The sequence below is a fragment of the Leptosomus discolor genome, chromosome 5, assembly GCF_034619465.1.
Source record: "Leptosomus discolor isolate bLepDis1 chromosome 5, bLepDis1.hap2, whole genome shotgun sequence".
NCBI classification, from domain to species: domain Eukaryota; kingdom Metazoa; phylum Chordata; class Aves; order Leptosomiformes; family Leptosomidae; genus Leptosomus; species Leptosomus discolor.
This window is the reverse complement of record NC_141395.1, coordinates 69,694,660-69,829,171: the sequence shown is the minus strand read 5'-3', so window position 1 is coordinate 69,829,171 and position 134,512 is coordinate 69,694,660. Positions and strand designations below refer to the sequence as shown.

General features: G+C 67.9%; 3 protein-coding genes across 3 annotated transcripts; all 3 read left to right on the top strand.

Moving 5' to 3' along the window:
* Nucleotides 1–19,659: 19,659 nt before the first annotated feature.
* On the top strand, nucleotides 19,660–62,602 carry PLEC (plectin). The gene is made up of 35 exons (XM_086466027.1): nucleotides 19,660–20,176; nucleotides 32,980–33,041; nucleotides 34,397–34,486; nucleotides 36,286–36,363; nucleotides 36,477–36,569; nucleotides 36,734–36,900; nucleotides 38,108–38,223; nucleotides 38,311–38,417; nucleotides 38,513–38,632; nucleotides 39,130–39,225; nucleotides 39,725–39,852; nucleotides 40,549–40,642; nucleotides 40,739–40,893; nucleotides 41,748–42,057; nucleotides 42,212–42,289; nucleotides 42,409–42,570; nucleotides 43,231–43,335; nucleotides 43,798–43,893; nucleotides 43,988–44,113; nucleotides 44,635–44,787; nucleotides 44,900–45,054; nucleotides 45,150–45,276; nucleotides 45,377–45,560; nucleotides 45,647–45,804; nucleotides 46,023–46,201; nucleotides 47,270–47,408; nucleotides 47,493–47,849; nucleotides 47,949–48,032; nucleotides 48,213–48,317; nucleotides 48,572–48,670; nucleotides 50,158–53,538; nucleotides 54,323–60,583; nucleotides 61,081–61,272; nucleotides 61,950–62,090; nucleotides 62,418–62,602. The coding sequence occupies exons 1-35, from the start codon at nucleotides 19,660–19,662 to the stop codon at nucleotides 62,499–62,501; spliced, it is 14,499 nt and encodes a 4,832-aa protein (XP_086322153.1). The 3' UTR covers nucleotides 62,502–62,602.
* Nucleotides 62,603–71,930: 9,328 nt separating this feature from the next.
* On the top strand, nucleotides 71,931–88,908 carry LOC147415563 (microtubule-actin cross-linking factor 1, isoforms 6/7-like). The gene is made up of 39 exons (XM_086466026.1): nucleotides 71,931–72,038; nucleotides 72,099–72,590; nucleotides 72,791–72,961; nucleotides 73,134–73,300; nucleotides 73,570–73,729; nucleotides 73,925–74,009; nucleotides 74,459–74,676; nucleotides 74,888–75,001; nucleotides 75,174–75,281; nucleotides 75,388–75,606; nucleotides 75,821–76,024; nucleotides 76,103–76,334; nucleotides 76,516–76,742; nucleotides 76,816–76,938; nucleotides 77,395–77,496; nucleotides 77,730–77,831; nucleotides 78,420–78,575; nucleotides 78,884–79,039; nucleotides 79,782–79,979; nucleotides 80,062–80,190; nucleotides 80,420–80,590; nucleotides 80,695–80,850; nucleotides 81,105–81,311; nucleotides 81,521–81,640; nucleotides 81,966–82,135; nucleotides 82,506–82,665; nucleotides 82,973–83,170; nucleotides 83,809–83,934; nucleotides 84,325–84,468; nucleotides 85,465–85,653; nucleotides 86,032–86,146; nucleotides 86,232–86,398; nucleotides 86,804–86,966; nucleotides 87,218–87,372; nucleotides 87,463–87,537; nucleotides 87,882–87,999; nucleotides 88,263–88,450; nucleotides 88,531–88,651; nucleotides 88,862–88,908. Exons 1-39 carry the CDS (start codon nucleotides 71,931–71,933, stop codon nucleotides 88,906–88,908), a joined length of 6,261 nt encoding a protein of 2,086 aa, XP_086322152.1.
* Nucleotides 88,909–99,202: 10,294 nt separating this feature from the next.
* EPPK1 (epiplakin 1) lies at nucleotides 99,203–127,129 on the top strand. Its single transcript, XM_086466025.1, has 13 exons — nucleotides 99,203–110,491; nucleotides 113,869–114,071; nucleotides 114,531–114,583; nucleotides 115,763–116,251; nucleotides 117,186–117,293; nucleotides 117,628–117,796; nucleotides 118,860–118,941; nucleotides 119,173–119,271; nucleotides 120,345–120,949; nucleotides 121,167–121,310; nucleotides 122,035–122,270; nucleotides 123,534–125,218; nucleotides 125,816–127,129. The coding sequence occupies exons 1-13, from the start codon at nucleotides 99,203–99,205 to the stop codon at nucleotides 127,127–127,129; spliced, it is 16,476 nt and encodes a 5,491-aa protein (XP_086322151.1).
* The last annotated feature ends 7,383 nt before the right edge of the window (nucleotides 127,130–134,512 follow it).

Sequence of the window (134,512 nt, the reverse complement as noted above, 5' to 3'; positions counted from 1 at the left end):
CCTGCCCCAGCCCCAGCCCCAGCCGCAGGCAGGTCCCTGCTGGGCACCTCAGGGCACAGGGCGGCCCCTCTGCCCCCGACCCCGAGCTGTGCTGGGGAGGGACCCGAGCAGCAGCGGGCATGGTGGGCAGCAGCAGGCAGCAGCAGGCAGCAGCGGGCATGGTGGGCAGCAGCGGGCAGCAGCGGGCAGCAGCAGGCAGCAGCGGGCAGCAGCGGGCATGGTGGGCAGCAGCAGGCAGCAGCAGGCAGCAGCGGGCATGGTGGGCAGCAGCAGGCAGCAGCGGGCAGCAGCAGGCAGCAGCGGGCAGCAGCGGGCATGGTGGGCAGCAGCAGGCAGCAGCAGGCAGCAGCAGGCAGCAGTGGGCAGCAGCGGGCAGCAGCGGGCAGCAGCAGGCAGCAGCGGGCATGGTGGGCAGCAGCGGGTAGCAGCAGGCAACAGTGGGCATAGTGGGCATGGTGGGCAGCAGCAGGCAGCAGCGGGCAGCAGTGGGCAGCACCGGGCAGTAGCAGGCATGGTGGGCAGCAGCAGGCAGCAGCAGGCAGCAGTGGGCAGCAGCGGGCAGCAGCAGGCATGGTGGGCAGCAGCGGGCAGCAGCGGGCAGCAGCGGGCATGGTGGGCAGCAGCAGGCAGCAGCGGGCATGGTGGGCAGCAGCAGGCAGCAGCGGGCAGCAGCAGGCAGCAGCGGGCAGCAGCAGGCAGCAGCAGGCATGGTGGGTCCCTGGCAGCCCCGTCCCGCTCCCCAGAGGGGTGAGGCGCCGCGGGCAGCTGCCTGCTGCTGCTGGCTGGGGCGGGCAGGGGCGAGTCAGGCAGGGGAAGGTGCTGGAGCTGGGGGGGGCGGGGGGCAGCGGGCAGGGGCTGCGGGCAGCCTGCCCGCCTGGGGACGCGGGGACGGGGGGTTCCCACGGCATCGCCCCGCTGCTGCCCGCTGGGGACACTGGGAGCGGCAGCGGTCGGGGCCGGGGCGGGGGGGCTGGGGGGTGACTCAGCGGGAGGGGCCGCACATCTGGAGCTCATCGTCCCACAGCTGGAGCGGGGCTCGGGGGGGGGGCGGGTAACGGGGCCGTCCCGGCACAGAGCCCCTGGCACAGCCCGGCCACAGCGGGTCCCTGCCGGTGACCCCCGCTGCCGGTGACCCCCGCTACCGGTGACCCCCACTGCCGGTGACCCCTGCTGCCGGGGACCCCCGCTGCCTGCCGCCGGCCCCAGGTAAGTGCCGGGGGTCATCGCCACGCATCGAGGGGCACGAGCCGGCGTGTGTGCCCGGCTGGTGAGCACATGGCGGCATATGCCGAGTGCCCACCGCCGGCTCCGGCACCGGCACCGCGGGCTCGGGGTGAGCGGCCGGGGCAGGGCTGGCACACGGCACCGAGTCGGCGTGTGCCAGCCCCGGCGTGATGCGACGCCGCACCCAGGGACGGTGCAGGGTGGTGAGCGCCGGGATCCCCGGCGGGGGCGGCGTGCCAGGCCTCGGCACACGTGTCGGCTCTGAGCCGCTCGCTCCGCTCCCCCGGGTAAGCCGCCGGGAAGCGCGAGGCTGCCGGGGGATGCGGAGGTGAGCGCCGAGAGGGGTGTGACGGCACCTTGGCCCATGCCCGGGCTTTGCCGGGGGTCCTGGCCGCACGCCCCCCACTCCATGGGATGGGGGGCAGCCCCACGGGTGCTGCGCCAGCCACCAGCCTCGAGCACGGAGAGCTCGGTGCCGCCGGTGCCAGGAGTGCCGGACCTTTGTCCCCTGGCCCCGAGGGGCCGGTGGGGCCGAGCGCGGCGCTGAAAGGGGCCCTTTGTCCGGGCTCCTGGCGAGGGGAGTCGCTCGCTGCTCCCGTGCCGGGACCGGCACATGATCGCGGTGAGGGCGGCTGTGCCAAGCGCGGAGTCCTGCCGGAGCCACCGGCTGCCTTCCCGGTGCTGGCGGCAGCGAGACCGGACAGGGGGAGGCCGAGGCTGCCCACCACGCCAGCGGCACGCACCGCGGTAGGGACCCCGGAGGGACCTGGGTGGGGGACCCTGCCCTGAGCCACCCCGTGCCCGGCGCTGCCGGCTGCCGCCTCACGCTGCCCTGGCCCGGGGTCCCCGGGGGTCGCCGCGCCCCACGGGGCCATGGCGGATGTCGGTTGTGCCGGGGTCTGCGGTGTTAGTTTGGCACGTGTCGGCACCGATGCAGCGGCGCTGGGGTGGGTGCTGTGCCGCGCTGTGCCACAGCCGGGCAGTCGGGTGTGGCTGGGAGGCACTGGGAGGCACTGGGAGGCATGAGGCCACTAAGGCACCCCTGGCACCCCCCAGCACCCCCCGGCACCCCCTGGCACCCTGCCAGCCCCGCCGCCTCCTGGCACGGCAATTCCATGGGGGGGGGAGGGGGGGGGCGTGGAGTGTGTTCAGGGCTGGGGGTGCTGAGCCCCCCGGCACGTGTGTGTGTGTGCATTTGGCATGTGCACACGCGTGTGTTCGTACACACGTGCACAACAGTGCTGGTGCCTGCGCGTGCCGGTGTGTGCCGAGTGTGCGTGCAGCCGGGCAGGTGTGTGCACACGCGTGTTCACGCGTGTCCATGCTTGTGCACGCCTGCTTTGGCACGTGCATGCACGCACAGCAGGGGGTTGCACACACGTGTCCAGTCACAAACATGTGTGCACACTTGTGCACAGGCATTCACATGTGTGTGCGTGCGGGAGCAGACAAGCACACGCGTGTGCGCGTCTGTGTGAACACGTGTGTGCCTGTACACGTATGCGGGTCCCTTGGTCGGTGCATGCACACGTGTGTGCACACAGGCACCGCACCCCTGCGTGTGCCGGGCACCCTGGGGGCCGCCGGCTCCATCCCGCAGCCCCGTCACCGCAGAGCTCCCGGGCACCGCGGCGCTGCTGACCCCGGGTCGCGCTGGCGGCCGGCACCATCTCCAGTTCCCAGCACAGTCTCCGGTTCCCGGCAGTCATGCCGGCTGCCAAGGAGCTCGCCAGCTCCCGCGGGCTCACCGGCTGCCAGGCGTTGCCGAGCTCCGTCCCCGCTGCTGGAGCCACTCTGGCCTGCCCGGCGCTGCCGGCGGCGAGGTGGGCAGGGTGTGGGCAGCCGGGCGCCGTGCCGGGAGCGGAGGCCTTGCGGTGGGTGAGCCGGAGGATCTGGGTGCCATCCCTCCGCCACCGCGGCGGTGGCTCACGTGGTCTCTGGATGCGGCAGCCGGCAGCTGGCAAACGTGCTGCCTGCCCACCTGCCAGTGCCGTGGCACCCTCCTGCCTGCGCGGTGCCCACGGCTGGGCCGGGGCACCACGGCAAGGTGGGGGGGGAAGCAGCCGGTGAGCCCACCGCGCCCACGCCGGCATCGCCACCCGTGGGCCCCGCGCGCTGGCGGTGGCTCCCACCGGGCACGGTGTCGCCGGCCTCCCGGTGACGCTGGGCCGAGCAGCGCCGGTGCCGGCGTGGCATAAACAAGCCGGGAGCTGAGGGCGGCTGCGCTGGTGCTGGGAGGAACTGGGTCATGCGGAGGGTGGCTGCCGCCGCCGGCGCCGCGCAGGCCGCCCTGGCACCGGGCGCGGGTGCTGGGGTGCAGCCGGCGGCAACCGCGGTGCGTGGGGGCTGGGAGGCTGCAGGGGGGTGCCGGTGCTACCGGGGCTGCGGTAACCAGCATGAGGCCCGGCAAACCCGCGGCTCCGGTGGTGCCGGGGCCTCCTGCCACCCCTGGCCCTGGCACGTGGCAGCTCCCGGGGGTCCGGCATGGCCCAAGACCCCCCTGGCGAGGCCGGTGCTCTCATGCTGCCCGTGCCCGGCACTGCGCTGCGGCCCTTGGCCAAAGCCGGGGGGTCCAGTGGGTGCTGCCCTGGTGGGGGGCAGCGGGCGAGGGGCCATGGCCGCCCCTGCCCACCCCTGCCTGTGCCGCTGCCAGAGGGCAGGAGGTGTCGGGGTGGGGGCTGCAGCCGCTGGGGAGACCCCCGGGTGTGGGGAGGGGGGGCTGAGGGGGGTCTGTGGGGCTGGTGGGGTGTAGGGGGCTGGGGGGAGGTCTGTGGGGCCGGTGGGGTGTAGAGGGGTTGTAGGGGGGCTGTGGGGATGTAGGGGGCTGGTGGGGTGTAGGGGGCTGTGGGGAGGGGGTCTGGGTGGGGTGTAAGGTGCTGTGGGTAGGGGGTGTGGGGGGGATGTAGGGGGCTGGGGTGTCTGTGGGGCTGAGGGGAGCCCCAGGGTCCGGCCATGGTTGGCGCCGAAGGGGTTAAAACTTAAACGCCGCTGGAACGGGGGGGGGGGGGGGGGGGGGGGCGGGCACTGGGAGCACTGGGCGCACTGGTCGGGGTAACCCCTGATGCGCTGGGTGCGGGGGGGGGGGGGGGGGGGGGTGGTTGCCGGCACTGGGGGTGGGGGGGCGGGGGTGGGTGTTAACCCTTTCCGCGCCGGGTGCGGGGTTTGGCGGCGGCGCCGCGGGCGGGTGCGAGTGGGGAGGTGAGATAGGGCGGCCCCCCGCCCCCCTCCTCCCCCCTCCCCCCCTCCCCCCCCCCGCCCCGCCCCGCCCCGCCCCGCCCCGCCGCGCCGCTGCGGGAGCGGAGCCGGTGCCGGTGCCGGTGCCGGTGCCGGTGCGGGCGGAGCCCCCGGTGCAGCCCCCGGGGCCGGTGCAGCCCCCCCCCGCCCTCCCCGGGGCCAGTGCAGCCCCCCCCCCCCCGGTCATGCCCCCCGGCGCGGCCCGGCGGACAGCGCGGCGCTGGGTGAGTCCACGGGTGGGACACGGACCACCCCCCCCCCGACACCCCCTATCCGCTACCCCGACCCCCCACCCCCCCCCCCCAATCCCCGCAGCGGGGGGGGAGGGGGAGCTGCGGGGGGCGGCGGGGGCTGGGGCGGGGGGGTCGGTGCTGCAGGAGCGGGGGCGTCTGTGGGGTGGAAATGGGGGGGGGCTGAGGGGGGCTGTGCTGTGAGGGGGGGGTCTGTAGGGTGGAAATGGGGAGGGTTGTGCTGTGAGGGGGGGTCTGTGGGGTGCTGGGGGGGTCTGTGCTGCAGGAGCTGGGGGATGCAGGGTGGGGGGGGTCGGTACTGCAGGAGCTGGGGGGACTGTGGGGTGCTGGAGGGGGGTCTGCGGGGCGAGGAGGGGTCTGTAGGGTGCTGGGGGGGCTCTGCGGGGCGAGGAGGGGTCTGTAGGGTGCTGGGGGGGGGGGCTGCGGGGTGAGGGGGAGTTGGTGCTTCAGGAGCCGTCAGGCCCGGGGGTGCAGGGTGAGCTGGAGGAGCCCAGGCTGGGGGTGCGGGGGGTCTGGGGGGGGGGGGGGGGGGGCAGCACGTCAGGCCCGGGGCGCAGGGGGGCTGCGGGGTGGGGGGCTGCGGGGGGGGGGGAGCCGGGGGCGATGGAGCCGGTGAGTCAGGCTGGGCACAGGCCCCCCCACGCTCGCCCCGCACACGCGTGTGCCCACCCCTGCACACCCCGCACACGTGTGTGCCCACCCCTGCTGGCCCCGCACACGCGTGTGCCCACCCCTGCTGGCCCCGCACACGCGTGTGCCCACCCCTGCACGCCCCGCACACGCGTGTGCCCACCCCTGCACACCCCGCACACGTGTGTGCCCACCCCTGCTGGCCCCGCACACGCGTGTGCCCACCCCTGCACACCCCCCACCCCTGCTCAGGTGCGAGGCCGGGGGTCGGGGGGGGCTCGGGGCTGGGTGCAGCCCCGTGGGACCCTGTTGGGCTGTAGGGGTGGGGGGGTGGGGGGGGGCCAGGGGGTCTCCGCTCCTTCAGCCGGTGGCTCGTGGCCCGGGTGCGGGGGCACCTTCTGGGAGGGTTTTGGCTCCGCCGGCCCGGTGGCTGGGAGCCCTGCCGGTGCCGGTGCCGGTGAACGTGCCGGGTGCGGAGCCGCTGCAAATGGCGCCTCGGCACTGGCGAGGAGCGGAGACCCCCCGGCTGGGCGAGGGGCTGGGGGGGGCAGCTCGGGGGGTGCCCGGCCCCTTCTGGCACCTCTGGGCGCGGGGTGGGCCGGGAGCAGCCGGCTCGAGCCGGGGTGGCGGCGGGCGGCAGCGCGGCGGCGGAGGCGGCGGGATGGCGGAGGCGCGATGGCGGAGGCGCCCGCGCCGCTGACGTGCGGTTTCGCTTGGCAACCTCCGTCACGCTCCCCCGGGAGCGCTCCCGGTGCGGGGCCCGCACCAGCACCGTGGGGCCGACGGCTCCACCGGGCCCCGGCAGCCTCCGCCGGTGGCAGAGCCGAACCCGCCGGTGGGCCCCGCGGCACCTCGCCTGCTCCCCGGCGCCCTGGGCGCCACCGCGGCCTTGTCCCCGGTGGCTCCGGTGTGGCCGTGCCCCCTGCCCCGAGCCACGGCGACGGGCTGTCGCGGTGTTACCGGTGGGGTGCCCGATGCCCCCATCGCCGCTCACCATGCAGGACCCCCGCAGCGGCTCCATCCCCGGTGCCCACGCCCTGCCCGCTGCCGCCTCTTCGCCACGGTCGCCCCTCGGGGACAGCGGCCCTGGCAGCGCCGGCTGGCACGGCTTGGCGCAGCCGCCTCGGCACAGGCCGCGTGTCCCCGGGGCGTCGCGCCCACGAGGTCTCGGCCGGGCACCGCGGTGCCCCTCGGCTGTGCCGCAGGGCCGGGTGCCAGGGCGGGTGGGACATGGCCGAAGGCCATTGGCAGTGGTGGTGGTGGTGGCGGTGGTGGTGGGTGCCGGGGGTCCCTGACACCGTCCCTGTGCCGCAGGAGCCGGCGGGGATGGCGGAGGAGAGCTCGAGCGGCAGCAGCGGCTCGCCCGGCGCCGGGGACACGCTGCCCTGGAACCTGGGCAAGCACCAGCGCTCCCGGCGCACCAAGGCGGTCGCCGGCAACGGGACGGTGCTGGACCCCGCCGAAAGGGCCGTCATCAGGATCGCAGGTCAGGCCCCGCGCCGCGCCGGGGGCTCGGGTCCTGGGGAGGGGGGTGGCAGCTCGGGACGGGGCTGGCAGGGGGACATGGGTCATTGCCGGGGCTGTGCCGGCGTGGGATGGTGGTGCCGCCGTGGGGGACGCCGGGCTGTGCCACGACGCCTGTCGGCAGCGGGCACCGGCGGTGTCCCCACGCAGGACGTGGCTCAGAGGCTGGGTGGGTGCAGGGGGTCATGGCCGAGCGCCGGGGGTCCCGGGCCAGCATGGGGCCATGTCCCTCGGGGGACACCGGGGCTGGGGACACCGGGGCTGGGCTGGGCCTGGGCCCGGCGGTGGAGGTGGTGCTGGCAGGGGGTCCCCAGGGAAGAGACCCTGGGGTGTCCCCATGGCACCCAGGGCATGTGCCCAGGGGTGTCCCTGTGTCCCCGGGGTGTCCCCACAGCACCCAGGACACGTCCCCAGGGTGTCCCCATGTCCCTGGGGTCTCCCGCAGCACCCAGCACATGTCCCTAGGGTGACCCCGGGGTGACCCTGCGTCCCTAGGGTGACCCCGGGGTGACCCTGCGTCCCCAGGGTGTCCCCGCAGCACCCAGGGCACGTCCCCAGGGTGTCCCTGCATCCCTGGGGTGTCCCCACAACACCTAGGATGTGTCCCCCCAGTGTCCCTGCATTCCCAGGGTGTCCCTGCAGCACCCAGGGCATGTGCCCAGGGTGTCCCCAGAGTGTCCCTGTGTCCTTGGGGTGTCTCTGCAGCACCCAGGACATGTCCACCCGCTGACCCCGCACCCGTGGGGTGTCCCCGCAGCACCCAGGACATGTGCCCAGGGTGTCCCCAGAGTGTCCCCAGGGTGTCCTCACAGCACCCAGGACGTGTGCCCAGGGTGTCCCTGTGTCCCCAGGGTGTCCCCACAGCACCCAGGACATGTGCCCAGGGTGTCCCCGCAGCAGCCAGGAGATGTCCCTAGTGTGACACCGGGGTGTCCCCACATCCCCGGGGTGTCCCCAGCACCCAGGAACATTGGTGGGGAGTCCCTGCCGTCCCCTCCCGGGGGTCCTGGGAGTCCTTCCTCGCTGGTGGCACTGGGTGGCATCGGGCCCAGCGCGGTGCTGAGTCACGGGGTGGGGCACCCGGGGCAGGGGGTGAGGGGCAGCGGCGAGCACTGGTGGCACCCATGGGGTGCCCAGTGCATCCCAGTACAGCTCCCGGCCTGTCCCAGTGCAGCGCCCAGCGAGTCCCAGTGTGGCGTCCAGTGTGTCCCAGTGCAGTGTCCAGTGTGTCCCAGTACAGGACCCAGCGTGTCCCAGTACAGCTCCCAGTGCGTCCCAGTGCAGCACCCAGCATGTCCCAGTACAACATCCAGCGTGTCTCAGTGCAGCTCCCAGTGCGTCCCAGTATGTCCTGTTACAGCACCCAGCATGTCCCAGTGCAGCGCCCAGCGTGTCCCAGTGCAGCGCCCGGCTTGTCCCAGTGGGGCGCCCGGCCAGTCCCAGTACAGGTCCCAGCATGTCCCAGTGCAGCACCCAGCCTGTACCAGTGCAGCACCCAGCCTGTACCAGTGCAGCACCCAGCATGTCCCAGTACAGCACCTAGCACGTCCCAGTACAGCATCCAGCGTGTCCCAGTACAGGACGCAGCGTGTCCCAGTACAGCTCCCAGTGCATCCCAGTGCAGTGCCCAGCGTGTCCCAGTACAACGCCCAGCGTGTCCCAGTGCAGCTCCCAGTGCGTCCCAGTATGTCCCGTTACGGCACCCAGCATGTCCCAGTGCAGTGCCCAGCGTGTCCCAGTACAACATCCAGCGTGTCCCAGTGCAGCACCCAGCGCATCCCAGTACAGCATCCAGTGTGTCCCAGTGCAGCACCCGGCCTGTACCAGTGCAGTCCCAGTATGTCCCAGTGCAGCACCCAGCGTGTCCCAGTACAGCACCTGGTGTTTCCCAGTACGGTACCTGGCACGTCCCATTGCAACGCCCGTTGTGTCCCAGTGCAGCTCCCAGCATGTGCCTATGGGACACCCAGTGTGTCCCAGTACAGTTCCAGCGTGTCCCAGTACAGCACCTGGCCTATCCCTGTGGAGCGCTCAACGTGTCCCAGTACAGCTCCCCGTGCGTCCCAGTACAGTGCCCAGCATGTCCAGTACAGCTCCCACTGTGTTCCAGTACAGCTCCCTGTGTGTCCCAGTATAGTACCCTGTGTGTCCCAGTACAGCTCCTGGTATGCCCCCATGGGGTGCCCAGTGTGTCCCAGTACAGCTCCCAGCACGTCCCAGTATAGCACCCAGTGTGTCCCAGTGCAGCGCCCTGCGCGTCCCCCTCCCGTGCACACCCAGCACCCACACGCCCCCCAGCACCCCAGACTCCCTCAGCACCCCACATCCCCCAGCACCCACACGCCCCCCAGCACCCCAGACCCTCAGCACCCTACACCCCCCAGCACCTCGTGCCCCCCACGCCCCCCCAGCACCCCACAACCCCCCAGCCCCCCCATCGCCCCACACCGCCCCCCAGCCCCACGGGCTATTTTGGTGCCGGGCGGCTCTGGCCGCGCTCGGGTTTCGGGGGCCGCTATATTTAGGGCTGACGAAACTCGTCCCGTGGGGCCGGTGCCTCCCGCCCCCGCTTGCCCAGGGCCCCCCGGCCTCCCCCGGCCGTGGGGCAGCGCCGTGGGGCAGGGCTGGGGGGCGGCTCGCCGGGACCCCAGCCGGGGGGGGGGGGGGGGGGGCGGAAGGGCGCCGCTCTCCGCCCGCAGCGGGGCCGTGGGGGGCTGCGGGGACCCCCCACGTGTGCCGGGGGGGGTTCGGGGCGGCGGCAGCTGGGGAGGGTTTCGGAGCAGGAGCTTTATAAATACCCGGTGTCCTCATGGGGCCGGCAGCCGGGGGGCCGGGGGGGCCCTCTGCCCCCCAGGGGAGCCGGGGCAGCGCTGGGGGGGGGTCTGCGGGAGCCGGGGGGGGGGAGCTCCTGTGAGGGCCAGGGGGCGTACCTGGCACCCCCAGCTCTCGTCACCTGCGCCCCCAGCCCCACACCGTCCCTCCTTACCTGCCCCCCGCCTCGCTGGGGCACACGTGGGTGCCCCACGGCTGGTGGCTCACACCCCCCGCCCCACTCCGGGGGCGCTGGGGGGGGACCCTGGGGGGCGCCGTGTCCTCGGCACTGTGTGACCTGTCTGGGGGGCTTGGGGGGCTGTGCCCTGGGGGGGGCTGTGTCCTTGGCTGGGGGGGGGTAGCTGTGCCCCATAGCTGGCTGTGGCCTGTGGGGGGATGTGGCCTACGGGGGGACTGTGCCCCGCAGGATTGCCATGTCCCATAGGGGTCTGTGCCCCGTGGGGGGCCGTGTCCTGTGGGGGGCCATGTCTTGTGGGGGTCCATGCCCCATAGAATGGCCATGCCCCATGGGGGTCTGTGCCCCATAGCAGGTCTGTGTCCCATGGGGGTCTGTGCCCCATAGCAGGTCTGTGCCCCATAGCAGGTCTGTGTCCTATGGGGTCCATGCCCCATGGGGGTCTGTGCCCCATGGGGGGGTCCATGTCCCGCGGTGTCTGTGCCCCACAAGGAGGGGCCAGGTCCCGGGGTGGGAGGGGGGCGTCCATGCCCCATAGCGTGGCCATGCCCCATGGCGGGGTCTGTGCCCCATGGCGGGGTCTGTGCCCCCAGGGCGGCCCGTGCCCCATAGCGGAGTCCGTGTCCGGGGGTCGGTGCCCGGCGGCGGGCGGTCCCGGCGGCCCCGTTGAGGCGGGGGGGGGGGGGGGGGTGTGTGTGGGGGGGCGGTCCCGGCGGCTCCTTTAAGGGCCGGGCGGGCTGGGACCTCCCGCCGAGCCCCGCCGGGCCCTGTCCGAGCCCGGGCCCTGTCCCAGCCCCGTCCGGGGCCTGTCCGAGCCTCGCCAGGCCGGGCCGGGCCGGGCCGGGCCGCCCCCCGCCCGCCATGGCCGCCCCCAGCCCCGAGGAGCAGGACTTCATCCAGGCCTACGAGGACGTGCGGGAGCGGTACAAAGGTACCGACCCCCGGGGCGGGGAGGGGGGGTCCCGGAGGAGTGTGTGGGGGGGGGTGTCCCGGAGGGGTTGTGTGTCTGTGTGTGTCCCCGGGGACGGGGGGGGGGGGGGTCCCGGGGGCGGGGGGGGGGCGGCCCGGGCAGCGCCCGGCAGCTCATGGCCATAATAGGGCACGTCGGGCCCCGCCAGCACCCACCGGGGTCCCCGCCGGGTGCCCCCACCTAGGGGCTGGCCCTGACCGCTGACACCCCCCCCCATACACCCCCCCCCCCCCCCAGCCGGGTGCCGGGGTCTCGGTGTGGGGCGGGCGGGGGGCTGCGCCCGGGCCGGGGGTCACCGGCGGGGGCTGCGGCAGCGGGGCAGCAGGTGGGGGGCACGGGGGGCTTGGGGGGGTGGGGGTCAGGGAGTGGGGCCGGGGCAGGAGCTGGCACCGGCACGGGCGGGGGGCGTGGGGGGTCGGGGGTGGCCGGGGGGGGCTCAGGGGATGGGGAACGGGCACCGGTGGCGGCGGTGGCATCTTGGCACAGGCACCGGCGCTCGGCGATGGCGTTGGCATGTCGGGGCGCGGGCACCGGCGCTCGGTGGTGGCCTCGGCAGCTCCTCGGCCACCACGGCGGTGCCACTCGGGGTGGCGGTGCCGGCACGTGGCTCGGCGTGGTGCCGGCAGGCTCCGGCAGGCTCCAGCAGCCATGCCCTTACAAGGGCCGCCAGCGCTGCCCGCGCCCTGCCCGGTGTGGCCGGAGCTGCCGAGGGGGGGACAGGCAGCCTCCCCCCTCCCCGGTGGGGCCCGGGGTGCCGGGGGGTGTCGGGCCTGCCAGCCTGCAGCCCCCCTGCCCCGCGCCAGGCTGTGCCGCCGTGGGTCGGTGCCGCGGCCTCGTGCGCTCGGCGGTGCCGGCGGGTACTGGAAGGAGCTCGGCCCGGTGGGTGCCACTGCCGGGGGTGGCACATGGTTCGGGGAGCCCTCGTCAGGGCCAGGGCACCGCGGTTTGGCTGGCGGGTGCCAAGCACGTGCCGGGGGGCTTGGGGGGAGCCGGCGGGTTTGGTGCCGTGGGCCCTGCTCGGTGCAGCTGCCGGCGCCGGGTTTGGGCAGGGGAAGGTCGTGCCCGGCGATGCCAGGTAAACCGGGAGGCATCGACCCAGCCTTGGGGCCCTGCGAACTGCGGCGATGCCACCGTGGAGGGGAGGCCGCTGGCGGGGAGCCCGCCGGAGCCGCCGGTACCGCCGCCTGGGCCGGTGCCGCCGGCACGTGCCAGCCCTGAGTCTCCAGAGGGATCCAGTGCCCCACTCTGCCGGGGGCTTTGCCGGGGGCTGCGCCAGCAGCACGGGGTGCCGGGGTCCCACCACGGTGGCGGCTGGGCGAGTGAGGGTCTCGGTGGCCGCGGTGAATGGGTGGCGGCGGCCCGTCGTGCCACACCGGCGTCTGCCGGGTGCTGGGCAGGAGCGGCAGAGCTCCGCCGCGGGGTGCCCGGCAGCTGGCCGTCGGGTGGGCACCGTGGGGCCAGCGGTGGGGCAGGGTGCCCGGGGGCTGGGTGCCGGTGTTGCCGGGCGAGGCGGGTGGCAGCCAGCGGTGGCACCGGCCCGGCGTGCGTTTGCCGGGATGATTAGAGACGCTATTGCGGCGCGCCCGGCACGAACTGAAACTTGGCCGGGGGCCACCGGCGGTGCCACCGGCGGTGCCAAGCGGGGCAGAGCCGGGGGTTCCGTGCCGGCGGTGCCGGGGCTGGGCCCGGGCTGGCCGGTGGCCTGGCGCAGTGCGGCGCTTCCCGGCAGAGCCCGGGGCTGGCGCGGCCACGCGGAGCCGGAGGCCGAGGCTTGGCGCTGCCGCCTGGCACCGTGCCGGGGGCTGCCCGCCTGCCAGAGACCCCCCCCCTCCTCTGCTGGCACCGGGCTGGCGGGAGGAGCGGGGTGCTGGGGGGAGGGGGGGGGACACGACCCAGAGCCATGTGGAGGGTCCTCTCCATCAGCATGAGCCCCCCCCAGCCCCCCCCCCAGTACAGCCCAGACCCCCCCCTACTGTACAGAGTCTCCCCAGTACAGCACAGACCCCCCCACCCCAGTACACATCCCCCCAACCCAGCCCCCCCAGACCCCCCCCCCGTACTGTACAGAGTCTCCCCAGTACGGCACAGACCTCTCCATCAACACAGACCCCCCCATCCCAGTAGAGACCCCCCCAGTACAGCACATCGCGCCCATCCCAGCACAGAGCCCCCCCTGTACAGTACAGACCACCCCCAGTACAGCACAGGCCCTCCCAGTACAGTACAGAGCCCCCCCAGTATAGCCCAGACCCCCCCATCTAAGCTCAGACTGCCCCAGTACACTCGAGCAGCCCCAGTACAGGACAGCACAGAGCCCCCCCAGTATAGCCCAGAACCTCCCCAGTACACTCGAGCAGCCCCAGTACAGGACAGCACAGAGCCCCCCAGTATAACCCCAGCCCCCCCCGTACAGCCCAGCCCCCCAGTGCAGGACAGCACAGAGCCCCCCCAGTATAGCCCAGACCCCCCAGTACAGCCCAGCCCCCCAGTACAGGACAGCACAGAGCCCCCCCAGTATAGCCCAGACCCCCCAGTACAGCCCAGCCCCCCAGTGCAGGACAGCACAGAGCCCCCCCAGTATAACCCCACCCCCCCCCAGTACAGCCCAGCCCCCCAGTACAGGACAGCACAGAGCCCCCCCAGTATAGCCCAGACCCCCCAGTACAGCCCAGCCCCCCAGTGCAGAACAGCACAGAGCCCCCCCAGTATAACCCCAGCCCCCCCCGTACAGCCCAGCCCCCCAGTGCAGGACAGCACAGAGCCCCCCAGTATAACCCCAGGCCCCCCAGTACAGCCCAGCCCCCCAGTATAGGATAGCACAGAGCCCCCCCAGTACAGCTCAGCCCCTCCAGTACAGGACAGCACAGAGCCCCCCCAGTATAGCCCAGACCCCCCAGTACAGCCCAGCCCCCCAGTACAGGACAGCACAGAGCCCCCCCAGTATAGCCCAGACCCCCCAGTACAGCCCAGCCCCCCAGTGCAGGACAGCACAGAGCCCCCCCAGTATAACCCCAGCCCCCCCCCCAGTACAGCCCAGCCCCCCCGTAAAGGACAGCACAGAGCCCCCCAGTATAACCCCAGCCCCCCCAGTACAGCCCAGCCCCCCAGTACAGCTCAGCCCCTCCAGTACAGGACAGCACAGAGCCCCCCCAGTATAACCCCAGCCCCCCCCGTACAGCCCAGCCCCCCAGTGCGGGACAGCACAGAGCCCCCCCAGTATAACCCCAGCCCCGCCCAGTACAGCCCAGCCCCCCAGTAAAGGACAGCACAGAGCCCCCCAGTATAACCCCAGCCCCCCCAGTACAGCCCAGCCCACCCGTAAAGGACAGCACAGAGCCCCCCAGTATAACCCCAGCCCCCCCAGTACAGCCCAGCCCCCCCGTAAAGGACAGCACAGAGCCCCCCAGTATAACCCCAGCCCCCCCAGTACAGCCCAGCCCCCCAGTACAGGATAGCACAGAGCCCCCCCAGTACAGCTCAGCCCCCCCAGTACAGCTCAGCCCCTCCAGTACAGGACAGCACAGAGCCCCCCCCAGTATAACCCCAGCCCCCCCCGTACAGCCCAGCCCCCCAGTACAGGATAGCACAGAGCCCCCCCAGTACAGCTCAGCCCCTCCAGTACAGGACAGCACAGAGCCCCCCCCAGTATAACCCCAGCCCCCCCCGTACAGCCCAGCCCCCCAGTACAGGACAGCACAGACCCCCCCCAGCCCCCCAGTACCCCCCAGCCCCCCGACAGGGTCCCGGCCCCGCGCTGCCCGGGGGGGCGCAGGGTCCGTCCGTCTGTCCCCCCCCTGCCCCGTGTCCCCTGTCCCGGCCCGGGGCTGGGCTGGGGGGAGTGGGGGGGGGCTGGGCTGATGGGGGGGGCTGGGGTGTATTGGGGGGGGGGCTCTGTGCTATACTGGGGAGGGGCTGGGGTGTACTGGGTGGGATGGGGGGACCTGTGTGGATGAGGGGGCCTGTGCCGTACTGGGGGTGGCTCTGTGCTGTACTGGGGGGGGTCTGGAGTGTACTGGGTGGGATGGGGGGACCTGTGTGGATGGGGGGGCCTGTGCCGTACTGGGGGTGGCTCTGTGCTGTACTGGGGGAGCCTGTGTCGTACTGGGGAGGTCTGTGCTGGAATGGGGGGGGGGTCTGTGCTGGAATGGGGGTGGCTCTTGCTGTAGTGGGGGGGCCTGTGCCATACTGGGGGGGTCTGTGCTGGAATGGAGGGTCTGTGCTGGAATGGGGGTGGCTCTGGACTGTACTGGGGGGCTCTGTGCTGTACTGGTGGCTTTGTACTGTACTGGGGGGGGGGGCTCTGTGCTGTACTGGGGGGTGTGGGCTGTACTGGGCAGTCTGGGCTGTACTGGGGGGGGTGTCTGTGCAGGGATGGGGGCTCTGTACTGTACTTGGGGGGGGGGCTCTGGGCTGTACTGGGCAGTCTGGGCTGTACTGGGGGGGGGCTCTGTGCTGTGCTAGGTGGGGATGGGGGGGTTGTGTGTGGATGGAGGGGGCCCGTACTGGTGTGGGGGGGTCTGTGCCGTACTGGGGGAGCCGGGCTGTACTGGGGGCTCATGCTGGTGGGGGTCTGTGCCGTGCCGGGGGGTTGCGGTGCGGTGCGGTGCGGGGGGGGGGGTGGGGGGGGTGGGGTGCGGGGCCGGGGCGGTGGCGGTGCCGCAGCGCCGGGGGGGGGGGGGGGGGGGGGGGGCGGGGCGGGGCGGAGGGGGGGCGGGGCCGTCCCGGAGCTGCGGGACCGATCGGTGCCGACCGGGAGCGGCGATGGAGGCGGCCCGGGGCATCCACCAGGAGATCATCTCCCTCAAAGGTACCGGGGGGGCACCGGGACCACCGCGACCACCGGGGGCACCGGGAGAACCGGCCCCGCCGGGAGAACCGGCACCGCCGGCCCGGGGGGCGAGGGGAGGGGGCTCCGGCCGCCGCCGCGTCCCGGGGGGCTCCGGCTGCGTCCGCTGCCCCCCCCCGCCCCCGCCGTGCCGGTGTCCCCTCGGCGGCCGTGGTCACCCGTTGTCGTCACCCATTTCGGTGGGCCGGGGGCTGCCCCGGCACCCCCCACCTCCTACCAGGCACCCCTAGGCCGTGGGGGGCCACGCCATGGAGCTGTGCCCTGCCGTGCCGTGCCATGGAGCCGTGCCGTGCCGTGCCGTGCTGCAGTGCCGGGGCACTGGGCCGTGAGTAACGGGCACCGGGGGATGCTGGTCACGGGGCCGCTGGCCGCCACTGGCCCGGCGGTGACCGCAGCAGCCACCGCAGGGCACGTCGCCCCGGCGAGCCGCGGGGTTGGGGGTGGGGGGTTTGGCACGGACCCCGACCCTCGCCGAGGGGTTTGGCACAGACCCTGACCCTTGCCAGGCTCTCGCCGCGGCAGTGCCGTGGTGGTGCCATAGGCCTGGCTGGCAGGAGCCCGAGCTGTGCCAGCGGGGCTGAGTTATGGTGCGACCAGGCGCCACCGCGGGACCCCCACCGGCCCCGGCCTCGTGAATAACCGGGGCCTGGCCCTGGCCCCCGGCCCCCCCGGCTCTGCCCGCCGCGAACAGCCGCCCCTTTGTTCCCCGCCTGGCCGCGGGGAGCCCCCTGGCCCCGCCAGCCCTGATGGACCCCAGCGCTGGCACCGGCACCAGCGCTGGCACCGGCACCGCGAGGGGAGCGAGGGGCCCGCGGCCAGGAGCCGCTGCCCGCAGGGCCCTGCCTCCACCGCTGCCCGCAGCCGGGGGTCCGCGGCCCGCCGAGGTCACCAAGGGTCGGACCCCCATTCCGGGGGGCTCGGCGGGGCCGGGGTGGGGGGTGCGACCAGTGCCACGTGCCGGCGGCCGGCGCCGCCCGGGACCCGCCAAGGTGCGACGCCGAGGTGCGACGCCGGAGCCGGGGGGCCGCGGTGAGGCGGGGGGCCAGTACCGGCTGCGGTGGGGCTGGCAGCGCCGCGGTGGGCTCGGGGAGGGCAGAGCCGTGCGGTGGGTGCGGGGAGGGCGCCGGCACCGTGCCCGGCGTCCCTGGCAGACGGGTGGCGTGGGGGGACGCCGGAGCCGGCCCCGCTGTCACATCGCGTTGGATCACCGCGGCGGGCGCTGACTCGGCACGTCCCGGTGGGCGGCCGGCGCAGCCGTGACCCGGCTGGGGGGTGCCACGTCCTGGGGGGGGCTGCGCTCGTGGGGTGATGCCCCCGGCTGTCCCACGCTGGCGTCCCCGGCTGTGCCCCGCTGGCGTCCCCGCACCCACTGATGTGGGGAGGGGGACGCGGGGCAGCGGGGTGTGCAGTGCCGGGGCTCGGGGTGTCACCACTCCTGTCGCTGTCCCTGCTGGGGGGCACAGCCGGGGGGCACTGGGGGTGCCCCAGCCAGGGCTCTCGTGTCCCCCCCCGCCCTGGGGGGGCTCTGCCCAGCGCGGGGGTCCGGGAGGCAGCTCTGGGCTGGCGTTGGTGAACTTGGGCCCTCCCGCCTACTGGGACGGATGTCCCCATCCCTGCCCCCCATCTCTGCCCCCCATCTCTGCCCCCCATCGCTGCCCCCATCGCTGCCCCCCATCGCTGCCCCCCATCGCTGCCCCCCATCGCTGCCCCCCATGTCTGTCCCCCATCTCTGCCCCCCATCGCTGCCCCCATCCCTGCCCCCCATCCCTGCCCCCCATCTCTGCCCCCCATCGCTGCCCCCCATCTCTGCCCCCCATCGCTGTCCCCTATTGCTTCCCCTGTCATTGCCCCCTATCGCTGTCCCCTATTGCTTCCCCCTGTCATTGCCCCCTATCGCTGTCCCTATCGCTGTCCCCTATCGCTGCCCCCATCACTGCCCCCATCTCTGCCCCCATCGCTGCCCCCCATCGCTGCCCCCCATTCCTGCCCCCCATTCCTGCCCCCCATTGCTGTCCCCTATTGCTGCCCCCATCACTGCACCCCATCTCTGTCCCCCATGTCTGTCCCCCATCCCTGTCCCCCATCCCTGCCCCCCCATCCTTCCCGGCCCTGCCGGGTGCCGTGTCCCCGGGGTCCGGCGCTGGGGGCTTCGCTCCCCCTGCCCCCCCCCCCCCTCCCCCCACCATCCCAGGGAGGGGGAAGTTGTGGGGGTCCCACCAGGACCCCCCCGGTGACACCGGCGCAGGTCATGTCACCCCGTCCTGTGGCGTGGGGCCGGCGGTGCCATCAGCAGGGACGGGGGGACGGGGGGTGCGGGGTCCCTGGGGGCTGCAGCCCCCCCGGCCCAGCCCAGCCCGGCCCCCCCCGCCCTGCACAAACAGGGACAGGAGCGGAGCAAATATTGACCTTGGCGGGAGGTGCCCGCTGGAGCCCTGCCTGCACCCCTGCCTGCACCCCTGCCTGCGCTCCTGCCTGCAGCCCTGCCTGCAGCCCTGCCTGTGCTCCTGCCTGCAGCCCTGCCTGCATCCCCCCGTGCTCCTGCCAGCATCCCCTGCCTGCACCCCTGCCTGCGCTCCTGCCTGCAGCCCTGCCTGCAGCCCTGCCTGCAGCCCTGCCTGTGCTCCTGCCTGCAGCCCTGCCTGCATCCCCCCGTGCTCCTGCCAGCATCCCCTGCCTGCACCCCTGCCTGCGCTCCTGCCTGCAGCCCTACCTGCAGCCATACCTGCACCCCTGCCTGCATCCCCCCCTGCACCCCTGCCTGTGCTCCTGCCTGCACCCCTGCCTGCACCCCTGCCTGCACCACTGCCTGTGCTCCTGCCTGCGCCCCTGCCTGCATCCCCCCTGTGCTCCTGCCTGCATCCCCTGCCTGCACCCCTGCCCACGCTCCTGCCCGCGCTCCTGCCTGCAACCCTGCCTGCACCCCTGCCTGCACCCCTGCCTGCACCGCTGCCTGCGCTCCTGCCTGAGTCCCCGCCTGCGTCCCTGCCTGCACCCCTGCCCGCATCCCTGCCTGCGCCCCTGCCCGCACTCCAGCCCTGCCTGTGCTCCTGCCTGCGTCTTGCCCGCAGCCCTGCCTGCAGCCCGGCGGGATGCTCGGAAGGGGGGGGGGGGGGGGGCGGGGGCCCGCGGGGGTTCCCACGCAGGAACCGGCCGGGTGGGGGTGGGGGTGGGGGTGGGGGGGGAGCGGTGCCGGCCGTGGCCCCCCCGGGCCGGGGAGGGGCCGCTGAGTCAGGGCTGGGCCGAGCGGCGGCTGCACCGGCCCCCCCGGCCCCCCCGCCCCGGCCCGGGGGTGGAGCCGCCGACAGTCTGCGCCGCTGCACCCAGCCGGGCTGTGCCGGGCCATACCGGGCTGTGCCGGGCCGTGCTGGGCCGTGCCGGGCCATACCGGGCTGTGCTGGGCCATACCGGGCTGTACCGGGACACACCGGGCTGCACTGGGCCATACTGGGCTCTGCCAGAACATACCGGGCTGTGCCGGGCCATACGGAGCCGTACCAAGCAGTGGTGAGCCGTGCCAGACTGTACGGAGCCGTGCCGAGCGGTGGTGAGCTGTGCCAGAGCGTCCTGAGCAGTGGTGAGCCGTGCCAGACCGTACGGAGCCGTACCCAGCCGTGCCAGACCATACCGTGCCGTACCGAGCGGTGGTGAGCCGTGCCAGACCATCCTGAGCAGTGCTGAGCTGTGCCAGACTGTACAGAGCTGTACCGAGCCATGCCGGACTGTACCGAGCGGTGCTGAGCTGTGCCAGACCGTACGGAGCCGTACTGAGTGGTGCTGAGCCGTGACAGACCACCCGGAGCCGTACTGAGCCGTGCCGGACCATACTGTGCCGTACCGAGCGGTGGTGAGCCGTGCCAGACCATCCTGAGCAGTGGTCAAGCCGTGCCAAGCGGTGGTGAGCTGTGCCGGACCGTACCGTGCTGTACCGAGCCGTAAGCGAGCGGCGCGGGGCCGTGCGGCGCGGCGCGGCGCGATGGTGGCCGGGATGCTGATGCCGCTGGAGCGGCTGCGCGCCATCCTGGAGCTGCTGTTCCGCGAGGGCGTGCTGGTGGCCGAGAAGGACCCCCGCCCGTGGCGCGCCCACCCGCAGCTGCCCGGCGTGCCCAACGTGGCGGTGCTGCGTGCCATGGCCTCGCTGCGCGCCCGCCGCCTGGTGCGGGAGACCTTCGCCTGGCGCCACTTCTACTGGTACCTGACGGACGACGGCGTCGCCTACCTGCGCCAGTACCTGCGCCTGCCCCCCGAGATCCTCCCGCTCTCCCGCCAGCGCGCCCGCCGCCCCGCCACCGCCACCGCCACCGCACGCCGCGCCGCCGACGCCTGCGCCGACGCCTGCGCCGACGCCTCCGCCAACACCGGCACCGGCCGGGCGCGTCCCGCCGGCGGCCACCGGCTCTACCGCCGGAAAGATGAGGCCGAGCGGCACGTGGAGCCCGTCGCCGCCGCGGGGGGAGCGTCCCGGGCGCCCCCCCAGCCCGCCCCGGCACCAGGTACCGACCCGGGGGGGGTGGGGGTGGGGCTGGGACCCCCGGGGGGGGGTGGTGATGGTGGTGGCGGGGCTGATGGAGACCCTCGGGGCTGCCGGGGGGGGGTCTCGGTGGTGGCAGACCTCCCCCCCCTCGGGCTTCCCCATGGTGGGTGGGGGGCTGCGCTGGGGGGGGGTTGTGCTGGGGTGGGGGGGCTGCGCCGTGGGGGGGCTGTGAGGAAGGGGGGGGGGGGGCTGTGTCGTGAGTGGCCCTGATGAACGGGGGGGGCTGTGCCGTGGGGGGCTGTGAGGAAGGGGGGGTTGTGCTGGGGTGGGGGGCTGTGAGGAAGGGGGGGGAGCTGCGCCGTGGAGGGGCTGTGAGAAGGAGGGGACTACGCCGTGGGGGGGCCGTGCTGGACAGACGGCAGCAGCTGGGGGGGCGGGCAGGGCCGCTGCTGGGGAGGGGGCTGCCTGCGCCCGTGTCCCCCAGTGTCGTCCCCCGTCCCCCCCCCCCCGCGACATACGATCCCGACACACGATCGGCGGCAGCTGGATCCGGCGCGGGGGGGTGGGGGTGTGTGCGTGTGTGTCCGTGTGTCCGTGTCCCCGTCCGTGTGTGTCCCCCCCCCTTCCCCCCCCGGGCGGGGCAGCTGCAGCCGGCGCCCCGAGGCCGCGGTGACGGCCACCCCCCCGGTGTCGTGTCGTCCCCCTCCCGGTCCCCCCCGGCTGTGACTCACCCCGGGGCAGCTCCAAGTTTCCGACCCGCTCCCTGCCAGCGCCGTGACTCACCGGGGGGGGGGGGGGGCGGGGGGTCCAGCTCAGCATCCCCCCCCCTCTGCCCCTCCCCGCACCCCTCTGCTCTCCCCCGCCTCTGTCCCGCTCGACCCCTCCCACCGCCCCGGGGGGGGGGGGATGTGTGTCCCCCCCGAGCCCTGCCTGCCCTGGGGTGGGTTCTGTTTTTTTTTTGGGGGGGGGCGGGGGGCTCGGGGGGGGGGGGGGGGCGTGTGTGTGTGTGTGTCCCTCCTCCCGCAGCCGCTCCGGTGATTCCGTGCGCCGGGTTTTCCGCTCCGCCGCTGCGGGAAAACCCGGCCCGGACTCCGCGTTGGCGCGGACGGGGTCTCTCCGGCAGCGGAGGCAGGGGGGTTGCGGGGGGGGGTCCCCGCGGGGCGGAGCGGGTCCTGCCGCCCCCCGCACCCCCCCCCCTTTCCCCGGGCTCCGTGTCATGTTCTAACTCGGGCTCGGTGACGGGAACCGGTTATTTATATCGGCGACCGCCCCCCCCCCCCCCCAAAACACCCCCCCCACCGCCGCTCTGCGCCCTCGCTCCGCGCTGCCCGCTCCCTGCCCGCTCCCTGCCCGCACCCTGCCCGCCCATGAAGGTCGTGCCGGGTAGGTGAGACCCTGGGGGGGTGTGGGGGGTGGTTTTTTTGGGCGGGGGGGGGGAGGCTGTGGGGTGTGGGGCTGGCGCCGCTCTGTCGGAACATCCCGGGATATAAAAAGCCGGGAGGGGAGTGATGGGGAGGGGGGGGGGGTGTCTAGGGTGGGGTTGGGGGGTGGGGTGGGTGGGGTGTGGGGGGGCCGATCCTGCCGGTAAATTCACCGGAGGAGGCGTTCCGTTTCCCCCCCCCCCCCGCACGGAGCGGGAGGGGTTAAGGCGGAGCGGGAGGGGTGTGGGGGTGTGGGGGGGGCGGGCGTTGGGTGCGTCCCTGCCCCCGCCCCGGAGCCCTGGTCGCGGAGCCCTTGTCCCCAATGGAGGACACCGGGTCCCTGTTCCCTTCGCTGGTGGCGGTGGGACACGCCGCGTCCCTCGCCTTGGTCTGGTACTGGAGGCGGCGGGCGGAACCGGGGGGGGCAGGTGAGTTCGCCCCGCCCACCCCCCCCAATCGGGGGCGAGGAGGAGGAGGAGGAGGGACTTACTTCCCCCATTCTGGGGCAAGGGGGGGGCTTTAGGGGGGCACCCTGGGCCGTGGGGAGCATCCCCCCGGGGTGTGTGGGGGGAGAGCATCGTGGTACCCACGGGGATGCGGCAGCGCTGGGGATCCCCCCCGCCCCCCACACACGCCTTGACACCTTTCAGGGTGGGGGTCTTGGCAGCAGCCCCCCACTTTGACGCCTTTTGGGGTGGGGGTCTTGGCAACAGCCCCCCCTCCGGGGCGCGGGGGCGTCGAGGGGGCTGGATGGGCGCTTGGCCCCCGTCCAGCCCCCTTGACGCCCCCGCGCCCCGGAGGGGGGGCTGCAGTGTCCCCATCAATTTGGGGTCCCCCAAGGCGCGAAATTGCCAGATATTTTCAGGGACAAGGGTCCGGTTGCAGCGGGGGGGCCAAGGAGGGACATCGTGCCCCCCCTCTTGCCACCGCCATCGTCATCCCGTCCTCCCCCCCCCCCCCCCCAAAAAAAGGGAAAAAATCTGCGGTTCTGGCATTTTCCAGGGCGTTTCCCCGCGGGTTTCCGTCGGCCTGCATGCGGCACCGGGAGCCGCCACGCTGCCGGCGGCGTCGTGCCAGCCGAGCTCCCGGCAAAACCGCCATGGTGGGAGAGATGCTGCGGCGGCACCGGCGGCCCAAAACCCGGCTGCCGGATCAGGGCACCTTGACGGGAGCGGTGGGGGGGTTGGGGGGGGGCCCCCCGCTGTCCCTGGCACCCGCCCGGCGATGGCCGAAGGGCACCCGCAAGGTCACACCTGACGGGGCCCATCACCGGCGCCGCGACACCCCCACGCTGAGTCCCAGGGGGCTGCGGCAGTGCCGGCTGTGCTCGGTTCTGCACCGCCGTGGGCTCGGGGGGGGGATGATTGTGCCTGTGCCCCCCATGCCGTGGGGCGGTGAGGGGGGTTCAGTTTCGAGCACCGGTCCCGGAACGCTCTCGGTTGTGGTTTTGGCGAAGCGTCGTGGCGGGGGTTTGCCGCGGCCAGTGATCGCGGCCAGTTTCTCCGTCGCGCGGAGAAGCAGGTGTCGGCAGGGGGGATGCTCCGAGAGGCCCTGGGGTGCTGCCGCGGGCTCGGTGCCCCCCGCTCTCCCCACCCCCCCGAGCTGCCGTGGGTGCAGCCGGCGGGTTTCGGTGTCGGTTCCGGCGGCAGGATGATGCCGCTGGCTGTTTGTTTGGGCCCCGCTCCGGTTGCCAAGGCTGCCACCATCCTCGCCAGAGACGTGGTGGCCACAGGGGCGGGTGGGGGAGGTCCCCAGAGGTTTGGGAACCCCCCCTCCGTGTGTCCCCCCCCCCGCCCTCTCAGCTTTTCCACCTGGTGTTGGCGGTGCCAGGCCAGGGGCCGGGAGGGTCGGGCGCTGCCGCCAACTGCGGCCAGGCTGGTGACTCACCGTCCCGGTGGGAAACGGCTGGGCCGTGGCTTGTGGCCAAGGCTGGCAGCAGCCCCATAACTCCCCCGGCACGGCCGCCGCCCGGCGTGGGGAAGCTCCTGGTGCTGTTTGTGCCGCCATCTGGGGGGCTCCCCCTTGGGCCGGGCTGCCCGGGGGCCGGCCGTGGCCAGCATGGCGGGGCCGTGGCCAGCGTGGTGGGGCCGTGGCCGGCGTGGTGGGGCCATGGCCAGCATGGTGGGGCCGTGGCTAGCACGGCGGGGCCATGGCAAGCATGGCAGCGCTGTGGCCAGCATGGCAGTGCCATGGCTAGCATGGCGGGGCCATGGCCAGTGTGGTGGGGCTGTGGCCAGCGTGGCGAGAGCGGCACGCGCATCCCGGAGGAACCGCGTCCCGGTCCAGGCTCGCTAATCGCCCCATCCCGGCCCTCCCCGCTCCCCCCCGGCCCCTTATCTCCCCGGCACACATGGGACGCCCCGGCGCGCCGTGGGGCAGAGCCACGGGACGGCACCGTGCCACGGCCGCGCCGTGCCCAGCCCCCACGCTCGGGCGCTCGTGGCAAGCCTGGTGCATCCCAGCCACTGTTGCGGCACAGCCGGGTTTTGCCGTGAGACCCTGACGGCGACGTGCCGAGCTCCGGTACCGCCCCGGCACCCCGGGCACTGCCAGGGGCTGCGGGAGACCCCGAACCACCCGGGGTTCTCCCTGCCCGGGGGTCCTGTGCCATGCCCGTGCTGGGCCATGCCATGCCCGGTGGTCGGAGGCCTGGCCCTCCACCATGCCCTGCCCACGGCTGTGCCGGGGTGGGCTCCGGGGCTGGCCGGCAGCGGGGCCGGGAGCAGGAAGAGCTGGGCCTGGCAGAGGCCTTGGGCTCTCTGAGTCACCGGCCGCGGCAGCACGGCTTCCCACCGCCGGCACGGCTTCCCACCCCACGGCACAGCTTCCCGCCAGCGGCACGGCTTCCCACCCCGCGGCACGGCTTCCCACCGCCGGCACAGCTTCCCACCCCACGGCACAGCTTCCCGCCAGACGAGGCCGAACGCTGAGCCGAGCGGTGGGAGCCGAAGCCGGGGTCTCGCCGGGACGGCACGATGCCCTTCGAGCTCCGCTGCTGCTGCTGCTGCTGCTGCTGTGGTGGTGGCGGTGGGCGAGGAGGCAGGTGTCGTGCCGGGGTGCCGGGGTGGGGTCCCCTCCGCAGTGGTGTCCCCCGGGACCACCGTCACAGCAGGAGGCTCCTTCCCGGCACAGCTCCGCTCGCCCTGCGTGAGCCGGGGGGCTGCAGCCGGGACCCGCCGGCGGCACCGGGACTGGGGGATGTGGCGCGGGGGGGTCCCGGGAGCTGCCGGGGGGGTCTGTGCCGTGTGGAGGGGGGAGTGCTGGGGGGCAGGAGCTGCTCCCCCACCCCCCACCCCGGCAGCTCTGTGTGCGGGGAGGGGGTCGGGACATGGGTGCTGGAGATGTTGGGGTGCGCCAGGAATGGGGGGGGGGGAGGCTGGGGAGGGGGTGGGAGCTGCTCACGGGAGCGGGGTGCGGGGGGGGGGGGGCCGTGCGGTGGGGAGAAGGGCAGGGGGTGCTGGGGGGTGTGGGTGCAGGGGGGGTGTGCCTGGGCACAGGGTTAGGGGTGCTCAGGATTGGGGGTGCTCAGGATTAGGGGTGCGGGGTGCAGGGGAGGGGGTGCAGAGAGGAGGGGGTGCTCAGGATTAGGGGTGTCTGGGTGCAGGGGAGGGGGTGCAGAGGGGAGGGGGTGCACAGCATTAGGGGTGTCTGGGTGCAGGGATGGGGGTGCAGAGGGGAGGGGGTGCACAGGATTAGGGGTGTCTGGGTGCAGGGATGGGGGTGCAGAGGGGAGGGGGTGCACAGGATTAGGGGTGTCTGGGTGCAGGGTTAGGGGTGCACAGCATTAGAGGTGCTCAGGACTAGGGGTGCTGGGCGCTGGCTGCGTGGGGCGCAGGGTCCCCAGCACGGGGGTCCCAGGTGCGGGAGCAGAGGGGGTCCCGGGGCCGGGGGGTGCCGGGGTCCCTGTGTCCCTTCCGGGGGGGTCCTGGGTTCCAGGGCCGGGGGGTGCGGGGGTCCCGGGTCCCGGGGGTCCCTGCGTCTCTCCCAGGGGTCCCTGTGTCCGTCCCGGCGGGTCCGGGGGTCCCAGGTCCGGGTGCGCGGGGGTCCCTCGGCGCCGGGGGGGGCGGGGGCGGGGGCGGCGGGTGCGGCGGTGCCGCCCGGGGGCGGGCCGGGCCGGGCCGGGGCGGTGGCGCGGAGCGGGGCGGGGCGGGTGCGAATCGAGCCCCGTCGCCGTGTCCGTCCCGTCCGTCCCGTCCCGTCCCGTCCGTCCGTCCGTCCCGACCGCCGGTGCCGCCGGAGCGGAGCGGAGCGGAGCGGAGCGGAGCGATCATGGCGGGCAGCGCCGCCCCCCGCCCCGGCGGGCCCTGGCGCGGCGGCGGCTCCGGGACCGAGCGGCGGCGGGTGCTGAGCGAGCGGCTCTGCTGCGCGGGTGCGTGCGGGGGCGCGCGGGGCGCCGGGAGCGCGCGGGGCGGGGCGGGGCGGGGGGGCACCGGGGAGGGGGGGGGACGGGAGGGGGGGAGCCCCGTGGGGGGAGGGACGGAGCGGGGGGTGGGAGGGGGCTGCCCCGAGAGCGCCGCCCCCGGGAACGGCGCCGAGCTGGGTCGGGCTGGGCTGAGCTGGGCTGAACTGGGCTGAGTTGTGCTGAGCTGGGTTGAGTCAGGCTGAACTGAACTGGGCTGAGCTGAACTGGACTGAGCTGAACTGGACTGGGTTGGGCTGAAATGAACTGGGCTGAGTTGGGCTGAGTTGGGCTGAGCTGGGCTGAACTGGACTGCACTGAACTGGGCTGAGTTGGGCTGAGCTGGGCTGAGCTGGGCTGAACTGGGCTGAACTGGGCTGAGTTGTGCTGAGCTGGGTTGAGTCAGGCTGAACTGAACTGGGCTGAGCTGAACTGGAATGAGCTGAACTGGACTGGGTTGGGCTGAAATGAACTGGGCTGAGTTGGGCTGAGTTGGGCTGAGCTGGGCTGAACTGGACTGCACTGAACTGGGCTGAGTTGGGCTGAGCTGGGCTGAGCTGGGCTGAACTGGGCTGAACTGGACTGAGTTGTGCTGAGCTGGGTTGAGTCAGGCTGAACTGAACTGGGCTGAGCTGGGCTGAGCTGAACTGGACTGGGTTGGGCTGAAATGAACTGGGCTGAGTTGGGCTGAACTGGGCTGAGCTGGGCTGAACTGGACTGCACTGAACTGGGCTGAACTGGGCTGTGTTGGGCTGAGCTGGGCTGAACTGGACTGGACTGAAGTGGGCTGAGCTGGGCTGAGCTGAACTGGACTGAGTTGTGCTGAGCTGGGTTGAGTCAGGCTGAACTGGGCTGAGCTGAACTGGGCTAAGCTGGGCTGAACTGAACTGGGCTGAGTTGGGCTGAACTGGGCTGAGTTGGGCTAAACTGGGCTGGGCTGGCTTGAGTCAGGCTGAGCTGGGTGGAACTGGGCTGAGTTGTGCTGAACTGGACTGAACTGAACTGGGCTGAGCTGGGCTGAGCTGGGCTGTGCTGGACTGGGCTGAGCTGGGCTGGAGGGTCAGATGGGGCCGGGGCCATGTGAGCCCCTGCACCGTGGGGGGGGGCTGCGTGTGCGTGTGCACGTGTGTGTACGTGTGTGCATGTGTGTGTGCGTGCATGCGTGTGCATGAGTGTGTGTGCATGTGTGTGTGCACACGTGCGTGTGCCAGTGCGCGCCTGCCTGCGCGTGTGCCCCTGCCCGTGCGCCTGCGCACCCCCCGTGTGCCCCTGCCCGCGTGTGACCCCGTGTCCGTGTGTCCGTCCGTGGGCACGCCCGTGTGTCCGTCTGTCTGCACACCCGTGTGTCCGTCCGTGCACACCCGTGCGGTGCCGTGTGCCGGCCCGTCGGTGCATCCACGTGCCCAGCGCACCCCGGCCCTTTTGGCGCTGCACCGGCACCGTCCCCCGACGCGAGGCCACCCCATGTGTGTCCCTGCAGGGTGACACTCAGCCCCCCCCAGCCCCCCTGCGCCGGCGGAGGCTCCCAGCGGGACCAGTTCGGGGTCCCCGCACCCCTGGGCGCAGCCGGATCCCCCCGGGCCGGTGTGCTGCGGCGCTTCCGCGGCCTTGTGGTCCCGGTCGGGGCGCGGAGCCCCTTCCCGCCCGAGCCGAGGGCGCGGGCGGCACCGGTGCCAGGCCCGGGGCTGGCAGGGGCCTCCCGCCCTGGGCCGCCCTGGCAACCCCCTCGCGGCGCCGGTGCCGGCAGCGCCCGTTTCCTGCCTGTGGGCCGCTGGCGCAGCCAGGGCAGCGCCCGTCGCAGTGCATGGCGGGAGCCGGGGCCTGGCTGGGCGCTGGCACCCGCGGGGCCTCGGCACCCAAGGCAGTGGCAGCTCCCGCCCGGCCGGCCCAGCCGGGCTGGCAGCTGCCTGCGCCGGGAGCCCTGCCTGTGCCAGCGGCGGCACCGGGCCTTCCGCCTCGGCAGGTCTTCCCAGCCCCTCCCGCGCTGCCCGCCGGCCTGCCCGTGGGCCCCCGCATCGTGGAGAGGAGCCCGTGTCCCTGTGCCGAGCGCGGTGGCCGTCCCTGGGTACACCGGTTGGGGTCTGGCAACCGGGGCGGCTCAGCTCAGCGGTGGGGCCACCACCAGCTTGGGGGTGCGGGTGCCAGGGTGGCAGCGGTGGTGGGGGGACGCCGGTGGGCACCGCGTTGCCGAGCGTGGGTGGGGGGGGTCGCCCCGGTGTCTCGCCCTGGGAAGTGCTGGCTGTGCCAGGCTGTGCCAGAGCCGGTGGTGCCTCCTGTCCGGCCTTCGCCGGCAGCTCCTGCCGCTTGGGTCTTGCTCCTCCGCTGCTGCGCGGTGCCCAGGCAGGAGGGTCTACAGTGGGGGCGGTACCGGCAGCTGCCACAGCCCTCAGGCTTCGCCAATACTGACCGGATCCCTCTGGAGCCGGCACCAGTATGGCACGGCTGCGTGGATGGAGGCTCAGCCGGTGGTGCCAGCCCCGGCCCTGCCATGCCAGCGCCTGGGCGCAGGCGGAGGAGCACGAGGTGCCGCTGGCTCGGCACGGGGCCGCCCGGGCACTGCCATCGCCCCGGCTGCTCTCCTGCCCCACGTCACTCTGTCGGCGACGCCGTTGCCCCTTGTCCCGGTGCCCACGGTGCGGTGAGCCGCGGCTCCGGGACGTCCCTGCCCTTGGACACGCGCTGGCGTCAGCTGGGCTCCCGCTGCCGCAGCTCTGCGCCAGATGTGCCCTGTGCCAGATGTGCTTGCGCCAGATGTGTCGCGGGCGGGAAATGTGCGTGCGGAGCCCGGTGCCGCCCGCGTTCCTCAGCGGCCGCCCTGGCTCTGCCCCAGCGGGCAGCGGGCCGGCAGTGGGACCCGCCTCTGCCCCGGCGTCGCCGAACCGCCGTTCCCGCCGTGCTGCCCGGCTCCCACGCTGAGGCCTGGCACCCCGAGCCTCCGGCAGCCCCGCGGAGGTGGGTGCCATCGGGTGCTCCCCACGGCACCGGGGGTATGGGCAGGGTGCGCCGCGCAGGCCGTGAGTCACGGGCCCGGTGTCCCTTGGACTCCACGCAAGGGTCGGGCGGCACCCGCCGGCGGTGGCGGCGGCGGCGTTGGCGCTGCCTGTGCGGCACGCGGGCACCCGGTTCTATGCCGGGTTGGCAGCGCCCGGGACGCCTGCGGCTGCCCTCTGCCCTGCCGCCTGCGCCCCTGCGGGGGGTGGCAGGGGTGCCGCGGGTGCCACAGGTGGGGCTGCCGGACCTGTGCCACCCCGGTGTCCCCATGCCACCCCGGGGTCCCTGTGCCACCCCGGGATCCCTGTGCCACCCTGGGGTCCCCGTGCCACCCTGGGGTCCCTGTGCCACCCTGGGGTCCCCGTGCCACCCCGGGATCCCTGTGCCGCCCTGGGGTCCCTGTGCCACTCCGAGGTTCCTATGCCACCCTGGGGTCCCCGTGCCACCCTGGGGTCCCCGTGGCACCCAAAGACCGCCCGGCAGGAGATGCTCCGTGGCGTGTCCCTGGGGAGGGGGATTCCTTGTGCCGTGCCGTGCCGTGCCATACCGGCGTTGCCCCCACGGGTGCCGGCGGGGCGCGGGGCGCTGTGGCGGGGTGCTGTGCCAGGAGCAGACCCGCTGGCGTGGGTTTGGCGGTGCCGAAGGAGCGCCCGGAATGCGTCGCCGGCAGCGCCGGCTGGGGTGGAGGCTCTTGGCCTGGCTCCCCGAGCTGGCGTGGGCGTGGGGGGCCACCTCCCGCCCGGGGGGTCCGTGGGGCTCCGCGAACCCGAACCCCCCCGGGAGGGGCTGTGGGGCTCTGAGCCCCCCCCCCCCGCCCAGTGCGGGTCCCCAGAGCAGGTGCTTGCAGCCCCGAGGGTCCTGAGCGACCCCCCCGTTGTGGGGACTGGGGGTCCCACAGCTCCGGGGTGCGGGGCTGAGGGGTGCTGAGCACCCTGGGCTTGGGAAGCGAGCGGTGCCGAGACCCCTGGGGATGGGGCCTGGGGGTCCCAGCTGGGGGTTTGGGGCTGGTGGGGGCTGTGGCCCCTCAGCATGGGGACAGCCCTGCGCTTGGAAACCTGGGGGTCCCGGGGCGCGGGGGGGGCGGGGGTCCTGCAGCTCCGGAGCTCGGGGCTGAGGGTCCCACACCCCCCCCCTCGGGTGTGCAGGCTTGGGGGTCCCAGGACCCCGAGCTGGGTGGACCAGGGGTCTGGCAGCGCTGGGGTGTGGGGCTGGGGGTTTCCGAGTCCCCCCCAGGCATCAGGGCTGGGGGTCCCAAAGCCCCCGGGCGTGCAAGACCTGGGGGTCCCGGGGCGGGGGGCCGGGGGGGTGCCGGCTGCGGGGTCCCCGCGGCCGCCGGGCGGCTGCCGGGGCGTGGGGAGGGAAGGGTTAAAGCGGAGCCGTGGGGCCGGGGAGGTTTTCCTGTGGGCAGGGTCGGTGCCCGGGCGTGGGGCGGAGGGAGGGGAACCCCAGTCTCCTCCCCGGGGCCGCCCCACACCTCCCGCGGCGGGGAGCGGGGCCGGGGCCGGCGGCTGGGGCAGAGCGGGAGGCGACACGAGCTGCGTCGGTGCTCAGCGGCCACCGCCACCATGTCCCGGCAGCGGCTGCGGAGCCAGGAGGAGGGTCTGGCCGTGGGGCAGAGGACGGGCTCGGAGGACAACCTGTACCTGGCGGTGCTGCGGGCCTCTGAGGGCAGGAAAGGTAGCGGGACCCCGCCGTGGGGCGGTGGCGGGGCTGTGGGGCAGACCCCCGTGCCGGGGCGGTGTCCCCCGGGTAGGTTACGGGGCAGACCCCCGTGCCGGGGCGGTGTCCCCCGGGTAGGTTACAGGGCAGACCCCCGTGTCAGGGCGGTGTCCCCCGGGTAAGTTACGGGGCAGACCCCTGTGCCGGGGCGGTGTCCCCCGGGTAGGTTACGGGGCAGACCCCCGTGCCGGGGCGGTGTCCCCCGGGTAGGTTACAGGGCAGACCCCCGTGTCAGGGCGGTGTCCCCCGGGTAAGTTACGGGGCAGACCCCTGTGCTGGGGCGGTGTCCCCTGGGTAGGTTATGGAGCAGACCCCTGTGCCAGGGCGGTGTCCCCCAGCTGGGCTGTGGGGCAGACCCCTGTGCCAGGGCGATGTTTCCCGGGCAGGCTATGGGGCAGACCCCCATGCTGGAGTGGTGTCCCCCAAGCGGGCTGTGGGGCAGACCCCCATGCTGGGGTGATGTCCCCCGGGCAGGTTATGGGGTAGACCCTCATGCTGGGGTGTGTCCCCCAAGCGGGCTGTGAGGCAAACCTCTGTACCGGGGCGGTGTCCCCCAGGCAGGTTATGGGGCAGACCCCCATGTTGGGGTGGTGTCCCTTGGGCAGTCTATGGGGCAGACCCCCCCACCAGGGCAGTGTCCTCCAGGTGGGATATGGGGCAGACCCCGTGCTGGGGTGGTGTCCCCAGGCAGGTTATGGGGCAGAGGTGTCCCCCGGGCAGGTTATGGGGCAGACCCCCACGTTGGGGCGGTGTCCCCCAAGCGGGCTGTGAGGCAGACCCCCATGCCGGGGCGGTGTCCCCTGGGCAGGCTATGGGGCAGCCCCCCACGCCGGGCCAGGACCAGCAGCCCCCCACGCCGGGGCAGTCGGGGCGCGGTGTCCCCGTGTCCCACACCAGCGCTGGTCCCCATCCACACCGTGTCAGCGCCGGGCGCGAGCGCTTCCTGCCACGCCCTGCCCGTCCTGCCTGCAGCATGGCCGCGGCGTGGCTGCGGCATGGCTACGCCATATGGCTACGGCATGGCCGCGCCACGGCCACGGCCCGTCCCTTGGCCTGCCACGGCGCGGGCGCCGCCGGCCAGGGCTCACCTGGGCGTCGAGGGCTTTTTGGGCGCGAGCCGTGCCGGGGCGTGGGAGCGTCCCCCCTCGGCGTGTGTGTCGGCACCGGGCGAGCGGTGCCCCACGCTTCCTTCCTTCCTCCCTCCCTTCCTCCCTCCCGCACCGGTGCCGCTCCCCGGCCCTGGGTGCTGCGGGCACGGGGTGCCCGGTGTTCCCGGGCGCTGCCGCGCTCACCGGGATGGTGGGTGTGGGCCGGGCGCCGGCTGCTGCGTGGGCAGATCCCGGCACGCTCCGGTGGGGCAAGACCCGGCAAGCGCCGTCACGGCCCCGCCGCGGCACGGGCAAGGGGGGGTGTTTGCAGAGGGGTGGCCGTGGGGCCGGTGGCATCGCCCCACACGCCCGCGGTGTCCCCTCCTGCCACCAGACCTGCCTTGGCACCGGGCTGAGTCCGGCACTGGCCGTCCTGGTGGTGCTGGGGGGCCTGGGGATGGGTGCTGGTTAGCGGGACGCGCACCCTGCTTAGCGGGGTCCAGGGTGCAGCCGCGTGGCTACGGGCCGTGCCAGCCCCGGTGCCCGTCCCGGTGTGTCACCCATCCCCTAATGACAGGGCAGCGGGCAGGGAGTGCCCATGAGTCACGGCCCCGCGGCCCTGCCTGCCCGCGGGGACACCCTGCCCGCACCCTGCCTGCGGCACCGGCAACCCCATGGCGGGTCCCGGGGCTCTGCGGGTGCCCCCCCGGAGCAGCCGCCCCAGGGCCGGGGCTGGGCTCCCCCTGGGACCTCTCCCCACCCCACGGGGCAGCGTCTGTGCCCCACGGCTCTGCCGCCTGCACAGGCAGTGCCGGGGCTGTGCCGGGGCGGACGCCCCGCAGGCGCGTCCTGATCCCCGGCACGTCCCACTCGGGGCGAAGACACTGCTGCGCTCGGGGCGACGTCGGTGCAGACACCCCACGGGCTGGTGGCGGGGCTGGGCCGCCCCCCCGCCCTGCCGTGGGCATCGCTCTTGGCTGGCATCGCCGGCATCGCCAGGGCCGCGGTGGTGCAGGCACGCAGGGGCCGATCCCCGCTTGTGGCTTCCTTCCCCTTGCGTGCCCTGTGACTCACCGCGGCTGCCGGAGCGGTTGGCTCATGGCTTCCTCCGCCAGCTGTGCCGCCGGCTGTGCCGCCGGCGAGGCCCTGCCGCGCTGGCACCCCCCGGTGCCACCCCCTCACCCCGCCCTCCCCTCTCTTGCAGATGAGCGAGACCGGGTCCAGAAGAAAACCTTCACCAAATGGGTCAACAAGCACCTCATCAAGGTACGGGCACGCGCTGCTGCCACCGCCGGACCCCCGGCCATCGCGGCGGAAAGTCCAGGGGAGGCCGTGCCGGCGGCCCCTGGCACCGGAGCATCCCCAGCCATGTCCCAACCGTGCCAGCGCGGCAGAGCGCCGCAGGACGCGGGCCGCAGGGGCCCCTGGCAGAGCTCTGCCAGGACTCAGCTGCCTGTGCCGGTGGTCCTGCCACTTTGGCAGCAGTTCTCAGGGGGGGGCTCTGCTCCGGCCCGCCGCGGGGCTGAGGGCAGCGCTGGGGACCCTCGCAGGCAGGAGCTGCCTGCCCTGCCTCCCCGCTTCCCCTGCCTGGCTGTGCCGGGGGACTGTACCGTGCCCTGCCTGTGCCAGGCGCCGTGCCAGGCCGGGAGCTGCCGGCCGCCCCGTCCCACGCGTGCCGGGAGGGGACGGCGCTCCGGCCCCGGGCACGAGGGGACCTTTCGCTGGCTTTGATGCCTCCCGCGGCCCCTCCGCCCTGGCACCGCCGTGGCTTCCCTTGGGCCCGGGGGTGCCCGCGCCCTTCCTGCCCGCCCCGGGGGTCGCCGTGCCCACCGTGGTGCCCCCCCGTCCCCTCCCGCTGCCCCGTCTCCAGCCGTTCCCCTCTCCCACGCGCCCAGCCAAGCCCCGCCGGGGCCCTGCCAGCGTGCCGCTGCCTGTCCCGGCCGCGCGGCGGGCAGAGCCCCACGTCAGCCGCCTGGCACGCGCCGAGGCGCCTCCCCAGCCCCCGTGCGCCAGCATGTCCCCGCACGCCGGCCGCCCGCCCGACCCCCGCGGCATCGCTCCCCTGGCATCGGTGCCGCCGCGGGGCGCGGGTCCCGCCGCCCCCTGCCCACCCTGGGGCTGTCTCCTCTCTGCCGCCGCTCCTGACTCTCTCTTCTCTCTGCCTCTCCCCGCGCAGCACTGGCGAGCAGAGGTAGGTCTCTCCCTCGCTGGCCGCTTTCTCTCCTCATGCCTCCCTGTCACCGCGCCGGGGCCCGGCACCGTGGGTGCCAGCATGGTGGGCAGCGGGTCCGACCCCTCCCCGTGGCCGCCGGCATGGTGGGCAGCGGGTCCGACACCCGTGGCTGCCGGCATGGTGGGCAGCTCCCTGCGTGTGGTGAAGCGACGCCGGTGCCAGCCCGGCCACTGCTCCGTGGGGTGTGGGGGGAGCCACTGGTGTGTGCTGGCTGGGGGGACACGGGGTTGGGGGCACTGGGCTGTGCTTGGGGACGTGTGTTAGCACCCACTGCGTGTGAGGGGGGTCACTGGGCTCCCGCCCCGTTTCAGCGCCGGGGGTGCCGGGGCTCGGTGGGGCTCAGCTGCCCCCCGGCACCCCCCTGACACCGCCACCGCCGTCCCTGCAGGCGCAGCGTCACGTCAACGACCTCTACGAGGACCTGCGGGATGGGCACAACCTCATCTCGCTGCTGGAAGTGCTCTCGGGGGACACGCTGGTAGGTGCCGCGCCGCGCTCTCTGCCGCTGCCGCCCGCCCCGCGCCGGGACCCCCCGGCCGCCCTCTTCTCTGCTTCCCGCATCTGCCTCTCGCTCCCTCTTTCCCGCTTGGCCTCTCCCGCACCTTCGGTCCTGCCCGGCCCCACGCCGGAGCGCCCCGACTCCCGCCGCCGGCATGGCCCCCCGCTCCGTCCCGCAGCCCCCCTCCAGCCTCACCGCGGCCTCTAACGCCCCAACGTCTCTTTGCTTTGGTGAACTCTCTGCTTCTCCGCGCTGGGCTCCTGCCGGCGGCTCTGCCCCGACCGTCCCCCTCCGGCCTTTGCCTCCTTCCTCTCTTTGCTCTGGCCGGGCAGCCGAGGGAGCGCGACGTGATCCGGAACTTGCGGTTGGTGAGTGGTTCTGCCGTTTGCTCTCCGCGTGGCGAGTGCCCACCGCCGCGACCGGGAGCCACCGGCGTGGCCGCACCGTCCCGCCCTGGTGCGGAGGAGAAGCGCCGCCGCGTGCTGTGCCGGGGGGGAGGCGCGGCAGCACGCCAGGGTGCTGCGGCAGCGGGGTTTAGCCGGGGCGGCCGAGGCCGAGCGCCGGCTGGGGCGGGTTTCCCCGGGCTGGGCTTCGCCGGCGGCGGTGCGGTAGGAGCGCGGCATCACCGGAGAGGTGCCACGGGGCTGGGGCTCCCGCGGGGCGGGATGTGGGTTGTGGCTCCTGGCACCACAACAGGATGTGCCCACCGGCTCCTCGGCGCTGCCGGAGGTTGTGGGGTGCCCGGTGAGGGGGATGGCGCTGTGGCCGCTGACCCCCCGGCTTTCCCCGTGGGGCCGGGCTCTGCCCCAACCGGCTGCGTTCCCTTGTGCCCCACGGCCGTGGGGCAGAAAAGACCCTGGTCTGTCGCCGAGCGGCACCTGGGGGGCTCAGGGGCTCCCCCGCCCCGCCGGCGGCCGAGGCCGGGCACAGACGATGCCGGTGGAGCATCGGGCCTTGCCGTGGGGCTGGCAGGTACGGGGGGCTCTGCGCGGGCAGGAGCTGCCTGGGGACCCGCAGGGGTGGGGGGTTCCTGCCAGGGGGTCACCCAGCCCAGCAGTGCCCAGTGCCTGCCGTGGCGCGAAACCGGAGCGTGCCGGGGAGCCGCGTGCCACCGCGCAGGCAGGACGGGCTGCGAGGAGCTGGCGAGGGCAGGACGACCGGCACGGCTGGTGTGCCGCGGGCAGGGGCCGAGCGGGGCTGGGCTGTGCCCCCGCCGTGGGGCTGGTGCTGCCGCAGGGCCGAGGAAACACCGGGGCAGGATCTGGCGTTGGGGCCGGCCGCGCTCGCCATTGTTCGGTCCGGTGGCGCTTCCGGCCCGCAGCCCCCGGGACGGGCAGAGGGGTTCCTGGCAGGACTGTGGGGCACGGTGGCACCTTGGCCGGCCACCGGCTCAGCAGCATCGATGCCCACGCGCAGTCGGGGGGGCACAGGCGCCGGCCCCGGCCCCAGCTCCCTGCGGCGATGGCTCTTGCACCGCGCCGGGTGCTTGGCAGCCCTTGGCACGGCAGCCAGTCGCCCCGGCGCCGCGTGGGCGGCATGAAACTACCGTGGCCGGGGACAGTGACAGCGAACGTCCCCTCCCCAGCGGGGACAAAGTGCGGAGGGCGTCTGGCATCGGCATGTGCGGCGCTGGGAGGGGCCGGGGTGGTGCGCGGTGCTGGGGGCGGGGGGGGGGGGGTGGGCACCACGGTGCCGGGTGCCCGGCACCCCTCGGGTGGTGTGCCGGCGGTGCCGCGGGGGGCGCGGGCTGCGGCTGACGGCCCCCGCTCTCCCCGCAGCCCCGGGAGAAGGGCAGGATGCGCTTCCACAAGCTGCAGAACGTGCAGATCGCCCTCAACTACCTGAAGCACCGCCAGGTGAGGGGGGGTGCACGGGGGGATGCCGGGCTGGTGGGACCCCCTGGAGACCCCCGGGGCTGCGGCGCGGTCCCCGCCACCCCCTGCAGCCACCGTCTGCCCCGGCCTCGCAGGTGAAGCTGGTCAACATCCGCAACGATGACATTGCCGACGGCAACCCCAAGCTGACGCTGGGGCTCATCTGGACCATCATCCTCCACTTCCAGGTGAGCCCCGGCGCGCCGCGGGCTGGGGGGGGGTGGCGGTGCCAGGGGGGGCTCCCCCGTGCTGGTTGGGTCCCCGCATGGGGCAGGAGCGGGGCGGTGGCGTCGCCGGCTGCCGCGGAGAAGGTGGTGAGCGCGCCGGTGCGTGACCCCCGCTGTGCCGGCAGATCTCAGACATCCAGGTGACGGGGCAGTCAGAGGACATGACGGCCAAGGAGAAGCTGCTGCTCTGGTCGCAGCGGATGGTGGAGGACTACCAGGGCCTGCGCTGCGACAACTTCACCACCAGCTGGCGGGACGGGCGCCTCTTCAACGCCATCATCCACCGGCACAAGTAGGTGGAGCGGAGCCGGGCCCGCTCCTCTCCGCCGCGCGTCGGCACGGGCGGTGCCATCCCCGCCTGCGGGCACGGAGCTCCCGTCGCCCTGGCAGGGACCTGGCACCCCCAGCCCCGGCCACGCGGTGCCGAGCTGCCCTTGGCACAGCCGTCCCCTGGCTCAGGAGCGGCTCCCGGGGCTCTGGTGCCGGCAGGATTTGGCCCGTGGCAGCAGCCGGCGGTGCTGCCGTGCGTGGGGCAGGCGTGCGCTCGCTGGAACCAGCCACCGGCGGGGCCGGCTGTGCCAATCCCGCTTTGGGGCGACGCGGGCACGTGCTCCTGGCAAGACTCGGCCCATTGGCCTGCGCCGGCAGTGCTGTGGCGGCACGGGCAGCCCGCGTGGCGCAGCCACCTTCCCACGCTCCCGCCCGACCTGCCGACCCGCTGCCTGCGTGGGCAGGCGGGCGCTGGCCCCCCGGGCGGTGGGCGCCGTGCCCTCTGCGGCGTGCCGGGGCGCAGGCGGGCAGGCCTCCACCGGCGCTGCCGGGGCTGCCGCGCGGTTTTGGGGAGTGCAAGTACGTGCAGGCGTGCCGCGCCCGTGCGGGGTGGGAGGAGGAGGAGGCACCCGCGCCGCGCCGTGCCGCGCCGTGCCACACTCTGCACCGAGCTGCCGCCGCGGCAGGAGCTCGCCCACCACCGCACCGAGCCCGGTCCCGCCATGGAGCGGAGCGGGCGGCATCGGGCCAGGAAGCAGCCGCAGCGCCGCGGCGCGGGGGGCTCGGCGTGGGCCCTGCCGGGGTCGGAGGACGGGGTGGTGATGGTCTGCGAGGACGTCCCCGAGCGCCCGGTGCCCCCCAGCATCAGCGGCTCCTTCTACTCCATCCAGCGCAGCCTGCGCCTCCGGGAGCTGTAGGCACCGCGCTGGGCCGGGGGCCGGGACCCCTGCCGGGCTGGGGGTGCTGCCTGCCCCATGGGGGGGCCGGGGGGGGCTGCCTGCCCCGGCTGGGGAAGCGGGGCCTCTGTGGCTCCCGGTGCCGGTGGGCCGGGGCGTGGGGTGGGTGTGCGGGGCGGAGGGCTGCGGGGATGGACCCCCCGTCCCCACGTGCCTCCCGCCGTGCCGGGAGCCCGCGCCGCGGGGCAGGGTGGGTGGCGGGCGCCGGCTGCGGCCCCCGGCTGCGGTGGGGTCCCCGGCGGGCCCCCCGCTGAGCCGCCCCCCTGCCCGCAGGCCCATGCTGATCGACATGAACCGGGTGTACCGCCAGAGCAACCTGGAGAACCTGGACCAGGCCTTCACCGTGGCCGAGCGGGACCTGGGGGTGACGCGCCTGCTGGACCCCGAAGGTACAGGGCTGACAGCGTCCCCAGGGGGGCGGGGGGGCCACCTCACGTCTCCCCCCCGCCGGCCCTGACCACCCTCCCTCCCTGCAGATGTGGATGTGCCGCAGCCGGACGAGAAGTCCATCATCACCTACGTCTCCTCGCTCTACGACGCCATGCCCCGCGTGCCGGAGGTGCAGGACGGCGTGAAGGCCAATGTGAGTCTGGGGGCCAGGGGGGGGTGCAATGGGGGGGGTCCGCCTTCCCCCCCACGGCGGGCGCCGGCCCCACACGCCTCCCTCGTGGTGCGCAGGAGCTGCAGCTGCGGTGGCAGGAGTACTACGAGGTGGTGACGGTGCTGCTGCAGTGGATCCGGCAGCACACCGTCCTCTTCGAGGAGCGCCGCTTCCCCGCCAGCTACGAGGAGATCGAGGTGAGGGAGCCGGCACGGGCGCGGTGCCGCGGCCCTGGCAGGGCTTCAAAGGCCATGGTGAGCCGTGCCGGTGCCCAGGGAGGTGTGCTCTGCTGTGGTTCAGCTGGCCGGCGGCCCGGCCGTGGGCTGGCTCATGCCGCGGCAAGTCCTGCCGGTGCGGGCAGCCCCAGGTTGGGTCCGTGCAGCCTGGCCCTGGCGGCGGGCTACGGGGCAGGAGGGGGGCCCGGGGCGGTGCCGGTGCCAGCCAGGAGGTGCTGGGGAGCAGGCGGCCGTGCCGCGGCAGAGCCGGGGCGCCCCAGGCAGGGAGGGTCCCCCTCTGACTCACTCTTTCCAGGCTCCGCGTGAGTCACCGGTGGCAAACACCAGCTCCCGCCCGGCCTCTTCCTTCCCGCCGGCTCCACACGCATGGAAAATGGGGGGCGGGGGGGGGTTGCCCGAGCAGGGGTCGCGGTGCCCGGGGGTCCGTGCTGCCTGCCTTACCGCCCCCTTCTTGGCAGATCCTCTGGCGCCAGTTCCTGAAGTTCAAGGAGATGGAGCTCCCGGCCAAGGAGGCCGACAAGAACCGCTCCAAGGCCATCTTCCAGTCCCTGGAGGTGAGCAGCACCCGCCACCGGCTATGTCCGGGGAACGGGGGTCCTGGGGTTTGGGGGTCCCAGGGGTCTGGGGTCCCAGGGTGCTGGGATCTGGAGCGGCTGGGGGTCTTGGGGCTCTGGGCGTCCCGAGGGCTGGGAGTCCCAGGGTCCCAGAGCATTGCAGGGTCCAGGGAGTCTGGGATCCTGAGGGCTGGGGGTCCCAGGGCTCCAGGTTCCCAGAGCATTGGGGGGTCCGGGATCCCAAGGGGCTGGGGGAATCCCAGGGGTCTGGTGTCCCGGGGCACTGGAGGGTCCTGGGGGGCCGGGGGTGCCGTGGCAGCCCTTGGTACTCCCCGCCGTGTCCCTGCCGGGGCAGAGGCTGTCCCACGCCTCTCCCGTCTCGTGGCTCCCGCGAGGTTTCGGCTCCGGCACGAAGCACCGAGACGTTGTGCCCGTGGCCGAGGCCGCCCCCGCCGGGGGTCCCGGGGCCGGCGACGTGACAATCCCCGGGGGGTCTCAGGGTGCTGTGCAGTCTGGGCAGCTGAAGGTGCCCCCCGGGTACCACCCGCTGGACGTGGAGAAGGAATGGGGGAAGCTGCACGTGGCCGTCCTGGAGCGGGAGAAGCTGCTGCGGGCCGAGTTCGAGAGGCGAGTGCGGGGGGGGGCTGCCGGGGGGGGGCTGCCGGGGGGGGGCTGGAGCTGGGCTGGCACCCGCCTCCACAGCCAAACCGCAGGGCTGGGCCGGGGTGGGGTGTCCTGGGCCCCCCCCACCCGAGTCCCGCCAGCGATGGAACCACACGGGCGTGAGTCATTGCCTCCGGGAAGCCGGCGAAGCCGCCGGCCTCGGGCGCAGCACGGCACGGCACGGCACGGCAGCCGGCGCTGGTGGGAGCGGGACGGGCAGTGGGGCGAGGAGTGGGATGGCATGGGGATGGGATGGGGATGGGAGCGGGACAGGGCTCCTCGCCCGGGCAGGGATGGGATCCAGGTCTGCAGAGCGGGATCCGTGCTGGGCAGGGCGGGATCTGGGCTGGGCAGGGAATGGGATCCAGGCTGGGGAGGGAATGGGATCCGTGCCACGTGGGGCGGGATCTGTGCTGGCACCGGGTCCCTGCTGGGAGGGCAGGGCGGGATCCAGGCTGCGTGGGGCGGGATCTGGGCTGGGCAGGATCAGGATCCGTCCTGGGCAGGGAATGGGATCCTGGCTGGGGAGGGAATGGGATCCCCGCCACGTGGGGCGGGATCTGTGCAGCACGTGGCCGGGATCGGTGCCCCGTGGGGCGGGAGCCATGCCAAGCGCGGCCGGGATCGGAGCCCCCCGCTGACCCCCGTCTCGCCGCGCAGGCTGGAGCGGCTGCAGCGCATCGTCACGAAGCTGCAGATGGAGTCGGGGCTCTGCGAGGAGCAGCTCAACCAGGCTGACGCCCTGCTCCAGTCGGTGAGCGGGGGCGCGGCGAGGGGGGTCCGTGCGGCGCGGGGGGTCCGTGCGGCGCGGGGGGCCCCGGCCGTGCCGCTGACCGTGGCCCCTCCGCAGGACGTCCGGCTGCTGACCGCGGGGAAGCCGCCGCAGAAGGCGGCCGAGATCGAGCGGGACCTGGACAAGGCGGACGCCATGATCCGGCTGCTTTTCAACGACGTGCAGACCCTCAAGGATGGGCGGCACCCGCAGGGCGAGCAGATGTACCGCCGGTACGGCCGCGCTCCGGGCGGCGCCGCCGCGGCGGGACCCGCGCCGGGCACCCTGGCGCTCGCCTGGCCGCAGCAGCAGCTCAGCTCCTGTGCCCCCCACGGCCCCTGTGCCCCCCGAGACCCCCGTGCCCTCCACATCGCCTGTGCCCCCCAAGCCTCCTGTGGCTCCCCATGTCCCCCAAGTCTCCTGTGCCCCCCAAGACCCCCATGTCCCCCATGCCCTCTATGTGGCCTGTGCCCCCCAAGACCCCTGTGTCCCTCGTGCCTTCCATGTTGCTTGCACCCCCCAATACGCCCCATGCCTTCCATACTGCCCAAGACCCCTGTGCCCTCCACATACCCTGTGCCCCCCAAGACCCCCATGTCCCCCATGCCCTCTATGTGGCCTGTGCCCCCCAAGACCCCTGTGTCCCTCGTGCCTTCCATGTTACCTGCACCCCCAATGCCCCCCGTGCCCCCCAAGACCCTTGTGGCCTCCATGTCATCTGTGCCCCCCAAGACCACATCCCCCATGTTTTCTATGTCCCCCAAGACCCCTGTGCCCTCCATGTCACCTGTGCCCCCCAAGCCTCCTGTGCCCCCCAAGACCCCCATGTCCCCCATGCCCTCTATGTGGCCTGTGCCCCCCAAGACCCCTGTGTCCCTCGTGCCTTCCATGTTGCTTGCACCCCCCAATACGCCCCATTCCTTCCATACTGCCCAAGACCCCTGTGCCCTCCACACACCCTGTGCCCCCCAAGACCCCCATGTCCCCCATGCCCTCCATGTTGCCTGCGCCCCCCATGCCTCCCGAGACCCCTATGACCCCCCTATGTCCCCCGCGCCCCCCGTGCCGACGCGCTGCCTGCCCACAGGGTGTACCGCCTGCACGAGCGCCTGGTGGCCATCCGCACCGAGTACAACCTGCGGCTGAAGTCGGGCGCGCCGGCGGCGGCGGCGGTGACGGTGCCGCTGGGTCAGCGGCCGCGGCAGGAGCTGGACGAGGCCACGCTGCGGTACCTGCAGGACCTGCTGGGCTGGGTGGAGGAGAACCAGCGGCGGCTGGGGGCGGCCGAGTGGGGGGTGGACCTGCCCACCGTGGAGTCCCACCTGGGCAGCCACCGCGGCCTCCACCACTCCATCGAGGAGTTCCGCACCAAGATCGAGCGGGCGCGGGCCGACGAGGTGAGCTGCCCACCGCAGGGTCCCCTCGGGGCTGCCCCTGCCCCCCTGGGGGTCCCTGGCGTTGGGGGTCTCTCCCCGGACCCCGCCTTCAGGGTGCTGCGGTCCCCGGGCGGTGGGACGGGAGGTCACCGCGCTCACGGCACGTCTTCCCCAGGCCCAGCTCTCCCCCGGACCCCGCAACGCCTACCGGGAGTGCCTGGGCAAGCTGGACCTGCAGTACGCCAAGCTGCTGGTGAGGGTCCGGGCGAGGGGAGGCGGGGGGGGCAGGACACGGGATGGGGGGGGCAGGAGATGGGGGAGACATGCGGGGAGGGGGGTGCGGCCGGAGCCCATCCCTGCGCCCGTCCCCAGAACTCCTCCAAGTCCCGGCTGCGGCACCTCGAGAGCCTCCACGGCTTCGTCAGCGCCGCCACCAAGGAGCTGATGTGGCTGAATGAGAAGGAGGAGGAGGAGGTGAACTTCGACTGGAGCGACCGCAACCCCAACATGACGGCCAAGAAGGAGAACTACTCGGTACGGAGAGGCACCGGGACGTGCCGCCCTGCCCGCTCCCCGTCCCGGCACACAGCCACCCTGCCCGCTCCCTGTCCCTCTGGCCTAGCGGTGACAGGTTTTTGGAGGTGCCCCCGCACCCTGCGCCAGCAGATGCTCTTTGGCCACCCCGGCCGTGCCGCCGTGCCGTGCCGAGGCTCCAGCTCTTACCTCCTGGTCCTGCCCGCTCTGCCCTTATCTCCTCCTGGTTGCTGCGCCGCCTGACCGGGGGCCGAGTCACTCCTCCCCTGCGCTGTCGCTTGGCTGAAACCACATCCCTGCGCGGCAGCTGAGCCCCCCCAGCCCCTTCGCCCCGCTCCTGCCGCAGCTCCTGCCGCCCTCGCACCCCTCCTGTGCGCCCCAGACTTGGGGAGTCACAGACCCCTGCACCCCCGTCCTGCCCCGCAGCCTCTGAGCACCCCCAGCCCCGTCCCTCAGCCCCCCAGCACCCGTGTCCCCCTCCCTGAGCACCCCCAGCACCCCATCCCATTCCTGAGCACCCCAAGACCCCGTATCCCCTCCCTTTGCCCCTCCCACCCTTGTGTCCCCCTCCCTTTGCCCCCCCCAGCCCCGTCCCTCGTCCTCCCCCCGACCGGGGCTGTCGGGGGCCGGGGGCTCACCCCCGTGCCGGGGCCGTGCCAGGGGCTGATGCGGGAGCTGGAGCTGCGGGAGCGCCGGATCAAGGAGCTGCAGAGCACCGGGGAGCGGCTGCTGCGGGAGGAGCACCCGGGGCGGCAGACCCTGGAGGTGAGGGGGTGCGGGGGGCAGGGCTGGGGGGGCAGTGGGTGCTGCAGGGGGGTTGTGGCAGTTCTAGGGGGGGGCTGTGGCAGGGATGGGGGCATCTGTGGCAGTGCTTGGGGGTTGTGGCAGTGCTGGGGGGCTGTGGCAGTGCAGGGGGGGCTGTGGCAGGGATGGGGGCATCTGTGGCAGTGCTGGGGGGTTGTGGCAGTGCTGGGGGGCTGTGGCAGTGCTGGGGGTCTGTAGCAGTGCTGGGGTGGGCTGTGGCAGTGCAGGGGGGGCTGTGGCAGTGCAGGAGGGTTGTGGCAGTGCTGGGGGGCTGTGGGCATTGCTGTGGGGCGGAGGGCAATGCATGGGGGGGCTGTAGCAGTGCAGGCAGGTGCCTGGGCTGGGTGGGGGCTGGCAGCGGGCAGAAGCGGCAGGGCTGGTGCCGGTGGTGGTGCCAGTGGCGATGACACGTCCCTGTTCCAGGCCTTCCAGGCGGCCCTGCAGACCCAGTGGAGCTGGATGCTCCAGTTGTGCTGCTGCATCGAGGCACACCTGAAGGAGAACGGCGCCTACTTCCAGGTAGGCTGGGTGGGAGGGGGCGTCCCCCCGCGCCCCCGCGGCCGGCCGGGTGCCCACCCTGGCTGACACGCCCCCCCCACACCCCCCCCCCCAGTTCTTTGCCGACGTGAAGGAGGCCGAGGAGTTCCTGAGGAAGACGCAGGAGAACATGAAGAAGAAATACTCGTGTGACCGCAGCATCACGGTCACCCGCCTGGAGGACCTGCTGCAGGACTGCCTGGTGAGCGGCCCCCGGCACGGCCCCCCAGCGCACGAGCCCCACTGCAAACCCGGGGTGACCCCCAGCCCTGCTGCAAACCTGGGGTGACCCCCAGCCCTGCTGGGGCTCCTGGGGTGACCCCTGAATGCATGAGTCCCACTGCAAACCTAGGGTGACCCCCAGCCCTGCCACAGCCCCCAGGGTGACCCCCCTTTATGTGTGCCTGGCTGCAGGGTGCCGGGCTGACACCCCACATGTGCACCCCACTGCAGCCCCTCAGGATGATCCCCCACAAGCGCACCCCGCTGCAGCACCCTGGGGTGCCCCCCCCTGCCCTGCTGCAGTGACGTCCCCCCCCTCCCCAACCCACGTGCAGACCCTGCTGCGGGGGTGACCCCGCTGCAGACTCTCCCTGCAGTGACCCCCCCTGTGCCCCCCACGGACCCTCCCACCCCACGCAGACCCCCGCCCCGCTGCAGGGCTCCCCTCACCCAGCGTGGGGGCCGCCCCCCATCCTCACCCTGACCCCGCTGTGCCCACAGGAGCAGAAGGACCAGCTGGCCGAGTACGGGGGGCAGCTGGCCGGGCTGGCCCGCCGCGCCAAGACCATCGTCCAGCTGAAGCCCCGCAGCCCCGGCACCCCCCTCCAGGGCCGCCCCCCCATCCAGGCCGTCTGCGACTACAAGCAAATGGAGGTGTGAGGGGGCGCGGGGAGCGGGGGGGGGGGGCGCCAGGGTGGGGGACACACGCACGACGGTGACACGTGGGGACCCCCTGGCCCGGGCTGACGGCGCCGTGTCCCCGCAGATCACGGTGCACAAGAACGACGAGTGCGCCCTGCTCAGCAACGCCCAGCCCTACAAGTGGAAGGTGCTGAGCGCCGGCGGCAGCGAGGCCATCGTCCCCTCCGTCTGCTTCCTCGTGCCGCCCCCCAACAAGGAGGCGCTGGACGCCGTGCACAGGTGAGCGCCGGCGGCTCCCCGGCTCCCCGCTCGCCTAGGGGGGGTCCCTGCCGCTCGCCCCCCACCCCGCCCCAGCTCACGCCGCCTCTCCGCAGGCTGGAGGCCGCCCACCAGCACCTCCTGGTGCTCTGGCACCAGCTGCACCTGGACATGAGGAGCCTCCTCTCATGGCAGTACCTGATCCGTGACATCCAGCAAATCCAGTCCTGGTCCCACCTGACGGTGAGTTGTCCCCGCCGTCAGTGCTGCCACGGGGTCCCCCCGGGGGGTCCCGCTCCAGTGCCGGCGGGGGGGCTGACGGCGCCCTTGGCCCCCCCCGCAGTTCCGCACGATGCAGGTGGAGGAGTGCCGGCAGGTCCTGCGCAGCCTGGAGACCCACTACCAGGAGTTCCTGCGGGACAGCCAGGACTCGCAGAGCTTCCAGCCTGACGACCGGCTGCAGGTGGAGCGCGAGTACAACGCCTGCACCGAGAAGTACGAGCTGCTGCTGCGCAGCCAGGAGAAAGGTGAGCCCCCTCCTCCTCCCCGCGCTCCCCGCGGTGTCCCCTTCGTCCCCGGGGAAGGCGCTGACCTGCCCCCCGCGTCCCCGCAGGAGAGCAGGACGAGTCCCTCTGCAAGAACTACATCTCGCAGCTGAAGGACATCCGCCTGCAGCTGGAGGGCTGCGAGAGCCGCACCATCCACAAAATCCGCCTGCCCCTCGACAAGGACCCGGCCAAGGAGTGCGCCCAGCGCATCACCGAGCAGCAGGTACGGGGGTGCGGGGGCGCCGTGCGTGCAGGCGGGCGCCTCGGCGCCCAGAACGGGGCTGGCGTCCGTCCGCCCGTGCCGGGGGGCTGCAGGACCCTCCTCTGCTCTGCTCCCTCGCCGCCGGGGTCGGGGATGGCTGGGGGCCGTGGCTGGTTTGGCACGGTGCGATGTGGGGGCTCGGCCTCAAACTGCAGCGAGGGCCCCTCCTCTCCCCATAGCAAATCCACCTGGAGCTGGAGGGCATCAGGAAGAACCTGGACAAGGTCAGCGAGAAGACGGAGAAGGTGCTGGCCCAGCCGGAGCAGGCCAGCTCGGCCCCCGTCCTGCGCTCCGAGCTGGAGATCACGCTGCAGAAGATGCACCAGGTGTACAGCCTCTCCAGCATCTATCTGGAGAAGTGAGTGCCCGGCCCCCGCGCCGCTCCTCGGTCACCCTGGGCTGGGGAAAACGGCCGCGGCCGCCGGCGTGAGCCTGGTCTGGCCAGGGGTGGGCTGGCGCAGTCTGGAGGACGTTGTGCCGGTGGGTCCTTCCCTTCCCATGAGGCTGGCGCTGCCGCCCGGCACCGGCTGAGCCCGTCTGAGGGACAGAGCGTCCCCTCAGCGAGTTGGGTGGCGATTCGCCGCCGGGAGGAGCGGCAGGGCCAGCAGAAGCTGGAGAGCCAGGCGGGGAGGAACCAGGCGGAGTTTAGCAGGGGCGAGGGTAGGGTCCTGCCCCTGGGGAGGAACAGCCCCACGCACCAGCGCGGGTTGGGGGTCGACCTGCTGGAAGGCAGCTCTGCAGAAGGACCTGGGAGTTTCGGTGGACAACGGGATGGCCACGAGCCAGCCATGGGCCCTTGTGGCCAAGAAGGCCAGCGGCATCCTGGGGTGCATGAAGAAGAGTGTGGTCAGCAGGTTGAGGGAGGTTCTCCTCCCCCTCTGCTCTGCCCCGGTGAGGCCACATCTGGAGTGCTGTGTCCAGTTCTGGGCCTCCCCAGTCCAAGAGGGACAGGGAGCTACTGGAGAGAGTCCAGGAGAGGGCTAGGAAGATGATGAGGGGGCTGGAGCATCTCCTATGATGAAAGGCTGAGAGACCTGGGGCTCTTTAGCCTGGAGAAGGCTGAGAAGGGACCTTACCAACACTTACCAATATCTCAAGAGGGGGTGTCAGGAGGATGGGGCCAGGCTCTTTTCAGCAGTGCCCAGCGACAGGACAAGGGGCAACGGGCACAAACTGGAGCACAGGAAGTTCTGCTTGAACATGAGGAGGAGCTTCTTCCCTCTGAGGGTGGCAGAGCACTGGAACGGGCTGCCCAGGGAGGTTGTGGAGTCTCCTTCTCTGGCGATACTCAAAACCCGCCTGGACGTGTTCCTGTGTGACCTGCTCTAGGCTGACCTGCTTTGGTGGGGGAGTTGAACCAGATGATCTCCAGAGGTCCCTTCCAACCCCTACCCTTCTGTGATGCTGTGATCTCCCCTCTCTGCAGGCTGAAGACCATCAACCTGGTGATCCGCAGCACTCAGGGGGCGGAGGAGCTGGTCAAGAAGTACGAGGACCAGCTGAAGGACGTGCAGACCGTGCCGGCTGACCTCAAGGAGCTGGAGGCCAGCAAGGCCGAGCTGAAGGTAACAGCTGGGGCGGCACTGTGCCGGGGAGCTGGGGGGGTCGGTGAGGGACACCGGGGCTGACCCGTGCTCCGTCTGCCGCAGCGGCTGCGCGCGCAGGCGGAGGGGCACCAGCCCTTCTTCAGCACGCTGGAGACCGACCTGAGCAAGGCCAAGGACGTCAACGAGCGGATGGTCAGGGGCCACAGCGAACGCGACGTGGACCTGGACCGCTACCGGGAGAGGGTCCAGCAGCTGCTGGAGCGCTGGCAGGCCGTCCTCGCCCAGACGGACCTGCGCCAGCGCGAGCTGGACCAGCTGGGCCGGCAGCTGCGGTACTACCGCGAGAGCTGCGACGGGCTGCGCCAGTGGATCCAGGACGCCAAGCAGCGGCAGGAGAAGATCCAGGCGGTGCCCGTCACCGACAGCAAGACTGTGCGGGAGCAGCTGCTGCAGGAGAAGGTAGCGCCAGCGGCGGGGGCGAGCGGGGCCGGCTGGGCCGGTGCTCCCGGCAGACCCTGGCCGCAGGGCACCTGAGCTCACCCCCGCCTGTTTCCCCAGAAACTCCTGGAGGAGTGCGACCGCAACAAGGAGAAGGTGGAGGAGTGCCAGCGCTACGCCAAGCAGTACATCGACGCCATCAAGGTGCGCCCGCCCGCCCGCCCGCCGGCGGCCGTGCCTGCCTGCTCCGGCCTGGCCTCCCCGGGGGTGCCGAGGCAGGCGTGGGGCTGCGGAGGGGCAGCCCGGGGCCAGGCGGCCCCCAAGGGCCGGGGGGGGCTCGCTGGGGATGCCGGCTGGTGCACTGAGGACCCTTCTGCCCGGCAGGATTACGAGCTGCAGCTGGTGAGCTTCAAGGCGCAGGTGGAGCCGATGGCCTCTCCGGCCAAGAAGCCCAAAGTGCAGTCTGCGTCCGACAGCATCATCCAGGAGGTGAGGGGGGCCCCTCTGCGAGGGGGCCGGGGGTGCCCCACAGGTCCCGGCGCCCCTGAGCCCAGGCAGCTCCTTCCCCGGGAGCCGAAGGCCGCAGCGCTTTGCCGAAGGGGTGGGCACGGCGGGGGCTGGCGCGCCGGCTCGCCGCCATCCAGCCCCACCAGCACCGCTGGGGTGCCGGGCAGCAGGATGGGGGGTGCCGCGGGCGTGCTGCCCCCCACCCCGCCGCTGACCCCCGCCGTCGTCTGCCGCAGTACGTGGACCTGCGGACGCGGTACAGCGAGCTGACCACGCTGACGAGCCAGTACATCAAGTTCATCACGGACACGCTGCGGCGGCTGGAGGAGGAGGAGGTAGGGGAGCGGCGGGCGGGCGGGCGCGGAGGGTGGCATGGCTCCGGCTGCATTCTCTCTCTCCTGCCTAACGACGGGGATCACGGCTCGTGGTGGCTGCCGGCCCCCCCATCACTAACGCTGGCCCACGGCCTCTAACCCCGCTCCGATCCGGGCGCCCGGGACCGAAGCTGCTGGCTCTGGGTGCAGCGGGTCTCTGAGCCGAGAGGGCCGGCTCCGGGCTCTGGCGTGACTGGTGGTAGGAGGCACTTCCCAGATACACGTAGCGCAGTCAGCATCTGCCTTCCGCATGAGCGCCGCGCTCGGGCGCCGCGGGACCGGAGCCCTCGGGTGTTCTGTCTTGGTAACCTTTCTAACTCTTGGTTTCTGCCCCTGGAAGTCGAGCTGCTTTGCCACTGCTTTGTCTTGGGGGATGTTTGTGTTGGTGGGGATCTAATGGAGGGTAAAAAACCAGGATGACTCTGGCATCCCTGCACCAGGTACTCACTCTGCGCATGCCCCCCCTCCCCGCGGCACCCCTCCGCCTCACCTCATGGCCGCCAGCAGCCTGTGCGCCCCCGCTGCGCCCCTGCCCGCCGGAGACCCCCTCGCCCCTGCGCTCCTCACCCTCCTCTGCCTCAGCTCCCGGTGGGGAGGCGCGAGGGGACCCGGCCCAACGGCACGGGGGGTCCCGCTCACCCGCGCGTGCTCCTGCCTGCCTCGCTCGCGGTGCATGCGGCACGAGCGCTCTGCAGCACGGCCCTGAGTCGCCACAGCGACACTTCGGCAGACGGCCGGCTGGCCGGGTTGCCTGGAGCGGGCCGGCGGTGGAGGGGATTCGGGCCGGCTTGGGGCAGCACGGGCCGGAGCTTGGATTGCTTTCCACGTCGTCGAGGCTTTCCCGGCAGGGAAAGCTCCGCTGGCACCTCCCTCACGCCCGCTCCCCTCCGTCCCGGTGCTGGCGCTCTGGCTGGGTCTCGCGTTTCCTTGAGGTGTTGGCTTTCTGCGCCGGCCCCTGTCGCACGGGGAGCTCTGGCGAGCACGGGAGGGGGCTCCCTGCTGCGGGGGGGCCGGGGCCGGGCTCTCGCCAGCGGGCAGCAGGGGCACGGTGGTGGCGTGCAGGCTGCTCGCATCCGTCTCCATCGCTTCGGGCTTTGCTCGCGCTCCATCCCTGCTCTGTGGTACGTGGGGCCGCCTCCTGCTTTCCGCGCTGCTGTCTCGGTCCTGTCGCCCGTCTGCCCGTGCTGTGCTGAGCGAGACACAGTGGCCGTGTGTCCCCCCCGTCTGCCATACGTCTTCCTGAAGCTGGCATCACCGCCTCCAGCTTGTGGGGAGGCCCAGGGACCAGAAGCCATTCCATGCGCATCCTCCACCCCTCCGCCCCGGACCGTCCCGTCTCTCGGTGGTGCGTGGTTGTGGCTGGCGCTGGCGCCGTGGCTCGGTCGCATCCCTTGTGATTTCTCTCTCTCTCCCCTCTCTGTTTTCTCTGCACCCTCTTTCCCCTCCAGAAAGCCGCCGAGAAGCTGAAGGAGGAGGAGAGGAAGCGGCTGGCGGAGGTGGAGGCCCAGCTGGAGAAGCAGCGGCAGCTGGCCGAGGCCCATGCCAAAGCCAAGGCGCAGGCAGAGGCGGAGGCGCGGGAGCTGCAGCTCCGCATGCAGGAGGAGGTCACCCGGCGGGAGGTGGTGGCCGTGGACGCCGAGCAGCAGAAGCAGAACATCCAGCAGGAGCTGATGCAGCTGCGGCAGAACTCGGAGCACCAGATCAAGTCCAAGGTCAAGCTGATCGAGGAGGCCGAGTACAACCGCAAGAAGGTGGAGGAGGAGATCCGCCTCATCCGCCTCCAGCTGGAGAGCACCGAGAAGCAGCGAGCGGGCGCCGAGACGGAGCTGCAGGAGCTGCGGGCACGCGCCGAGGATGCCGAGCGGCAGAAGAGGCAGGCGCAGGAGGAGGCTGAGCGCCTGCGCCGGCAGGTGAAGGAGGAGAGCCAGAAGAAGCGGGAGGCGGAGGAGGAGCTGAAGCGCAAGGTGCAGGCGGAGCGGGACGCGGCGCGGGAGAAGCAGAAGGCGGTGGCGGACCTGGAGAAGCTGCGGCTGCAGGCAGAGGAGGCCGAGCGGCGGATGCGGCAGGCGGAGGCTGAGAAGGAGCGGCAGATCCAGGTGGCCCAGGAGGTGGCCCAGCGGAGCGCCGAGGCCGAGCTGCAGAGCAAGCGGCTCTCCTTTGCCGAGAAGACGGCGCAGCTGGAGCTGTCGCTGCAGCAGGAGCACATCGCGGTGGCCCAGCTGCAGGAGGAGGCCGAGCGGCTGAAGAAGCATCAGCTGGAGGCCGAGCGGTCACGGGAGGAGGCCGAGAAGGAGCTGGAACGCTGGCGGCAGAAGGCCAACGAGGCGCTGCGGCTGCGGCTGCAGGCGGAGGAGGTGGCCCACAAGAAGACACTGGCGCAGGAGGAGGCGGAGAAGCAGAAGGAGGACGCGGAGCGGGAGGCCCGCAAGCGCGCCAAGGCGGAGGAGTCGGCCCTGCGGCAGAAGGAGCTGGCGGAGGAGGAGCTGGAGAAGCAGCGGGAGCTGGCGGAGGGCACGGCCCAGCAGAAGCTGGCGGCGGAGCAGGAGCTGATCCGGCTGAAGGCAGAGATGGAGAACGGGGAGCAGCAGCGCCTGCTCCTGGAGGAGGAGCTCTTCCGGCTGAAGACGGAGGTGAGCGAGGCCATCCAGAAGAGGAAGGAGGTGGAGGAGGAGCTGGCCAAGCTGCGGGCCGAGATGGAGGTCCTGCTGGAGAGCAAGGCCAAGACGGAGGAGGAGTCGCGCTCCACCAGCGAGAAGTCCAAGCAGCGGCTGGAGGCCGAGGCCAGCAAGCTGCGGGAGCTGGCCGAGGAGGCCGCCCGTCTGCGGGCCCTCTCTGAGGAGGCCAAGCGGCAGCGGCAGCTGGCGGAGGAGGAGGCCGGCCGGCAGCGGGCCGAGGCCGAGCGGATCTTGAAGGAGAAGCTGGCGGCCATCAACGAGGCCTCGCGACTGAAGGCGGAGGCGGAGATCGCCCTGAAGGAGAAGGAGGCAGAGAATGAGCGGCTGCGGCGGCTGGCGGAGGACGAGGCCTACCAGCGCAAGCTGCTGGAGGAGCAGGCGGCCCAGCACAAGCAGGACATCGAGGAGAAGATCGCCCTGCTGAAGCGCTCCTCGGAGAGCGAGCTGGAGCGGCAGAAGGGCCTGGTGGAGGACACGCTGCGGCAGCGGCGCCAGGTGGAGGAGGAGATCCGCGCCCTGAAGGCCAGCTTCGAGAAGGCCTCGGCGGGCAAGACCGACCTGGAGCGGGAGCTGAGCCGCATCCGCGGGGAGGCGGAGGAGGTGCAGCGCAGCCGGGAGCAGGCCGAGCGGGAGGCCGAGCGGCAGCGGGCGCTGGCGCTGGAGGAGGAGGGCCGCCGGCGGGAGGCCGAGGAGAAGGTGCAGGCCATCCTGGCGGCCGAGGAGGAGGCCGGGCGGCAGCGGCGGCTCGCCCTGGAGGAGGTGGAGCGGCTGAAGGCCATGGTGGAGGAGGCCAGGCGGCAGAAGGAGCTGGCGGAGAAGGAGTCGGAGCGGCAGATCCAGCTGGCGCGGGAGGCGGCGCAGAAGCGGATCGCAGCGGAGGAGAAGGCCCACCTGGCCGCCGTGCAGCAGAAGGAGCAGGAGCTGCTGCAGACGCGGCAGCAGGAGCAGAGCCTCCTGGACCGGTTGCGGGAGGAGGCCGAGCGGGCCCGGCGGGCGGCAGAGGAAGCCGAGTTCGCCCGCAGCAAGGCCGAGCAGGACGCCAGCCTCTCCCGGCAGCGCGTGGAGGAGGCCGAGCGGCTGAAGCAGCGGGCGGAGGAGGAGGCGCAGGCCAAGGCGCAGGCACAGGCGGACGCGGAGAAGCTGCGGAAGGAGGCCGAGCTGGAGGCAGCGAAGCGGGCGCAGGCGGAGCAGGCGGCCCTGCGGCAGAAGCAGCTGGCGGACGCCGAGATGGAGAAGCACAAGAAGTTTGCCGAGCAGACGCTGCGGCAGAAGGCGCAGGTGGAGCAGGAGCTGGCCAAGGTGAAGCTGCAGCTGGATGAGACGGACCACCAGAAAGGCATTCTGGACGAGGAGCTGCAGCGGCTGAAGGAGGAGGTGACGGATGCCGTCCGGCAGAAGGCCCAGGTGGAGGAGGAGCTCCTCAAGGTGCGGGTGCAGATGGAGGAGCTGGCGAAGCTGAAGAGCCGGATCGAGGAGGAGAACAAGGCGTTGATCCTCAAGGACAAGGACAACACGCAGAAGTTCCTGGCGGAGGAGGCCGAGAAGATGAAGCAGGTGGCGGAGGAGGTCGCCCGGCTCAGCGTGGAGGCCCAGGAGGCCGCCCGCTTGCGGAAGGTGGCCGAGGACGACCTGGCGGAGCAGCGGGCGCTGGCGGAGAAGATGCTGAAGGAGAAGATGCAGGCGGTGCAGGAGGCCACGCGGCTGAAGGCCGAGGCAGAGATGCTGCAGAAGCAGAAGGACCTGGCGCAGGAGCACGCCAAGCGGCTGCAGGAGGACAAGGAGCAGATGCAGCAGCGCCTGGCTGAGGAGACTGAGGGCTTCCAGAAAACCCTGGAGGCTGAGCGCCGGCGGCAGCTGGAGATCACAGCTGAAGCCGAGCGCCTCAAGCTGCACGTGGCGGAGATGAGCGTGGCCCAGGCCAAGGCCGAGGAGGAAGCCAAGCGGTTCAAGAAGCAGGCGGAGGAGATCAGCGAAAGGCTGCACGAGACCGAGCTGGCCACGCGGGAGAAGATGACGCTGGTGCACACTCTGGAGATCCAGCGGCACCAGAGCGACGAGGACGCGGAGAAGCTGCGGAAGGCCATCGCCGACCTGGAGCAGGAGAAGGAGAAGCTGAAGCAGGAGGCGGCACTGCTGCAGCAGAAGGCAGAGGAGGTACTGGGCTACGGGTCCCCCTTAGCGGTGGTGGTATGCAGGGAGGCCGTCCCTCGCTCCAGCTGCCCCGCACCGTGTCCTGGGTCAGCTGGCACACCGGTGGCCAGCCAGGCTCTGGGAGCCGCGCTGGCCGGTCCCCAAGGAGCCTCCGGCCCTGGAGCTGCGCCCTGCACCCGGTGGGCGTGGAGCCGGCTCCTGGCATCGCTGGGGAGGCAGAGGCGTCACTGAGCCTCCCGCCCCAGCGTCCAACCCGCCCTGCCATGGGTCCCGGTGAGCAGCTGCTTGCGGGGCAGGACCAGGACCCCCACGTGCGGGTCAAGGGTGTGCACAGAGCCAGCATCGGCTCAGCGAGGCCAACCCCGCAGCGAGGGGTCGGAGCAGGACCGACCACCCCCTGCCCTCTCCTGCTGCCAGCAGCTCCTGCTGCAGAGGGGTGATCCCCACCGCCTGCACCAGCTTTTCGGCCCCCTGGCGCACCCTGCTTTACTCCTCTCCGTAGACGAGAGCTGTCCCCAGCTCCCAGCCCCTGACCCCACAGAAGAACTCGTGCCTTGTCGCTGCTCCTTCCACCCCTGTGTCGTTTGCTGTGGCTCCTTAACCCCAGCTCCGCTCCCCCAACTCTTAACCTCTGTAGCGGAGTGGTTGGGTGACTCTACCCCCCTACCAGCCCTGTGCCACCCCTGTTGCCCATCGTCCCACCCCGGCCCACCCCCGCTGCCCCACCAGTGCTGCCCTCCTGGGCAGACGCTGCCACCTGACCGTGCTGTCCTCTCTCCCACCCCAGATGCAGGTGGCCCAGCAGGCGCAGCTCCGCCAGGAGACCCAGCTCCTCCAGCAGACCTTCCTGACGGAGAAGGATGCCCTGCTGCAGAAGGAGAAGTTCATCGAGGAGGAGAAAACGAAGCTGGAGAAGCTCTTTAAAGACGAGGTGAACAAAGCCCAGAACCTGAAGGCGGAGCAGGAGCGGCAGCAGAAGGAGATGGAGCAGGAGAAGCAGCAGTTGAAAGCCATGCTGGACGAAGCCAAGAAGCACCAGAAGGAAGCGGAAGAAAACGTCCGGCACAAGCAGGAGGAGCTGCAGCAGCTGGAGAGACAGCGGCAGCAGCAGGAGAAACTCCTGGAGGAGGAGAACAAGAAGCTCAGGGAGAGGCTCGAGCAGATGCAGGAAGAGTACAAGGCCGCCCTGGCCCAGACACGAGAGATCATGATCCAGACGGACGACCTGCCCGAGGAGGCCACGGTTACGATGACGCAGCTGCCGGATATCAAAGCTGTGCCCAACGGCAGGGACGCGGTGGATGGCTTAGTGCAGGACGGGGAGCCCGAGTTCGCGTTTGACGGCATCCGTCAGAAAGTGTCTGCGGAGAAGCTGGCCGACGCCGGCATTTTGAGCAAGGAGAGCTTGGACAAGTTGGCGAAGGGCGTTGTGAGTGTTGACGAGCTTTCACAGAGGGAAGACATCAAGAAGTACCTGCAGGGCAAGAGCAGCATCGCTGGTTTGTTAATCAAACCCACCAATCAGAAGATGAGCATCTATGAAGCCATGAAGAAGAAGCTGCTCAGCCCGGGCACCGCGCTGGTCCTCCTGGAAGCGCAGGCTGCCTCTGGCTTCCTCATCGACCCTGTGCGAAACGCAAGGCTCTCGGTGAACGAGGCGGTGAGAGAGGGAGTGATTGGGCCAGAACTGCACAACAAGATGCTGTCTGCTGAACGGGCGGTAACCGGCTACAAGGATCCCTACACGGGTGACAAGATCTCCCTCTTCCAGGCCATGAAGAAGGAGCTCATCGTCAAGGAGCACGGCATCCGCCTGCTCGAGGCCCAGATCGCCACCGGCGGCATCATCGACCCCGTGCACAGCCACCGCCTGCCCGTGGAGGTGGCCTACAAGCGGGGCTACTTCGACCAGGAGATGAACCAGGTCCTCTCCGACCCCACCGATGACACCAAGGGCTTCTTTGACCCCAACACACAGGAGAACCTCACCTACCTGCAGCTCATGGAGCGGTGCGTGACTGACCCGGACACGGGGCTGTGCCTTCTGCCGCTCACTGACCAGGCAGCCAAAGCAAGAGAGCTGGTCTACACCGACAAAGAAGCTAAGGACGTCTTCAAGAAGGCCACGGTGACAGCACCGTTTGGCAAGTTTCAAGGGAAGACAGTGACCATCTGGGAGATCATCAACTCTGAATACTTCACTGAGGACCAAAGGCGGGACCTAATCCAGCAGTACAGGACCGGCAAGATCACGGTGGAGAAGATCATCAAGATCATCATCACGGTTGTGGAGGAAAGCGAGAAAAAGAGCCAAATGTGCTTTGAGGGCCTCCGGGCCCCGGTGCCTGCCGCCGAGCTGCTGGAAAGCAAAATCATCAACAAGGACCTCTACAACCAGCTGCACCAGGGCAAGAAGTCTGTGAAGGATGTGGCGGAGATGGAGTCCGTGCGACCGTACCTGAAGGGCACGGGTGCCATTGCCGGCATCCTGGTGGAGTCAACTGGCCAGAAGCTCACCTTCTATGACGCCCTGAAGAGAAACCTGCTGAAGCAGGAGATTGCCCTGTCCCTGCTGGAAGCGCAGGCTGCCACTGGTTACATCATTGACCCTGTGAGGAACAAGCTGTTCTCCGTTGATGAGGCGGTGAAGGCCGAGGTGGTGGGGCCCGAGTTTCACGAGAAGCTGCTGTCCGCAGAGAAGGCGGTGACTGGCTACAAGGATCCCTACACGGGCCAGACGGTTTCCCTCTTCCAAGCGCTCCAGAAGGGCCTCATCCCCGGCGACACCGGGGTCCGTCTGCTGGACGTCCAGCTCGCCACTGGGGGCATCATCGACCCGGTGAACAGCCACCGGCTCCCGCTCGAGGTCGCCTACAAGCGGGGCTACTTCAGTCCGGAGATGAACGAGGCTCTGTCCGATGCCAAGGCTTTCTATTGTCCCAACACCCAGGAGCACCTCACCTACGCCCAGTTGCAGAAGAACTGCCACCGTGACAAGCAGACTGGCTTCTGCCTGCTGCCCCTGTCGGACAAAGCCATCCAGTCGCAGCAGGAGGAGGTCTACACGGACAGCCAGGCGAAGGAGTGCTTTGACAAGGCGACTGTAGAGGTCCCAGTGGGCAGCATGAAGGGCCAGACGATGACCATCTGGGAGCTGATCCACTCCGAGTACTTTACGGAGGAGCACAGGCGGGAGCTCCTCCGACAGTACAAGACTGGCAAGGTGACCATCGAGAAGATCATCAAGATCGTGATCACCATCATCGAGGAGGCAGAGACCAAAAAGCAGGAGAAGCTGACGTTCAGCGGCCTCCGGGCACCTGTACCTGCCAGCGAGCTGGTGGAGTCCCGCATCATCAGCAAAGCCCAGTACGAGCAGCTGAAGGAAGGCAAGAAATCCGTGAAGGACCTCTCCGAGACCGATGCGGTGAGGAGATTCCTGCACGGCAGCGACTGCATTGCCGGCGTCTACGTGGAAGCGACCAAGGAGAAGCTGAACATCTACGAGGCCATGAAGAGGAACCTGCTGAGGCCCAGCACCGCCGTGGTCCTCCTGGAGGCCCAGGCAGCGACCGGGTTCTTGATCGACCCGGTGAAGAACCGGAAACTCTACGTCAACGAGGCGGTCAAGGCCGGTGTCGTCGGGCCTGAACTGCATGAGAAGCTGCTGTCCGCTGAGAAGGCTGTCACTGGGTACAAGGACCCCTACTCGGGCAACACCATCTCCCTCTTCCAGGCCATGAAGAAAGGACTCATCGTCAAGGAGCACGGCATCCGCCTGCTCGAGGCCCAGATCGCCACCGGCGGCATCATTGACCCCGTCAACAGCCACCGCCTGCCCGTGGAGGTGGCCTACAAGCGGGGCTACCTTGACGAGGAGATGAACCGGACCCTCTCCGACCCCACCGATGACACCAAGGGCTTCTTCGACCCCAACACCCACGAGAACCTCACCTACCTGCAGCTGAAGGAGAAGTGCATCGAGGATCCTGAGACGGGCCTGTACTTGCTGCCGCTGCGGGAGCCCGAGAAGCCTGCGGTTGTGGAGACCACCCAGGTGTACACAGAGGCTGAGACGCGGAAGGTGTTTGAGGAGACGCAGGTGGACATCCCCGTGGGCAGCAGGGCGGGCTCCTCCATGTCGCTGTGGGAGATCATGCACTCGGACCTGCTGCCCGAGGAGCAGCGGAAGCAGCTCATGGAGGAGTTCCAGTCGGGCCGCGTGTCCAAGGAGCGCATGATCATCATCATCATCGAGATCATCGAGAAGACTGAGATCATCAGGCAGCAGAATCTCATGTCCTATGACTACGTCCGGCGCCGCATCACGGCCGAGGACCTCTACGAGGCCAAGATCATCTCTCAAGACATCTACAACCTGCTGAAGCAAGGCTCCAAAACCTTCCGGGAGCTCCTGGACGTGGAGGCGATCTGGAAGTACCTCTACGGGTCGGGCTGCGTGGCTGGCATCTACATCCCCTCTTCCAAGCAGAAGCTCAGCATCTACCAGGCGCTGAAGAAGGGGCTTATCAACTCCGAAGTGGCCCGCTCCCTCCTGGAGGCCCAGGCTGCCACCGGTTTCATGATCGACCCCACGAAGAATGAGATGCTGACCGTTGACGAAGCGGTCAGGAAAGGCGTGGTGGGGCCCGAGATCCACGACCGGCTCCTGTCTGCAGAGAGGGCCGTGACCGGTTACAGAGACCCGTACAGCGAACAGAAGATTTCCATCTTCCAGGCCATGAAGAAAGACCTCATTCCCAGCGAAGAGGCCCTCAAGCTCCTGGATGCCCAGATCGCCACCGGTGGCATCATCGACCCGCACCTGGGCTTCCATCTGCCCCTGGAGGTGGCCTACCAGCGGGGCTTCATCAACAAGGACACGTACGACATGCTGTCCGAGCCCAGCGAGGTGCGAAGCTATGTGGACCCGTCCACAGAGGAGAAGCTCAGCTACACGCAGCTGCTGAAGCGGTGCCGGAAGGACGAGAACAGCGGGCTCCTCCTGCTCCCGCTCTGCGACACGAGGAAGCTCACCTTCCGGGGGCTGCGGAAGCAGATCACCGTGGAGGAGCTGGTCCGTTCGCAGGTGATGGACGAAGCCACTGCGCAGCGCCTGCAGGAGGGCCTCACCTCCATCGAGGAGGTCTCCAAGAACCTGAAGAAGTTCCTGGAGGGCACCAGCTGCATCGCTGGCGTCTTCGTGGACTCGACGAAGGAGCGGCTGTCCGTGTACCAGGCCATGAAGAAGGGTATCATCAGGCCAGGCACCGCGTTCGAGCTGCTGGAGGCGCAGGCAGCCACGGGGTACGTGATTGACCCCATCAAGGGCCTCAAGCTGACGGTGGAGGAAGCTGTGCGGATGGGCATCGTGGGCCCTGAGTTCAAGGACAAGCTGCTTTCCGCTGAGAGGGCGGTCACCGGCTACCGCGATCCCTACTCCGGAAAGCTCATCTCCCTCTTCCAGGCCATGAAGAAGGGTCTGATCCTGAAGGACCACGGGATCCGCTTGCTCGAGGCCCAGATCGCCACGGGAGGCATCATCGATCCCGAGGAGAGCCACCGCCTCCCCGTGGAAATTGCCTACAAGAGGGGCCTCTTCGACGAGGAGATGAACGAGATCCTGTTGGATCCCAGCGATGACACCAAGGGCTTCTTTGACCCCAACACAGAGGAGAACCTCACCTACCTGCAGCTCATGGAGCGGTGCATCACCGACTCGGAGACCGGCCTCTGCCTCCTGCCCCTGAAGGAGAAGAAGCGGGAGAGGAAGACCTCCTCCAAGTCCTCCGTCCGCAAGCGCAGGGTGGTGATCGTCGACCCGGAGACAGGCAAGGAGATGTCCGTGTACGAAGCCTACCGCAAGGGCCTCATCGACCACCAGACCTACCTGGAGCTGTCGGAGCAGGAGTGCGAGTGGGAGGAGATCACCACCTCCTCCTCCGACGGCGTGGTGAAGTCGATGATCATCGACAGGCGCTCGGGGCGCCAGTACGACATCGACGACGCCATCGGCAAGGGCCTGATCGACCAGTCGGCCCTGGACCAGTACCGCTCGGGCACCCTCTCCATCACTGAGTTTGCGGACATGCTCTCCGGCAACATGAGTGGCTTCCGGTCGCGGTCGTCCTCCGTGGGATCGTCCTCCTCCTACACCGTCAGCCCGGCCCCGACGCGAACGCAGATCTCCATGTGGAGCGACCCGACCGAGGAGACGGGGCCGGTGGCCGGCATCCTGGACACGGACACGCTGGAGAAGGTGTCCATCACGGAGGCGATGCGCCGCAACCTCGTGGACAACATCACGGGGCAGAGGCTGCTGGAAGCCCAGGCCTGCACTGGGGGCATCATCGACCCCAACACCGGGGATAAATGCTCCGTCGCCGACGCGGTCAACAAGGGCCTGGTCGACAAAATCATGGTGGACCGCATCAACCTGGCACAGAAGGCCTTCTACGGCTTCGAGGACCCGCGGACCAAGACGAAGATGTCGGCGGCCCAGGCCCTGAAGAAGGGCTGGCTGTACTACGAGGCCGGGCAGCGCTTCCTGGAGGTGCAGTACCTGACAGGGGGCCTGATCGAGCCCGACGTCGAGGGCCGCGTCTCCTTGGACGAGGCGCTGCAGAAGGGCACCATCGACACGCGCACGGCCCAGAAGCTGCGGGACGTGAACACCTACTCCAAGTATCTCACCTGCCCCAAAACCAAGCTCAAGATTTCCTACAAGGACGCGATGGACCGCAGCATGATCGAGGACGGGACCGGCCTGCGGCTGCTGGAGGCCTCCTCCCAGTCCAGCAAGGGCTACTACAGCCCCTACAACGTCAGCAGCGCCGGCTCCACTTCCGGCTCGCGGTCGGGCTCCCGGACTGGGTCCCGGTCGGGCTCCCGGCGAGGCAGCTTCGACGCCACCGGCTCCGGCTTCTCCATGACCTTCTCTTCCTCCTCCTACTCTTCCTCAAGCTTCGGGCGCAGATACACGGCGGGTCCCCAGAGCGCCGTGGAGGCGGCCGCCCTTGCCCTCTGGAGCCGGAGCTGCGGGCGGGAGGTGGGCGGGGAGCACCCCAGGCTGCCCGGGCCCCCGCTCCACGTGGCCTGAACCCCGCCGGCCCCTGCCCGAGGAACCCGCCGCCTCGCCCGCTCCGCATGTGGCAACGCTGCTGGCTGATCACTAGCGTTTTGGTTTTTTAATCCTTAAACTCCGTTCTTCTTCCAAAGCAGTGCCTAAAGTTTAACCAAAAAGACTAGACTAATATATTAATATATGCGATTGTTCTGACAGTATTTGTATATTAAGAGATGAGAGAGAAAACACACTACCCTCGCCGACCTGCCGCCCCGGAGCCTGCTGCCGCTCCTGCCCTCTGCCGAGCCCGTCCCGCCTGGACCCGGCGAGGCAGAGCCGGGAAACAGGAAAACAGTTCTGTCTTTTCCATCTGACCACTCAGCGACTCTTTTGTAATGAACCCTGCCGGCTTCACCCCCGCACCCTGAAGGAGGAGATCACCCTGTCCCCGCGGCGCACCGCAGCCGGCTTGCCGGCAGGACGGAGGAGGGCATCGCGGGCTCCCCGCCGCTTGGCACCGGACAGCCAGACGCTCCGCACCGGCCCCAGAGCCCTCGCCTGGACCCCTTCCACCCGCCCTCAGCACGGCGAGGAGGGGGCTCCGCGCCCCGGCTCCCGAGCTGCCCCGGCTCCCTGGCTCGGCCTCCCAGCACATCCCCGCCACCCCGACCGTAAGTGCGCGCTGGCGCTGCCCCGGTGCTTCCGTGCCGCGCGGAGGGACCTGCCTCCGCCCCGCTGCTTCGCCCGCCGAGGGGCTTCGCCTGCCGAGGGGCTTCGCTGCGTGTCCGCTGCCGCCGCCTCCGCCAGCCCGCCCGCCCGGCCGCCGCGCTTGGCTCTCCCGGCCCCGCGTGGCTCGCGTCGCCGCAGCCGGCGGCCGTGCCGGCAGCTGCCTGCCCGCCTGCCCGTCTGTCTGTCTGTCTGTCTGTCCGTGTATCTGGGAAGTGCTCTGCACAAGGTTGATTTCGATTTCTTAACACTGATGTGGCTTCATGAATTGACAGGCGTCCGCCAGAGCCCGCGCCCGAGCTCGGCACAGCCCGCGCTGCCAAAGCCAGCCCGGCGCCGCGCGCGGCTCCTGCGCCCAGACCCCAGCCGCTGCCCGGCCGTGCGCACCCCCTGCCTCACCACGGGGGTTCTCCGGACCCTCTCGAGGGGCCGTGGAGGCCACGGGACCCTCCGAGCGCAGGGTGGGTCGTGGGACGCCGCAGCAGCCCGGCGTGCTCTCTGGTTAGAAAAAAGGCGGATTTCTGTAAAACCGGCCTCCTCTGGGCCGCCTCGTGGTAACTCCTTCCCTCCTGGCGTTCCGCGCCCCCCTTGCCCCCGCAGTAACGCGCTCTCTCTCTGGCAGACGTCTTTTTCCAGTCCCGCCAAAGAAGTCCCCTTGCCGCTGGGCGAGTTCCTCAGCTGGGTCTCCGACGTCCGCAAGTCGTGGATGGGCTCGAGGGGAGCCCGGGACGCGGCGCCTCCCCGGCCGCGCTCACCGGCACAGGTAACGCCGACCTTTCCGCTCTCTCTCTCTTCGGAGCCGTCCTGCGGCTCGCCGGGCCGGGGCTGGGGCTTTAGTGGGGCGCTGCGTTCTCCAGGCGGCGACACCGAGGTGACCGGGGTGGGGGGGGATCGTTTCCCTCCAAGCACAGTTTGGGGGGCGGTTGCCCACGGCGAAGGCTTGGCAGCCGCGGCTGTGCCGGACGGGCAGCGCCGGGGCGAGCAGGCTGGCGCGGGGCGGGCGCGTGGCGCTGCCGGCTGGGCTCGATGGCTTCATCTCATGGACCAGTCCCCCTGTCTCATCCCATCTCTTCTGTTCGCTTTGTTTTAGTGTGGCTGGATGTCCATCCCAACTCCCCTCACCGCTGCCACGGAGCCCGTGCCCCCGCCCTGGGGCGAGTGGGACCGCACTTGAGGACACTGGGACGTGCTCCCTCTCTCCCTGTCCACTCACCAGAGTCCCCGGGCAGAGACCGGGCACCGGCACTGCCCGGGTGCGGGGGCTGCCCCGCGGCACCGGAGCCCCCCTGGCCGGCAGCGGGGTGCCCCGGCCCTCCCGCTGCCCCTGCCCCCTGGCAGCACGCAGCCCCCGTCCCCCTGCCACGCTCGGGGGCCCAGAAGCAATAAGTGACGCGGCGGCGGGGCCCCCCCGGCCCCCCGAGAGGCACCCGTGCGGTCGCCTGGCCCTCCCCTCGCCCCCTGCCAGCGTGCCCGCGGCGCACCCCCTCCTCCCCAGGGCCGGCCTGCCGGCACGGCGCCACAGCTCACCGGGGGATCTCCGCAGCACCTCTCCTCCTCCCCGCCTGCTCTCATCTGCCACCTGTAAATCGAGTTCATGTTATTCCTCCGCATTCGTCGCTGTTATTACTCTCATTATCCAGTTTTGCTTTTGCATGACATGCTGGTGTGGGCGACTGTACCGAAGCCCAGCCCGGGCCGGGGCCCTGCGCTCCCCCGATTTCCCGATCATTTCTCATCAGGGCAGCCGGGGCTGATCAATAATCCAAAAGCATCTCTTTTTTTTGAGGGGCAAAACACTAAAACCTGACTTGTATATACCACGAAGTGTTTGTAAAACATGCAGTATGGACCCATGGCTCTCCCCAGCGAGGTCAGTAAAAGAGATCCTATGAAACCAGCCGGCAGCTCCGCGTGGTCTGTTCGCCCTCGCAGCTCCCCGCCAGCGGCCGTGCCCCGGCCTCGCCGTGGGCCGCACGGGTCGTGGTGGAGCGTGCCGGGGTGCTCCGCGGAGGTCTGACCAGCTCCTGGCACCAGTGCTGTGCCAGGCTCGTGTACAGCCGTGCCCGCGCATCCCCACAGCACCCGGTGCCGGGGGGTTGTCCCCAGAGCTGCCCAGCTGTCCCGGTGAGTGTGGGTGCAACGCGGCCGGGGTGTCTCCTGCGCCAGGAGGCCGCAGCCCCGTCTCAGCGGGTCCCTGGCTTTGGGGACGGGGAGCAGCAGTGAGCCGGCGCGGCCGGTGGTGCGGAGGCTTCTGAGGCCGCGTCCTTGGCACGGGTGGGGCTCCGGGCAGGGCAGTGCCCACGGTCCCCCAGGGCGCTCGTGCCCTGTGCCGATGTGTGCTGCTGCCGGGCCGGGGCTGTGCCCGCCGGTGCCTTGGCCTCTGCCCGGAGCGGGTGCCATGGGTGCCCCCTTAGCCTGGCAGTGCCGGAGCCATCGTGGCTGGGACGGCAGTGGTCGGGGAGCCCTTGTCGGGGGGGACATGGGCGAGCCAGTCGTGGTGGGACCGCAGCGTTCGTTCGGGCAAACCTGGGGGACGTCGGCGCAGCCGTGGAGGTTCCCTCGCGCTGCCTTGGGCGGCTCCTGGAGTCTTTCCAGCCCGTGAGCCGGGTGCCACTGCTCTCCCATCCTGCGGCAGGGCCGGGAGCACCGGAGACGGACCCGTGCGAGGTCCCGGGGCCGGTGGGGTCTGCCCGGGAGCAGCGGGACGGGGACGGGGTCACCCGAGTGTGTCGGCCCCCAGGTGGGGAGCGCGAGGCCAGCGGGGCCAGATGGCAGCAGCCGGGGAGCCCGTTAATTGCATCAGGCACCTGCAATTAGCAGCGCATCCCTCCACGCCGGCCTGCAGCCGGCTGCGCCGGGACGTGGCCGTTGGATGCAGCCAGGCTGGGGGGACTGTCGGGGGAAGCATCCCCTGTGCCAGGGGCGGTCACGGGCTGCTAGGCCCGTGGGGGGCTCAGGGAGGGCAGCAGGGGCTGCTCCGGGAGGAGGGCACGGGCAGCCCAGGGCTGTGCCCCACCGCGCTGCCCCTCGGATATTCCCTGCTCCCACCGCACCTTCCTGGTCCCCCCTCGAGGCCGGGCGCCTCTCACAAACCCCATGAGACCACCGAGAGCCCTCTGCGTCCAGGGTGAAGCCCCCTGGCCCAGCCCTGGTGTGCCACGGCCGAGCCGGGCTGTGCCAGGCACCCCGTGCCCCACGGTTTCTCACGTCCTGAGCGTGCGGGTGCTCGCCTGTCACTGCGCGAGCGGCGGCACCGCTGCCTGCGCCGCCCCATCCTGCTGCAGCCGCTGTCTCTGGCTGCGATCCGGCGCGTGGGACCCGTGGCTGCCGTCCCAAGCGGGGCTCGGCCCCGCTGGCCCACACCAGCTGCCATCTCCATGCGCCCACCGCCCCGGGCACTGCCGGCTCTGGGAACTCTCCATGCAGCTTTGCCCAGTGGCCACAAAGCCGGGCCGGCCTCTCCCCCGCCTCCCGCCCTCGCCGGGATGCCAAACCCTTCGTTAGGGAGACAAGGTGCCCAGCTCTGCTCCCTCCACGCGTGCAGGGACCCCAAGACCCCCCAGCCCTGGGGCACGGAGCCCGGTCGCCGCAGGTGGGTCCCTGCCTCGCCCCAGCGAAATCCCGACACATGCCGGCCAAGGGCAGCACCGCCTCGTGGTGACGTGCCCGCCATTGAGCAGCACGGCGCAGTCCGTGCCAGGGACTGGTGTCGGCTGGGCTGGCACATCCACCCCTGTCCTTGCTGCCGGTCCCGGGGGTGCGAGCGGGGCAGCGGTGCTGCTCACCGCAGGGCTGCAGCCGGTGCTGGTGCGTCGCCCGTCCCACCGGGCACGGGCAGCTCCGCAGGCCAGGGTGCCCGCAGCAGGGATGGCGGTGGTGCCGAGCAGCCTCGGGACACTCCAAGCCGTGCAGCCACTGGTGTGGCTGTGCGGGCTCCGAGCTGGTGGCACAGCCAGGGCCCCGGGAGGCCTCCGACGGCTCGGGCAGCCGGTGGCAGTGGGAGGCGCAGCCGGAGGTGACCTTGGGGACGTCTGCCATGGACAGCGGTTCCTGGGCTGGCAGAGCTCGGGCTGGTGCCTCACCCCGCAGCGCGGTGATCGCCAGCAAGGGGAGGGCTCGTAGGGCTGGGAACATGTTACCTGCACCGCCGCGGCAGTTACCTGCACCGCACCTTCTGGTGCTGGCGCGGAAGCAAAGGAGGTTTCTGCCGGGAGGACGCGGGTCCCAGTGGGAGCTGGTGGGGGGAGGCAGGGTTTGGAGGCTGCTCCTCCTGCATGGGGTGGCTTTGGCCCCGCTGGCCCCATTTGGCACCTGTGCCGTAGCTGGGCCTCCCCAGGGCGCCTCGGCTCAGCTCCACCGGCGTCCACGATGCCATTGCTCTCGTCTCTTGTCTGAGGCGCCGTTGCTCCGGGGGCTGGCTCCGCCATCCAGGGTGCCCGAGGGCGCGCAGGGTGCCCCGAGGCTGATTCGGGTTCAACTCATGATGCTGGGAAATCCCCAAAACTGGGGTGATCCTCTCCCGCCTCCCGCCGCATCCTGCCTGCCCGGGCCCTGCTGCCTCCCCCGGACACTGGGGCAGAGGGGCCTGATCCTGGAGCGCGTGGGGCTGGGGAAATGGGGTGGTGGCGGGGACAGTGGTGGTATGAGGCAGGCGAGTGGCCGGGCTGGGAAGCGCTGTGGGTCAGTTGGCCGCGGCTCGGTTTGGGCTCAGCTGGTGCCGGACCGTGCACTCTGCAGGAATCGCCGCGCCGAGCGGTGCTTGTCCCAGCAGAGGAGACCGAGACGAGCAGAGCCAAAAGCCGCAGGTACCGGTGATGGCGGGCGAAGGCTGCGAGGCTGGAGCGAAGGACGGAGGTCGGGGGTCCCGGCCAGGGGTGCTCTGCCCTGGCTGCTGAGGATGGGCCGGCGGCTGCCCCTCTGCGGAGAGGCCAGTCCCTGGGGGGACACACGGCGACACCCCGAGCCGCCAGCGCTGGTGTGCCGGGGGGTCTGGCGGAGCCTCGTCCTGCTGCCCCTCTGCCAGGCCCCGACGCCCCGTCCCCTGCTCTCCTTGCAGGCGCCCTGTCCTGCGGACGACGTCGGTCTCTCCGGAGGGAACGTGGAGGGGTCGCCGCCGGACGGGGAGGAGGAGGAGAGGTACGGGGGTGCGGGCGCCGCGTCGGGGCCGGGCTCCGCATGCGTGTGCGTGGGCATCCGCGCCACGACGGGGGAGGGGGGAATCCCGCAGCGCCCCGGGGGTCTGGCTCAGCCGCCGGGACCGGGTGGGCGCGGGGCAACTGCCCGGGCGAGAAACGTCCCCCCGGGGCCAGCAGGGACGGGGCCGGGCGCTGCCACCGGCGCTGGGGGCGGGCACGGGGGGGACACGGGCTGGGTTCATCCCGCCGACGGCGCGGACCCGGGCAGAGGTACCGGCAGCCCCGGGATGGCCGCCCTTGCCGCGGCGTCTCCTGCCAAGGGGCACACGGGGACGGCTCGGGGGGACGGGCTCACCCCTCTCCCACCCCGGAGCAGCCCAGGGGGGCAGAGGCGCCCCTTGGCAGAGGCGCGGGCAGGGCAGGCGGCAGAGGCGGGGGCGCGGCGCGGTGCCGGGCAGGGGGCTGCGGTGGCCGTGCGGGACTCCCCCCGCAGCCCGGCGTGTCCCGGCGTGTCCCCGCAGCCCGGCGCGTCCCGCTCTCTCCCCAGAGCGCGGCAGCGGAGGCCGGCGGTGCCGGAGCAGCTGGCGGCCCTGCGGCGCTGGCTGGACGCGGTGGAGAAGGGGCTGCCCGCCCCGCCGGAGCCCGGCGCTGCGCTGCAGGTAACGGGCTCGCCCCGGGAACGCGGCGGCCGGCGGAACCGCCCCGAGCCCGGCGGGACCGGCCCGCGGCTCCGCCGAGGCCAGTGAGGTCTCGGTCCCCGACAGGGAGGACGGTGCCCGCCGGCCGGCCGGGGGGGGGGGTGCCATGCTCCCGGTTCCTGCTCCCCGGCACCCCCGGCACCGCTGCCTCCGAGCCCCGCTGCCCGCGGGGCCGCCTTCTGCTCCGGGGTCGGCTCTGTCCCGCGGCCCGGGCGCCTGTGCAGCCATGCAAAGGGTGTGCAAGGGGTGTGCAAGAGGTGTGCAAGGGGTGTGCAAGGGGTGTGCAGCCGTGCATGGGGTGTGCAGCCGTGTCCCCCTGCCCAGGCAAGGGGTGTGCAGCTGGGCAAGGGGTGTGCAACCACGCACGGGGAGTGTGCAGCCATGCAAGGATTGTGCAGCCGTGCAAGGGGTGTGCAGCCATGCATGGAGTATGCAGCCATGCACAGGGAGTGTGCAGCCATGCAAAGGGTGTGCAGCTGTGCATGGGGTGTGCAGCCGTGTCTCCCTGCCCAGGCAAGGGGTGTGCAGCCGTGCAAGGGGTGTGCAGACATGCATGGAGCATGCAGCCGAGTCCCCCTGCCCAGATGAGGGGTTGCACAGCCGTGCAAGGGGTGTGCAGCCCTGCATGGGGCGTGCAGCCATGCACAAGGAGTGTGCAGCCGTGCAAGGGGTGTGCAGCCATGTCCTTCTGCCCAGGCAAGGGGTGTGCACAGCCGTGCAAGGTGCATGCAGCCGTGCCGCCTGGCCCAGGTGAAGTACGTGCAGCCGTGCAAGGGGTGTGCAGCCGCACACAGGGTGTGCGCAGCCACGTCCCCCTACCCAGGCGAGGGGCGTGCGGCCACACGAGGGGTGTCCCCTGTGCAGTGACGTCCCCCCCTGTCCAGACCTCATGTGCCCCTCGGCTCACCGCCCCCCATGCCCTGCCCTGCCCACAGCCGGGAGGGTGCTGGCATGTCCTCCCCCCAGCTCCGGCCAGCACAGGCCACCGGCTCCCACCGCCCGGCAGCACGGCGGCGGGGGCTGCCACGCCGGCCCCTCCTCACCGCCCCACGAGCAGTCCCTCGCCGGCTCCTTTTGTTCGAGGCCTGGCGAGCACACGGCCTCGCCGCGCACACATGACGGCACAAACTGAAAGGGCCATTCATCCCGGGCCCGGCGCAGACAAAGCCGAGGCCGAGCAGAAACCCACCCGGCTCCCGGGATCTGAGGCTGCGGATTCCAGCCGACCGCTCTCGCCCGGTGCCCCACGCCGGGCTCTCTCTGCCCGGGGCGCCTGTGCCGCCCCCCAGCCCTGGTACCTGGGGCCGCGGAGCGTGCCGGGCGAGCTCCCGGCAGGCGTGCGGGACGGGAGGCGGTGAGTGGCTCCTTCGAAGGAGCCAGCTCGTTGCCCCCTGCCACGTGGGGTGCCGTGGGGTGCCTGGCCAGCACCAGTGGCTGAGCCTGGGGGTCCCAAGGCCGGTGCGTGCCCACCACGGTGCAGTGGGGAGGAGGGCGGGAGCTGCGCTGCTGGAGGCGATGGACTGAGGCGTGGGACTCGGGGCGGCAGGTGTGGGGAGCAGCCCCCCAGGCCAGCCCCTCTTTGTGGTGATCAGCATTCTCCGGCACACCGGTGCTCCATGCATCTCCCCCTGGCACAGAGGCCGCTGGCAGTGCCCAGCTCAGCACCGTCAGCCAGGCCCAGGTCCTGTCTGCTTGGCCCGGTTTGGCTGGGGGTGCCCAAGACCCCTCAGAGGACCTGGTGCCTCGCCAGGGCATCCACGCAGGGGTCCAGCGCTGGGTGCTGAGCTCCTCGCTGCCGGCAGCATGAAGGTGCCGGGGCCAAGCGGGGAAGACGGTGCAGTGCTGCAGGAGAGCCGGGATACGGTAAATCTCTGCAGCATCTCCAGCCGCCGAGCAGACAAAGCCCCCGGCCCCTCCACCCGCTGCTCCCGGGAGGTCCCAAGGGAGCCCCATCCACCAGCGTGGCGCGACGCTCTGGCACAGCGGCCCCCCCCGGCTCCCCGGGGCCCGGCGAGGGGCACCAGCTCCTTTGTGCGGGGCAGGACCCCCTGCCCCACAGGGCCTCTCACCGGCTGGGGGTCTGCTGCGCCGGAGCTGGGTCCAAGCAGGCTGAGGAGGGGGCTTGCAGTGTGTGAGCAGACCCCCACCCTGGCGCCTCCGGCAGCCCCTCGCCCCCCCAGTCCCTCCTGCTTCGGGGCAGAGGCAGCAGGGGGGTCCCTGAGCTCCGGGCCAGGAGGATCCCAGCTCTCGGGGGAGGTGGATGGGGGGCTTTGCCACAGCATCGCTGGAGCCCAGCCCGGCCGCTCTGGCCAGGGACCCCCCTGCGCCCCCAAAGCCTCTGGGGGATCAGGCCGTGGGCCCCCCCCCCCATGACCACAGCAGGCTGCGGCGGTGCTGGCTGGCAGCGCCATGATCCGGGGGGCTGGAGCTGGGGTGGGGGTCAGCGCACCCCAGAGGGGTGAAACCCCAGAGCTGGAGGGGTCGTGCCGCCGTGGGGCTGTGCTGCCGTGGGGCCGTGCTGCTGTGGGGCTGTGCCGCCGTGGGGCCGTGCCGCTATGGGGCTCTGCCGCCGTGGGGCTGCGGTGCCGGTTCGCAGGGTGCGGGCGCGCCCGGCTCCGGGGCGGGCTCAGCCAGTGCCGGTGCGGGGTGCGGGGTGCGGTGCGGTGCGGACCGGAGGTCGCCAGGGCATCTCCCCCGGTGCAGCGCGACGCGGGGCGGGCGGTGGGAACGCCGCCGCTCCCCTCCCCCCGCCCGGGATGGCTGCGAGTCCCCGGGGGTTTCCCCGGTAACGGCGCCGCCCGGCGCCCGAAGGGTTAACGCGGGCGGCCGCATTGTACCGGGGGGGGGGGGGGGCGGCGGGGTCGGCCCCTGCGAGCCGGTGCAGCGCCGGGGCCGTTACCGGAGGGTCCCCGCCCGCCGGGGCCGCCCCGTCCCCCCGCACCGCGGGGCGCAGCGCACAAAGGCGGCGGCGGCGGCGGGGCCGGAGCGGGCGATGCCCGGGCGGCGGTGACGGGGGCCGAGACCCCCCCCAAGCTCCGCTCCGCGGGGGCCGGGCCGGGTAGCGGAGGCGGCGGAGCCCCCGGCCCGGCCCCGGCCCCATGGACAACCGGCTCGGCCGCGGGGTGAGTGTGCGGGGGGTCCCGGCGGGATGCGGGGTGCGGGGCCGCGGGGCGGCAGCGGCGGGGCCGGAGGGTGCGTGGGGCCGGTGGAGCCCCGGCAGCCGGGGGGCGCCCCCGGGTCGCCCCTCGCTCGCCCGGCGCGGCCCCCACCGGCGGGGCGGGAGGTGCGGGGCGGCGGCGCGGGGCGCGGGTCGGGGTGCCCCTGCCCGGTGCGGCCGCGTGCGCCACGACGCCACGCACGAGGGCCACGGTGCGCCGCCATGTGCCGCCGCGGGCGGGGTGTCGGTGGGTGCCCGGGGCGCCCGTGCCGGGGGCGGGAGGGATGCCCGGCCGGAGCCGCGTGAGCAGAGGGGTCCGGGGGGCGAGGGGCTGCAGGGCCCCAGCCAGGGGGGTGTCGGTGCACCCGTGGGTGCGGCCGGGCGTGTGCCTGTGCCAGCCCACCGGGCGTGTGCACGTGTGGGAGTGCGGGTGTGCACGTGGGCAGGGTGCGGGTCTGGGTGCAGGCAGCGGTGGGTCTACGTGAAAGCAGCGGTGGGTCTAGGTGCAGGCAGCGGTGGGCCCGGGTGCAGGCAGTGGTGGGTTTACGTGCAGGCAGCGGTGGGCTCGGGTGCAGGTAGCGGTGGGCTCGGGTGCAGGCAGCAGTGGGTCTGTGTGCAGGCAGCGGTGGGTCTGTGTGCAGGCAGCGGTGGGTCTGTGTGCAGGCAGCGGTGGGTTTACGTGCAGGCAGCGGTGGGTCTACATGCAGGCAGCGGTGGTCCCGGGTGCAGGCAGCAGTGGGTCTATGTGCAGGCAGTGGTGGGTTTATGTGCAGGCAGTGGTGGGTTTATGTGCAGGCAGTGGTGAGTTTACGTGCAGGCAGCGGTGGGCCTGGGTGCAGGCAGCGGTGGGTTTACGTGCAGGCAGCGGTGGGTCTATGTGCAGGCAGCGGTGGGTTTACATGCAGGCAGCAGTGCACCCGGGTGCAGGCAGCAGTGCGGCTGCAGCAGGGGGCTGGCGTGGGAGGGTCCTGCCGGCTGGCGTGGGGGATTTATGGTTGCGGCCAGGCGGGCAGGGTGGGGAGCCTGCCTGCCTGCCTGCCTGCCTGCGGCCGGGTGGGTGGGTGGGTGGCCCCCAGGCCCACTCCCCCCCCCCCGCCCCCAGCAGGTCCCCCGGCCCTTTGTCAGGCCCTGCGGCCAGATGGCTCTTTTCTCCCGGCTCCGCTGGCCCCCGCGTTAATCTAACGGCACAAAGCGATGGCGGTCGGGAGCATCTGCCTCATCTGCCGGGTGCCCCGGCGCTGCCCCCGGTACCCCCCGTTTACGTGTCTGCTAACGAGGCGCTTGCCCACCCTGCGGGGACGCGCGCCCCGCACGCTGCCAGCTGAGGGGCGGCAACGCTGCCGATCGCTCGGGGTCCCTCCGCTTGGCCCCAGGTGACGGCCAGCGCCTTGTCCCTCCCCGTCCCCAGGGTCCCGGCTCTCAGCAGCCCTTCGCACCCCGCAAAGCCTGGGCAGGAATTTGGGCAGTACCGGCAGCCGCCCAGGGCAGCGGCGCAGCCAGGAGCCGGGGGGTCTGGGCACCACGCAGCCTCGCGGTGGCTCTGGTAACGTGCGTCCTCCTGGCTCGTTTCAGGCCGGGATTTGAGGCGGGGGCCCGGCGCCCGTGCCCGTGCCATGGGGAACTCGGTGAGCCGGCCCAGCTGCCTGGGCGAGAAGAGCCGGCGGTCGGAGGAGCTCCTCCGGGACCCGCAGCTCCGGGACCTGGGGCTGGACGCGGGGCAGGCGCCCGGCAGGAGCGTAGCGGAGGCTTGGCCAGGGCTGCCGGAGAAGGCGCCAGTGGAGAACGGCTGGAGCCCGGTGCCCGGTGCCGTCCGGAGCCACCCGGGCAGCCCCGTGCTGAAGCGCAGCCAGTCGGAGCTGGCGGTGCAGAACGGGAGCATGGCCTGCGTCCCACTGAAGGGGCAGGGGCAGGTGGGGGGCGCAGCCTGGACCCCCCCCCGGGCCGGCGCCCCCCGCAGCGCCTGGTCCTGGAAACCCGTCACCACCCGGGAGGTGACGGAGGTGACGGAGGTGACCGAGACCATCGTGACGGAGATCGTGGAGGTGACCGAGTACCCGGCCAGCGAGAAAGGCGGGGAGCCCCTGGTCACCCGGACGGTCACGGTGCTGACGGAGCGCGCCGGGGAGCTGGCAGCCGGTGGCCGCCTCGGGCACACGGACGCCGCAGAGGTGACTGCCGGGCAGGGACCCTCGCTGCGGAAGGCGCCACGCCGGCCCCGCGCCGCGGGGCTGCTCTGCCGGCACGGGTGTCTCCAGAAGCGAGTCTCGGCCTTTGTCTCCCTCGGCCGGGGCTCATGCGGGGCCGTGTGCTCCCACCGCCCTCCCACCCACTGGGGTCTGTGCCCCACCGACGGGGCGATGGTCACTCCGTCCCCCGCGTCGCCTCTGGGATGGAGCATGGTGGGGAGGGGGCGCACCCCAGACCCACGGCTGCCCCCCGCCCGCCCGGGGAGCTCAGCCACCTCTCTCCGCAGGTGTCCCTGCGGGCTGTTCCCGTCCCGGAGGAGGCGGCGGGCGCGGAGCGAGGCCAGGACACGCTGGAGAGCCTGCTGGCCTGGGTGGTGGACATGGAGGAGCTGGTGGGCAACCAGAAGCCGCCCTCGGCGGAGGCGAAGGTGGCGAAGGCCCAGCTGGAGGAGCAGAAGGTCAGCAGATGCCGGCCGGCGCGTCCCACCCACGCCGGGGATTAGGGGGCCGGGGGGCAGAGCGGCTGAATCCCCGGGGCTGCCGAATCCCTGCCGGCGGCGCTGGGCTGTGCTGAGGCAGCGTGTGAGGGAGGGGGTCCCTGGCACAGCACCGCGTCCCGCTGCCTTGCAGCTCCTGAAGCGGCTGCTGGAGGAGCGGAGGCCGCGGGTGGAGCTGGTCCTGCAGGACAGACACGTGCCGCCGGCACATGGCTCTGGCACGGTGGCGCCCGAGGGGAGCGGCCGCCTCTCCGGCCTCGGGGAGAAGTGGGGCAAGCTGATGCAGGAGGCTGAAGCCAGGTGGGTCGGGGCTGAGACCTTCGTCTCCGGCGTGGTGCTGCTGGGGCAGGGGGGGTCCGGCCCTGCAGAGGACGGGCGGCTGATGCTGGCTTCACCTCGCCCCTCGCGTTCGGGGTGCACCTGGGCGGGGGGACCCCAGAGGTGGGAACTGGCCACCTAGCCCCGGTGAGGAGACTTTTCAAGCCGGGAGCTCGGTCTCGCACCCGCGAGGGGCCCCTGGGGCCAGGGGGCTGTCGCCCTCCTCGTCTCACCCAACCTTCCTGGCGCAGGTACGGCCGCCTGGAGCGGATCCTGCCGGCGGCACAGGGCTTCCAGGAGGCCGTGGACTCCTTCCAGGAGTGGCTGGGAGCCACTGAGCGGCAGCTGGCCCAGCTCTGGCGCGCCAATGGCTGCGTCAGCCGCGTGCAGGACGCCCACCGGCAAACCCAGGTCGGGCCAGCGGGATGCCAGGGGGCTCGGGCACCTGCTGTGGCACAGGGTGGCCGGGAGGGTGGGGGGAGCTGCAAGCGGGGCCGAGGGGAGGGCTGCGGGTGGTGGTGGGGATGGGGGGATGCCCATGGGTGCCGGGGGGATGGGGTGTAGCGTTGGTGCTGGTGGTCGCTGCCACGGGAGCCTCTCGCCCAGGCCCTCTGCGAGGAGATCCGTGGCCGGCTGGGAGAGCTGGACGGCGCCCTGGAGAGCGGGCAGCGGGTCCTGGAGATGGTGACAGGCAAGTGGCCTTGGCCAGGAGCGGTGGCCACAGGGTCGGGACCATGGGACGTGGGAGGGAACGTGTGTATGGCCCCGGGCTGTGCCAGCACCGGGGGGAGCCCCGGGCACTGGGTGTCCTCGGGGTGCTCTGCTCCTCACTGGGGGCTGCTGGGGGCTGTGGGAGCGCAGCATTGCATGGTGGAGCACGCAGCATCCCATCGGATGGAGAGGGGTCGGGAGAGACCCTGGCCCGTGGGGGTCCGGGCCATGGTGGGATGGGGTGTGCTGGCAGCGGGGGGTGGCTGAGGAGTTGAGTTTTGTGGGGACAAGGGGCTGGAGCCGGGTCCAGGAGAAGCAGGAGACGGTCAGGACAGAGTGACCGCCACAAGGGAGGGAAGGTGTCGGTGCGACAGGTCCCCGGTGACGCCGGCCGCAGCAGCGCTGATGCCGGCCACGGTGCTGCCGCAGGGGAGGAGGCTCAGCTGGCGCAGGAGAAGATGGAGTCCTTGAGGATGCGGTATCTCATTGTGGGCCAGAGCAGCGCCGACACCATGCACCGGCTGGGGCAGACCCTGGAGGCCTCGTCCCGCCTGGGCACTGCCCAGGAGGACCTGGCGCTTTGGCTGGGCCGGATGGAGAAGGAGCTGGGCTCCTGGGACAGCCAGTGTGGTGGCCAGGAGCCCCCGGTCAGCACCAGCGACAGGGAGAAGGTGAGGGACGCGGGGCTGCGGGGACCATCACCTTCTGCCCCCTTCACCAGTCCCTGGCCCCGCGGCGTCGCTGCTGCAGCGGGAGGCACAGGGGAGTCGGGGCTGGAGGGACGCGGCCGGACGGGACGTGCCAGGTTGCGGCACCTGCTGGCACGGCTGACGGCTCTCCTCTCCGCTGCAGTTCGAGCAGATCCTGGAGTCGCAGCTCGCCAGCTTGGCTGGGCTCGGTGAGCGGCTGGAGGAGATCGGCCGGGTGCAGCTGGACGCCCAGGCCCTCCGCTCGCAGCTCTCCCACCAGAAGGTGGGTCTGCTGCGCCCCACTGGTACCTGCACCCCAAAGGGGATGCCCAGAAGTCCCCGGGGGGACAGGGGAGCTGTGTCCCTGCGCTGCTGGGCTCTTGTGCTGACCCCTGGGTCCCGCGGGCGCTGGCGTCTCTACGGGACCTGGCGCCCACACGCCCCTGTCGTTCCAGCTGCTCTCCGCTGAGATCCTGCACCGCCGGGGACTGGTGGAGCGTCTGCTGGGGATCTCGGACCCGCTGCTCCACTCCTGCCCCGAGGCCCTGCGGCAGCAGCTCCAGGTGAGCAGCCGCGCCGGTGGGTGCTGACGGGGACCCTGCCGCCGCGCCGGCGGGGTGGCTGCGCCCCGTGTCCCCAGCAGCCCCGGTGAGCCGCCCGTCTCCGCAGCCGTCGGTGCAGGCGCTGCGGGAGCGCACGGAGCAGCTCTTCCTGCGCAGCGGAGCCTGTGCCGTGCAGCTGGAGCACGCCCAGTCCCTGCTCGCCCAGTTCTCCGAGGCCCACGAGGAGCTGTCGCCCTGGTTGGAGGAGACGCAGGTCGTCGGGGTGCAGCTCTCCCCCAACGCCATCAGCTACGAGGCCTTCAAGGAGCAGCAGGCGCTGCTGCAGGTGTGGGCAGGGTGGCCCCAGCCGGGGCACGGGGAAGGCGAAGACGGGGACACGCTGTGCCACCCCACGGGGCCGGGAGCGGAGGGGCGGCGGTGCAGGCGCGGGGCGGAGGTGGCACCGCTGCTGCCCGGGAGCGCGAGTGCCGCCCGCCGGCAGCAGAGCCGCGTCCCCGCGCGCCCCGTGCTGGCGCCCACGGCCCTCGCTCTGCCCTCAGTGCCTGCGGGAGGCCATCGCGGAGCACCGGCCCCTGATGGGGAAGCTGCAGCGCGTCTCGGCGCAGCTGGTGGAGCTGAGCCCGGAGCAGGGCGCACCGTTCCGGCAGCGCTGGCGGGAGGCCGAGGAGCAGTACGGCCGCGTCCGCGAGCGCGTGCGCCAGGCGGCCGCCTGGCTGGAGGACGCCCTGCCGCGTTACAGCCAGGTACGGGACTGGCACTGCCGCGGGGAGACCGGTGTCCCCCTGGGCTTCCCCTCGAGTGACCGGGCTGGTCCCCCGCAGCTGACTGAGCGCATGGACCTGCTGCTGGAGTGCCTGGAGCGGCTGCAGAGCCGCCTGCAGAGCCAGCCCTCGGTCCGCGGCGACGTGGCCCACCTCCGGGAGCAGATCCGCGAGAACAGCCTGGCCCTGGGCGAGCTGGAGAAGCTGGGGGTGGCCCTGGAGACTGTCCAGGCACAGGGCAGCGAGTTGCTGGCCAGCATGCAGGCAGCCAACTCCGACGCCGCCGCCAGAGGTACCGGCACAGAGGGGCAGGCTTGGCCTCGCCGGCGGCCGTGCGTGCGCGGCAGCGCGTCCCCGCACGCGGGGCGTCCCAGCGGGGCCGTGTCCCTGCTCGGGGCTGCGTCGAGGCGCCGGGTCCCTCTCAGCGCCCCGAAGGGCCCCGCGGTGAGCCCGGTCCCTCTCGTGCCCCGCAGGGATCCAGGAGCGGACGGCGCAGCTGCTGTCGCAGTGGGGCTGCCTGCGGGGCCGCTGCCAGGAGCAGGAGCGGCGGCTGCGGGAGCTGCTGGCGCTGGCCGACCGCTTCTGGCATGGCCTCTCCGAGCTGGCCCTGACGCTGAGCGACACCCAGCAGCTGGTGCTGGGGCTGGAGGAGGCCGGCGGCGAGCCCGAGGCCATCCGCACGCAGCTCCGCACCATGCAGGTACGGGGCGGGGAGGGGGCTTGGCGGGCGGCCCTGTGGCACGGGCAGCCCCGAGCCCTCCCCTGGCCCGCAGGCGCTGCGGGAGGAGATTGACTCGCTGCAGGGTGAGCTGGACGCGCTGGGCAGCCTGGGCGTGGAGCTGATGTCCTCCTGCGGGGACCCTGACAAGCCCGACGTCACCAAGAGCCTGGACGATGTGAGTGCCGGCGGGCGCGGGTCTGGTGAGGGACGGGGGCGTGCTGGGGATGGGGCGTCCCCAGAGTGGAGCCGCAGCTGGACCCTGGGGAAGGGGCAGGATGCTCCCCAGACCCAGCGTCCCCTGGGTGTCCTGGGGCTGGGCTCTATGGAGGGCGGCCGTCCCGGGCTGGTGTCCCCGCACGAGGGACCGCATGTCTGCCAAGCCTCACGCTGCGCACCAGTGCCCACCATCCCTTGCGCCCCACGGCAGTGCTGGCTCTTGCGCCCCATGCTGGTGCCCCCCGACCCCTGCGCGGTGCCACCGACCACCATGCCCAGACCCCCGTGCGGTGCTGCTGACCCCCAGACCCCCGCATGGCGCTGCCAACCACCATCCCCAGACCCCTGCGCGGTGCCACCAACCCCCGCGCCCAGACCCCCGCGCGGTGCCGCTGACCGCCGTGCCCGGCCGCAGCTCTACTCCTCCTGGCACAGCCTAAACAAGGTGTGGACGGAGCGGAACGCCCGCCTCGAGGAGCAGCTCCAGGCCTCCATCAGCTACCAGGAGACCATGCAGGTGGGGTGCTGGGTGCCCGCTGAGGCAGACGCCCCACATTGGCGCCTGCCCCCCGCCCGCCTCACCCTCCCGTCCCCGCTCAGGGTTGCGAGGGGCCATGGGGCCACTGTCTTGGCCCTGGGCATGGCTAATGGCGGGGCCGGCAGCGGGGCCGCCTGGGCAGGGGTGCAGGGCTATAGGGGCCGGGCCCCACCCCCGCCTTCCCCGATCCCATGGTCCTTCTCCGTCCCCAGCGGCTGCTTGAATGGCTGGACACGGCCGAGCTGCGCATCGCAGAGGAGTTCCTCGTCGGCGGGGACCTGGACATGGTGCAGCAGCAGCTGGCGGAGCTGAAGGTGGGCCGTGCCGCAGGACGGGACCCCGAGCGCTGGGGCTGGGGGGTAGGGGCAAAGCGGGGTGCTGGGGGCAGCAGTGGGGTGAAAGCGTGGTGCGTTGGATGGTGCTGGTGCCCCCACGGTACCTGCTCGTGGGGGTGCTGGGTGGCCAAGTCCTGCCCCACAAGGTGCGCAGAGCGGGCAGGGCTCCCCGCTCTCCCTGGGGACCAGCTCTGGGCCCCGGTGACCCTGCCGAGCTGTGCCATGCTGTGCTGTGCCGTGACAAACCTGGCAGCACGTGCCAGACCCAGCTCATATGCCATGTTGTGCCATGCCATGCCATTCTGTGCTAAACCAGACCCAGCTCTGCCATGCTATGCTGTGCCATGCTATGCCATTTTGTGCCAAACCAGACCAAGTTCTGCCATGCCGTGCCATGCCAAACCAGACCCAGCTCTACCATGCCATGCCTTGCCAAACTGTGCAGTGCATGCCACACCCAGCTCTACCATGCCATGCCATGCTGTGCCACACCTGGTGGCATGGCAGACCCCCCCTCTCATGTGTGGGGCTGCGGTTGGGGGTCACCCGCTCACCGCTGCCCCGCAGGAGTTCAAGAGGGAGCTCTACCAGTGCAAGGTGGACGTGGAGAGCCTGCGGCACCAGGCCGGCCCGGGGGGCGCGGGGCAGGGGGACCCCCCGGCTCCGCTCAGCGACTTCCGCCAGCGCTGGGACCACCTGGAGGAGGAGATCGTCAGCCGCCAGGTAGGGGGGCTCGGCTGGCGCGGGGGCAGCCGCGGGCGTGGGGCAGGGCTGGGTGGGCGCTGCTGCCCTGGGCACGGGGGCTCTGGGGCGTGGCGGTGGCACCCGAACACTCGACTGGGTCTGCCACCGGCACGAGGCAAGAGCCACGGCAGGGTGGGTGCCTGCGGTGCCATGTGGGCACTGGGTGCATGGTGCTGGGTGGGTGCGCGGGGTGCCGTGGGGGTGCTGGGTGGGTGCGCGGTGTCGCACGGCCAGGGCCGCCGCTGCTGCCACCCAACGTGTGCCCGATCCCGCCTCGGCCGGGGCAGCACCAGCTGGAAGCGGCGCTGCTGGGCCTGGGCCAGTTCCAGCACCAGCTGGAGGAGCTGCTGCAGTGGCTGTCCCGCACCGCCGAGCAGCTGCAGGGCCCCATGCTGCTGCGCCTCGACCTGCAGAGCTGCGAGATTGAGCTGGCCAAGCACAAGGTGAGGGCGGCGGCGGGACAGGGCTGCCTGCACCCCGTGTCCTCGGCTGCCTGCACCCCGTGTCCCTGGCTGCTCCGACAGCTGGGCGTCCTCGCAGGGACGTGGCACAGTCCTGCTGGGTCCCACTGCTCCCAGCCGTGGTGCTCCTGCTGTGGGGCCGCATCCTGGCCGCAGGGTGCTGCCCGGCCCCCTCCTCCCGGCGCTGCCATCGAGCCCGGGGACAACAGCGGCCAGGTTGGGCAGGCTGCAGCTTGGGGTGGGTGGCGTGAGAATGCGTCCCCTCCCGCGGTGACAGCATGGAAGGAATGAGCTGTCTCCACGCCTGCTGGGAGGCAGCCGGTGCCGCGGCCGGCCCAGCGCCGCTTCCCCTTGCCTGGGCACGCTCATGCCGCGTCTGACGCGGCCGAGGTGCTGCGAGGTGCGTGTGGGGTGGCCCCGGCCTCCTCTGCGCCCCGTCCCGGCAACCTCCCTGCCATGAAGTGGCAAATTCGGTGCCTCGCACCTGTACCATGCCACGCTGAGGACAAGAGCCGGGGTGCCAGCTCTGGGGCACCCCTGGGTGCCATTCTGCCCTGGCACGGCGCTCCCCGGACCCCAGCCCTGTGGGGCTGCTGGTGCCACGGTGGCAGCGTCGGTGTGGGCCGGGTGCCTGGGGCAAGGGGCTTTGCACGGCGTAGCCGGCAGGGGATGTGGGGTCCCCCCGGACAGGGTGCTGGCTGTGACCGCGGCGCCCCGTCCCCAGGTGCTGAGGAACGACGTGATGTCCCACGCCCGCACGGTGCAGTCGGTCAACGAGGCCGGGCAGGGCTTGCTGCTCTCCAGCCTGGGGGAGAGCGTGGAGGGGCTCCAGCGCAGCCTCCAGCAGCTCAACCAGCGCTGGGACCTGGTGCAGAGTGAGACCGAGACCCGCCAGCTGGAGCTGGAGAACAACCTCAGCCAGGTACGGGGCAGCCCGCGCCCGGGTGCCGGGGCCGTGTGCCGGGGCCGCCTGTCACGGCGCTGAGCCCCCGCGCCGCCCCCAGGTGCAGGACATCACGCTGGAGATCACGGAGCTGCTGCAGTGGCTGGAGCAGGTGGAGCTGCAGCTCTTCTTCTCCAAGCCGGCGTGGGGCCACCCGGACACCACCAAAGAGAACCTCACCGCACACCTGGTGAGCACCGGCGCGTCCCCGCGTGTCCCTTGGGTGGTGTGCCCCAAATCCGCCCACTCTGCACCGAGGTGCCGGGACCCTTCTCTGCCTTCTCCCCTCCCCAATCAGGCAGAGCCCTCCTGCCTCTCTCCCCTGCCCACTCCCGCTCCCCTGGGACAGAGCGGGAGCCCTCCCGGTCTCCGTCCCTGTCCCGGGTGGTGACCCTGGGGTCCCCGCGGCCTCTCGGCAGGAGCTGTGCAAGGAGATGGAGTCCAAGCAGGAGGCGTACAGCGGCGTGCGGGAGCGGCTGCAGCGGCTGCTGGCCTCCTGCCGCGCCGGCCGGCCCTGCAGCACCGAGCACAGCCTCCGCATCTTGGAGCAGAAGTGGGAGAGCGTCCACGCCGAGGCCCAGGAGAGGAAGGTGTGTGGGGTGGGGGCACGCTGCCCACCCGGGGGTGCCAGCCCTGCCCCGGCTGTGGGGGCTGTGGGCGCCCGTCCCCGTCAGCGCCTCCCCGCTGCCCGCAGGAGCGCCTGGCCGAGGGGCTGACGGTCACCACCGAGTTCCACGGCACCGTGCAGGAGCTGCTGCGCTGGGTGGCTCACGCAGAGGAGCTCCTCGGCTCCCCCGTGCCGCCCAGCTTCGTCCTGGACACCGTCACGGCGCAGATCCAGGAGCACAAGGCAAGTGCGGGCTGAGCCGGCGGCGCCCTCCCACCCGCCGCCCAGGTGTGCCCGCCGCATGCCGCGACGCCGGGGTTGGGGTCTGCCCGGAGGGGTCCTGTGCAGCACCAGCACCGGGAGGGGAAATCTGCCCTGGGCTGCCAGCGGGACGTCTGTCCCTGCGGCTGTGGAGCGAGTCGGCACCGCGCCCCGTCCCGGTGCGGGCTGCGCTCGGGGGCTCCGCTCCTGCCCCAGCTGCCTCCGCTCTCCCGCAGGCCCTGGTGAAGGAGGCGAACGCCCACGGGGAGAAGCTCAGCGGCCTGGAGGCGGTGGCGTGTCGCCTGAAGGACTTCAGCAGGAAGCAGGATGGTGCCGTCATCCAGAACCTGGTGCTGACGGCGCGGGAGCGGCTGGGCAAGGTGCTGCAGCGGACGTCGGAGCGCGGGGCGGCGCTGGAGGAGGCCCGCAAGCGCACCAAGCAGGTACTGGGCTGCCGTGCCTGGGGACGCGGGTCCTGCGAGGAGCTATGCCGGTGCCCAAGCCGCGCGGCTCTGGTACGGGGAACGTGCCGCGCTGGCCCGTGGTTCGCGCCGCGGCGGTGCGCGGGCCGTGCGGCTGTGTTGGGCGGCTGCTGCGGCTCATCGCCCCCGTTGCCCTGTCCCCCCCTGCACACCCCTGCCCTCCATTTCAGTTCAGTGAGTCCCGGCGGCTGCTCCTGGACTGGATGGACGAGGTGGAGCAGAGCTTGGAGGTGCCACAGGACACCGCCACGAGCCAGGAGGAGATCAAGTGCCAGCTGGCTGAGCACAAGGTGGGGGCCTGCCCCGCTCCCCGGCCCTGTGGAGAGCGGGGTCCCGGCTGCGGGCAGAGGGAGCAGAGCTGGGGGGTGGCAGGGGAGTGGGCTCCCCAGCTCCCAGCAGGACAGCAGTGCCCCGATGTGCTCAGCGCCGCCTTTCCAGGGCTGTCTCTGCAGAGCGGGGAAACTGGGATGGGGGCAGCCCCTGGCTGAGGGGCTTCGGGACCCCAAGCTGCCCCGTGTCTCTCAGGGAGGCAGGAGTCTCCTCGCAGCCCGCCTGCCCTGGGGCCGGCACCCACATCCCCGGGGGTCCGGGTGGGCTCACCCCCTCTGCCCGCAGGCTTTCCAGAAGGTGCTGCGCTCGAAGCGGCCGGTGTACGAGGCGACGCTGCGGAGCGGGCGGGCGCTGCGGGAGAGAGCCCGGCTCCCCGAGGACCTGCAGCCGCTGGAGGAGCTGCTGGGGGAGCTGAAGGAGCGCTGGGACGCGCTGTGCAGCCGGGCTGTGGAGAGGTGAGGCGGAATGGGATACAATGGAGCAGGATGGGATATGATGGGATGGGATTTGATGGGGATGGGACCGGACAGGATGGGGTGCAATGGGATGGGTTGCCTGTGCTCTGCTTGCCATGCAGGTCCCAGGCAGGGGGGCATGGCGTTGCCCTTCCTCCCTGGACATCCCACTCCCTGCTTTGGGACCCACTGCCCCAGCTCCACGGGGCTCTGGCCCCTGGGGGTGCAACCGGGACCCGTCCCTGGCTGTAGGTGAGCCCCGGCACTTACAGCCACACTGCCGGGCTCCCCGTGGGGCGGCCATTCCCTGCACCGCGGGGCTGAGCCCCGGCACCGGGCGCTGCTGGCATTGCCCGCGCCTTCCTCGCAGGCAGCACAAGCTGGAGGAGAACCTGCTCTTCTCGGGCAAGTTCACGGACGCGCTGCAGGCCCTCATGGACTGGCTGTACCGGGCTGAGCCTCAGCTCAGCGAGGATGTGCCCGTCGGAGGGGACCGGGACCTGGTCAGTGACCTCATGGACAAGCACAAGGTGGGTGTCCCCCGCGATGCGGGGGGGTCCCTGCCCTACATCGGCCCCTGGGGTGCCCTGGGCTCGCACCGATCCTGCGCACCCTCCATCCTGGGGCAGGACAGGATGAGCCAGGCGCAGGACGGGGCTTTGGCCACCGAAGCAGCCCCCGCTTTACCGGAGCCTGCGGTCCTTGGAGCAGTGCTGGGGCGCCCTGTGTACCCCGCTGCTGCAAGGGGGCCTGGGGCCCTGTGCAGTAATGGGGGCCAGGCAGGCTGCTGGGACCCCCCCCGCCAGCGTTTCCCACCCGCTCCTGCCCTCTCTGCAGGTCTTCCAGAAGGAGCTGGGCAAGCGAGCCAGCTGCATCAAGATGCTGAAGCGCTCGGTGCGGGACCTGACCCGCGGCAGCTGCAGCGTCGACTCGCAGTGGCTGCAGAAGCAGATGGAGGAGCTGAGCACCCGCTGGGACCTGGTCTGCAAGCTCTCCGTCTCCAAGCAGGCCCGGCTGGAGGCTGCGCTCCGGCAGGCGAGACGCGGGCGAGACTGGGGTCAGGGCCGGGGGGGGTGGCTGCGGTGCAGCAGCCGGCCCAGGACATCCCCGGGCGGGAGGGTCAGGGTCTGCAGCCAGCACATCCTCGTGGGAAAGCTCTGCAGGCGGCCGTGGGCGCGTGGGGTGCCCAGCGCTGTGTGGGGCTGCACTGCGGGGTGCTGCGTGGGGCGATGGCACCGTGCGTTGTGGGGTGCCGGGGCGGTGGGTGGCCGTGTTGCAAGGTGCTGTGGCCGGGTGCCAGGCCGGGTGCTGCAGGTGCCTGTCGTAGGTGTGCCCCCATGCAGGGTGCCCAGGGGGGAAGGGTGGCAGGTTGCAGGGTGCTTTGCTCGATGGGGAGGTACCGATGGGAATTGGGGGGGGGAAGTGTCCCCCCGGTGCCAAGCGGGAGTGAAGAGCGTCCTCTGTCCTGCCGAGGGGCTTGAGCTGGGCTGGCAGCAGTTCTCCCTCGGGGGCCCGGAGCTGCACAGCGAGTCGCCTGCACTGGGTGCTTGTCTGGCCCCCGGGCAGGGGAGGGAGCAGCAGGGCTCGGGGTCTGGGTGGGGGTGTCGGGGGCTGGGACCTGGGGTCGCATCTGCGAGGTGGGTGCTGAGCAGATCCCTGGCTGTCCGTGGCAGGCGGAGGAGTTTCACACCCTGGTGCACTCCTTCCTGGGTCGTCTCTCTGAGTCAGAGAAAACCCTCAAGTACGGTGTCTTCCCCGAGGAGGAGCCGGCCGTGCAGGAGTGCCAGAACCAGCTGCAGGTCGGTGCTTGTCCCCACCAGCCCCTGCCAGCCCCCACCTCCAGAGTGGCTCCATCCTTGCCCGGGGATGTCCCGTTGCTGGGGTCAGTCCAGCCCCAACTGGCCCCTGCCAGGGCGTGGGATGCCACACATTGAGTTGTGGGATGTTGGGTCTCCCATCACACCACGACACAGGGTCTGTGGCTCTAAGAACCCTGAGGTGTGGGGATTTGGGGTCCCAAGCACCCCGTGGAACGTCAGCCATGCTTGGCAGCCGTGCTCGCTTCACCCAGCGTCCTTCCCCCACCAGCATGCCTGGCTGGGTGGAGGCTGGTCCCCGCGGCCCTGGGGTGTGCCGTGGGGTGCTGGGGGCTGAGGCCCGGCAGTACCACGCTCCGCGCCCTCCCGCAGGAGCTGATGAAGTCCCTGCAGTGCCAGCAGCTGGAGCTGGAGTGCATCACCTCGCTGGGGGAGGAGATCCTCTCCACCTGCCACCCGGACTCCGTCATCACCATCAAGTCCTGGGTCACGGTCGCCAAGAGCCGCTTCCAGGAGGTGAGCTGGGCGCCCCTTCTCTGCCCCTCCCCGGGTGGGGAGCAGGTTTGCACCCACGCCGGGGAGGAGTGCAGCCCCACGCCTTTCCCACCGCCAGTGCCTCTCTGGCGCAGCCCTCCTGACTGGTGCCTTGTGGGGAGCTGGGGATGCTCGGCCCCGGCCAACGCGGATGGTCTTCGTCTCACCAGTGACCAGCCGGCCCCTGCTCAGCTCCTCCTGCCCAGCCCCAGCCATCCCCTTGCTCCCACCTCTGCTCCCTCATCCTGGGGCCACGCAGGGGGTCCCCCGGGGCCTCTGCGGTCCTGCCGGAATGGTGGTGGCTCGTTCCTGTGTGATGGCCGATGCTGTGCAGGCCAAGCAGGGAGTCCCTGGAGAGCAATGTCCTGGGGATCCCCATCCCCAACCCCGCTCCGGCCCCGGCTCGGAGGCTCCCTGGCATCGTGTGTTTGCAGGCGAGAGCGCTCCCGCTCCCAACTCTCCCTGAACGGGTCTGACGGGTTCGGCTGATCCCTCGCCCTCCTCTGCACAAAGCCCTTAGTAAGGAGAGACCTTCGGTATCTGATCTGGATCCGCTCCGGGGTCCTGCCCCCCTCGGGGTTGCCCTCCCTGGCCCCGCTCGCCCCAGATGGCGAGGACGCAGCACAGCCCGGCTGCGAGGGTGGCGAGCTTGCCCGTGGCGGCGCAGACCTCAGAACGGGCACGTTTGGCCACTGCCCACTGAGCACCGGGGCTCAAAGCGCCGGCGGCAGCACCCGGGAGCTGCAAAGGCCCCTCGGCACACGGCGGGCAGTGCCATCAGCCCTGGCCCCCAGGAATGCAATCCTGCCCCATGGCAGGGGTGGGCCCGTGGCTCCCCGGGCAGAGACTTGTCCCCGCTGCAGCACTGGCCCCGCGGCGCCTGGTGGGGCTGCAGACATGGGGGGCTGCGGCGAGGCGGCCGTGCCCGCGCCCCCGCCGCCAGCCGCCACGGCCCAGCTCGCCCCGCCGTGCCCACAGGTGCTGAGCTGGGCGCAGCAGCAGGGCGAGCGGCTGCAGGCGCAGAGGGCCAGCCTGGCGGCCGAGCGGGAGGAGATGGCCCAGCTCATCGACTGGATCACGGCCGCCGAGGAGGCGCTCGGCCTGCGGGACCAGGAGCCGCTGCCGGAGGAGGCCGAGCAGCTGGAGGAGCTCAATGCCCAGCACACGGTAAGGCACCCTGCGCCCAGCTCCTCGCCTCACCGGGGGCCACGCTGGGGTCCCCCCCACCCTGCCTGCCCCTGGGTGAGCGCTCGACCCAACCGAGGACTTTCGGGGGCACCAGGCTGAGGCTGCGGGCGCAGCTCCTGCGTGTGGCAGCGGGGCAGCAGCACCTTCCGTGCGTGCCAGCAGCCGCAGCCCGAGCCCACCGGGTCTGCGGCAAGAGCTGCCGATGCAGGAGGGTCTCGGGGAGGAGGGAGCAGCAGGGCTGGGCTGCGGGTGGCCGTGCTCCCGGCTTCAGCCCCCCTGCACCATCTGTGCCAGCGGGGCGTGGCTGGGGGACGCGCTGGCATGGCTGGCGGGTGCTGAGTGCTGGCTCTGCGGCAGGTTTTCATGGAGGAGCTGAACCGCAAGCAGCCCGACGTGGAGAAGGTCACCAAGAGCTGCAAGCGGAAGCTGGGCACGGAGCTGGGCCCGCCGGCTGCCCGCCGGCTGGCCACACGTAAGGGCCCCCCATTGCCCCCTGTGCCGCGCTGTGCCCCGGGACCCCCGGCTGCGCCCTCACTGCCTCTCTCGGCCGGCTGCAGGGCGCCGCAGCACGGGGAAGGCGCAGGGCGCGCCGGTGGTGCCGCTCGGGGGGCTGGAGCCCCAGACACCCCTCATGGCCCAGCTCCTGCACCGGTGGCAGCAGCTCTGGCTCCTGGCCCTGGACCGGCAGTACCGGCTGGAGACGGCCCTGCAGCGCCTGCGGGAGGTAGGGGCAGCCCTGGCAGTGCCGCGGGCCCGGGTGGGTGCGGGCGGCTCGTCTTGCCTTCTGCCGGCGGGAACCCCTGGCCCTGGGTCGGACGCAGACGGGGACGGTCCCCAGGGTGGGTGGGATGAGGCAGGCAGTGCCCGGGAGCTTTCCCAAGCCCCGTCCCTGCAGCCAGGTGTCCCCGCGGGCAGGAGCGGGTGCACCTCGGAGAGACAAGAGACGGGGGTCCCCTTGCAACCCAGATCTGGGGGTCCTGGGCAGAGATCCCTTTGCCAGCCTCATCGAAGTCAGGCAGGGAGTGAGCTGGCTGGGGCTGAGCCCCAACATGGGGCAAAGTGTGGGGCTCCTTGGGGCAGGGGGGGTCTTTCCTGCCGGCACGTTAATGCCCGTCTGTGCCTCTCCGAGCTGGAGGAGTTTGCTCACTTTGACTTCGGGGTCTGGAGAAAGCGCTACATGCAGTGGATCAGCCAAATGAAGTCCCGCGTCCTGGATGTTTTCCGAGGCATCGACAGGGACCAGGACGGCCGCATCAGCCAGCGGGAGTTCATTGAGAGCGTCCTCTCCTCCAGTGAGTGTCCCTGGGTTGGACTGGGGGGCTGGGGCTGGCTCCTGGGGCTGGCAAACCCCACGGGGCTTCCCCCCCAGCCTGGGAAAGGGCGGTTTGGGGACCGTGGGGCTGTGCTAGCAGAGGGCGGGAGGGACAGGCTCTGCCAGCCATCATCCCCCTTCGAGCGGGGCCAGGTTTGGTGCCGGTGCCCGCTGGCCTTGGTGCAGGGGTGCACAGGGCGTGGGGGGCTGAGGGTCCCCTGCCCTCCCCAGAGTTCCCCACCAACGTCTTGGAGATGAACGCCGTGGCGAGCATCTTCGACATGAACGGCGACGGCTTCATCGACTACTACGAGTTTGTCAGCGCCCTGCACCCCAACCGGGACCCGCTGCGCCGGACCGCCGACGCCGACCAGATCCAGGATGAGGTTTGATGGGGCGTGGGGAGCCGCCGCGGCTGGGGCCGGGCAGGGTGGGGGGGCCCCGCCGTGGGTCTGAGCCCAGCATACCGTCCCCAGGTGAACAGGCAAGTGGCCCAGTGCAACTGTGCCAAGCGGTTCCAGGTGGAGCAGATCAGCGCCAACAGGTACCGGGTAAGTGCCGACCCGTGCCGCTGCGGCCAGCAGCCCTCGGTCCCCAGCCCGGGGTCCTGGGCTTGCTCCGACACCCGTGCACAGCCCGCACTGTGCACAGCGCCCCGTGCGCCGTGGCTCCCTGCCCCGGACCCTTTGCCGCATCAGCGACAGGGCACGTCCCCGTGTCCTGTGGGACCCTTGGCCCCAGGCACTGCATGCTGCGGCGGGGACCGAGGGGCCACAGGGGACCTGGTGGCCTGATGATGGGCAGATCTGGGTGCTGGTACCTGCTCTGGCACCCCTTCCCCAGCTCCCAGCCCTGCCGAACCCCCTGGCCCCCGCCTTACCCTGACATCCCGCAGTTCGGGGAGTCCCAGCAGCTGCGGATGGTGCGGATCCTGCGCAGCACTCTGATGGTGCGGGTCGGCGGGGGCTGGATTGCGCTGGATGAGTTCCTGGTGAAGAACGACCCCTGCAGAGGTGGGTGTGGATGTCCCACGCCGTGTGCCGGGCACGGGGCGCCCGCGGCACTGCAGCCAGGAGGATCTGCTGCGGGCCGAGGGCAGGAGAGCCCTGGCATCGGTGTGATGGGCGTCCCTGAGCCCGGGCGTGCTGCCTGCAGGGTGGGGCGGAGGTGCCCATGTGGGACGCAGCCCACCAGGGTCCCCAGTGTCTTGCACTGCCTGACCCAGGGCTGCGGGACCCCCAGTGCCAGCCCCCCTCACTGCTTCTGTCATCCCCAGTGAAGGGAAGGACCAACCTGAAGATCAACGAGAAGTACCTGTCCCCAGACACCTTCGGGGCCGCTGTGGCCAAATGTGCGGGGAACCAGTCGGCCCCCTCCTCCAAAGTGCTGTCCCCCAGCCGCTCCAACTCCAGCCTCAGCCTCTACAGCAGCGCCTCGGCCCCCAGCAGCCCCCTGGCCAGGAAGGTAAGGGCTGGGGAGCCCCCCCCCAGAACTCCTGACCCCCCAGCCCCTCCGCCGCGAGTCCTGACCCTCTTCCTCCCCAGTCGGTGCTGCGGAGGACGCGCTCCGGAGACCGGTGTCCCCGCTCCCGCGGCTCCCTGCTGCCCGATGGAGCTGAGCTGCAGTTCACCGCCGCTGAGGACAGCCTGGCCGTGGCCCCCCCAGGTGAGCCCCCTGCCCGCCCCGGGCAGCCCGCTGCAGGCTGCACCCTGCTCACCCCGCGGGGCAGGGGGCTGGGGGGCCAGGGGGGCTGGGGAAGCACAGGGGAGCGGGAGTCAGTGGGGCAGTGTGGGGCAGGGCAGTGGGGCTGTGCCCCGGGCCCGGGAGCACCCGTGCAGGAGGGCGCGCTGCTCCAGCCCCTCCGCACCCCTGCAGAGCCGCCCGAAGGGTCCCCCCCGGAGCGCTGCAGCCCCTGCCGCTGAGCCCCCCCAGCCGCCCGCCCTGCGCCCAGCACCCTCGGCCGGCCCCACTCAGGACTCTCCTCCCCGGCGGCCGCCCGCCCCGAGGCTGGAGGATGGCGAAGCCGCGGCCGTGCGCCCCGCGGGTCTCCGGCCCGGCGCTGCGGCCCCCCGAGCGGGCGCCCACCTGCAAGGGCTGAGCTGTCTGTCCGTCACCGGTCCCCGGCTGGTATATGCAAGCACCCCCCGCCACACACCAAACTGCCCCCGGGCTCTGGCTGGCACGGCCCCCTGCCCCACCGCTCCCCCAGTGCTCGGGGCAGCGGCAGGCTGCCGGGGGCACCCCGCAGCTGTGGGGTCAGCCGGACGCCCCTGGGCTGGGCTCTGCCCTTCTCCCCCAGGCCCCCGCGCCAGCGGGGTGGCTGCTGGCGCCCCCCGGCATCTGGCGTTGCTGGTGGGGCTTCCCGCCACCTGCGTGCCGGTGGGAGGTACCCGGGCACCGGGGCCCCTCGCCAGATGCAGAGCCCCATTTCTGGTGCTAACCCTCACCCCTTGGGCCTTCGGTGTGTGCGCACGGGGCCCCAGCTCCAGCTGCCCCCCTGCCCCGGCAGGGCTGGGGCTGCCACGGGCGGGGGGTCCCTCGCGCCCGCGCCCCCGTCCCGCCTGCAGCACCCGCGGGCGGCGGGACCCCTGCCCTGCTGACGCATGCTCACGTCACCCCGCTAACCGGACAGCAGTAGAGCTGAATGTAACCCTGGCCGGGCACAGCCCTGCCAGCCACAATAAAGAGTAGGTTTCTTTTTCTATGAGCACCCGGGGCTCGCTGCCGTCTGTCCCTCTGTCTGTCCGCCCAACCTGCTCTCGGGGCGAGGGGCTGCCACAGCCGAGCGGTGGGGGGGCGGGGGGGGGGGGGGGATGTGGCATCGCCAAAGCCAATGCGCACACAGCACGGCATGGTGGCACACGGTGGCCAGGCACGGCTGGGCATGCCTTCAGCTGGGTGCCACCAGCAGAGACGCCCGGCGCCGGAGCTGGGGCTGGCAAGCCTGGGGCGTCGCAGCGGGTGCCAGCGGGCACTGCGCCGCATTACCTCCTTTCCGAGGAAAGCATTGCTGGGATTCCTGCTGTGCCCCAGCCCCTTGGCCTGGGGCCGGGAGCCCACGCCCACGGCAGGCGGCACCGGGAGATGCCGTGTCCCCAATCCTTTCTGCCACCCTGCATCCATGCGGTCCCCAGCCAGCGTGGTCCCCTTCAGCCGCGTATCCGCCTGCCCGGTCCCACGCCAGGGCAGCTGGGGGACAGTGGGGTGGGGGCATGGCTGCAGGTCAGGGTGGGACAGGGCGGCTGGAGACTCTGTCTGTGTCCCCACTCCAGGAGGTGGGGACACCCCGTGCATGGCGACTGTCCCCAGGCGTCGCAGCAGCACGGCCCTTTCCCGGCACCTCCCCGCCTTGGGGAAGTCCGAGGTTCCGGCTGACAGGGGGCTGCTGCGGTCCTCCTCCGATCCCCCCACGGGGCTGGGGCTTCGCCAGGCTGCCTCCTCCCTTGTCTGTGTCCTGTGGCTGGCTGGCCGTGCCGTCACGGGTTGCAGTCCTTTTCCTGCACCGTTGTCCCCTCAAACAGTCTCCACGCTCATTTTTTCCCCGAACACTTCTGCATCGGAGAGCGGCCAAAGGGGACCAGGTCTGGAAACAGGCCAGAGAGCCTGTGCCAGGTCATGTCCCTGTCCACGTGTGGAGGAGCCCTGCAAACACCCTGCGTGTGGGTCGAGGCCCCTCGCCGCTGGCACTGCCGGCAACCCCCCAAGAGCAGCGCCGAGCCCCACCGCTTTCCACAGAGCAAAGCATCCACCAACACGTCCCGGGACGGCCGGTGCAGTGCTGCCGGCACAGGCTGGGACCGAGTTGCATTGCACATACCTCTGCCTGTGGAAATCTCACCCACCACTCCCAGCTGGTGGAACACACCCGGCACCACCGGCACCACCAGCCTGTGTCAGCCACATCCAGAGCCCCAGGCAACGATTCCAGCCTGGGAAGTGAAGACAACAGGCGCAGGGTGGCCGGGGTGCATATGCGAACTCTTGGTGCGTTTGCACAGCCACGCAGACCCTGGCGATGCGGCCACCCCAGGGCGGGAGCCGGGGATGGGGGTGATGCGTTGGACTGGATGGGGACACAGGGTCCCAGTGAGACTGCACCCTGCCCTGGGAGAGCACCCGCAGCCCGTGCCGGGGCAGGGAGCGGGGCACCGCATGGCTGCAAGCGCGTTGCTTTGCTGCAAGAGTGGCTCCCGGGGCTGCGAGCGAGCCAGGCTGGGGGTTCGGCCGCAAAAGGGCACCATCATGGCTGGGCATGGCTTGGACCCAAGCCCCCACAGCCATGCCGTCTGGTGGAGCCGCATCACGCGGGGCTCCGCTCGTGCAGTGGAGCAGCCTCCCACCGGCATGTGCCCCGTGGAGCCAACTGCCCCCACCGCAGGGAGGGGAGGCGGGTGCCGCCCTGTTGCCCAACCACCCCAGCACTTGCCCCGGCTGTGGGAACCCCAGGAACAGGGCCTGCCCCGCCTGACGGGCCCACCCTGCACACCCCACACAGCCACCCCAGCCCCAGACTGGAGCCAGTTGCTTCATCCGACCCGACAGAGCCCGGCCGTGCCATGGGCCTGGGAGGTGAACTGCCGTGCGCTGGGTCGGGGGGCTGGAAGAGGGGAGTGCTCTCTGACACGTCCTGTCCCCTCTCCCGGGGCAGAGGGGATGTGAACCCCGAGGGTCCCAGCCTGCTGAGCCACCCCCAGCCTGTGCCAGCACAGCTCCTCCAGCCCCGGGGTGCGCAGCCCCAGCTCCCACTGCTCTGCTCCTGGCTGTCCTGCTTCCAGCACGACGGTGTCCCCAGGCTGCTCTGGCTCCCACCTGCAGGCCCGGGGCTCTCCTGCCTGCGGTTTGCACCCACGTCCCATGTGAAGCCCTTGCCCAGTGCCCGGGGTACAGTGCTGCTGGGCATGGGGCGAGACCCTACAGTCCAGAGCCCCCCAGGCCCCCCCATCCTGCCCTGTGCAAAGCCACCGTCCAGGCACGGGGTCAGGACACCTGCGGGGCTGGAGGCAACGGCACGGTGGCGATGGAGGCTGACAGGGCTGGAGGCTTCAGTGCTGCACGGGTCGGTGTCAGTATGCCACTCTGCTTTCAGGCTGGGGCCAGCACCTATACAAGCACACGCGTGTGAGTGTGCAGAGCCACTTCCACAGCTGATGTGTGTGCACAGCCGTGCCTCTGTGTGTGTGTCTGAGCACCAGCACTCACTTGTGCGAGAGCCTTCGTGCGTGTGGGCACAGGTATCGGGCACCGAAGCCCAGCAGGCATCGCCAGGCGCTGAGCTCAGCGTCTGGCCCGAGCCCCGGCGCGGTTTGTCCCAGCCAGCGATGGGCCGCGCTCTCACACCGCCTCGCCCCTTCCTCGGCATGTGTCCGGAGGGACGGGGAGCGCAGCTGGGGCACACCGCCCAAAGGCAGAGGAAAGGGTCTGGAGCACCACTGGTGGCACTGGCAGAATGGCAGTGGCAGCACCAGGAGGACGGGGACCCCAGAGCCCCTGGAGCCATGGGGCTGCGCCCTTTGCTTCTGGACCTTCACAGGGGCTGGACCTCGGGGCGTCCGTGGGCCCAGACTGCTGCTGTCTGGGACAGATGGACACGGTGCAGGGGGACGTGCAGCCTGGTGATGCCGGGCAGCATGGGTGAGCATGGCGGGCTGCCCCACACTGGGGGCTGCTCTGGAGGTGTTGGGTGGCATGTCCTGGTGGGGAGGGTGCCTGGCCAGCGGCAGCACGGTTTGTGGTGGGGAGAGCGGCAGCCACTGGGCCCCGTGATGGCAGCACACGGTGGTGGCAGCGAGCCCCCTGTCCTGGACCAAGGCAGTGCTCTGCTGGCTCAGCCCAAGCCCCCGCTGCTCCCGCTCGGGCGCAGTGCCCTTCCCGCAGCTCCGCCAGAGGCCGGGCACGGCTGGCTCTGGCAGTGCACCCTCAGGTGCCCGGCTCGGTCGGCCATCCCCACCGACCCACTCACGTGGGGTTTCCTGCTGTGGGACGACTCCTGCAACACCGAGCAACGGCGTCCGACGCCGGCGTCCTCCGGGCTTTCCCCTTCCCTGCAGCAAACGGCTCCGCAGCCCCACTGGCTTGGCAGCCAGGGCAGCAGGGTGTCACTGGGGCTGCGGGGAGCCAGCAGCCACCTGCAGCCGCAGCCGCAGCCACCCACGGGCAGGGGAGAGGTGCCCAGGCCGGTCCGCTCCTCGCCTTCATACGTAGCTGAGATGCTCTGGTTAAGCCGCATACAACTAGTTCGAATGCATACGCACGAATTGCAACCACGCGTTACTGGTAATTACTGTAACCAGACCCTTTCCTCTGCCTTTGGGCGGTGTGCCCCAGAAAGCAAAAGCAAAACAGTGTTGGCAGGCGTAGCACAGCACGGCCCAGCAAGGCCCAGCACAGTGCACAGGTTTGAGCGTGAGCAGCCGCGCTGCCCGGGGCAGGGCGAGGGGTCCCCTCCTGCCGGTGCCTGCAGCGGGGCAGGGAGACGATGCCCCATTGGCCACGCGTGCCAGGCTCCCCAGTCGCTGCCCGTGCCTGGTGCCGCTGCGGCCCCGGGGCCGTCCTCGCTCCCAGCGAGGCTGGCAGGGCGCTGGGGAGGCTGCAGGGGGGCACCACTGGCCCAGACCCCGCCGCAGGGTGAGCGGGTTGGTGCCTCCACCGCCTCACCAGTGGGAAGGTGTGTGGTGGCGGCACCGCTCCAGCATGCTGGTGCCGAGCCCCCTGCAGCAGCGAGCGCTCATCCCTGCTTGCCTTTGGATCAAGGCTCCTCAGCAGCTGATGGGAGCAACACTTCCACGACAGCCACTGACTGCGCAGCCATCGGAAACCCACGCTGGTTTCTGGGGCACAACATCATCCCTGTGTGCCACAGGAACGGGGACAGGCTCGGCGTACAAGCCCTGCCAGGGCAGACGCAGCCCCTACCCTTCTCACTGGCCCCACTGATGCTGCCCCTGTTCAGACATTGCCCCACGGGTCCGGGGCACTGGCTGGGCCAGCCCTGCTCTGGCTGCTCTAGGGTGACACCCTCCCGAGGGTCCCTCTGCTCTCCCGGCACCACCGGCTCGATGATGCCTTGGCGGCGGGCTGCGTGCCCGCTGGACCACGCCGTGCCACGCTGTGGGCTGGCCCAGCCAGCCCTGTGCCTGGATACCGGCAGCTCTCCAGACAACACACTCCCACGCACCACAAACATCTTGCCCAAGCAGCGCGCATCCCTCCTCAGCACGTTGTCCCACGGGGCCGCCATCGGGAGGGGGCTGCGGCATGACCCCGCGGCTGGCCCCGAAAGGCCCCTTCTCCATGTGCGGTGCTCGCCGCTCTTTCAGGGCCCACCGAGCGCCCACGGCACTGGGGAGAGGGGGTGCTCAGGGTGGAGCGGGGAGCTGGGTGTGGGGCTGGGTGCAGGGTCTGGGGAAAGGGTGTGGGGCTGGTGACAGGGGCAGGGCAGGGGTGTTTGAGTGACTCAGGTGGCAACAGGGTGGTTTGGGCATGTTTTGGGCAATTCAGGCTCCACGTGCACATACAGGGATGTGGCCAAAGTTGGGGAAGGGTCCCTCTCTCCACCCCAGCTGCCAAGGTGCCAGGGTAAGGCCTGCAGCTGGAAGTCTGGGGTCTGTCAGCCCTGGGCTCCAGACAGAGGTGGCGGCGCAGCCAGTTCGAGGGGAAACAGCCACGCAGCAGGCCTGGATGGGGAGGGCTGCAGGGGCTGGGTGGGAGCTGCCGCCAGCGAGGCGCTGGGACATTGCCAGGGGGTGGTCACGGGGTGACAAGGAGAAGGGTGAGATGCCGCTGGGGACATGAGGGGCGCAGGCACACTGGCCCCGTGGAGGTCTCTCACCCTTTCTCTCGCCTCCTTTGCGGAGGGCACTGCCTGGGCAAACGGCTGCCTGCTGGGACGGGGCCACCTGACCCCCGCTGCAGCGAACCCCTCGCCCCCTCACCGCTCTGCCCTGCTCCTGCACCCGCAGCGGCACGGCGCAGGGAGGGCGGCAATGGGTCCGAGTGCGGCCGGACCCCCCTGCAATGGGGGACCCGGGCAGGCGGAGGGAGCGGTGGGGAGGGCTGGCCCGCGTGTTTCTGGCAGGGCTGGGCCGGTGTGTCATCCCCAGGGGCGGGGAAGGGCAAGGTTTTAAACCTCCTCTGGTCCCAGCCAGGAAGTGGTGGTGAAGCGGCGGCGAAGCGGCGGGACGGCGGGCACCTGCCGGGCGAGCCCATCGTGCCACCATCGCGGGCAGGTAGGGGAGGTCCGGCGGAGCGGGGCCTGGCTGGGCGTTGCAGGGCCATGCCGGCTGGCCGCTGCGGATGGAGGCACTGGCGCAGGCCCCAGCTATGCAAGGAATGCGGCATTGCCCGCGCCCGCTGGCCCGGCTGGGCTGCAGCCAGGTGCCGGGTGGGACAGTAGGTGTGGGACGACAGCCGCACGGTGCTGCGGTGTGCTGGGCACCGCCAGCCCTGGTGGCAAAGCACAGCCGGACGATGGCGGTCCCTGAGCCCGGCGTGCCCCGGGAGCGGGACAGGAGGTGATGGCTTTTGCCCAGGGGCTCCAGTGGGCACAGTGAGGCTCTGCAGGGCGGCAGGTGCCGAGGAAGGGACAGGCGGTGGGGCAGGGCAGGTGGGGGACTGGTGGCACCGTTCCACAGCACCCAGTGAGGTGGGCACACGGTGCTGTGGGATTACCCACTGTGGGCAGGGTGTGACCCCGTCACACGGCCGCAGCGGAGGAGCAGCCCCGCTCCAAGCACCTAATGGGGCAGGTCAGCAGGCAGGAGCCCGGCTGCCGCTGGCCACCTTTGGGACCCAGGCACTGTGTCCCCTGCTCTGTTGTGGGCAATTCTGGGAAGGAGTGTTGGGCTGCCCCCCCAGCCCCGCTCAGAGTAGGGACCCTCAAAGTGCCCCAGCTACCCTCCCTGTCCTCACTGTCCTTCTGCCACTGCCCCAGTCAACTTCTCTACCTCCCCCTGAAACACCCCCAGCTTTGTCCTGTCCCACCAGAGACCACCCCACAGGCTTCCCCCGGCCTCGCCAGGCTCCCACCTGCAGCCATAGCCCCTCCCCAAGGCCCTGCTGCCCCTTCCCCAGTGGACATCTCCTCCGCCACCCTCTCCCAGAAACCATGCCACCCACTCTGCCAGTAAAACCTGTCCCTTCTCCCGGTCCCTCCCCACGGCCCCCAGCAGCCTCGCCCTCTGCAGCCGGTGATGGGATGTAGGTGCAGACGTGCAGGGGTCCTGCGGGATGTGGCGCAGCCGTAGCCACAACGCTTCCCGCAGCGCTGAGCGTGCGAGGAAAAGCCTCGCGCCGTGACTCAGGCGGGCAGGGAGGCGCACGCGGGCTGGCGGCGCTGGTGGGTGCGAAGGGGCTGCAGGCACACGCTGGCAGCGCCATCCATCACCACGGCTCACACCAGCACCAGCGCGTTGCCTGACGCAGCCAGAAGCGAAAGGCGCAGAGCAGCGATTGCCGCTGCCAGGGAACGCTGCCCGCGTCGGGGAGAGACTGTGGCCCCGGGGAGGGCTGCAGGTGCCAGCGCCTGAACCTCCGCCAGGAATCCGCCTGGCTCGGGAGGCAGAGTTGGTTACTAAAAGTTTCCATGGGGCTGATGCCTTCTGACTAAAGGGAGAAGGTCCTTCCACTGCCTGCTGCCTCCTCCTCTGCCCATGAAGGGCAGGGGGCTCCACCCCACCCTGGGGGGCTCCTGCCCCGGCCCTCCAGCCCCAATGGGAACCAGGTTTTCAAGATGCTGCAGCGTTACGGGTGGCAGTGCCCAAATCCCCTCTGCACTCTGGTGCTGGTGGTGGCTTGGGTCCGGGATATGCGAGGATCATCCTGGGGCTCTCTGGATCCTGCAGCCACGCCGGCACTGCCCACCGGCTGCCCATGGCATGGCTGGGCTGAGCCCAGCTCCTCCCAAGCGCAGCACAGCCCACGCCACCTAGCCCGGCATCTCTCTGCGGGGAAAGGGCTGCGGGGCCGGGAGTAGCTTTCCCAGCCTGTCAAGGTGCACAGCCCCAGCACCGGGGTGGGCAGAGCTGGTGGTGAGGGGCTGCCAGCCCCGCCACGTGTTTGGCATGTGCATGATGCCAGGCACGGGGGTGCGCCCAGCGCCAGCCTGCAGGACAGCAGAGACAGCCCTGCAAGGCAGGGGACCCCCGCTCCCAGCCCACAGTGCTCGACGGAGCGACTCCCCCCACTCTCAGCCAGCAAGATGGGCCCCTCGCCCTCCCCAGCAGCCACCCCCTGAGCCCTGACTCTGCCCTCCCAGCGTGGCTCCAGATGGCCCTTCCCAGAGGCAGGAGCAGGGCCCCACGGCCGTCCCGCCCGTCATCCCCACCTCTTGGCACCGGAGCCAGGAGCAATCCTGAACCTGCAAAAGCAAACAGCATTGCCTGGGCAGATCCAAGACGTGCTTGCACTGACATCACCGGGCGGACGGAGCCAGCGCCTCTTGGGACCTTTCCCCCAGGACGGGCTGCAAGCCTGGAGTGCGGCTGGGACGGAGGAGCACTTGCGAGGAGAAGGTGCTGGCCTGGCCCGGGGGGCGCGGGATGAGCTGGAGCGGGCACAGAGGGATGGAGCTGGGTGCACAGAGGCCCGCTGGAGACGCTGGTCCCACGGTGAGCAGGGGCCCGGGCACAGCGCTCGCCAGCACCGGCACGCTGCTCTTTGCTCTCTGGTGAGGTTCTGCTGGTGGCATGGGGAAGGATGTGGGTCCGTGAGCCCCAGGCAGCAAGACATGGCTGGTCTGCACCCTCCCCGCTCAGCGCAACTGCCGCAGGAGGGTCAGCGTGGCACTGGCTCTCCCTTGGGGCTGCTGTGCCAGCACCCTTCCATGTGCGGCGGTGCGTACCATGGGGCAGCCCTTGCAGCCAGGACCAGAGATGCCTGCGGGCAGCACCGCATGCCAGCTGGCTCGGCTGCAGAAGCTCAGGCAAGCGAGTCTCCTCGGCCCGCTGCAGCGCTTCGTGCTCGGTCCTGTGGCCTCAACCTGCTTCCTCAGGGCTGGTCCTGCCCTGGCACACCCCACTCCGCACTGGTGCCGGGGGCTCTGCGTTAGGGGATGGGACTCACGAGGGAATCAGGAGCCATCTCTGCCGCCCCAGCGTAGCAGGGCCAGCCCCTTCTCTTCTCAAACCTTCTCCAGCCCCGCAGTCTCCTGCTTCCAGCCTGAGGACAGAAGGGTGCCGGGCACGGACGCCCTGCTGTGCCAGGCTGCAGGCAGCGAGGCTCCTCTGCAGCAGCGTGTGCCACAGCCGTCGCCCGGAGGCTGTGGCTGACGACATCTCCCAGACCTCTGCATAGCCCGCTCTCAGCCGCAAGCACCCTCCAGCCTTCTGGCGTGCACAGCCCAGCACGCGACGGCCTCATGCTCCCTCCGACACCATAATCTGGCTGTATAATGGCTGTGTTGTGGTTGATCCCAGCGTGCCCAGGAGCTTTCCAAACACCCAGAGCCGTGCGCTCCTAGTGTGTCCTGCTGCACCCACCCGCTTCTCCTTCCCACGCGTCCCCAGTAAGGCGAGGAGGGCAGATACCCCTCCTCAGGGCAGCAGTGGACACCAGGCAAAGAGCCTCCGGGGCTTCTTCTGGGTGCCCAGCAGCTCCAGACCCTGCTGACCGGTGCTGCTGTGCGGAGCGTGACAGGGGACCAGACTGACCCCCTGGCATGGCAGAGGGGAGCAGCCTTTCCGTGCTGGCTCGGGGTCTGCTCATCCCTGCGCAGCACCACGGAGTGCCGGTGCTCCCCGGGGTTGCTGCTTTTTGCTGCTGCTTTGCCCCAAGCCCCGCTGCCCTCCAGGCCTTTGGAGCGTTACCCAAGGCTTCTGTGCAGAGATGAGCCCTGCACAAACTGTTGGCCAAATGCATGCGACAACTCGCAGGATCCAGGCCTGCCTTAGCTCAGTGCTCCGCAGGTCCCACTGGCGCTTCTGCTCCAGCCTCTCTCTCATGCTGAGACATCCCAGCACACCCAGCAAGTATGGTGGAGGCTGCAGAGGGTGCTTGCCTCAGGCAGGTCTGGCTCAGATGCCCAGTTCAGGGACAAGCACGCTGCCCTGAACAGCCTCAGCCTTTGGCTGTTAGTTCCTCCTGCCTGGGAGGCATTTCTTTTTTCTTTTTTCCCCTGTATTTAGCATGCAAACCTTAGAAAAGTTGGTTTCCCACTGAGCTTTCCCATTCCTTCCCCTCTCTCCAGAGTCTTGCCAGCTGTGAACGGCGTGCAGCGGGAGGATGGAGAGCAAGCCAGCAGTGAATGGCCATGCAGCCCCCATCCCTCACCAGGAAGACATGTCAGAAGCAAACCACTTGTCCCAGGACATACAGCCTTGCAAGCAGAGAAAAGCGGCTGACGGGGATGTGACGGCGATGGAGGCTTCTCGTGAGCCCTCGGAGGCAGCTGGCAGCATTGCGGGAGTGTACGTAGAGGCTTCAAAGAAGATAATGAGCTTTTATGATGCCACCAGAGAGCATCTCCTGAGTTTGGATTCAGCCCTCTGTCTTCTCGAGGCCCAGGCAGCCATGGGCTTCATTGCTGACCCGGTGAAGAACAGGCACGTCTCCGTAGCAGAAGCCGTGCAGCTGGGTCTGGTGGGGCTAGAGCTGAAGGAGAGGCTGCTCACTGCAGAGAAAGCTGCTACTGGCTTTGTGGACCCCTACACAGAAGAGAAGATCTCCCTCTACCAGGCGATCCAGAAGGAGCTGATCGGGAGGGAGCAAGGAACCCGGCTGCTGGAGGCCCAGATGGCAACCGGAGGTGTCATTGACCCAGTCACTGGTGGCCGGCTCCCAGCAGATGTTGCCTGTGAGAGGGGATATTTAGATGAAGAGATGAGCCAGCTCCTCTCTGACGCCAGCAATGAGGACAGCAAAGGATTCCTCAACCCCAGTACTACGGAGAGGGTCACATACACAGAGCTTATAAAGAGGTGTGTTGTTGATCCGGCCTCAGGCTTCCTCCTCTTGCCCCTGCAAATCACGTTCCCAGGGCTAGGAGGAAGGGTGAGCAGCAGGGATCTGCTGGACGCTGGCATCATCAGCCCCGATGCTTTCATAAGTCTTGAGGAAGGAAGAGTTTCTGCTGAGGAGGTAGCAGAGAATGACCTCGTTCAGCAGTTCCTGCGTGGGACAAGGAGTGTGGCTGGCGTTGTCCTGCCTTCCAGCGAGCGGAAAAGCCTTTACCAGGCCCTGAGAGAGCATCTCCTTGTGCCCGGTGCTGCTCTGATGCTCCTGCAAGTCCAGGCCTCCACTGGCAGCCTCACAGACCCCATAAAGAACAAAAGCTACTCAGTCGATGAGGCTGTCAGGGTTGGTCTCATCGGCCCAGAGCTTCATGAGAAACTGTCTTCAGCTGAGAGGACCATCACTGGGTACAGGGACCCCTGCACTGGAGAAATGCTCTCTCTGTTCCAAGCCATCAGGAAGGGCTTCATCCCCAGTGATCATGGCATTTGCCTTCTGGAGGCTCAGATGGCCACAGGGGGTATAATTGCTCCGGGCAGGCACCTCCGCATCCCCACAGAGACAGCTTGCAAGTGGGGGTACCTGGACGAGGCCACAAGGCAGCTCCTCTCCAGTCCTACCGAAGACATGAAAGGGTTCTTTGACCCCAGCTCCAAGGAGAAGCTGACCTATGCAGATCTGCTCAAGTGCTGTGTCACTGATCCCCACACCGGGCTCCTTCTGCTGCCACTTGGTGGAGACAGCAGAGAAGGATCTGAGAGATCCCACCTCTTCTTTGACCATAGGACCCAAACAGCTCTGGAAAACACACAGGTACCCATTGCTTTAGGTAAATTCAAGGGAAAGTCAGTGTCTCTCTGGAAACTCCTCTTCTCAGACTACATCCAGAGCGAGCGAAGAGCTGCTCTCGCTCAGCAGTACCTCGCAGGAACACTCTCTACACAAGAGTTGGATAAGGCAGTCAGTGCCACCATTGAGGAAACAGCTTCCACCGCTAATGTCACCTTTGAAGGGCTGAGGGACCGGGTGACAGCTGACCAGCTCCTGAGCTCTGAAATTATCAACAAAGATTTGTTTAAGAAACTGAAGGAGGGAGAAACATCGGCCAAAGAAGTCGTCAGCATGGACACTGTCAAGAAGTACCTGCAAGGGACAGGTAGCATCGGTGGGCTGCTGCTTCCCGACTCCGAGGAGAAGATCAGCATCTACCAGGCAAAGCGGAGAGGACTTTTAAGGCCAGGAACGTCACTGATCCTCCTGGAGGCACAGGCTGCCACCGGATTTATCATCGACCCAGCTGCCAACAAAAGGTATTCCGTGGATGAGGCTCTAAGAGTGAACGTCATCGGCCCAGATGTTTACGACAAGCTACTGACTGCGGAGAAATCAGTCACTGGCTACAGAGATCCTTACTCAGGGGACAAGATCTCCCTCTTCCAGGCCATGAAGAAGGAGCTCATCGTCAAGGAGCACGCTATCCGCCTGCTCGAGGCCCAGATCGCCACCGGAGGCATCATCGACCCTGTCAACAGCCACCGCATCCCTGTGGAGGTGGCCTACAAGCGGGGCTACTTTGACAAGAAGATGAACTTAATCCTTTCTGATCCCAGCGATGACACCAAGGGCTTCTTTGACCCCAACACCCACGAGAACCTCACCTACCTGCAGCTGAAGGAGAAGTGCATCACAGAGCCAACCACCGGGCTCTGCCTCCTTCCTCTGAACAGCAGGAAGTGCCAGTTCATCGATGACGCCACCAGACGGGTGTTCAGGAGCTCCTGGCTGCCGGTCAGGTTTGGGCGGTTACGGGGGGAGAAGGTCTCTGTGTGGGACCTGCTGAACTCTGAGTACTTCAGCGAGGGGAGGCGCCGAGAGATATTCAACCACTACCAGCTGAGGAAGCTCTCCCTGGAGCAAATTCGAATCATGTTAGAGGAGGAAATGAAAAAATGGGCCCCCATCAAGTTCCCAGCCATGAGAGGCAGCGTCAGCGCTTACCATCTGATGGAAACGGGTGTCCTTGACAAGGTCCTGTTTGAGAAGGTGTTGGAGGGATCTGTCACACCGGAGGAAGTCCTGCAGATGGACTCTGTCAGAAAGTACCTCTATGGCTCTGGCAGCGTTGGGGGGATTGTACTCCAGCCATCGAACCAGAGGATAAGCATTTACGAGGCCATGAAGCAAAACATCGTGGTACCGGGAGTGGCCCTCCCACTGCTAGAGGCCCAGGCTGCCACAGGCTTCATCATTGACCCAGTGAAGAACCAGAAACTCTGTGTGGATGATGCCATCAAGGAGGGAGTCATTGGGCCAGAAGTCCATGAGAAGCTGCAGCATGCTGAAGAGGCTGTAACAGGCTACAAAGATCCTTTCACAGGCAAGAAGATACCCCTCTTCCAGGCGATGAAGAAGGGCCTGATAGCGGACAAACAGGCCATGCAGTTGATGGAGGTGCAGATGGCTACAGGAGGCATCATTGACCCAACATGTGGCCACTATATCCCCATAGAATCTGCCCAGAAGCGGGGATGCCTTGATAAGGATACGAGTAAGGCCCTTTCTAAGCCCAGTGATGACAACAGAGCCTTCTGTGTCCCAGACAGCAAAGAGACTGTGACCTATGCTGAGCTAATCAAGCGCTGCCAGAAGGACGAGATCTCCGGCTTCCACTTGCTGCCTCTGACACAGACAGCTGCTGCCGCCTACACCGATGAACAAATCCAACGGGTTTTCAAGGAAACCGAGGTGAAGGAAAAAGGGGTCTCCCTCTGGGAGCTAATCCATTCTGGGTATTTCACTGAGGAGCAGAGGAGTGACTTTGTGGAGAGGTTCAGGTCTGAGGAAATGTTGCTGCAGCAGCTGGTTGCTCTTGTGCTCAGACTGGTTGGGGAGATGGAAATGAAAGCCCGCACCCAGATCACCTTGGAAGGCTTGCGGGGCAGTGTCCCTGCGGTCTGGCTGCTGGACGCTGGCATCATTACTGAGAAGACGTTTGAAGAACTGGCTCAGGGCATAAGAACTCCCGAGGAAGTGGCTGCGATGGAGAGCGTGAAGAGGTATTTGCAGGGCACAGGCAGCATTGCTGGGGTATTCATAGAGGCAGCCAAAAAGAAGATGAGCTTTTACGAAGCCATGAAAAGCAATCTCCTCCTCCCTGGGGCTGCTCTGAGGCTGCTTGAAGCTCAGGCAGCCACAGGCTACCTAACCGACCCAGCAACAAACCGGAGGCTGAGCGTGAGGGATGCTGTGAAAGCAGCCGTCGTTGGCGAAGAGCTCACTGAGAAACTCCTTCTAGCCGAGAGGGCAGTTACCGGCTACACAGACCCCTACACCGGGAGCTCCATCTCCCTGTGCCAAGCACTCAGGAAAGAGCTGATTCCCCTGGGAGATGCTGTTCCCTTGCTAGAGGCTCAGCTGGCCACAGGAGGGGTCATTGATCCCATTCACCACCACCACCTTCCGCTCCAGGCTGCATGCAGGTACGGCTTCTACGACGAGGACCTGAACCAAACCCTCTCTCAGCTGAACGACAGCACCAAAATCTTTTTCGATCCAAACACAAAGGAGAACGTGACCTACCAGCAGCTGAAGGACAGATGCATTCGCGAGGCTGAGTCAGGTCTCTGGCTTCTTCCTCTGTCTGAAAACGCGATGTTCTGTGTGGATGAACAGACCATGGAGGTGTTGAAATCTGTGACTGTCTGTGTCAACATAGGGCGGTTCAAAGGACAGACGGTGTCAGTCTGGGACCTTCTCAACTCTGAATACCTCTCAGACAGCAAGAGAAGAGAACTAGTGCAAAAGTACAAAGATGAGAACACCGAAGTGCTACATGAAATCATAACTGTTGTTACCACAATCATCAAAGAGACTGAGACACAAGGCAAGAAGTTTGCATTCAAGGGCCTGCGCAAAAGAGTATCTGCCAGTGACCTCTTCCAGTCTCAACTGATAGACAAAAAAACCCTCGATGAGCTCAACCAGGGGAAGAAAACAGTCAAAGAAGTCACTGAAATGGACTCTGTCCGCAGGTACCTGGAGGGAAGCAATTTCATCGCAGGCGTCCTTATACAGCCAAGCAATGAGAAGATGAGCATCTACCAGGCCATGTGGAAGGGCATCCTGAGGCCAGGGACAGCACTGGTGCTGCTGGAGGCGCAGGCTGCCACTGGCTACATCATTGACCCAGAGAAAAACAAGAAGTTTTCAGTGGAGGAAGCATTAACTGCAGGTCTAATCGGAGGGGAGATTTTTGAAAAGCTACTCAGTGCAGAAAGAGCCGTGACGGGCTACACCGACCCCTACACAAAGGCCCCAATGTCCCTGTTTGAAGCTATGAACCAAGGACTGATCGTGAAGAGCCATGGCATCCGCCTGCTCGAGGCCCAGATCGCCACCGGCGGCATCATTGACCCCGTGCACAGCCACCGCATTCCTGTGGAGGTGGCCTACCAGCGCGGCTACTTCAACCAGGAGATGAACCAGATCCTCTCTGACCCCACCGACGACACTAAGGGCTTCTTTGACCCCAACACCCACGAGAACCTCACCTACATGCAGCTCCTGGAGAGATGTGTCCAGGATTCAGAGACTGGGTTGTACATGCTGCAAGTTGTACAGGAGGGGGGAAAGTACTTCTACATTGACGAGCTCACAAAACAGGTTTTGCGCTCAAAGCCCATTAAAGTGAATGTTGGAAAGTTTAAGGACCAGACAGTTTCCATCTGGGAAATCCTCTGCTCTCATTACATTTCTGAGCAGAAAAGGAAAGAACTAGTGATGCAGTACAAATGCAAAACCCTAACCCTGGAAGACCTTATAGCCCTCATCATCAAAATAATTGAGGATACAGAGCAAAGAGCAGAAGCCCTCAAGGTTAAAGGGATCCGGGGGGATGTGTCAGTATCAGAACTGTTTAACTCTGAGATAATTGACAAGAAAACTCTAGATCAGCTGCAGGATGGAAGTCTCACGCTTGCCAGCCTCACAAAGAGGGAAACCGTCAAAAGGTACTTGGATGGCACTGGATGCATTGCCGGGGTTCTACTCCCATCAAGGAAAGAGAAGATGAGCATCTACCAGGCCCTGAAGAAGGGCCTCCTCACAGAGCAATGTGCACTGGGGCTGCTGGAGGCACAGGCGGCCACCGGCTTTGTCGTTGACCCGCTCAACAACAAGAAGCTCTCCGTGGATGAGGCTGTCTCCTCCGGGCTGGTGGGCAGCGAGCTACACGAGAAGCTCCTGTCGGCCGAGAAAGCTGTGACAGGATACACAGATCCTCATACAGGAAATAAAATATCCCTCTTCCAGGCCATAAGGCAAAAGATAACAGTCAGGGAGCATGGCATTCACCTGCTTGAGGCCCAGGTTGCCACCGGCGGCATCATCGATCCCGTGCACAGCCACCGCCTGCCCGTGGAGGTGGCCTACCGGCGCGGCTACTTGGACGATGACATGTTTCTCCTGCTTTCTGATCCAGATCATGGTAGCAAAGGTTTTATAGATCCCAACACTCATGAGAAAATCAGTTACAGTCAGCTCCTGCAGAGATGTTCCAAAGACAGAGATACTGGATTGTACCTGCTGCAGGTCATGGAAAAAGAAGATGACTATTTCTACATTGATGAGCAAACAAAAAATGCCCTCTTATCTACAAAGGTACATGTGACTGTTGGAAAATACAAAGGACATGTACTGTCACTGTGGGAACTTCTCTGTTCTGAGTACATCACAGAAGATAAGAGAAGAGAATTGGTGAAAAAATATAAAGAGGACTCCCACCACATTCTGCAAAGAATCATTGATACAATACTAAAAATCATTAAAGAAAAAGAAGAGGACAGAAGTGATGTCTGGTTCCAAGGAATTAGACAACAAATAACAGCATCAGAACTTCTCAGTGCACAGATAATCACAGAAGAAACAATGGAAAAACTCCATGAAGGAAAAGAGACAGCACAAGAAATAGCACAAATGGATAGTGTGAGAAGATACCTTGAGGGAACTGGAAGCATCGCAGGCGTGCTGGTGCCCTCCAAGGCCGACCCCGCCAAGATGGAGAAGATGAGCATCTACCAGGCCATGTGGAAAGGCATCCTGCGGCCAGGCACGGCTCTGGTGCTGCTGGAGGCACAGGCGGCCACCGGCTTTGTCGTTGACCCGCTCAACAACAAGAAGCTCTCCGTGGATGAGGCCGTCTCCTCCGGGCTGGTGGGCAGCGAGCTACAAAAAAAACTTCTTTGTGCAGAAAGGGCCGTGACAGGCTACACCGACCCCTGCACAGGACAAAAGATGTCCCTCTTCCAGGCCATGAAGAAGGAGCTCATCGTCAAGGAGCACGGCATCCGCCTGCTCGAGGCCCAGATCGCCACCGGCGGCATCATCGACCCCGTGCACAGCCACCGCCTGCCCGTGGAGGTGGCCTACCGGCGCGGCTTCTTCGACCAGGAGATGAACCAGATCCTCTCTGACCCCGATGACGACACCAAGGGCTTCTTTGACCCCAACACCCACGAGAACCTCACCTACATGCAGCTCCTGCGTCGCTGCGTGCCCGACCCGGACACGGGGCTGCTCATGCTCCAGCTGATGGACAAAGGCTCCGTGCTCTACCAGCTGACCGAGGACGCCCGCAAAGCCCTGCAGGCCGCCCGCACCACCCTCAGCGTGGGGCTCTTCCAGGGCCAGAGCGTCACCGTCTGGGAGCTCCTCTTCTCCCGCTACGTCCCCGACCACCGGCGCCAGGACCTCCTCCACAAGTACAAGGCCGGGACGGTCACCATCTCGGAGATGATCACGCTCCTCACTGCCATCGTCACCGGGGCTGAGGGCCAGGCCCACGGCCCCGTGACGGCCCGCAAGCCAGTGCAGCAGGAGGCCGCGCCGCCGGCCGAGAATGGCGAGGACGCGGGGTCCCGGCAGGAACGGGAGCAGGAGAGGGAGCGGGAGTGGGAGCTGGAGCTGGAGCGCTCTCTGAAGGCCCACACCATCGAGGTCTCGGCAGGCGGCTTCCACGGCAGGAAGGTCTCCCTGTGGGAGCTCCTCTTCTCCACGTACGTCTCCGAGGCAAAGAGGCAGGAGCTGCTGGGGCAGGTCCGTGCCGGGAGCCTGGCGCTGGACGCGCTGGCAAGGCTCCTCACCATCCTCATCGAGGAGGCGGTGGAGCGGAGCAGCAAGGTGAAATTCACGGGCCTCAGGAGGCAGGTGACCGCCTCGGACCTGGTCGACTCGGGCATCATCGACAAGGACACGCTGGCCGACCTCGTCCAGGGCTCCAAGACGGTGCAGGAGGTGACGGAAATGGCCTCTGTCAAGCGCTACCTGGACGGCACGGGCTGTATCGCTGGCGTGCTGGTGCCCTCCAAGGCCGACCCCGCCAAGATGGAGAAGATGAGCATCTACCAGGCCATGTGGAAGGGCATCCTGCGGCAGGGCACGGCTCTGGTGCTGCTGGAGGCGCAGGCGGCCACCGGCTTCGTCGTCGACCCGCTCAACAACAAGAAGCTCTCCGTGGACGAGGCCGTCTCCTCCGGGCTGGTGGGCAGCGAGCTGCACGAGAAGCTCCTGTCGGCCGAGAGGGCCGTGACGGGCTACACCGACCCCTACACCGGCGACCAGATCTCCCTCTTCCAGGCCATGAAGAAGGAGCTCATCGTCAAGGAGCACGGCATCCGCCTGCTCGAGGCCCAGATCGCCACCGGCGGCATCATCGACCCCGTGCACAGCCACCGCCTGCCCGTGGAGGTGGCCTACCGGCGCGGCTTCTTCGACCAGGAGATGAACCAGATCCTCTCTGACCCCGATGACGACACCAAGGGCTTCTTTGACCCCAACACCCACGAGAACCTCACCTACATGCAGCTCCTGCGTCGCTGCGTGCCCGACCCGGACACGGGGCTGCTCATGCTCCAGCTGATGGACAAAGGCTCCGTGCTCTACCAGCTGACCGAGGACGCCCGCAAAGGCCTGCAGGCCGCCCGCACCACCCTCAGCGTGGGGCTCTTCCAGGGCCAGAGCGTCACCGTCTGGGAGCTCCTCTTCTCCCGCTACGTCCCCGACCACCGGCGCCAGGACCTCCTCCACAAGTACAAGGCCGGGACGGTCACCATCTCGGAGATGATCACGCTCCTCACTGCCATCGTCACCGGGGCTGAGGGCCAGGCCCACGGCCCCGTGACGGCCCGCAAGCCAGTGCAGCAGGAGGCCGCGCCGCCGGCCGAGAATGGCGAGGACGCGGGGTCCCGGCAGGAACGGGAGCAGGAGAGGGAGCGGGAGTGGGAGCTGGAGCTGGAGCGCTCTCTGAAGGCCCACACCATCGAGGTCTCGGCAGGCGGCTTCCACGGCAGGAAGGTCTCCCTGTGGGAGCTCCTCTTCTCCACGTACGTCTCCGAGGCAAAGAGGCAGGAGCTGCTGGGGCAGGTCCGTGCCGGGAGCCTGGCGCTGGACGCGCTGGCAAGGCTCCTCACCATCCTCATCGAGGAGGCGGTGGAGCGGAGCAGCAAGGTGAAATTCACGGGCCTCAGGAGGCAGGTGACCGCCTCGGACCTGGTCGACTCGGGCATCATCGACAAGGACACGCTGGCCGACCTCGTCCAGGGCTCCAAGACGGTGCAGGAGGTGACGGAAATGGCCTCTGTCAAGCGCTACCTGGACGGCACGGGCTGTATCGCTGGCGTGCTGGTGCCCTCCAAGGCCGACCCCGCCAAGATGGAGAAGATGAGCATCTACCAGGCCATGTGGAAGGGCATCCTGCGGCAGGGCACGGCTCTGGTGCTGCTGGAGGCGCAGGCGGCCACCGGCTTCGTCGTCGACCCGCTCAACAACAAGAAGCTCTCCGTGGACGAGGCCGTCTCCTCCGGGCTGGTGGGCAGCGAGCTGCACGAGAAGCTCCTGTCGGCCGAGAGGGCCGTGACGGGCTACACCGACCCCTACACCGGCGACCAGATCTCCCTCTTCCAGGCCATGAAGAAGGAGCTCATCGTCAAGGAGCACGGCATCCGCCTGCTCGAGGCCCAGATCGCCACCGGCGGCATCATCGACCCCGTGCACAGCCACCGCCTGCCCGTGGAGGTGGCCTACCGGCGCGGCTTCTTCGACCAGGAGATGAACCAGATCCTCTCTGACCCCGATGACGACACCAAGGGCTTCTTTGACCCCAACACCCACGAGAACCTCACCTACATGCAGCTCCTGCGTCGCTGCGTGCCCGACCCGGACACGGGGCTGCTCATGCTCCAGCTGATGGACAAAGGCTCCGTGCTCTACCAGCTGACCGAGGATGCCCGCAAAGCCCTGCAGGCCGCCCGCACCACCCTCAGCGTGGGGCTCTTCCAGGGCCAGAGCGTCACCGTCTGGGAGCTCCTCTTCTCCCGCTACGTCCCCGACCACCGGCGCCAGGACCTCCTCCACAAGTACAAGGCCGGGACGGTCACCATCTCGGAGATGATCACGCTCCTCACTGCCATCGTCACCGGGGCTGAGGGCCAGGCCCACGGCCCCGTGACGGCCCGCAAGCCAGTGCAGCAGGAGGCCGCGCCGCCGGCCGAGAATGGCGAGGACGCGGGGTCCCGGCAGGAACGAGAGCGGGAGCGGGAGCGGGAGCGGGAGCTGGAGCTGGAGCTGGAGCGCTCTCTGAAGGCCCACACCGTCGAGGTCTCGGCAGGCGGCTTCCACGGCAGGAAGGTCTCCCTGTGGGAGCTCCTCTTCTCCACGTACGTCTCCGAGGCAAAGAGGCAGGAGCTGCTGGGGCAGGTCCGTGCCGGGAGCCTGGCGCTGGACGCGCTGGCAAGGCTCCTCACCATCCTCATCGAGGAGGCAGTAGAGCGGAGCAGCAAGGTGAAATTCACGGGCCTCAGGAGGCAGGTGACCGCCTCGGACCTGGTCGACTCGGGCATCATCGACAAGGACACGCTGGCCGACCTCGTCCAGGGCTCCAAGACGGTGCAGGAGGTGACGGAAATGGCCTCTGTCAAGCGCTACCTGGACGGCACGGGCTGTATCGCTGGCGTGCTGGTGCCCTCCAAGGCCGACCCCGCCAAGATGGAGAAGATGAGCATCTACCAGGCCATGTGGAAGGGCATCCTGCGGCAGGGCACGGCTCTGGTGCTGCTGGAGGCGCAGGCGGCCACCGGCTTCGTCGTCGACCCGCTCAACAACAAGAAGCTCTCCGTGGACGAGGCCGTCTCCTCCGGGCTGGTGGGCAGCGAGCTGCACGAGAAGCTCCTGTCGGCCGAGAGGGCCGTGACGGGCTACACCGACCCCTACACCGGCGACCAGATCTCCCTCTTCCAGGCCATGAAGAAGGAGCTCATCGTCAAGGAGCACGGCATCCGCCTGCTCGAGGCCCAGATCGCCACCGGCGGCATCATCGACCCCGTGCACAGCCACCGCCTGCCCGTGGAGGTGGCCTACCGGCGCGGCTTCTTCGACCAGGAGATGAACCAGATCCTCTCTGACCCCGATGATGACACCAAGGGCTTCTTTGACCCCAACACCCACGAGAACCTCACCTACATGCAGCTCCTGCGTCGCTGCGTGCCTGACCCGGACACTGGTCTTTATTTCCTTAATATTTTTTGAAAACTACTGTAAGACCTTTTGCATTTTTTTCTATGTTATTGCATTGGTGGAGAATTTTACTACTGTGAATAATTCTTTTTCTGCTGGTATTTCTCTGTCTGGGTTTTTTTTTTAAATGTTGTTTTTTGTATTCCAATTCCATTCAGTGTATTTTCTTTTTTTTGTCTTTCGTTTTCAATAGCCTACCCACATCAGGTATAGCTTTTAAGTGACTTGTCGGTTCATTGTGGTGTAGAGTATTAAACCTTGTCTTCTCTAGTCTTTCAGGATCACAGGAGTCAGCCTGGTTTATCTCAGGTCATTTTGGTGAAGCATGTCCTCATTTTCCTCATCCAGATTATAGGTGGAAATACGCTCTGTATGAGTTGTAGTGAGAGTGGTATTTCTATACTCCTTCTAGCCTGTTTCTTATGGATGAAGAACATTTTTTTCCTCGCAGATTTGCAGGGCATTATTAGAGTTGCAGGTTTTCAAGCCTGAATTTTGCGCGAAGAGCAGATTTCCGTGTAGGCGCTGTGTGAGGCTGGTGTTTGGTGCTGCTGGGGGGGATGCATTATCTGTGTTTCCTCTTAATGCCGCAGCCTGTCTAGTTTTTCTGGGGGTGTCTGGACTACACACACCCTCAGCTTCACATGGTTTGGTCTCTCACTGGTACATACAATCAGCTCACTCACATGCTGTGCTGTCCCTCCCTCCAATTCTCCAGCTCCCCGTCGAGCCTCCATAGACAGCTGTGCTGTGGGATCCACGCAGGAGCTGAGAGCCCGTGGCGTACGCTGCCGTGCGTACCTCCCCTCCATCCACCCACAGGCAGGGCTGCCGGCAGCGGAGTATCCCTTCCCTCTAGCCGGGGCCTCCGCGCGTTTCTCAGCTCCTCTTGCCGTCCTGTGTCCCGAGCTGACTCAGCCCACGTGCCACCCTCCTGGAGAGGAGGCAGCCCCAGAATCACTCTGCCATAGAATTCAGGGCTGAATAATTCTACTACTGTTTAATAGAAGGAAACTTACTCTCCTTAAATGCATTACCTCAGGCTATTTGCCTTAATTAACCCCGTAATGTCCTGGAAAATGCATTTTTTTGCCAGAGCTTATACAGCTGACAGCTGGAAACAAGTGCAGATTAGCCGTCGAACTCCTTACCGTAACCTGCTGTGTAGCCCAGAGATTTGCATGGGCTCAAAAAGTGATGGACAAATTAACGGGAGAGAAGTCCACTGGGGGTTGTTAAACATAAAGACACATCTCTGTCTCAGGAGGTCCCTCAGCCGCAGGCCACCAGAAGATGGAAGATAGGGTCAGGGAGATGTTGGTAGGGCTTGCACTGCTGTTACTCAGTGTGCTCTGATACTGGCCAAAGCTAGCTGCAGCGTCATGGAGATGGAGACACGGCTCTCTGGGCTGGCATAACTGCCACTGTCCTACCACCATCTGCATTACCAACATGGGGAAGCACTAGTAATGCCACAATTTACCCAAAGTGCCAGAGTTTTACCAGCTTTCAGGCCTCACCACACTCCGTACTGGGGTTAGTCCAGCTTCTTCCCACACCGACCTGCAGACTCTGTAATGCCACCTCCAGAGGGCCTTCATGATCCAGGCTCCCATGTCAACCAAGAGGCTTCATATTCATCCTCTAGACTTCTGCTCTTTCCTGGAAATGGGTTAGAAAACGCCTCAGCCAAATCCAGGGTGAATGGCCAAGCTGTGTCTTTCACACACCCTACTTGGGCCATCTCCAGGTCTCAGAGCCCTGCGTGCTGCCATGGAGCAAGGGGGCTCACTACTGGCCGCTGCACGAGACAAAGCACCCGACTGGATCGGCTCTTGCCCTGCTCCCTCACAGCCATTCTTGTTTCTGCCCCCACCACTTGCCCTCCGACCACCTCGTCTTATTCAGTCTCTAGTTCTGCACCATCCAACCTCCACCAGGCTCTTCACCTGCTCTCCAAGTGTCCCATTTCCCAGCCTTCTTGTTCATTAGCTCATGCCTTGCTAGCAAAGCCACAGAGACCCAGCAATCCCTGTGGAGCAGGATGGACACTTGCAGCCCTCCAGCTGTGGTTTAGCCCTTCCCCTTTCCAGGGTCTCTTCTGGTGACAACCTCTTCCTCTTCCCTAAGCCTGACCACTATAAGGCCATTTCTTGACAAGATCTTTGGTTTTAGCCAAAAGCCATTTAACCAAACCTAACTGACAGCTAGTGGTTTATTTTTTATATCTCCGCTAGGATATACAAGAGAAAAGGAACCAAGAGGAAACCTCACAGTATTCTGAGGTCTCAGTGTCCTAGCCCTGGGCCAGAGCACCATCTGCCAACAGTCAGCTCCTCAAAGCTTGGCTATTATCACCTTGTGGCACTGCATACAGAAAACGCCAGTCTCAGACAGAGATCAGGAATGGGAGGAGGACTGCATGGGATGCAAAGCATGCACGAAGGAAAAGAAGACAGGGCAGGGTCTTGCAGCATGGGCCCAGCGCCGAAGCTTGGCTGCCTTCCCCACCCCACTGTTCCGGACGGCTCCAGGACTGTGCGGGGAGCAGCTCATGGCTCTCCTCGGCAGGTCGCTGGTGCTGGAGAGTCACCCTGCGGCTGGAGAAGCCTTCCTGGGTGGGATGCTGGCCTGGGCCTGGGGCAGAGGCTGCAGGGTGGGTGCAGATGTAGCCTGGTTAAAGACAGCCAGTTCTTCCCCGAATAGGGGAACAGGGGCCTCCATGGCCATACGGACCATCGCAGCTTGCTTCAGGGGTCCTGTTGGACAGCCAGGAGCTAGCAGTACCTCTGTAAGAATTCCCCTCCCAGATCAGGCAATGAATCCTATCAGGAACGTTTTGGTGGTGATGGTCCTCCCTGATGAGGGGCCCAGAGTGTGGGCTGAGGCAAAACAAACTTCGGGGCTTGTGATCCGGAGCCACATTGTGACTTGCCTGCAGGGCAGAGGTTTCTGGAAAGGCTCATAAGTGCTGGGGAGGAGACAGTGACCACACAGAGGAAGGCAGAGGAAAGCGGTTCTGGCATCGAAATGTAGGTTTCAGGCAGGAAGATGAAAGCCAGGCCCTCCGTGACAGCGCTCCCTGGAACAGTCCACGTACCACATGGAGGTCAGACAGTAAAGCAGAGACATGAGTTCATGAAGTGGAGCTGGGAAGCTGAAAAGATGCTCTCATAGGAGACTTGCATCTTCAAGCAAAGGAGAGGCCAAACTCGCATCACTCAAACGTGGTGAAAACCAGCGCAGAGAAAAGGAAAAGGGAAGAGCGGTTTAAAGAAGCAGAATCTTGCTCAAACACAATACAGAAAAAAGTAGAGAACCAGGATAAATATAACATACAGGGCTGAGGAACTGGAATGCCTCGTCTTCAGCAAAAGACTGGCACGCCGTGGGTGTCTTGGGAGGAGGACATGGTGACACCAAAGTATGACCTGCACAGGAACGGTAGAGGAGGGAGTGCTGGCGGCAGCGTGGGGCCGTCATCAGAGAGCTTGGAGTTGGCTCAAAATCACAAATACACCGGCAGAGGACCCTGGGCCAAAGTCCCAGCCCCAGGGAGCTCGGCTAGGGGAAGGTGAGCATGCAGGCATACGGGGCAGTGGATGGCTGTGCGGGGACTGAGCGAGGTAGACAGTGTCCTCTGCAGTCAGGAGGAAGGGCAGATCCTGAGCGGGGATGTAGAAGGGTTGTAAAAAAATAAATGACACAGACAAGGCAAGCAGGGAACTAATATTTGCTATTTTCCCTAAGAACTAAGCATCGGGTAAAGGCAGGAAAGGTGTCAGCGCGCGGCAGGCAGTTAAACTGGGATGTCGTAGAGGCAAACGCCACAAATACTCAAAGGAAAGAAAAGGCACGAAAAAGCAAGCCCTCTTCTCAGTGAGGGAGACACCAGCGGGGCCTGGGGGGACCCATGCTGAGAGCTGGGCTGTTTCACACGTGCAGGCACGGTCTGGGAAACGCTGTGAACAGTGAAGGAGCAGATGGCAGCAAATTATTTGGCTCAGTAAAGTGCCAGCTGCAAAATCTGCAGGAAGGCCAAGCAACATAGAGTGACCGGAATAAAAATAGCAGATTACGTCCAAGGTAGGTAAAGAGGCACACCCGGGAGATGCAATCCTGCTGTCCACAGACCCAGCTCTGAGCTGTTACTGGTCAGCAGGAAGAATCGTAGCAGATTATTTGATGTGTGCTCAGCAGCAGGCCAAATAAATTAAATGTTAGGATCTGGGAGGGAACACGCCCGTGCCAGGATAACACACACAACCTGTGTCCATCCAAAGGCACCACGTAGCACCCCAAGAGGAGACCAGGCTCCTCGGTGGGGCTGCAGTCAGGACCTCAGCAGTGGCCCAGCTTTGGTGGTCAGTGGGGCTTCAGTGGTGTGAGGCAGCGTGGACAGAGCACCTGCTCCTCTGGGGGTACCTGGTCAAAGGAGACGTCCACGAGAACATGCAGGGGCAAACCTGATCAACACACAATGTGGGAGGTGGTGATGGGAACAAGCCTGGACAGTGCACTGATCGGTCAGGATGTGTGGAGTGAGACGCTTGTTTTTTCTGTCAAGATGATAAGGAAACGGAAGGAGGCAAACAGAGAGACATAAAACCTGCCCAATTCGTGTTAACGAAGACAACAACCAGAAACAGACCCCGCCAGTGGCACTAATTGATGGGCTATGAAGAAACAGCAGGCACACTGGGGCTTCGCAGCTGGTACAGACGTGCGCCTGAGGGTCTCAGCATCAGCAGCTGGAGGGGGGTCAGCTCTGGATCGGGGCAGGGGCTCCCACAGACTGTGTCCCAACAGCCAGCTGCTGAGGGGGACTGGTGTGAGTGGGTCTCCAGAGATCCCTTCCCTCCCCTTGGACGTGATCAACCCTGACTGAACACAGGCCTGAGCAGCCTGATCTGATCAGGCCTGCTCTGAGCTGGACCAGACAGCTTCTGAAGGTCCCTTTCAACCGACATTATTCTATGATCCTGATTTTCTGTTGCTTTTTTTTTAAGGGAGTGGAATGGACTGTGTGGGCCCAGCAGCTCCAGCCTCTACACCTCACCCGCCCATCGCCAAGGCCCCTGCCTTTCAGCCCAAGCATGGCAGCTCTCTTGTCACTCCAGGACATGCCACAGCCTCGCCTGGCTGTCTTCTCCTCCACCTGGGGCCAGTGTGGCCCCGCTCACCACGCTGAACCAGTGCCTTGCAATAGACACTCCAACCAGGAACACGCCCAGGCAGTAATTAACGCTTATTGTGGATAATCAGACACCAAAGCTGCGAAGATGAGCATCACACCCACCTTCCTGCCACATCCCGCTTCAGGCTGGAGGGCCCAAAACGTTTTATTTGGGACCATGATGGAAGCTGGGTGGCCTGTCTCGGGAAGCCACCGGCCTTTTCTCGGCTACCTGTTCAAAGCTTCTCCTCCCTTCTTGTCCATTCTAGCCCTCCTGGAAACTTCCTCTTTCACGACAAACAGGAAAGGCTGGTGCTGGGTCCGCGGGCAGCTGGCTGCACTGCTGGGCATAACATCCAACCGCATTGGCAGCAGCACGGTGCCGCTGCAGCCGCCACCTGCCCTGGGCTGGGGCAGCCGCCCTGTGCCGTGGTCAGGCACACCACGCGCCCAGGCACGGTGGCAGGCACGGGGGAGCACTGCACCAGCCGCACTGAGCTCCGGCAGTGCCCAGAGCCAGCCTCTGGGACTGAAGGGTGTCTCCCTGGAAAGGGTGTCAGGAAGCAGCTGCAGCCATGGTACACCCCTGGCACCACCCCAGCACCCCGGCTTATCTTCCTCCCTGCCCCTGCTGTAGGCTGGGTGGCCTGAAGCACCAGCAAAAGTCTCAGTGATCCATGTTTCCCAGCAATCATGTGTCAGGGTAGAAGATGCTTGAGAGTTCTTTTCCCACAGAGATCAGAGTTGCGCAATCACCTATCTCCAAGCCAGAATAAGAAGGATTTTTGTCTTTTCTGTTTGTCCATGGCTGCCTGTGTGTGCCCATCCCTTGGGTGCTGGGCTTGGCTGATTCATTGTGGTTTTTGAAAGAGGACATTTTTGTTATTATTTCCTTCAAAAGCACATTGCATTGCGCAGCTCAGCTGAGCGAGAACAGGCAGAGCAGGCGTGGCAGCGTGAGGTACCTGCAGTCGAGGTGAAGTTCCTCCTCAGGTCGAACACCGCCGGCTCACACAGCTCTGCAGGTCCCGAGTCAGCTCCACGCCTGCCAGGAACACCCACGCTGCAATGGGCGGCTCCACGCCGCAGGACACCTCTGCCAACGGGAATCCCGGCGTGCGAGCTCCACATCGTGGGTCGCACCAGGCAGAGGGGCACTGCCCGCTGCTGATTTTCTCTGGTGAACCTTGTCTCCAGCCGTGCGCAGGGGCTGCCCATGCACAGATCTCCCCAGAGGGGTGCCTGAGCACAAGGGCTGCCCTCTTCACGTCGGGTGCGAGGCTGTCGCCTGCTCTGTGCGTCGCCCTCTGCAGCCACCCCTGAACCGCTCGGCTGTGTGGCTGCAGGGACTGGTGTCCTGGGGCAGGCTGGAAGGGAGCCGTGTCAGCACCTGAGCTCTGGCAGATGAGGTGTCCCAAATCCAACGCTGAAGGAAAGCAACGCTCCCCAGTGCTGAAGCATCCTTGAGAAAGCCATCTCCCAGCTCTCTGATGTGGTTCACGGCTGCTTCAGCCAAGGACACCTACACCTTCCGGCAGGTGAGGCTGAGGCACTGGGCTGCAGATAGCCGAGCCCAGGTGTCTCCACGCCAGGCTGCCCGGGAAGCTGCAGGACCAGCTGGTGAGTCACGGAGATGGGGCCTCCCATGGGCCTATGTCCTGGCTCTGCCCCCCGTAGAGCTGCAGCGAGGGGCAGTTAGAGAGGCGGCAGCAGCGCATACTCACGTTTCAGACGCTCCCCAAGACCTGCACACTCGCCTCATCTTTCTTTACTTCTCTTCAGCGTAAGGCCGTCTGCCCTTTTCGCACCCGGCAGCTTTGAGGCCACACAGGTACGGCTGGCAGCGGCTGGGTGGCAGCCCCGGCAATCCAGCGCCACATGTGCAGATCCTGATGTGACACAGACCCTCCCCAGGCGGTGATGCTGCCCCCTCCCCACCTTCTGCTGAGCGCAGGACGTGCAGCCCCCCAAAGGCCCACGCAGCCCACCATGCACCAAGGCACCAGGCGCTGGCGGGAGCCGCAGCGGCCGACTCGGGGCTTCGCAGGTGGCGCAGCTCCGGCTGCTCACGTACCTGCCAACCCCAGCCCCTGCGTCCGACTGAAGCAGAAGGGCGGCAGCCAGTAGTCAAGTCACTAAATAAGGAGGTGGCATCTCAAAGATCCCCCGCCAGAGCTCAGAAATGCTGGCTGGATGATGGGTGTGCGGGGTGCCAGCAGCAGCGCTGTGAAGCCCCGGGAGGTCCATACTGCTGGCCAAGCTCTCTGGGAAGAGGGAGGCTGTGGAGCCCTGGGAGGTCCATACTGCTGGTCAAGCTCTCTGGGAAGGGGGAAGATGGGGTGACTGCAAGTCAATTAACTCCCCGGGCCTGAAGCCAAGTGATAAGTCAATGTTCCTCCTCAAGACGACCTGGGCACAGTTTCATTTGTGTTCTCACAAATATCCAGCTCCCAGCACTTCAAAGAAAGCGAAATGTGAAGTTACTGCATTTTGGCTTGTAAATAAAAACAGGAACTGCTGCCTAATTCAAAAACCTCTCATCATATTCAAATCACAAGAGGTACAGCGTCGGCTTACACTGGCAAACCAGCTGACTTCCAGAGGAAGACGATAAAACGGGTAAACCAGTCGCAGTGGCTTTGGGAACGGGGCTAAGAGGGTTTCAGCCCAAGCCACAGAGATAAAGACAAGGGCCCGGAGGAGATAACGTACCCTGCATGTCTGGAAGCAGCAGGTGAGCTGGACAGGACCAAGGTCCGGTATGCAGCATCCATGCAACCCTGTCCAGCAGGACCAAGGTTTCAGCTTTGCAGCACAGGGATCAGCATTTACAAAGCTGAGAGGCTGGCTGCAGTCTTTGCCTCACTGCCTTTCCCTGGGGAAGGTGCTGGAGTCACCCATGGGACACAGGAGCTGCCACCTGCCCGGAGATGCGCTTGTAGGCACCCGTCTTCTTCATCGGCCCTTTTGGGGGTGACAGGAGCAGGAGAGCCCCAGGACTGTGGAGGGCCAGCTTGTCCTGTGCCAGTGGGTGCAGTGCCCTTGGTGGCTCCGGGAGCTGGCAGGCACCGGGGCTCGGGCACGGGGCAGCATTCCCTCAGCCTCTGGGGAAATACCCCTTGGATACAGCACTGTGATGCAGCCGAGCTCAGATCGCTTAATCCACCTCCAAAATGCCTTTGTCAGTGCCTTAGATAAGATCGTGAAAGAACTAAGCTGCTTCAGGGTCGACAAGGAGGGTTGTCACATCCCAGAAACAGGCTGGGAGGTAGGGAGGGAAGCGCGGGATTAAATACTCAGTCCTCACTGGGGAAGAGGGAGCCCTGTTCTGTGCTAAAGAGGGGAAAATCTGGGAGCGGGGTGGGGGTGAGGCACCAGCATTTCCACGTAATAGAACTCTGTTTAAGCCACCTAGTGCCTGTGAGGGAGGTGGGGCTGCTCAGAGACCTGCAGGAGGAGGTGACGTTCAAGGCTGATTTACTGCAGCTGATGTGTGCAGCTTGGGTCATCCCGGCTGCCCCGGGCAGCCAAGGGAGAGCAGGTCCGTGTGGCCCGTGGTTTCTTCGCGGACACATCCTACGGCAGTCGTGTGCGAGCGGTCAGAGGAGTCATGCTCTGGGCTTCGGCGAGCGTCCTGATGTGCTCTCCACAGCTATAACGGGACCTGTGCTCCAGCTCGTCCACTGTGGGGAAATAAATCACAGCCTGTTTTGACAAATGCAAAGTAACGCACCTTCCAGGGAAGCCGCCAGCTACCAGCACTTCAGAGGTGTCTAAGCGAGCTGGCAGCTCCAGGTAGTGGTCCAGTGTCACTGGTACAGCTCAGAGGAGCGTCCTGCTCGGCTGTGGTCAGTGCCTGAGGAACGTGAGGGGGACCAGCGCAGAGCAAGTCAGCCCTGATCACAGCCTTGCGGGTGCTGATCTGGTCTGTGCTGCACAGAGCAGGCTGCTGAGAGAAGAGGGAGGTGGGATCCTCCTGCCTGGCCCTGGCCGGGTACACTTTGCTCCCCCCTGCACTCCACTCCTGCCAAGGATGCAGCCCAGGATGAAGCTTCCGCTGCAGCCCAGCCGGAATAGCTGAGCCTACAGCGAAGTGCAATTAGTGAAGCCGCAGTTATGGAATGCAACATAACGCAGGCTGCAAATAGACGTCAGGCAAGGAAGGGCTTCTGAGGAGGGAGTAAGGACAACAGAAATGGGTCCTGTGTCCACTCTCACCCCTGTGAGCAGAGGGACCTCCTGCCCAGGTGTGTTCCCTGGAGCCACACCGACCTCGTGAGTCAGAGGGAAAATGTCTCTGTGTGCTGATCATCCAGTCTGGCAAGCACCTACGCAGGCAGGAATGTGCACCCGAAGCAGGACACCCAGGGGAGGAAGGGCAGGGGCAGGCAGCATCTTCTCCGCACAGGGGCACCGAGTCACACACCCCCACACAGGGCCAGAGCCGCACCAGCACTCGCAGCCGCACGCACCCGCGCACCTGCAGCTGTGCACGCAGGCTCACCCAAGCCTCACACACAGTCTCTGCCTTGCACACGCGCCGTCACACATGCACACACTCGCGTGGAGTCACACGAGAGCACACACAGTCACACACACACACGCAGCGGCCCAGACACACGTGCAGGCTGCCGGGAGCACACACGCAGTCACAGATGCGCTCAGCCACAGACACGGTCAACACCCAAGCGCACACACAGCTACACAAACAACCGCGCACCAGAACAATCCAACCAAAACCACGCTCGGTCTGGAAGCAGGCGCCAGGAGCCGTGGCTGCGGTTTCATGGGATGCGGCCCGTCCTACACCGACAGAGAAACGCACCCAAACGTGGGACTGAGCTTCAGCCCTACTCAGCCCCAGCTGGCCACAGCCATGAGCCTGCCTCTGCCAGCCGGCGCAAGCCCTCTGCCAGCAAGCGGTCCACCGCGTGCCCCACGCTCCCAGGCAGACACGGGCCACAGCATGGGGCTGGCCCTCCCTGCTCACCAGGAGCTCACGGGGTTTCCATCCTGGGGCTGCTTCAGCCAGAGGCGCTGACCACCCACTCCACACACTGCGAACGGTGCCAGCGGCCACCACAGCTCTGGTGCCCGCGTGGTCCCAGGCACGGCCACAGCGAGGGACAGGCTCGGTCTCTGTCCCGCCGGGGAGCAGGGACGCTGCAGGAGGGTGGCTGCAGCTCCCCGCCCCAGCCAGAGCAAAGGCAGATTGAGCAAGCCCAGATCCGGGGAGACCTCCACAGCAGCCAGGACCACAGGCGGGGCAGTCCATGGTGGGAGCAGTCATGCTGGGAACCTGTCAGAAGAAGGTGGTGGCGGAGAGTCCAGAAGCCTCACCGTGCCTCTGCACCCTCCTCAGCCCAAGCTCCAGTGAGAGACATGCCCCACCGTGCCCCAGCCCCTGCCACCCCTCCTGGGCTCCTGGGGCTGCCGTGACACCGTGCTGCAGTGGTCGGATGTCTGTATCTCAGCTGGGCTCCCGAATTTCAGCACAGGGCAGGGCCACCGTGTCAGCCCCAGGGGCGGGGAAGGGAAGGATTTAAATTGGGCGCGGCTGCTCATCCTGGCTGAGAGGCGGCGGGAGGAGGACCAGAGCCTGCCGGGGAGCCAGCCGCTCTGGGTACGTGTCAGCAGGTAGGACAGAGCCCATCTGGAGTGGGCACCGGAGCCACCACGCAGCTCTGCTTTGGCATGGCACCCTCTGTGCAGACACCAGGGGCCTGCAGGGATGTGGGGACCTTGCCTCTAGCCCAAAACCTCATGTTCAGAGGGCAGCTGCTGAGGCCCAGGGGACTGGTGAGCAGGAGGTCTCCAGGCAGGACTCGGTCTGCTCCAAGAAGGGACAAAGTGACAGAGTGTCAACAGGGCTGGATGGAGCTCTGCTCCATGCAACGTGCTTTGTGTCCTCGACACTTCAGCTGAGCAGATCAGGTCACTGGGCTATGGGAGGGAAGCAGCCAGAGCTGTGGGACCTGCCTGAGCCCGTGGGCACCCAAGACGGGGGCTGTCGACTTGCATGGGGCATCTCGGCTGGGAGCCCTGCGGCAGGAGGCTGCAAGGCGAGCACCGGGCTGGGGGGGCTGATGGATTTCACTGCCTGGGGCACGGGCCGGGCTCGGGACCACAGCACTGCCGGGCCACCCCTGCTCACTCCGGCTGGAAAACCGCTTCCACCGGGGCCTCTTGGGCTGGGCTGCTGCGACAGCTTGAAAGGACAGCCAGCTCCTGCCCCGGGAGCTGCGTGTGCAGCCCAGCCCCAGCATCAGGAGGTCTGATTAGAGACCAGCTAATGATAGCTTGCAGTTGGGCAACGTCTTTCCAGTATAGGGTGTTTACACGACATCCATGTCCTACATAGGTGTCGCCTGCTCCAGGGCGTGACACAGCACTCCGCTTCGCCCTGGACGGAGTGCCAGCCGCGCAGGCAACGCAACCAGCCCATCACCTCCCGGGAGGTTTCAGCTGCATCAGTGGAGTCAGGCAGCGGAGGGCAGAGAAGCTGCTCTCCAGGGCTGGAGCCACAAGGTGGGCCAGAGCTGCTGGTGGTGGAAGAGCCTGAAGCCATGGGCAGGGTCCCCAAAGAGGCAGGGGCTGGTCTGTAACTGCCGGGATAAACCTCTCCCCTGTGGAGATCCATCTACACCAGCATCAATCCAATATTTAAATGATCAAAAGCAATGACTCAGAGACTTTTAGACCAGTTAGGTAAACAGTTGGAGTATTAAGACGTGACCCTGATAATGAGTTAAACATATCATTACTGTCAGTCACTGTAGTTTATGGGAGATGGGTGTTCCCAAAGAAATGTTTTGGGTTTCGTTTTTGCCGTTTTTACAAGACTATGGCCTCATCACCACGCAATGTCATAGATGCTGAAAGTTTACAGGGCTTCCAGAAGAGACCAAGTGACAGCATGTGAGACATCCCTCCGGGGTTACTACACAGACCCAAAATGTGTCCAGCTCATGAAATCCACTGAGCTGAAAATAGTGAGATTGACATAGAAATGGGAAATATTACAAGTTGCCCATTCTTCATCCTTCCCCTCTTGTCCACCTACGGCTCAAGATGGAAACAAGACTCTGGACTAGACAGACCCTTGGCCTGACTGCATGTCTGCTCTGATGTCTGCCCGAGAGTGCAGCTGCCTTCCTCTGAAACACTTTGGACAGCACAGCTGGCATCTCCGTTCAGGGTGCTTCATTTCTGCGGGTGAGGGGTGAGGGTACCCGTGGGATTGACTGTGACTGGTCACGCTGATTGCAAAGGACATGCCTGATAGCCACTGGTGGCAGTCACATCAGGAGGTCACTGCTGTTTCTTGGCGCAGCCTGTGTTTGTCAAATGACCACCAGCTAAATCCGCCAGCCCCAGGGTGGCGCAGGAGCCAGTACTGAGGGAACAGGGAGGTGAGCAGTGGCCGTGCTTCCCGCTGGCACCCTGTGGCATCAGCCTGAGAGTGAGCAGTGGTCATGTCACTCAGGAACAGAAGAGGAAGGTCATAGAGGCCACAGGTTTGAGGCAGTGTCAGGCTCTGGGAGAGCAGGCAGCTCTTTGGGGGCCCAGAGCAGGGCCAAGTTATCCATGCTGCACAGCACACTGAACTGGCAAACTCACCGGCCCGGCTGTCGCTGCTGCTTCCAGAGAGCTCTCACCTGCTGTTCGAGAGGGAGCTGGACAAGGGGCACTCTTGGCCCTGAGATTGCTGCTGAGAGAGGAGGACGGCAGCAAAGCCCCAGACCCTGCTCCCCACTTCTCTCTGAGCTCCTGATACCACATCCAGGGAGATGGCTTTCTTCACATACACCATGAAAACTGCATTATGTCTTACCAAGTTGTTTCTTTCTCTCTCCTCAGACAAACACGGTGTCCCACGGCAGAAGGACTGTTCCTCAGAGACAGTGCAGAAGATGAGTGGACCCCCTCAGAACATGAAGTCAAGCAACATGGGAAGTAACCGGATTGCAGGTGGACACCAAGAGATGGGTGGGGGTGGGAGTAACTTCATAGCTGGAGTCTTCATCCAGGCCATGAATAAGAAGATGAGTATCTATGATGCCATGATGAGGGGGCTCCTGACACCAGGGACGGCCCTGGTGCTGCTGGAGGCACAGGCTGCTTCTGGGTTCCTCACTGACCCCGTGAGGAACGAGAAACTATCGGTGAAAGAGGCACTGACTGCAGGGCTCATAGGCAGAGATTTTTATGAGAAGCTGCTGTCGGCAGAGGGGGCCGTGACAGGGTACACAGAGCCATACACGGGACACAAGATATCCCTCTTCCAGGCCATGAAGAAAGAGTTCATTGTCAAGGAGCATGCTATCCGCCTGCTCGAGGCCCAGATCGCCACCGGTGGCATCATTGACCCCGTGCACAGCCACCGCCTGCCCGTGGAGGTGGCCTACCGGCGCGGCTACTTCGACCAGGAGATGTGCCAGTTTCTTTCTAACCCCAAGAATCAAACAAGAAGTTGCTTTGACCCCAACACGCATGAAAACCTCACTTACACACAGCTCCTCCGCCGCTGTGTGCCCGACCAGGACACGGGGCTGCTCATGCTCCACGTGATGGACAAGGGCTCCGTGCTCTACCAGCTGAACAAGGACGCCCGCAAAGCTCTGCAGGCCGCCCGCACAACCCTCAGCGTGGGGCTCTTCCAGGGCCAGAGCGTCACCGTCTGGGAGCTCCTCTTCTCCCGCTACGTCCGTGATCAGCAGAGAGAGGAGCTGCTGAGGAAATACAAGGCGGGGACAGTGACCATCCCGGAGATGATCACCATCCTCACAACCACCATCACTGAGGCAGAAATGGAAAACGGGGATCTGAGCTCATCCACAGCTATACCCAACAACGAGGTGGGAGCATCACAGCCAGTTCAGGACATGCACTCCCAGGAGCAGCAGTTGAGAAAGTCCTTAAAGTCTGCAACCATCTATGTCACTGCTGGTGAGTTCCAGGGGCAAAACATTTCCTTGTTGGATCTGCTCTTTTCCAAATACATCCCTCAAGGGAAGCGGCAGCAGCTGCTGGAGCTGTACAGAGCAGGGATACTGACCACAGAACAGGTGGCTGCTGTGGTCACCACCATCATAAACAGAACAGAAACTGCGAATGCCACGCTCATGGGAAATGCCAGGTGTCCACACAAGGTGGTGACAAGAGCAGAGGAAAATGGAGATGACTTTTCAACACAAGATGCACATCTAGATAATGTCTTGAAGTCTACCACCGTTGACGTGCCAGCTGGTGAGAAGCAGGGGAGGCAGGTCTCTGTGTGGGACCTCCTCTTCTCCAACTACATCCCTGAGGAGAAAAGGCAGGAGCTCCTGGAGCTGTACCATGAAACAGTATTAACTCTGGAGCAGATGATAACAGTTGTCACCACTCTCATTAAGAAAAAAGAATCTACAGGCAGGAAGTTCCTAATTGCAGCCAAGACTTCTGACAAGGACACCATGTCAGCAGCAGGAGAGAAGGAAGACGACTCCCCCAAAGAAGAACCATGGAAAACAGCCTTGAAAACTACAGCTGTTGACATGGAGGTTGGGGAATTTCAGGGCCACAAGGTCTCTGTGTGGGACCTGCTCCACTCCAAGTATATCCCTGAAGAGAACAGAAAGGAGCTCCTGGAGCTGTACCAGGCAGGGGAGTTAACCCTTGAGCAGGTGAAAACCGTTGTCACCACTATAGTAACCAAGGCAGAAGCAGCGAGGGCAGAGCAACTGGAAAATGCCAGTAGTCCAAGAGAAGGATCAACAGTCGCAGAAGCTGAGCACAGCCACCTGCACGAGGACAGGACCTGGGAAGAGACCCTGAAGTCCACCACAGTTGAGTTGTCAGCAGACGAGTTCCAGGGGAGGCAGGTCTCTGTGTGGGACCTCCTCTTCTCCAACTGCATCCCTGAGGAGAAAAGGGAGGAGCTCCTAGAGCTGTACCGTGGAGGGGCATTGGCCTTGGAGCGGTTAACAGTTGTTGTCACCACTCTCATTAAGAAAAAAGAATCTACAGGCAGGAAATTCCTAATTGCAGCCAAGACTTCTGACAAGGACACCATGTCAGCAGCAGGAGAGAAGGAAGACGACTCCCCCAAAGAAGAACCATGGAAAACAGCCTTGAAAACTACAGCTGTTGATATGGAGGTTGGAGAGTTTCAGGGCCACAAGGTCTCTGTGTGGGACCTGCTCCACTCCAAGTATATCCCTGAAGAGAACAGAAAGGAGCTCCTGGAGCTGTACCAGGCTGGAGAGTTAACCCTTGAGCAGGTGAAAACCGTTGTCACCACTATAGTAACCAAGGCAGAAGCAGCGAGGGCAGAGCAACTGGAAAATGCCAGTAGTCCAAGAGAAGAATCGACAGTCGCAGAAGCTGAGCACAGCCACCTGCACGAGGACAGGACCTGGGAAGAGACCCTGAAGTCCACCACAGTTGAGTTGTCAGCAGACGAGTTCCAGGGGAGGCAGGTCTCTGTGTGGGACCTCCTCTTCTCCAACTACATCCCTGAGGAGAAAAGGCAGGAGCTCCTGGAGCTGTACCGTGGAGGGACATTGGCCTTGGAGAGGTTAACAGTTGTTGTCACCACTCTCATTAAGAAAAAAGAATCTACAGGCAGGAAATTCCTAATTGCAGCCAAGACTTCTGACAAGGACACCATGTCAGCAACAGGAGAGAAGGAAGACCACTCCCCCAAAGAAGAACCATGGAAAACAGCCTTGAAAACTACAGCTGTTGACATGGAGGTTGGAGAGTTTCAGGGCCACAAGGCCTCTGTGTGGGACCTGCTCCACTCCAAGTATATCCCTGAAGAGAACAGAAAGGAGCTCCTGGAGCTGTACCAGGCCGGAGAGTTAACCCTTGAGCAGGTGAAAACCGTTGTCACCACTATAGTAACCAAGGCAGAAGCAGCGAGGGCAGAGCAACTGGAAAATGCCAGTAGTCCAAGAGAAGAATCGACAGTCGCAGAAGCTGAGCACAGCCACCTGCACGAGGACAGGACCTGGGAAGAGACCCTGAAGTCCACCACAGTTGAGTTGTCAGCAGACGAGTTCCAGGGGAGGCAGGTCTCTGTGTGGGACCTCCTCTTCTCCAACTACATCCCTGAGGAGAAAAGGCAGGAGCTCCTGGAGCTGTACCGTGCAGGGACAGTCACCATTCAGGAGCTGGTCAGCACCACCAGCCACATTGCAGCAGACAGCAAAGAAAGGCATCTTGCAACCCTTCCCCGGCAGACAGTGGATCTCCTGCAGTCTGAGGGCTCCTACATTACTTTTGGCCAGTTCCAGGAGCAGAGGGTGTCAGTGTGGGAGCTCCTCTCCACCAAGCAAGTCTCCGAGTACAAACGAGAGGCACATCTTGACACTTACGGCACAGGAGGGCTGACCGTGAACAAGATCACCATCACCACCACCGTCATCACAGGCCCACAGCGTAAGAAGAGACACTGCCAGGACCACTAGCACCACCCACCCCAGAAGGGGAGAGAGCTCTGCCTCCTGGGGCAGGCGCAGCCTGGGCCCTTGCGGGAGTTTGCTCTCCACATAACTCAATTGTGGGCAGGAAAGAGCGGTGACACCTGCGTGTGGAACGGGGCGGGCGCCTGGTTAAATGCCTTGCTGTCTCAACTACTGCTTTGCTGAGATTTCTTTTGCCCAACAGAGCTTTCCTGGAGGGGTTCTGGGGAGGGTCCAGGAAGGCTTTTAACTGTGGCTTTCTGCTGTGCGCACACAGGCACTGACAAAGAACAGGGGAATGTGGGGCCAGCGCTCAAGTCAGGTGGGTTGGAGACTGCCACGAACGGGAGCAGGCAGAAACCCCCGTGCAGGAGCTGCGGGCAGCACAACTGGCAGCCCCAGAAGAGCCACAGAGGGACAGACAACCTCTGCTCAGGATAGCTGGGCCCCCGGCCCTGCTGAACAGCAAGCAGCAGGGCAGCACGTGTGGCTGTGGTCGCACATGGGACATTTAGGCCTGACCTCTCCTTCGGCTCTGCTGCTGCCGCCTCGGGTCATGGGGGTCTGCCGGAGCTCGCTGCATGGGAGCCCTGGGGGGACAGGGGATCTGGTGCCAGGGCTCTGACGCCTGCGATGGTGAGAGGCTGCTGGGTGCACCCACAGGAGCAGCCATGCTTCCACGGGGCGAGAGGGCACCGCACGTGGGGTGGGACGGCTCCCACGCATGCCAGGGGAACGCCAGGTCCCTGTGCCCACAAAGGCCGCTGCCCGTCGCGGAGGGAGAAGCACCCACGGGAGCACCCCCACGCTGCTCAGTGCGGCGGGGGGCCAAGCGCGGCTGCCTGCCCCACACCCCTGCGTGTGCACCGAGCCGCGCGCGCCGGTGCCGCCGAGCCACGTGCTGCGGTCACGCACACGCGTGTGGGCAGAGCCGCCAGCGGGGCTGGCCGAGCTGTGCCCTGGGGAGCCCTGCGCTGGGTGCCGGGGGGCGCGGGCTGTTACCGGGTCTGAGTGTATCTGCGTGTGCCTGCGTGTGCCTGCGTGTGCCTGTGGGTGCGACACGAGGCTCTCTCCGGCCTTGACCCCGCCTGTGACACAGGTGCTGCCCCCTGCCGGCACGGGGGGGCCTCAGCCTGGCCAAGGCCGCAGCCAGGCCCTGAGCCAGGCCCTCAGCTGGGGCTGATCCCTGAGCCAGGCCCTCAGCTGGGGCTGATCCCTGAGCCAGGCCCTGAGCCAGGCACTCAGCTGCGGTCGAGCCCTCAGCCCATCCTTCAGCCAGGCGAAGCCCTCAGCTGGGGCTTCGGCCATACCTGGGCCTCAGCCAGGCCCTCAGCCCCTGGACTCATGGCCGCCCCGCACCATTCTCCTGGGCAAAGCTGCCCTCTGCCTCTGGACTCATGGCCGCCCCGCACCACTCTCCTGGGCAAAGCTGCCCTCTGCCTCTGCAACCCGTCCCGCCTGGCTCGGCCGTGTCAGTCCCACATCGGCAGGGGAATGGCCGTCTCACAGCCCAGCCGCAGCCCTTGGTATGGCTCAGCCAGGGACACGGCTCTGCCCAGCAATGCCGTGCGCAGGTGGTGGAGACGGGCTGGACCCGCACACCTGCTCCGGTCACTAGCTGGCCCCAGTCCAGGTCCCAGGGCGGGGACCCCCAGCACAGCCCCCTGCAGCTCGGGTACCCCTAGTCTGGGCCCCTACAGTGGATCCCCCCAGCCTGGGCCCCCCCAGCAGCCCCCCGCCCCAGCCCAGCCACTGCAGCCTGGGACCCCCCAGCCCAAGGCACCCCAAGGCCCAGCAGGGTCCCACAGACACACTCCCCTACAGCACAGGGCCTTCGAGGCCCCCACAGCCCAAGGTGCACAGCTCCAGCCCTGACCAGGGCTGGACCCAGGCCTGGTCCTGGCCTGCCATCCCATGGGGTCTCACCAAGCCACCCAGCAGGTCCCCACAGTCCACCTCTTGAGGCATCCCTGCCCATGGGCTTGGTGCTGGGCATGGCATGGCCTCCCTGCTGTGCGCATCAGTGCCAGGGCCTGTCGGGGCTCCCCAAACCCCGTGCCATCCACACAGGGCCATGGCACGGTGCCAGCTCCAGCCTATCTGGGGATCCGAGGCTCCATGGGGCTCTGGCACACACGGGGATGTATGTCCCAGCCCTGCCAGCCCTCACTGGAGATGGGGAGCAGCACCCCAGTGCACTGCAGGGCTCCGTTCTGCTCTGGAGCTCGCCCACCACACCATGCCCGCTGCCTTGTCAGCTCTGCACTCACAGGGGCACAGGGAGGACGCAAGCCAGCCCTTCAGCCAAGGACAGCCTTCCCAGGGATGAGCCCCACTGCCAGGTCACACTGCCCCAGGGGACGGTGGCAAGTTTCTGGGGCCTGCTCGCATCCCGAGAGCTGCGAGGGCTGCAGCCTCCCCCAGAGCTGTGGGCAGGTTCAGCCATCCTGCTGGGCACGCTGCCCGTGCTGTGGCTGGCCAAAGCCACATTGCCAAAGCCACAGCAAGTATCACCCGCAGGAAGAGGGTAAGGGGGAGCGCTGGATGTGCCCACCACAGCTGTGGGTGCCTCTGGAGAGGCTTCCACATGCACAGTGCTCCCGAGCCGTGTGAGAGCACCGGGAGAACCAGGCACACGGGCTGTGCTGGGGCTGGCTGAACGGTCTTATCCCAGGTGCCCTCACATCACACGTGTGGACAGCCATAGGAGCCCTGTGTACCACACAGAGCCCGCAGCCCTGGGGCATGGCCTGCAGCAGAAGCGCCCATCTCTGCTGGGGAGGCACAGGAAGGTGCTGGAAGAGGTTCCCGTGAGACACGACACATCAGTCCCAGGGGCAGCAGAGCCACTCCATCAGTGGAAGCTTACTAATAAAAAGACTAACACAGGACTAATATGGGCATACAGCAGCACAGGAACTTGTGTGGGAATGGAGTTGCTGGAAATTAGTAGGAAGGGAGCAGAGAACAGAATACCATCTCCTGAGGTGTCCATTGTCCCATCTCATTGTCCCATCCTGTGAGGGCTCAGAGCAGCGTACAAATGATGGAATGCGGGGAAGGAAAGAGGAAGGGCTAAGCAGACTCCACAGATGGAGAGATGACCAAGGCGGATGGCAGAGCAGTTGGCAGCGGGGAGATCTGTTCATCTCAAAGACTGAGGTTTATTGCAGCATGAGGCCAGCTCAGGCCGAAGGAAGTAATTGTGCATACTCTGGGTAGTTGAGAAGAGGAACTCCCTGCTCCAGGGTGTTCGGGGTGCTGAAAGCTTCTATGGATTCAAAGAACGTTTGGAGCAAGCCATGGAGGAAAATCCGCTAAGGGCTGCTAAATAACAGGAGAGAGCGTTGTTTCGGTAGCTCCCAGAGACACAGGGGCCTGTGAGGACACACGAGAGCAGTGCTGGTACGCACTTGCCGTGTTCTCACCCTGCTTCCTACACATTTGCTGCCGGCTGGTGCCAGGTTACAGAGCTGGACCGGCCGTGCAGATGCAGCCCCCCTCTGTGTCCTTGCTTCTGGCAGGGAATTGGCACCAGCTTGTGCCGCTGGCTGTGGGGCGGACCGAGGGGCCTGGATTGTGTCACAAGCAGAGGACAGTGGGCAGCAGGACTCAAGCAGCCAGGGGGGTGAGGCTTTTGAAAAGAGTCGGTGCCAGCTCCAGCCTGTCTGGGGATCCGAGGCTGGGAGGGTTCCAGATGGCTCTCCGGGACTCGGATTGCACTCCCACAGGAAGTGCTGAATTTCCAAAAAAGAAGCTGAAAGAAAACAGGACATTGTGTAAGGGAAAAGCTGCATACATTTGCATAGTTATAAGCTGGTTGCATAACTGAATGCATCTGAATAGTATCTGAACACTCTTTGGAGGCATGGGGGCAATAGGGGAAAAGAAAGGGTCCAGCAGTCCAGTCCCTGCGGGAACATCGCACCACAGTGGATGTGCTGGGTAACTTCTGTTTCGTGGGAGGACACTGGGGTTGAGAGCAAAAGCCCCAGGGCCTGACCTGCGGGAAAAAGGAACGGGAAACCAGCAAACCCCTCGCTGTGCCCACGAGCCAGGCAAAGCCACAGCCGAGAGCGGGGAAGCCAGCAGAGTGCCCACAGCACGGCAGCATTCCCTGCTGGGTGACGGTGTTCCCCCCCCCACCGTGGGGGCCGTAGATAGACCTCCATGATGGTGCCCTCGAGTGCGGGACAGAGACCCAGCCAGGCCCATTACCCCAGTGGAGCACATCAGGCCACCCAAACAAAGCAGACTGGTTGGCAGGACACTCCTGGGTCAGCACGCCCGCTCCCCGCCGGGCAGCAGCTTCCCGTAGAAATCTTTCTGCAAAACGGGCAGGCTCCCTACACCCCTGCTCTGGGAGCTCCTTCCAGTCTGCCTCCCCCAGCAGGTGGAAACGACCTCCTAGTTTTCAGCCAGCTCAGACCAACTTCCTCTTATGCAAAGCCCATCCATCAGTTTAAGCAGATCTCCTCCTGCTCCAGTGTTTTTCACTGATAAAGCTACCCTGGGCAAGCTTATCTCCCCTCAGCGTCTGTTTTGACAAGCTACCAAGCTGGGCTGCTCTCATCTCGTCTCTGCATTCCCTCCGTCATCTCAGTTGCTCTTCTCTGCACCTTTTCTACAATGAGTTCACTTTTTTTAGCGTGGCTGGTGCATGGTCTGTAAATAATGCTCTGTACAACACCACAGGCACCACCTGCCTGTTCTGGAAATACATCCTAGTAGAGTTAAGAACGCACCACCTCTTCACAGTGGCCTTACATGGCAGCCTACATTCATCCTGAAGCTGCTGAGCACATGCCGGCCTTTTCCTCTTTAATCACTTCCAAATCAGGGCCTAATTTAGGCATAAATGTTTGTTCAGTGACCCTGGGGCATGACTTTGCATTTTGTACCATTCAATTTCCTCCCATGACTATTAGTTCAGTCTTCAATGTCACCCGTTGCTGTTCCAGCCCCCTGTTCCACAATTTCCCTGCCTCACCTGTTGGCTAAGCTCAGTGACCTGCACCTGGTCGTTTATGACAAAGCCATTGATGAAAATATTAAATTAATTTGGCTCTTGGAGCCACTTATGCTCACTTGCAATTCCCCTTTCAGCACAATCCAATCTCCTAGGGGCAGGCAGGACATGGGATGTGTCTACATCTATGCAGCACAAGGCTGCTGCCACAGACAGACGTTTCTTTTTTTTTTGGCTTCTCTGCTGTTGTGTCCAATTGTCTCGTTTTTGTCTTAACAGCACGAAGAGGGGGATTTAGCAACAGAGCTCCAGGGTGTCTCCAGTAACTTTTTTTCCCAAACCCCAAATCTGACAGCCAACATTATCTTTATGCTCAGCTGAAAGTCTGTTAGTTTCTCCAAATGAAAGTTTTTACCTCAAAGATAAAAGAACAAAAGACACTATGATGAAAGCTTTGCTTAATTTTCCACTTAACTGGTTCTACTTTCTTTTCTCAATAAAAGGTCAAAAAAAGTGTTTAAAGGCTATTGGAACAGAGGACTCCCCCCAGCTACCATGTGGGAGCCCAAGCTACACTTAACCCCTCACTGCTCTGACAGCAAAGCTGGGGTTATTGCCCTCAAAGCCCCCAGGGCTGGAGCCGCCCGGGGGCAAGTACCCCCCTCCTCACCCTGCAGGGCTGCATTTGAACGGGGTGGGGAGACCCCCACACCGGCTGCAGGGCCCCAGCAGCCGAAGCATGTCATTGCACTGTCCCCTGCACCCCTCGCTGCTGCCTGTCCCTGCCTGTCCCCGCTCCCCTCCACCCACCAGCACCCGAAGGCAGGGCAGGGGAGAGCCTGGAGCAGCCAGCTCTGCCCGGGGACAGGGGTCTCCTCCTGGGGCTCTGGCGAGCAGCGGGGCTGCAGAGGGAGGCAAGGCGGGAAGGGACCTGAAGGAACCGGCTGAGATTTTCCAAAGGAAGCCGCGGCCTGAAGAGCGGGAAACACCCTGGCACCCGAACGCAGGAGGCCTGGACATGGAACCGCTGGCGTCGGGGGCCACCCCCAGCACGCACAGCACAGGGTGTGCTGCTGCACTGAACACGCTGTCCTGCGCCGAGAGCATTGCCAGCAGCCGGGCTTCCCGCTCGGCGAAAGGGGCCAAGAGTCAGGACACTCTGACCAGGTCCCTGCCAGGGCTGCGGGGCAGCGGCGAGCCCGTCCAGCCGCCTGCAGGAGCCTGCCAAGAAAGGGGGAGCAGGCAGCGGGGTCTGACAGAAGCCAGGCGCCCTTTGTGCATGACCAGCTACAAGGAACGGACGAGGTAAAACCAGCCTTCTCTGGTGGGAGCACCAGTCCGAGCAGCAGCCTCACCCGCGCCGACAGCCGGCTCTCGGGGGGCAATCGCTGATAGCGCTGCCAGGGCTTGGCCCCCACCTCCGTCTGACATCCCTGCCCCCCTTCACCCCGCGCTGCCCCTCCGTGCCACAGCTCCGCAGTCCCTCCCTCCACCCCTCTGCGCAGACGGGGATGCCCTCCTCCCCCTGGCAATGCCCCTCTGCCTCTGACCGCCGGGTCCAGCTCCTCCATCACCCGGAGCCTGTCCCGCAGCCCACGGCTGAGCTCTCATGTGCGGGTGGTCACACCGCCACCGCCCCCGGCCACTGCAAGCAGCCTCTCCCCCTGCTTTGCCCTGCACATCAGCCTGGCTGCTGCCCCCTGCGTCCCCCTGCTCCCTCGCAGGCGGGTGAGCCTTCCCAAGCAGGTTCAAACATCCCATTTTTAGCACTGGACCGCAACCAGTTACAGCAAATGCCCTCATCCCAGCACACGCCCACGCACTGCGCCCTGTTCCCGCGGTCAGCGTCACCTCTGTGTGGTGCACTCTTACACACGCCGGCTCTTTCCACTTATGGAAGCGCTGGATACGCGTTTCCTGGACCGCGTGGGAGCTGCCAGAGGGAACGCAGGCAGAGCTCGAACGAGGAGGGCTTAGGCGTTACAAAGTCCGCAGCCCCTCACCAAGCTCTCGGGCCTGACCCTTGCTCTGAGAGGTTTGCAGAAGTGCACGCCATCCCCAGGGCGACAGAGGAGATGCTTTCAGCAGTAACAGCTGCAAGAAGTAGTTTCAGGAAAATGTTCTGCCTCATTCCCAGGAGAGCTGCGATCCTGCAGCACTGAACGCGCGCTGGCCTGCCCCCCCGTCAATTCACACATCTGAACTACGTGCTGACACTAGCGGGTTACACACTTGTGTAGGTCATGCGTTTGTGAAGGACGTACGTGGGGAGCCGCGGAACAGAGCTGATGTATTAACTCAGCAAACACAAACAGATTCCTGAGAAGCTATGCGCTGGCCACATGTTTGCCCTGCAGAAACCACTAACAAATGTGCTGAAAGAAGACAAAGCAGCGGGGAAGATGTTTGTCGGCTTGACA

What these genes read in the sequence shown, in the direction of transcription:
- PLEC (XM_086466027.1), top strand. Translation starts at nt 19,660, where the DNA reads ATGGTGGCCGGGATGCTGATGCCGCTGGAGCGGCTGCGCGCCATCCTG. An exon ending in GCCATCATCCACCGGCACAA is followed by an intron (nt 36,901 to 38,107) that starts GTAGGTGGAGCG and finishes CCCTGCCCGCAG; the next exon opens with GCCCATGCTGATCGACATGA. An exon ending in TCCAGCATCTATCTGGAGAA is followed by an intron (nt 46,202 to 47,269) that starts GTGAGTGCCCGG and finishes CCCTCTCTGCAG; the next exon opens with GCTGAAGACCATCAACCTGG.
- LOC147415563 (XM_086466026.1), top strand. Translation starts at nt 71,931, where the DNA reads ATGGGGAACTCGGTGAGCCGGCCCAGCTGCCTGGGCGAGAAGAGCCGG. An exon ending in CCCAGCTGGAGGAGCAGAAG is followed by an intron (nt 72,962 to 73,133) that starts GTCAGCAGATGC and finishes GCTGCCTTGCAG; the next exon opens with CTCCTGAAGCGGCTGCTGGA. An exon ending in CGCAGCTCCGCACCATGCAG is followed by an intron (nt 76,743 to 76,815) that starts GTACGGGGCGGG and finishes CCTGGCCCGCAG; the next exon opens with GCGCTGCGGGAGGAGATTGA.
- EPPK1 (XM_086466025.1), top strand. Translation starts at nt 99,203, where the DNA reads ATGGAGAGCAAGCCAGCAGTGAATGGCCATGCAGCCCCCATCCCTCAC. An exon ending in GGGAGCTCGGCTAGGGGAAG is followed by an intron (nt 114,072 to 114,530) that starts GTGAGCATGCAG and finishes CAAAATCTGCAG; the next exon opens with GAAGGCCAAGCAACATAGAG. An exon ending in CCCCAAAGAGGCAGGGGCTG is followed by an intron (nt 122,271 to 123,533) that starts GTCTGTAACTGC and finishes CTCTCTCCTCAG; the next exon opens with ACAAACACGGTGTCCCACGG.